The sequence below is a fragment of the Saccoglossus kowalevskii genome, chromosome 1 (genome assembly GCF_978046115.1).
Source record: "Saccoglossus kowalevskii chromosome 1, keSacKowa6.1, whole genome shotgun sequence".
Taxonomy (NCBI): Eukaryota; Metazoa; Hemichordata; class Enteropneusta; family Harrimaniidae; genus Saccoglossus; species Saccoglossus kowalevskii.
The window spans coordinates 41,149,079-41,293,257 of NC_140641.1; the positions used below are offsets into that span (position 1 = coordinate 41,149,079).

At 35.8% G+C, this 144,179-nt stretch overlaps 3 protein-coding genes across 4 annotated transcripts; 2 read left to right on the plus strand and 1 right to left on the minus strand.

Moving 5' to 3' along the window:
- The first annotated feature begins 1,827 nt into the window (after positions 1 to 1,827).
- LOC102808273 (sulfotransferase 6B1-like) lies at positions 1,828 to 35,069 on the plus strand. The gene is made up of 7 exons (XM_085502065.1): positions 1,828 to 2,074; positions 2,334 to 2,465; positions 28,618 to 28,730; positions 29,340 to 29,466; positions 33,390 to 33,484; positions 34,351 to 34,519; positions 34,840 to 35,069. Exons 1-7 carry the CDS (start codon positions 1,906 to 1,908, stop codon positions 34,947 to 34,949), a joined length of 915 nt encoding a protein of 304 aa, XP_085358191.1. The 5' UTR covers positions 1,828 to 1,905; the 3' UTR covers positions 34,950 to 35,069.
- Positions 35,070 to 38,416: 3,347 nt separating this feature from the next.
- LOC100368200 (sulfotransferase 1E1-like) lies at positions 38,417 to 44,968 on the plus strand. 2 transcript variants are annotated; one of them, XM_006822010.3, is made up of 7 exons: positions 38,417 to 38,666; positions 39,181 to 39,312; positions 39,616 to 39,734; positions 40,541 to 40,667; positions 40,928 to 41,025; positions 41,810 to 41,972; positions 43,685 to 44,968. In XM_006822010.3, the coding sequence occupies exons 1-7, from the start codon at positions 38,504 to 38,506 to the stop codon at positions 43,795 to 43,797; spliced, it is 915 nt and encodes a 304-aa protein (XP_006822073.2). In that variant the 5' UTR covers positions 38,417 to 38,503; the 3' UTR covers positions 43,798 to 44,968. The 2 variants fall into 2 exon arrangements, with proteins under 2 accessions (XP_006822073.2, XP_085358205.1); XM_085502079.1 differs by having other exon boundaries at positions 40,541 to 40,664.
- Positions 44,969 to 56,206: 11,238 nt separating this feature from the next.
- LOC100367894 (neuronal acetylcholine receptor subunit alpha-9-like) lies at positions 56,207 to 87,847 on the minus strand. The gene is made up of 7 exons (XM_078013022.2): positions 87,811 to 87,847; positions 87,560 to 87,705; positions 72,822 to 72,866; positions 62,982 to 63,091; positions 62,211 to 62,467; positions 59,879 to 60,163; positions 56,207 to 59,292 (listed from the first exon to the last, which is right to left on the minus strand). The coding sequence occupies exons 1-7, from the start codon at positions 87,845 to 87,847 to the stop codon at positions 58,793 to 58,795; spliced, it is 1,380 nt and encodes a 459-aa protein (XP_077869148.1). The 3' UTR covers positions 56,207 to 58,792.
- Positions 87,848 to 144,179: the final 56,332 nt, after the last annotated feature.

The following is a 144,179-nucleotide window of genomic DNA, read 5'->3' on the forward strand; positions in this document are numbered from 1 at the left end:
ACATGTCTATTCTCTTGCTTGAGTGTGAAAGTACATGGTTTAGTGACTATCTCTTATATTTTTAAATTTTAGAATTTTTTTTTTATTTGGGAAGGTTCTTCTATAAAAATAGAACAGATATACATATATATATATATATATTAGGCTAGTCTGAGTCTCAAGTTAGAAGTTATAGCGTTGTGTGCAAATATCGTTAGATTCGTGGAAAAACTAATATATTTTCCAATTCTGAGGAATGTGTAGTTGTTTTCATTCAAATGCTATGGTTAGAATGGTTGTAGATTATACAGGCACAAATGTAGTGCAACATGTCAAATGGATTGTAACAAAAATATATTGCAAAACAGTGGTTCCAAGAGAACGCCCCTAGTATGTGAACGGTTTTCCTTTCTGTTTGTATGTATTGAGGTACAGGCGCTTCGCGGTAAAAAAAAAAAAAAAAACAGGTACGTTAGAATTAAAAGCAGGAAAAAATAACAAGCTACTTATCGTAATTTATTATGTGAACAATTCTGAGAAACTAATCTGTGAGTAAAAAGCATGGGTGTCTTGCATATGAAAAGTATGCGGTGAATATGTGAATTAATCAACGATGTAGTGTCATAAATCAGTTCGATATACTGAAACCAAACGCCCTTTACTTTGGCAATAACCTTTTCTTGTTATGATTTGTATATGTATTCACGTCTCGAACGAGGTTAATACTTCTCACTTCCGGTCTGCTTAGACTTAAAATATACTACGAATATTTACTTTTGAGATATAATTTTTGGTATGTGTTGATTCTTGGATATTTCAGCTCTGACATCTTGTACTTCGTTTAGTAATTTGGACTTCCTATATTGCGTAAAATATACCAGTAGTTTCGCGATTTTGACACAGAAATTGTCTGGGATAAAAATGTTAAACAAAATGAATTGTTATACAAAAATTGCAATAACCATATCAGGGATGTTATTCATGAGATTAATAACAAGTGGAATAAGCTAATAAGTATCCGATGTTTCCTTTACAGCTAGATTTCTGTCTCATTTCTAGCATCTCTAGCTACAATAGCGGCATTCACGTTACAGATCTCAGCACATGCCGAGAATCGAGACCGAGTCGGCGTGTGCCGAAAAAAGTCGATCTCGGTCCCAACAGAGAGTCGGGTCGAAATTACACGAACAATATTGTATTGTTGTATGTTGTATTTTTAAATTCAATTTTCCTGAAAAATAAAAAATTGAGCTAATAGTCCGCAATATAAAAAAACACACATGTGCATTGGTTTTTGATGACGCAGTACACACGTAAATGTTTGGGAAGTGCGCATGCTCTGGTCTATGCTTCATAATATCCGCGTAGATAATTTTGTCTTTTTGCTCTGGTGTTTTGATTTTCACGGGATTTAACCCGTTTTAGTTCGAATAAAGGTAATATAAGTCGATCGATAGTTTCTACCGATATCATGCTTGAGTTGTGTGAAGCGGATCGAAATATAATTTCGAAAATCTTGTTATTTTCGGGAAATTTCGATGTCATGGTGTCGACGCTTTCTTACTTTGTGTTATTATATGAGTGGTAGGCGAATGCACCGGCGACTGACTAACTATGCCGATCCTACTTTAGGTCATTTTTATTATCCGAGAAACGTTCCGAGCGCCTGTGGCAAATTCCTCAGGTGCTCGGGCAAATACCCAAAATAACACCCGGCTTTCGCCATTTATACAGTCACGTAATGTTTCATCGAACAAACACACAAACAATCAAGCAAGAGACTGTTTGCAAGTTTAAATAGTTACATATACTGTTTCGCAATGCAACTAAGTCTTCTAATAGAGTGCCCCAAAGGTCATAGTTCATTGTTCGGTATATATAACTAAACATCATACATGTATATACGTGTTGTGTACAGTCAAGATCATGGCAGTGCCGAATATACCCACCACTGGTCCCATTATATTGCACGATACTGAACCTGAAATCGACGGGATACTGTATCCGAAATTTATGCAAGAGAAGGTACTGAGACGAATTAAAGACATTGAAGTCCGTGAAGATGATGTATGGTTACTATCTTACCCTAAAACAGGTAATGTTAAGGTCACCGTAACCATGCTCAATGTCAACTCAATGTGATATCTATAACGCTAAACCAATAATATCATACGACGTTTAAAATGTAATTATAGGTTGTTTGATCTATCAACTGTGACTGTGAAATGTACCAGTGCAAATCGGTTATCCACCCGTACCCGTGAGGGGTGTGCAACATTCACACTATGTAAATACGTGTCATGGTGGCTATTCATCATAGTGAATAGTGTTGTCGACTATTGATTTTAATGTAGGAACCCACTGGATGAAAGGAGTATTGTATCAGATATTCAACCACGACACACCAGAAGGCAGTGGGGACAAAGAGGCAATGTCGCCAGATGATTTTGTGCCATTCCTTGAATTCCCCGATTTTAAGAAACCGGGTGAGTACAGTGATTATTGACGACCTGTGAAGTCGGTAACTGGACACACCATCCCGGTTAAAACACCTCATTGCATATGCAAATAGAAACGTTCGGGTCAGACTGATGGCAAAATATCTGTATAATTATAGAATAGAATAGAATAGCATATTTTATTTGACACAAAATGAAATATATGTCATATAACATCTAAGGTCATCCTATAAAAAAGAACAATGTACAATAAATAAACAGACAGACAGATTGTTGGGATCATCAGTGTCATACATTCTGCCTCAGACTAGTAATACATTAATATTACTAGTCTGAGATTCTGCTGAGTCACTGAATGATTGTTGGGATCATCAGTGTCATACATTCTACCTCAGACTAGTAATACATTAATATTACTAGTTTGAGATTCTGCTGAGTCACTGAATGAGTGTTGGGATCATCAGTGTCATACATTCTACCTCAGACTAGTAATACATTAATATTACTAGTTTGAGATTCTGCTGCATCACTGAATGATTGTTGAGATCATCAGTGTCATACATTCTGCCTCAGACTAGTAATACATTAATATTACTAGTCTGAGATTCTGCTGCATCACTGAATGATTGTTGGGATCATCAGTGTCATACATTCTGCCTCAGACTAGTAATACATTAATATTACTAGTCTGAGATTCTGCTGCATCACTGAATGAGTGTTTGGGTCATCAGTGTCATACATTCTGCCTCAGACTAGTAATACATTAATATTACTAGTTTGAGATTCTGCTGAGTCACTGAATGAGTGTTGGGATCATCAGTGTCATACATTCTGCCTCAGACTAGTAATACATTAATATTACTAGTCTGAGATTCTGCTGAGTCACTGAATGATTGTTGGGATCATCAGTGTCATACATTCTACCTCAGACTAGTAATACATTAATATTACTAGTCTGAGATTCTGCTGCATCACTGAATGATTGTTGGGATCATCAGTGTCATACATTCTGCCTCAGACTAGTAATACATTAATATTACTAGTTTGAGGTTCTGCTGAGGTATGTACGACCTAGAAATAGTGCCGTATGCGAGTACCAAGTTGCGAGTCGCAAGTAGCAAAATATGCCATATGCTAGTGGTAAAAACGGCATATGCGAGTGGTAAAATGTATCGTTTGCTAGTAGCAAAAAAGCCCTATGCGAGGGGTAATATATCCCAGACCATTCGTCCCGGTGTTATCGCTATCGCCACACGAGACTCCAGCTTGTCTCCTATACAATTTTCCTTCCGCCCACTTAATTTTAATATTCATATGACCTTTGCACTGACATCGATAGCCAATCGCATTCGACCGCGGACGTCACTCTAAATAAACAACTGAATAAATTAATATACCATATTTGGAAGATAGCGGGTAAATTCAACGTTGTTGGTGTGTTCCTTCGGGTTCCGAAGTCGCACGAAACGAGTTCATGTTCCGTTATCTTTCGCAAGTAAAACAGGTCGATATGTATTAAACATGGCATTTGTTTTCTTGTTTTAACCCCCTTATTACGCAAGCTTCCGTCGAAGTGGTGTTTTTTTCGACGATTTGTGGCATGTTGCAAAACGAACGAAACATTGCGGCATTCTTAGCGGTGGATAAGGGATCGACTATGTCGTCACATTTATGTCTCGTTTGAAAGAGAATAAACAACCGCTCAGAAAAATATGTTGCTAATATTTAAGTGCGGTGCCTTGAAATCGCCTGCCCGACGTGCAAATTTCAAAAGGATGTTCGATTTGCAATGACGACCGTTCATATGTACTAGGCGACGTTACTAATTACTACTAGGGTCGGTGTTTGCATTAAGAATTATAGAACAAAAGATCAGCAAAGCGGTGCTTTTGTCGGCGATTTTGTCAAAGGGAATATTGATAAAATGTTGCAAAACAGAATCGCGAGTTGGGTGAAAAATTGCGCCGGCGGCATTCTCAGCGATGGCGACACCCGAGAAACACCGTGTCACGGTGCATTCGTGCATCAGTACACCGAAGAAATACATACATATTGTTGCGGACGACTATTGTAGACTGTGTTCGTGTAGTCTTCGAGTTTGTGGACAGTTAAAGTCGTGTGTGAATTTATTCAAGCCAGGAAAAGCAGGAGGGATAACTTATGGAAATCGTCTTTCCAATTTGATCCAGTGCGACGTTGTGAAAGGAGCGACTCTGTCGTCTCATCTATGTCTAGTTTGTAAGAGAAAGATTGATAGCGCAGAAAAATCCGCCAATAATGTAAAACAGTGGCGTGAAATTGTCAGTCATTCTAATATCTCCCAACCTGTGAACGAAAGGGTTAAGCGTGCTGCCTTGAAATCGCCTGCCCGACCACGTTCAAGTTCAAAACGACATTCCATAACTTTCTCACATTCAATTTGCAATGATGACCGCAGTTCAAATGTACTTAGCGACAATTTCCTTAGAAATCATTTTGATTTGATTTATGGATGGCGAGCACCGACACTCCGATCCGATGAACTAATCAAAACTAAAATGGCGCGTGTCACGTGACTTTGTTTACTAAAGATAGCGTGGGCGTTTGATTGACACTCAACTCATTAGTATTCCACCAATCACAGCTACATCTACTTTCTGGATGTGCGCAGTCAAATTGTATAGGAGACAAGCTGGAGTCTCGTGTGGCGATAGCGATAACACCGGGACGAATGGTCTGGGGTAGGGGTAATACAAAGGCTTGTAACGTTTGCTTAAAATATAACAACGTATGTTCAATTGTGTTTTATCACAGTAAAATCAAATATTTACCATGGTTATGAAATGATGTGTACATGGTTGGTTAAGATTGGCATGATGCTGTATCAAAAAGTTCGTTTAGTCGTTTGCATAGAATCGATGTTTGCTCTTCGCGAAATTGCACAGGAAACGTGAAAGCACAATAATTTAATAAACGGCCATGACCAGCCAGCACACTCCGCATAACATGTGAAAATTGTTTTTCTTTCGGTAAAATTAGTATGAACCCGTGGTCAGCGATTAAAGAATCATAGAATTATAATTGTAGTTAGTAAAAACGGGTGCATGTTCACCGAAGGGTCACAGAATTCTTGTGTCACGCGCCGCCGTTTAAATGAAGACAATGGCAGGTTTCAAAAGTAGTCACACCTCGGAGAGGTGTTAAATTTGCCACAACCCAAGTGTTAACGAGCACACAATTCCATAATACATATATGTCCAAGGTCCAAGTAGTCTGGTTAAAACGTGCGTTCCCATTGGTCGACAGAATCAACAGTTTATAGGAGGATTTAGCTGAGGGCCTGTACTTCATTACAAAGCTGTTGAAATACCACGAAATTAACATCACGTTATTCCTAATCAGCAAAAGGAATAAAGTGCATGTTGAGTGATAAGTCCGCATGTTTACGAGACGTCCCTCACACATGGTATGTATTTACACGCAACCCGGATCAAATTTGAAACATATTGAAACAAAGAAGTGTCTGCCGTTGCTTGGTCAGGATAGAGACAATTTTCATGGGTAAATGCTAGTAGAAGACTTAGCCTCAATGCCCCAAATACTTCGACCTAACCACTTTATTTGTACAAGTAGAAAAAGTGTTATGTTTCGTTAAAATAAGCATGGACATGTTAGCATTGAAATAATCATAGAAGTACAGTTATCATCAGTACAAGTAGACTCGCTGAACAGGAACTCACACGCGAACCAATGGCTGGTTTCAAAGCAATTTTGTCTCAGACAAGACATGGACAACAAACTCGCTGTTTTGTTGATTAGGAATAACGTGATGTTAATTTCGTGGTATTTCAACAGCTTTGTAATGAAGTACAGGCCCTCCGCTAAATCCTCCTATAAACTGTTGATTCTGTCGACCAATGGGAACGCACGTTTCAACCAGACTACTCGAACCTTGGACATTTGCGAGACGTAACAACAAAAAACGCAGCCAGTGATACATTTCGAAAATAAAAATACAAAATAAACTCAATCAGAGGCGCCGACCACGCGCGTTGGGAAATAAATAGAACGCGTTCAACTGCGTTGTGACACAGTATCACCAGCCTCTTTCACTCACGCAATATAATTATGCTATTTCCCACCGCACTTATATTTAATACATTGACGAAAAACACCACAAGAAAAATGTCAACTAATAATACGCAATTTTTCAGGCAGTACTAGAAATTATTGCTGATACTAATCATGTTTTGTATTGGAAAGTTGGATACTTGAACGTGAAGTCCCCGGGCATGTAGTAATAATAATAATAACTTTATTGCCTTCGTGTATTTTTTTTTTTACATAGGATAAGTACAGCAAAAAAATAATAACAAGATATATGTGAGAATTGTACAAAAACAATACAAAAGGACTTAACTAGTATTTAAATGTTAAATAAATCTTTGTGTTGTGTAAATATAATTGGCAAGTTCTATAATTATGCCAGGATCTTTGCTTGAGAGTATATATGTGAACTGTATATTTTTATTGTTATTATCTTTTCTAAGGTCTATGTTTCAACGAAACATAACACTTTTTCTACTTGTACAAATAAAGTGGTTAGGTCGAAGTATTTGGGGCATTGAGGCTAATTCTTCTACTAGCATTTACCCATGAAAATTGTCTCTCTATCCTGACCAAGCAACGGCAGACGCTTCTTTGTTTCAATGTTTCAATTCAAATTTGATCCGGGTTGCGTGTAAATACATTCCACATGTGAGGGACGTCTCGTAAACATGCGGACTTATCACTCAACATGCACTTTATTTCTTTATTATAAGTTGTGTTCACGTTACACGAAGTACGGGCTAAGATTTAAGCTGATTTAGGCTTATCTAGCATATTTGCATTTCGGCTAGACCCAATTGCGTCCACGCACAGGGAGGGCCAGTCGTTAGCACGGGCTAAGGGGTGCCATTAGTCGGTGACATTTGGTAAGCCGCTATTTACGAACGAAAAACGGATGACACGCGCGAGGTTCTATTTCTGCTGCTGGCATGTTTCGTTATAATTTTGAAGCGACGTGCACAGGAACGCGAGAGAAGACGGACCCAACTTATTTGGATGCACATAAACAGTATACAACGGTCGTAACAGAATACAGAGTTTTATTAATGCGTGTCGTAGACAGCGAACCAAATTTATTTTGTCTACGATTGGAGCTGCTGTACGCTCTACTACAGTGACCCGATTAGTGTGGAAGCGAGCGCGGAGTAATGACTGGTGGAATAGTGTCGTTATACGAACATGGGACAATTTTCACACCCAAAGGTCGCCGCAGAGAGCGCTTAGCCCTGAGCTAAGCGTTCGCGCATACTTCGTTAGCCCGTGCTAAGGTCTAGACCGCGTCTTAAATTCGGATCAGATTTAACCCGTACTTAGCTAAGCAAACGTGCGTGAACGCTTAGCACGGGCTAAGGAATTTGACCTCTTAGCCCGAGCTAAGGAGCTGTGCGTGAACGCAACTATTTACTATGTATTATGGAATTGTGTGCTAGTTAACACTTGGGTTGTGGCAAATTTAACACCTCTCTGAGGTGTGATTACTTTTGAAACCTGCCATTGTCTTCATTTAAACGGCGGCGCGTGACACAAGAATTCTGTGACCCTTCGGTCATGAAGTTAAAATATTTTAGCTCCATGCTTCGGTGAACATGCACCCGTTTTTACTAACTACAATTATAATTCTATGATTCTTTAATCGCTGACCGTGGGTTCATACTATAAATTTTACCGAAAGAAAAAACAATTTTCACACGTATGCGGAGTGTGCTGGCTGGTCATGGCCGTTTATTAAATTATTGTGCTTTCACGTTTCCTGTGCAATTTCGTGAAGAGCAAACATCGATTCTATGCAAACGACTGAACAAACTTTTTGATTTAAACACTTAAATGAATAATAAACAAAAAGCACTGGAAATAGTAGTTAAAGCTGCTTTTATTTGCGACCTTCGCAATGTAATCCGCGTACACTAGTCGACTGTAATGTTGAGTACAGGGGGGGGGGGGGTGCGCCGGTTGACACATAGGCTAGATCGCACGACACCTATTTTCTACCATTATTTTTATATATGAATCACCCCTATTAAAAGTAAAAACCTTAGCAGCATCTTGCCAATCTTAACCAACCATGTACACATCATTTCATAACCATGGTAAATATTTGATTTTACTGTGATAAAACACAATTGAACGTACGTTGTTATATTATAAGCAAACGCTACAAGCCTTTGTATTACCCCTCGCATAGGGCTTTTTTGCTACTAGCAAACGATATATTTTACCACTCGCATATGCCGTTTTTACCACTAGCATATGGCATATTTTGCTACTTGCGACTCGCAACTTGGTACTCGCATACGGCACTATTTCTAGGTCGTACATACCTGTTCTGCTGAGTCACTGAATGAGTGTTGGGGTCATCAGTGTCATACATTTTACCTCAGACTAGTAATACATTAATATTACTAGTCTGAGATTCTGCTGAGTCACTGAATGAGTGTTGGGGTCATCAGTGTCATGTATTCTGCCTCAGACTAGTAATACATTAATATTACTAGTTTGATATTCTGCTGAGTCACTGAATGAGTGTTGGGGTCATCAGTGTCATGTATTCTGTCTCAGACTAGTAATACATTAATATTACTAGTCTGAGATTCTGCTGCATCACTGAATGATTCTTGGGATCATCAGTCTCATACATTCTGCCTCAGACTAGTAATACATTAATATTACTAGTCTGAGATTCTGCTGAGTCACTGAATGAGTGTTGGGGTCATCAGTGTCATACATTCTACCTCAGACTAGTAATACATTAATATTACTAGTTTGAGATTCTGCTGAGTCACTGAATGAGTGTTTGGGTCATCAGTGTCATACATTCTGCCTCAGACTAGTAATACATTAATATTACAGACTAGTAATACATTAATATTACTAGTCTGAGATTCTGCTGCATCACTGAATGATTGTTGGGATCATCAGTGTCATACATTCTGCCTCAGACTAGTAATACATTAATATTACTAGTTTGAGATTCTGCTGAGTCACTGAATGAGTGTTGGGGTCATCAGTGTCATACATTCTGCCTCAGACTAGTAATACATTAATATTACTAGTTTGAGATTCTGCTGAGTCACTGAATGATTGTTGGGGTCATCTGAGTGTCATACATTCTGCCTCAGACTAGTAATACATTAATATTACTAGTCTGAGATTCTGCTGCATCACTGAATGATTGTTGGGGTCATCAGTGTCATACATTCTGCCTCAGACTAGTAATACATTAATATTACTAGTCTGAGATTCTGCTGCATCACTGAATGATTGTTGGGATCATCAGTGTCATACATTCTGCCTCAGACTAGTAATACATTAATATTACTAGTCTGAGATTCTGCTGAGTCACTGAATGAGTGTTGGGATCATCAGTGTCATACATTCTGCCTCAGACTAGTAATACATTAATATTACTAGTCTGAGATTCTGCTGAGTCACTGAATGAGTGTTGGGATCATCAGTGTCATACATTCTGCCTCAGACTAGTAATACATTAATATTACTAGTCTGAGATTCTGCTGAGTCACTGAATGAGTGTTGGGATCATCAGTGTCATACATTCTGCCTCAGACTAGTAATACATTAATATTACTAGTCTGAGATTCTGCTGAGTCACTGAATGAGTGTTGGGATCATCAGTGTCATACATTCTGCCTCAGACTAGTAATACATTAATATTACTAGTCTGAGATTCTGCTGAGTCACTGAATGAGTGTTGGGATCATCAGTGTCATACATTCTACCTCAGACTAGTAATACATTAATATTACTAGTCTGAGATTCTGCTGAGTCACTGAATGAGTGTTGGGGTCATCAGTGTCATGTATTCTGCCTCAGACTAGTAATACATTAATATTACTAGTCTGAGATTCTGCTGCATCACTGAATGATTGTTGGGGTCATCAGTGTCATACATTCTGCCTCAGACCAGTAATACATTAATATTACTAGTCTGAGATTCTGCTGAGTCACTGAATGAGTGTTGGGGTCGTCAGTGTCATACATTCTACCTCAGACTAGTAATACATTAATATTACTAGTTTGATATACTGCTGAGTCACTGAATGAGTGTTGGGGTCATCAGTGTCATGTATTCTGCCTCAGACTAGTAATACATTAATATTACTAGTCTGATATTCTGCTGCATCACTGAATGATTCTTGGGATCATCAGTCTCATACATTCTGCCTCAGACTAGTAATACATTAATATTACTAGTCTGAGATTCTGCTGAGTCACTGAATGAGTGTTGGGGTCATCAGTGTCATACATTCTACCTCAGACTAGTAATACATTAATATTACTAGTTTGATATTCTGCTGAGTCACTGAATGAGTGTTGGGGTCATCAGTGTCATGTATTATGCCTCAGACTAGTAATACATTAATATTACTAGTCTGAGATTCTGCTGCATCACTGAATGATTCTTGGGATCATCAGTCTCATACATTCTGCCTCAGACTAGTAATACATTAATATTACTAGTTTGAGATTCTGCTGCATCACTGAATGATTGTTGGGATCATCAGTGTCATACATTCTGCCTCAGACTAGTAATACATTAATATTACTAGTTTGAGATTCTGCTGAGTCACTGAATGAGTGTTTGGGTCATCAGTGTCATACATTCTGCCTCAGACTAGTAATACATTAATATTACTAGTTTGAGATTCTGCTGAGTCACTGAATGAGTGTTGGGGTCATCATTGTCATGTATTCTGCCTCAGACTAGTAATACATTAATATTACTAGTTTGAGGTTCTGCTGAGTCACTGAATGAGTGTTGGGGTCATCAGTGTCATACATTCTGCCTCAGACTAGTAATACATTAATATTACTAGTCTGAGATACTGCTGCATCACTGAATGATTGTTGGGATCATCAGTGTCATACATTCTGCCTCAGACTAGTAATACATTAATATTACTAGTTTGAGGTTCTGCTGAGTCACTGAATGATTGTTGGGGTCATCAGTGTCATGTATTCTGCCTCAGACTAGTAATACATTAATATTACTAGTCTGAGATTCTGCTGCATCACTGAATGATTGTTGGGATCATCAGTGTCATACATTCTGCCTAAGACTAGTAATACATTAATATTACTAGTTTGAGATTCTGCTGAGTCACTGAATGATTGTTGGGGTCATCAGTGTCATACATTCTACCTCAGACTAGTAATACATTAATATTACTAGTTTGAGATTCTGCTGAGTCACTGAATGAGTGTTGGGGTCATCAGTGTCATGTATTCTGCCTCAGACTAGTAATACATTAATATTACTAGTCTGAGATTCTGCTGCATCACTGAATGATTGTTGGGATCATCAGTGTCATACATTCTGCCTAAGACTAGTAATACATTAATATTACTAGTCTGAGATTCTGCTGCATCACTGAATGATTGTTGGGATCATCAGTGTCATACATTCTGCCTCAGACTAGTAATACATTAATATTACTAGTTTGAGGTTCTGCTGAGTCACTGAATGATTGTTGGGGTCATCAGTGTCATGTATTCTGCCTCAGACTAGTAATACATTAATATTACTAGTCTGAGATTCTGCTGCATCACTGAATGATTGTTGGGATCATCAGTGTCATACATTCTGCCTAAGACTAGTAATACATTAATATTACTAGTTTGAGATTCTGCTGAGTCACTGAATGATTGTTGGGGTCATCAGTGTCATACATTCTACCTCAGACTAGTATTACATTAATATTACTAGTTTGAGATTCTGCTGAGTCACTGAATGAGTGTTGGGGTCATCAGTGTCATGTATTCTGCCTCAGACTAGTAATACATTAATATTACTAGTCTGAGATTCTGCTGCATCACTGAATGATTGTTGGGATCATCAGTGTCATACATTCTGCCTAAGACTAGTAATACATTAATATTACTAGTCTGAGATTCTGCTGAGTCACTGAATGATTGTTGGGATCATCAGTGTCATACATTCTGCCTCAGACTAGTAATACATTAATATTACTAGTTTGAGATTCTGCTGAGTCACTGAATGATTGTTGGGATCATCAGTGTCATACATTCTATCTCAGACTAGTAATACATTAATATTACTAGTTTGAGTTTCTGCTGAGTCACTGAATGAGTGTTGGGGTCATCAGTGTCATGTATTCTGCCTCAGACTAGTAATACATTAATATTACTAGTCTGAGATTCTGCTGCATCACTGAATGATTGTTGGGATCATCAGTGTCATACATTCTGCCTAAGACTAGTAATACATTAATATTACTAGTCTGAGATTCTGCTGAGTCACTGAATGATTGTTGGGATCATCAGTGTCATACATTCTGCCTAAGACTAGTAATACATTAATATTACTAGTCTGAGATTCTGCTGAGTCACTGAATGATTGTTGGGATCACCAGTGTCATACATTCTGCCTCAGACTAGTAATACATTAATATTACTAGTCTGAGATTCTGCTGCATCACTGAATGAGTGTTTGGGTCATCAGTGTCATACATTCTGCCTCAGACTAGTAATACAATAATATTACTAGTCTGAGATTCTGCTGAGTCACTGAATGAGTGTTGGGGTCATCAGTGTCATGTATTCTGCCTCAGACTAGTAATACATTAATATTACTAGTCTGAGATTCTGCTGCATCACTGAATGATTGTTGGGGTCATCAGTGTCATACATTCTGCCTCAGACTAGTAATACATTAATATTACAGACTAGTAATACATTAATATTACTAGTCTGAGATTCTGCTGCATCACTGAATGATTGTTGGGATCATCAGTGTCATACATTCTGCCTCAGACTAGTAATACATTAATATTACTAGTTTGAGATTCTGCTGAGTCACTGAATGAGTGTTGGGGTCATCATTGTCATGTATTCTGCCTCAGACTAGTAATACATTAATATTACTAGTTTGAGGTTCTGCTGAGTCACTGAATGAGTGTTGGGGTCATCAGTGTCATACATTCTGCCTCAGACTAGTAATACATTAATATTACTAGTCTGAGATACTGCTGCATCACTGAATGATTGTTGGGATCATCAGTGTCATACATTCTGCCTCAGACTAGTAATACATTAATATTACTAGTTTGAGGTTCTGCTGAGTCACTGAATGATTGTTGGGGTCATCAGTGTCATGTATTCTGCCTCAGACTAGTAATACATTAATATTACTAGTCTGAGATTCTGCTGCATCACTGAATGATTGTTGGGATCATCAGTGTCATACATTCTGCCTAAGACTAGTAATACATTAATATTACTAGTTTGAGATTCTGCTGAGTCACTGAATGATTGTTGGGGTCATCAGTGTCATACATTCTACCTCAGACTAGTAATACATTAATATTACTAGTTTGAGATTCTGCTGAGTCACTGAATGAGTGTTGGGGTCATCAGTGTCATGTATTCTGCCTCAGACTAGTAATACATTAATATTACTAGTCTGAGATTCTGCTGCATCACTGAATGATTGTTGGGATCATCAGTGTCATACATTCTGCCTAAGACTAGTAATACATTAATATTACTAGTCTGAGATTCTGCTGCATCACTGAATGATTGTTGGGATCATCAGTGTCATACATTCTGCCTCAGACTAGTAATACATTAATATTACTAGTTTGAGGTTCTGCTGAGTCACTGAATGATTGTTGGGGTCATCAGTGTCATGTATTCTGCCTCAGACTAGTAATACATTAATATTACTAGTCTGAGATTCTGCTGCATCACTGAATGATTGTTGGGATCATCAGTGTCATACATTCTGCCTAAGACTAGTAATACATTAATATTACTAGTTTGAGATTCTGCTGAGTCACTGAATGATTGTTGGGGTCATCAGTGTCATACATTCTACCTCAGACTAGTATTACATTAATATTACTAGTTTGAGATTCTGCTGAGTCACTGAATGAGTGTTGGGTCATCAGTGTCATGTATTCTGCCTCAGACTAGTAATACATTAATATTACTAGTCTGAGATTCTGCTGCATCACTGAATGATTGTTGGGATCATCAGTGTCATACATTCTGCCTAAGACTAGTAATACATTAATATTACTAGTCTGAGATTCTGCTGAGTCACTGAATGATTGTTGGGATCATCAGTGTCATACATTCTGCCTCAGACTAGTAATACATTAATATTACTAGTTTGAGATTCTGCTGAGTCACTGAATGATTGTTGGGATCATCAGTGTCATACATTCTATCTCAGACTAGTAATACATTAATATTACTAGTTTGAGTTTCTGCTGAGTCACTGAATGAGTGTTTGTGTCATCAGTGTCATACATTCTGCCTCAGACTAGTAATACATTAATATTACTAGTCTGAGATTCTGCTGCATCACTGAATGAGTGTTGGGGTCATCAGTGTCATACATTCTGCCTCAGACTAGTAATACATTAATATTACTAGTCTGAGATTCTGCTGAGTCACTGAATGATTGTTGGGGTCATCAGTGTCATACATTCTGCCTCAGACTAGTAATACATTAATATTACTAGTCTGAGATTCTGCTGCATCACTGAATGAGTGTTGGGGTCATCAGTGTCATACATTCTGCCTCAGACTAGTAATACATTAATATTACTAGTCTGAGATTCTGCTGAGTCACTGAATGATTGTTGGGGTCATCAGTGTCATACATTCTGCCTCAGACTAGTAATACATTAATATTACTAGTCTGAGATTCTGCTGCATCACTGAATGATTGTTGGGATCATCAGTGTCATACATTCTGCCTCAGACTAGTAATACATTAATATTACTAGTTTGAGATTCTGCTGAGTCACTGAATGATTGTTGGGGTCATCAGTTTCATACATTCTGCCTCAGACTAGTAATACATTAATATTACTAATCTGAGATTCTGCTGAGTCACTGAATGATTGTTGGGATCATCAGTGTCATACATTCTGCCTCAGACTAGTAATACATTAATATTACTAGTCTGAGATTCTGCTGCATCACTGAATGATTGTTGGGATCATCAGTGTCATACATTTTGCCTATGACTAGTAATACATTAATATTACAAGTCTGAGATTCTGCTGCATCACCGAATGATTGTTGGGATCATCAGTGTCATACATTCTGCCTCAGACTAGTAATACATTAATATTACTAGTCTGAGATTCTGCTGCATCACTGAATGATTGTTGGGATCATCAGTGTCATACATTTTGCCTAAGACTAGTAATACATTAATATTACAAGTCTGAGATTCTGCTGCATCACCGAATGATTGTTGGGATCATCAGTGTCATACATTCTGCCTCAGACTAGTAATACATTAATATTACTAGTCTGAGATTCTGCTGAGTCACTGAATGAGTGTTGGGATCATCAGTGTCATACATTCTGCCTCAGACTAGTAATACATTAATATTACTAGTCTGAGATTCTGCTGAGTCACTGAATGAGTGTTGGGATCATCAGTGTCATACATTCTGCCTCAGACTAGTAATACATTAATATTACTAGTCTGAGATTCTGCTGAGTCACTGAATGAGTGTTGGGATCATCAGTGTCATACATTCTGCCTCAGACTAGTAATACATTAATATTACTAGTCTGAGATTCTGCTGAGTCACTGAATGAGTGTTGGGATCATCAGTGTCATACATTCTGCCTCAGACTAGTAATACATTAATATTACTAGTCTGAGATTCTGCTGAGTCACTGAATGAGTGTTGGGATCATCAGTGTCATACATTCTACCTCAGACTAGTAATACATTAATATTACTAGTATGAGATTCTGCTGAGTCACTGAATGAGTGTTGGGGTCATCAGTGTCATGTATTCTGCCTCAGACTAGTAATACATTAATATTACTAGTCTGAGATTCTGCTGCATCACTGAATGATTGTTGGGGTCATCAGTGTCATACATTCTGCCTCAGACCAGTAATACATTAATATTACTAGTCTGAGATTCTGCTGAGTCACTGAATGAGTGTTGGGGTCGTCAGTGTCATACATTCTACCTCAGACTAGTAATACATTAATATTACTAGTTTGATATACTGCTGAGTCACTGAATGAGTGTTGGGGTCATCAGTGTCATGTATTCTGCCTCAGACTAGTAATACATTAATATTACTAGTCTGATATTCTGCTGCATCACTGAATGATTCTTGGGATCATCAGTCTCATACATTCTGCCTCAGACTAGTAATACATTAATATTACTAGTCTGAGATTCTGCTGAGTCACTGAATGAGTGTTGGGGTCATCAGTGTCATACATTCTACCTCAGACTAGTAATACATTAATATTACTAGTTTGATATTCTGCTGAGTCACTGAATGAGTGTTGGGGTCATCAGTGTCATGTATTATGCCTCAGACTAGTAATACATTAATATTACTAGTCTGAGATTCTGCTGCATCACTGAATGATTCTTGGGATCATCAGTCTCATACATTCTGCCTCAGACTAGTAATACATTAATATTACTAGTTTGAGATTCTGCTGCATCACTGAATGATTGTTGGGATCATCAGTGTCATACATTCTGCCTCAGACTAGTAATACATTAATATTACTAGTTTGAGATTCTGCTGAGTCACTGAATGAGTGTTTGGGTCATCAGTGTCATACATTCTGCCTCAGACTAGTAATACATTAATATTACTAGTTTGAGATTCTGCTGAGTCACTGAATGAGTGTTGGGGTCATCATTGTCATGTATTCTGCCTCAGACTAGTAATACATTAATATTACTAGTTTGAGGTTCTGCTGAGTCACTGAATGAGTGTTGGGGTCATCAGTGTCATACATTCTGCCTCAGACTAGTAATACATTAATATTACTAGTCTGAGATACTGCTGCATCACTGAATGATTGTTGGGATCATCAGTGTCATACATTCTGCCTCAGACTAGTAATACATTAATATTACTAGTTTGAGGTTCTGCTGAGTCACTGAATGATTGTTGGGGTCATCAGTGTCATGTATTCTGCCTCAGACTAGTAATACATTAATATTACTAGTCTGAGATTCTGCTGCATCACTGAATGATTGTTGGGATCATCAGTGTCATACATTCTGCCTAAGACTAGTAATACATTAATATTACTAGTTTGAGATTCTGCTGAGTCACTGAATGATTGTTGGGGTCATCAGTGTCATACATTCTACCTCAGACTAGTAATACATTAATATTACTAGTTTGAGATTCTGCTGAGTCACTGAATGAGTGTTGGGGTCATCAGTGTCATGTATTCTGCCTCAGACTAGTAATACATTAATATTACTAGTCTGAGATTCTGCTGCATCACTGAATGATTGTTGGGATCATCAGTGTCATACATTCTGCCTAAGACTAGTAATACATTAATATTACTAGTCTGAGATTCTGCTGAGTCACTGAATGATTGTTGGGATCATCAGTGTCATACATTCTGCCTCAGACTAGTAATACATTAATATTACTAGTTTGAGATTCTGCTGAGTCACTGAATGAGTGTTGGGGTCATCAGTGTCATACATTCTGCCTCAGACTAGTAATACATTAATATTACTAGTCTGAGATTCTGCTGAGTCACTGAATGATTGTTGGGATCATCAGTGTCATACATTCTGCCTAAGACTAGTAATACATTAATATTACTAGTCTGAGATTCTGCTGAGTCACTGAATGATTGTTGGGATCATCAGTGTCATACATTCTGCCTAAGACTAGTAATACATTAATATTACTAGTCTGAGATTCTGCTGAGTCACTGAATGATTGTTGGGATCACCAGTGTCATACATTCTGCCTCAGACTAGTAATACATTAATATTACTAGTTTGAGTTTCTGCTGAGTCACTGAATGAGTGTTGGGGTCATCAGTGTCATGTATTCTGCCTCAGACTAGTAATACATTAATATTACTAGTCTGAGATTCTGCTGCATCACTGAATGATTGTTGGGATCATCAGTGTCATACATTCTGCCTAAGACTAGTAATACATTAATATTACTAGTCTGAGATTCTGCTGAGTCACTGAATGATTGTTGGGATCATCAGTGTCATACATTCTGCCTAAGACTAGTAATACATTAATATTACTAGTCTGAGATTCTGCTGAGTCACTGAATGATTGTTGGGATCATCAGTGTCATACATTCTGCCTAAGACTAGTAATACATTAATATTACTAGTCTGAGATTCTGCTGAGTCACTGAATGATTGTTGGGATCACCAGTGTCATACATTCTGCCTCAGACTAGTAATACATTAATATTACTAGTCTGAGATTCTGCTGCATCACTGAATGAGTGTTTGGGTCATCAGTGTCATACATTCTGCCTCAGACTAGTAATACATTAATATTACTAGTTTGAGATTCTGCTGAGTCACTGAATGAGTGTTTGGGTCATCAGTCTCATACATTCTGCCTCAGACTAGTAATACATTAATATTACTAGTTTGAGATTCTGCTGCATCACTGAATGATTGTTGGGATCATCAGTGTCATACATTCTGCCTCAGACTAGTAATACATTAATATTACTAGTTTGAGATTCTGCTGAGTCACTGAATGAGTGTTTGGGTCATCAGTGTCATACATTCTGCCTCAGACTAGTAATACATTAATATTACTAGTTTGAGATTCTGCTGAGTCACTGAATGAGTGTTGGGGTCATCATTGTCATGTATTCTGCCTCAGACTAGTAATACATTAATATTACTAGTTTGAGGTTCTGCTGAGTCACTGAATGAGTGTTGGGGTCATCAGTGTCATACATTCTGTCTCAGACTAGTAATACATTAATATTACTAGTCTGAGATACTGCTGCATCACTGAATGATTGTTGGGATCATCAGTGTCATACATTCTGCCTCAGACTAGTAATACATTAATATTACTAGCTTGAGGTTCTGCTGAGTCACTGAATGATTGTTGGGGTCATCAGTGTCATGTATTCTGCCTCAGACTAGTAATACATTAATATTACTAGTCTGAGATTCTGCTGCATCACTGAATGATTGTTGGGATCATCAGTGTCATACATTCTGCCTAAGACTAGTAATACATTAATATTACTAGTTTGAGATTCTGCTGAGTCACTGAATGATTGTTGGGGTCATCAGTGTCATACATTCTACCTCAGACTAGTAATACATTAATATTACTAGTTTGAGATTCTGCTGAGTCACTGAATGAGTGTTGGGGTCATCAGTGTCATGTATTCTGCCTCAGACTAGTAATACATTAATATTACTAGTCTGAGATTCTGCTGCATCACTGAATGATTGTTGGGATCATCAGTGTCATACATTCTGCCTAAGACTAGTAATACATTAATATTACTAGTCTGAGATTCTGCTGAGTCACTGAATGATTGTTGGGATCATCAGTGTCATACATTCTGCCTCAGACTAGTAATACATTAATATTACTAGTTTGAGATTCTGCTGAGTCACTGAATGAGTGTTGGGGTCATCAGTGTCATACATTCTGCCTCAGACTAGTAATACATTAATATTACTAGTCTGAGATTCTGCTGAGTCACTGAATGATTGTTGGGATCATCAGTGTCATACATTCTGCCTAAGACTAGTAATACATTAATATTACTAGTCTGAGATTCTGCTGAGTCACTGAATGATTGTTGGGATCATCAGTGTCATACATTCTGCCTAAGACTAGTAATACATTAATATTACTAGTCTGAGATTCTGCTGAGTCACTGAATGATTGTTGGGATCACCAGTGTCATACATTCTGCCTCAGACTAGTAATACATTAATATTACTAGTTTGAGTTTCTGCTGAGTCACTGAATGAGTGTTGGGGTCATCAGTGTCATGTATTCTGCCTCAGACTAGTAATACATTAATATTACTAGTCTGAGATTCTGCTGCATCACTGAATGATTGTTGGGATCATCAGTGTCATACATTCTGCCTAAGACTAGTAATACATTAATATTACTAGTCTGAGATTCTGCTGAGTCACTGAATGATTGTTGGGATCACCAGTGTCATACATTCTGCCTAAGACTAGTAATACATTAATATTACTAGTCTGAGATTCTGCTGAGTCACTGAATGATTGTTGGGATCATCAGTGTCATACATTCTGCCTAAGACTAGTAATACATTAATATTACTAGTCTGAGATTCTGCTGAGTCACTGAATGATTGTTGGGATCACCAGTGTCATACATTCTGCCTCAGACTAGTAATACATTAATATTACTAGTCTGAGATTCTGCTGCATCACTGAATGAGTGTTTGGGTCATCAGTGTCATACATTCTGCCTCAGACTAGTAATACATTAATATTACTAGTTTGAGATTCTGCTGAGTCACTGAATGAGTGTTTGGGTCATCAGTGTCATACATTCTGCCTCAGACTAGTAATACATTAATATTACTAGTCTGAGATTCTGCTGAGTCACTGAATGAGTGTTGGGGTCATCAGTGTCATGTATTCTGCCTCAGACTAGTAATACATTAATATTACTAGTCTGAGATTCTGCTGCATCACTGAATGATTGTTGGGGTCATCAGTGTCATACATTCTGCCTCAGACCAGTAATACATTAATATTACTAGTCTGAGATTCTGCTGAGTCACTGAATGAGTGTTGGGGTCGTCAGTGTCATACATTCTACCTCAGACTAGTAATACATTAATATTACTAGTTTGATATACTGCTGAGTCACTGAATGAGTGTTGGGGTCATCAGTGTCATGTATTCTGCCTCAGACTAGTAATACATTAATATTACTAGTCTGAGATTCTGCTGCATCACTGAATGATTCTTGGGATCATCAGTCTCATACATTCTGCCTCAGACTAGTAATACATTAATATTACTAGTCTGAGATTCTGCTGAATCACTGAATGAGTGTTGGGGTCATCAGTGTCATACATTCTACCTCAGACTAGTAATACATTAATATTACTAGTTTGATATTCTGCTGAGTCACTGAATGAGTGTTGGGGTCATCAGTGTCATGTATTCTGCCTCAGACTAGTAATACATTAATATTACTAGTCTGAGATTCTGCTGAGTCACTGAATGATTGTTGGGATCACCAGTGTCATACATTCTGCCTAAGACTAGTAATACATTAATATTACTAGTCTGAGATTCTGCTGAGTCACTGAATGATTGTTGGGATCATCAGTGTCATACATTCTGCCTAAGACTAGTAATACATTAATATTACTAGTCTGAGATTCTGCTGAGTCACTGAATGATTGTTGGGATCACCAGTGTCATACATTCTGCCTCAGACTAGTAATACATTAATATTACTAGTCTGAGATTCTGCTGCATCACTGAATGATTCTTGGGATCATCAGTCTCATACATTCTGCCTCAGACTAGTAATACATTAATATTACTAGTCTGAGATTCTGCTGAATCACTGAATGAGTGTTGGGGTCATCAGTGTCATACATTCTACCTCAGACTAGTAATACATTAATATTACTAGTTTGATATTCTGCTGAGTCACTGAATGAGTGTTGGGGTCATCAGTGTCATGTATTCTGCCTCAGACTAGTAATACATTAATATTACTAGTCTGAGATTCTGCTGCATCACTGAATGATTCTTGGGATCATCAGTCTCATACATTCTGCCTCAGACTAGTAATACATTAATATTACTAGTTTGAGATTCTGCTGCATCACTGAATGATTGTTGGGATCATCAGTGTCATACATTCTGCCTCAGACTAGTAATACATTAATATTACTAGTTTGAGATTCTGCTGAGTCACTGAATGAGTGTTTGGGTCATCAGTGTCATACATTCTGCCTCAGACTAGTAATACATTAATATTACTAGTTTGAGATTCTGCTGAGTCACTGAATGAGTGTTGGGGTCATCAGTGTCATGTATTCTGCCTCAGACTAGTAATACATTAATATTACTAGTTTGAGGTTCTGCTGAGTCACTGAATGAGTGTTGGGGTCATCAGTGTCATACATTCTGCCTCAGACTAGTAATACATTAATATTACTAGTCTGAGATTCTGCTGCATCACTGAATGATTGTTGGGATCACCAGTGTCATACATTCTGCCTCAGACTAGTAATACATTAATATTACTAGTTTGAGGTTCTGCTGAGTCACTGAATGATTGTTGGGATCATCAGTGTCATACATTCTGCCTCAGACTAGTAATACATTAATATTACTAGTCTGAGATTCTGCTGCATCACTGAATGATTGTTGGGATCATCAGTGTCATACATTCTGCCTCAGACTAGTAATACATTAATATTACTAGTTTGAGATTCTGCTGAGTCACTGAATGAGTGTTGGGGTCATCAGTGTCATGTATTCTGCCTCAGACTAGTAATACATTAATATTACTAGTCTGAGATTCTGCTGCATCACTGAATGATTGTTGGGATCATCAGTGTCATACATTCTGCCTAAGACTAGTAATACATTAATATTACTAGTTTGAGATTCTGCTGAGTCACTGAATGATTGTTGGGGTCATCAGTGTCATACATTCTACCTCAGACTAGTAATACATTAATATTATTAGTTTGAGATTCTGCTGAGTCACTGAATGAGTGTTGGGGTCATCAGTGTCATGTATTCTGCCTCAGACTAGTAATACATTAATATTACTAGTCTGAGATTCTGCTGCATCACTGAATGATTGTTGGGATCATCAGTGTCATACATTCTGCCTAAGACTAGTAATACATTAATATTACTAGTCTGAGATTCTGCTGAGTCACTGAATGATTGTTGGGATCATCAGTGTCATACATTCTGCCTCAGACTAGTAATACATTAATATTACTAGTTTGAGATTCTGCTGAGTCAATGAATGATTGTTGGGATCATCAGTGTCATACATTCTATCTCAGACTAGTAATACATTAATATTACTAGTTTGAGTTTCTGCTGAGTCACTGAATGAGTGTTGGGGTCATCAGTGTCATGTATTCTGCCTCAGACTAGTAATACATTAATATTACTAGTCTGAGATTCTGCTGCATCACTGAATGATTGTTGGGATCATCAGTGTCATACATTCTGCCTAAGACTAGTAATACATTAATATTACTAGTCTGAGATTCTGCTGAGTCACTGAATGATTGTTGGGATCATCAGTGTCATACATTCTGCCTAAGACTAGTAATACATTAATATTACTAGTCTGAGATTCTGCTGAGTCACTGAATGATTGTTGGGATCATCAGTGTCATACATTCTGCCTAAGACTAGTAATACATTAATATTACTAGTCTGAGATTCTGCTGAGTCACTGAATGATTGTTGGGATCACCAGTGTCATACATTCTGCCTCAGACTAGTAATACATTAATATTACTAGTCTGAGATTCTGCTGCATCACTGAATGAGTGTTTGGGTCATCAGTGTCATACATTCTGCCTCAGACTAGTAATACATTAATATTACTAGTTTGAGATTCTGCTGAGTCACTGAATGAGTGTTTGGGTCATCAGTGTCATACATTCTGCCTCAGACTAGTAATACATTAATATTACTAGTCTGAGATTCTGCTGCATCACTGAATGAGTGTTGGGGTTCTCGATTGTTTGAAACCATTGGCTCTTGTTGTTTTTATTAACAATGTTGGCATCTTTCAATAATGTATTTGACGAATTACTGAATCTATGATGATGTTCTCACTTTCACTCGACGGTCAACAGGCCCGTAGCCAGCACTTTTGAATAGGGGGTTCGAAAACAACAATAAATGATATATTTGATGTGAAACGTGTGAATTTTATAATATTCAAAAAGTGTGTTTGAGCTCTGTTACATACATTTTTATATTCTCGGTTTTTAAATTCAATTGGTTTACTTTGTGTTACGTTGGTAAGTTATTCCACATAACATTTTTGAACTATTTTACCATTTTAGAGAAGGGGTCCTAGGCCATTCCCCACCCACAGACAAACACACCCACACCCTTGATCCATTACGGCAAAATATAGTACACAAAAAAGACAAGACTGTACGTATCTTAGCATTATTGTCCAAGCATTTTAAGGTAGAATGCTATTCACGAGCTGTTTCGCTCTTCACAGATGTTAGCGCACATAAAAGTGACACAATTTCATGTCGAAATCTGTCTACAATTATTCATTTTAGTATTAGTCAATTATGTAATTCTATTTCTGTACAGGGCCTCACCACATCGTACAAAATGTAATGGTTAGAAAAGTGCATATCACGTTTTAAAAACAATACAACATCCATGTAAACATGTGGTACTAAGTTAAGCTGGATTCATATTTATCTCGTCGCTTGAAAACTTTTAAAACATACAGAGCTAGTTGATATATGATGTGGCAGTTTGTGTAGCGACGAAGTAAGCCCAGACTGTCAGTATTTGCATAATTGCATAGGGTTATTGACAAAAGATCAGCCCTTAGATCATTATAAAATGGACATATAAAAACAAAGTGAATTTCAATTGTCTACCATGCTAAATTCAAACGTATCACTGCAAAAACTAAACATTTATTGATCTAACTGTATTTTTGTGTGTCTACCTAATTCAACATTATGTTTATGGCAAAAACAACGAAAACTCGTCGGTATAAATTTTAGTCTATAATTGCTTGCCAATAAATCTCCCAGGTTATAATACTACATTGATTTTTTCGAAAGTATACAGCCTGGATGATTGTGAAATTGAGGCATGCCATTTTTGCTGACAACAATTTTTTTTATTTTTTGAGTAAATATCCCTAAGAAGTTTGCAGTATATGCAACTTGTTTTTCAAACAAGGCAATGCCGAAACCATATTTGAACGGAAGATTTTTATGTGGGTTTCCCAAGTAAGTCTGCCGGTTTTGTCTAATCGTTTAAGCATGATATAACATGTTTTGGGGTTCCAGCTATTTATTATTTAATTTTAACCAATATAAGATACAACGCTTGAAATAACCACATCATAATGGCAGCCTTCCACATTCGTCCCACATCGCTACATTGTTTGTACAACTATTAATGCTAAGTAGATATCTGCAAAATGTTATCTGTACCCTCTCGATTTCCGAATTTTGGTACCCCCATATCGCTAACATAAGAAATAGCTGGCACAATGATTGCATCAAACAAATTAAATGCACTAACCAATGGCATACTACCAAGTTTCTTGCAGTACGTAAATTTGTTGGTTTACTGTAAATCTGTAAAGGGCGGTAAAATAATATGCATACAGTAGTAGTTTAGCAGCGGTCTCAATAAACTTCAATGACTACATCTCCTTTTTATGAACCCACTAAAAATATAGAAAATTTTCTAAGACATCAAAAAAAAAACACGTGTAAAAAATATGTTTGAAAAATATGATTTATCGCATAGTTTCAGTGCTGAAGCAACACTGTGGGATAATTTTTTGGCTGCAAGCAACTCTTCAACCTATACAACTCGTGATGATAAATCTTCGTCATTTTTTTAATGATATGTTTAACCCATAGCTGTACACTATTGTCCAATAACACAGGTTACACGTACTAATACAATAAGTTGACTACATTTGGCTGATACATTTAGAACAAAACAGTATATATGCCATCATTAACTTGAAGAATACAAAACTAATGAACAATTATGAAAGTACAGAGTCGTGTTGTCGTGCCAATCCCGTTCGAACCCCACACTTTACTAACTGAGCGAACACTAGCACAAGACAAACGGACCTAATCAGGACCACCACATCTTTCAGAGAGTGACTACTATTACAATATTGTTTCAATGTTGCTTTAATATTTAACATCAGCTGCTTGAACGCGATCTTCATTACACCATCGCGGAATCACCGAATAAAAGCTTGCCCATTTATAACAACCAGTTTTGATTGGCAGCTGTTGAACTGAGACGGCGTAACTTCACGATTGACATTTAAAGATCGTTGTCACCTAAATGCTCATTACTATGCAATTTCGACCGAGTCTGATAGTTACCTCACTGAGTCAAGTGGTTTAAACGATGATAATTATTTTAATTAATACTGTTTGTTTTATTATGTTCTAATCTACGATCATAAATCTATTCACTTCCAAAATTTAGGGGGTTCGACCGAACCCCCCCCCCCCCCCCCCAAACTACGGGCCTGGTCAAGATAATATAACAACATCAATTTGAAGATAATATAACCGTGACGACATCAACTTGAAGGTAATATAACGTCATCAAGACAATAACAAATACATTTTACTGGTCTTTCTGCTGGTTCGTGTGTCATGAATTTGTTTTTGCGTATCTGTTGACCGACTTAATTAGCTGATTATTAGCGAATTGCTGTGTTATGTCTGTCATCGTTCAGGCCTATTTGAAGTTTTGGACGGAACTTGGCTCAGTGATTTGGAACTAATTACCAGATAACCGTCGCGATTCTGACAGTTGGTATCCATAGTTATTAATGTAGTGAACGATTAATCAAAAGATATGACGTATTCAGTACTTAGTGTGGTTGGCTTTATGATTGGAGGTTACGCCCTAGAGTCTTTTTACTGCTTTGTAATTGGTTAGAGTTGTGAAAATGAATAAAGAGAGTTTGAGTTGGTCTTGGGGAGCACAGCACGATAGACGCAGTAGAGAGAGAGAGTGCAGTCCTGGGCAGTCGAGAGTCCAGTCCAGGGGCGAGCCTTGAGGCAGTCCAGTCTTGGGCTAGTCTTGGGTCAGCTTTGCGAGAGTCTTGGAGACTTTTCCCCAGGGCGCTGTGTCTTATAGAGTGCTCCAAAAGATCGACTAAGACGAGAGTTGAAACGTATTTCGTTGTGTGTGCCTTATTTGACTGTAAAGTTAAAGTGACTTTCCCGATCCCGTACCTCAAGGGGACGAGATAGAGAGACGAGACGAGTTTCCCCCCTGACACGTGTGGAGAACCCCGTGGAGAAGATTTACCCCGTGATACGTGTTTGCGACTTGACCTCTACCTTGTCAATTCTGGTTATTAGTAGACTGTACACGCTTTCTACCATACTAAACTCAGGCGTGCCAGCCCCGCCCCCTCGTAGCTCGCAAAAAAAAAAAAATTGACAAACCACGTCGATAGAAGCCCTCCCTCACCGAATTTCTGGATCCGCCAGTGGTATGAAAGTGTAGTCGCGTAACACAATTTGTAATCAAGTGCTTAAACACATTAGTTGACACCGTGACGTAGTTGCGTTACAAATCGGTATAGCTGGGAAGTTGACATTGTAGTGAAGAGACTCCATGGCCCATAATACATTGCGGTAAATGGCGACCAGTTAGTAAAAGTTGACAGTTCTCTCACATTTGTGGTCTTATCGTTGACATAGCTCACGGAACTATATGGGGTAAAATCGCTAATAATAATAATAATGATGACTAGCAATAAAAAGTATACTTCAAAAACTAGACTAAATTACATTACAAAATAACATTTAAAAAATGAACTGACAGGTACGTAGTAAAATGTAAATAAAGTAATCACGGATTACGCTCTTTAATAACTATGATAACTTAGCTATATTTTTACTATTATCTGTCTGCATCATGTAAACGACAATTTTAAGGCTGTTTAATATTTGATCTGGGAATTTAATGTGTGCAAATAGATCTTGACGCAGAGAGTGGTATTTAGGATAAGCCATCAAGAAATGGATTTCATCCTCAATGGCATTCATATTGCAATGGCTACACATTCTCTCTGTGACTGGTGTTTTAGGACGAGTATTTCTACCTGTTTCGATACAAGAAGGTCGTGATTACTCGTCCTGAATTTTGCGTAATTTATTCTGTTTGAAATATTTGTTATTGCCAAATATGGCTCATAACTGTACTTCATTTTAAATTTAGCAAAAGTTCTTAGTTTGCTATCATTTTTGTAATCTGTGTTCCCCAAACACTATTGTATTTTTGTTGAAAACTGACTAGCACGTGTCGAAAACCTCATCTATAAATGATTAGCACCGCCGATTAACATAAAAGTTAATGCAACATGTGCACGATTGCCGTGCAATGAATTAACGACGTCGTCCTTTACATGTCAGTGATATATTACAGCTTAGATTACTATAGAGTCTGAGATCGCTGTTGGTATAATCTTGACTGTATCGCCATCAAAAGTCATTTCTGAACCCAGCTATTATTATCTACCTATAGGTAACATGTCCATAGACAACATCATCGCCATACCACCGAGTCAGAAGCGATTCATCGCTACACACTTACAACCGGGACCATTGCCAACTCAGTATTTTGAAAAGAAACCAAAGGTATTACACAACGAATAATTATCACGAAGGTTGTTACATACAAGTATATTTATTGACACAACACATTTTGGAAAGTGCAGCAGTACGGTTACTAAAAACTACAATAACTCGAGTAATGTTGTTATGGAGTATACTTCATTGTATGGGGTCATCAGCTCTTCCGCAGACAACTTGAATCAGTCTGGATTCATGTTGATTACAATTTCATGAGGCCGTCGTAACATGAACATTTATCTGCGATACATACATTCTCCAAAAGTTACTAAGCATTCTACTATATGAACAACCTATTTGAAAGCTAAGATATGAGGCAATGTGCTAGTGCATATGCGTATTCATGTTTTCTTAGGGATTACCTGGTGACCAATTTCACTATTAGTGTTTGGACTATTCACTATAAGTGAGTGTATAAATGGCGAAAGCCAAGTTACCGAGAAATCTAAGCATAGTACAAACAAAAACATTCAGAGAATGACTGAATCACAGATCAATTTTTACATCGTTTCTTCTGTTCGTATCTTAATTGTAGACATTTTCCAAGATATTTGCATATCACGGTCCAAGTTATACTGTTGTCAACAAATATAAATATTATCTATCGTTTTACAGACAATACACATTGTGCGGAATCCGAAGGACACAGCCGTGTCTTACTTCCACTTCGCTCAGAAGAACCCTTGCCATACAAAGCCAAATGATTGGGAATCGTACTTAGATGATTATATAACAGGGTCACGTATGTTTTTGACTCCCATGTGCGAAGCACATAATGGGAGTCTTTGCAGTTAGTGTGTCTGTGTGTGTGTGTATGTGTGTATGTGTGTGTGGGTGTGTGTGTGTATGTGTGTATGTGTGTCCGACTGTTCCACTGCTATCTCAAGAACCATACATCGGTTTTTGATGAAACTTGGTGCATAGATGCTCTGGGCCAATGCGCAGATTTGATTAGGTTTTGGTAAAAATCCATGCTCGTTAATTACCTAATTTGCATGATAATTAGCTAATTTTTAGCTGTTCTATGACTGTTCCACTGATATCTAAAGAACCACTCATTGGATTTTGATGAAACTTGGTACATAGATGCTCTGAACATATGCGCAGATTTGATTAGTTTTTGGTAAAAATCCGTGCATATTAATTATCTAATTTGCATGTTAATTAGCTGATTTTTAGCTGTTCCATGATTGTTCCACTGATATCTAAACAACCACTCATTGGATTTTGATGAAACTTGGTACATAGATGCTCTGAACATATGCGCAGATTTGATTAGTTTTTGGTAAAAATCCGTGCATATTAATTCCCTAATTTGCATGATAATTAGCTGATTTTTAGCTGTTCCATGATTGTTCCACTGATATCTAAACAACCACTCATTGGATTTTGATGAAACTTTGTACATACATGCTCTGAACTAATGCTAGGTTTTGATTAGTTTTTGGTAAAAATCCGTGCATATTAATTCCCTAATTTGCATGATAATTAGCTGATTTTTAGCTGTTCCATGATTGTTCCACTGATATCTAAACAACCACTCATTGGATTTTGATGAAACTTTGTACATACATGCTCTGAACTAATGCTAGGTTTTGATTAGTTTTTGGTAATAATCCGTGGATACTAATTACCTAATTTGCATAATGATTAGTCAATTTTCGTTTTTTCCACTGATATCTCAAGTACTAATTATCACATTTCAATGAAACTTGGTACATAGATGTCATATGACACTGCACAGACCTGATAGTTGTTATGGTAATATCAGTTCATATTAATTACCAAATTTGCATAATTAATTAATTTTCAGCATTTGATATAAGTACTAATCATCACATTTCAATGAAACTTGGTACATAGATGTCATATGACACTGCACAGACCTGATAGTTTTTATGGTAATATCAGTACATATTAATTACCTAATTTGCATAATTAATTAATTTTCAACATTTGATATAAGTACTGATCATGACATTTCAATGAAACTTGGTACATAGATGTCATATGACACTGCATAGACCTGATAGTTTTTATGGTAATATCAGTACATATTAATTACCTAATTTGCATAATTAATTAATTTTCAGCATTTTATATAAGTAGTTAGCATTACATTTCAATGAAACTTGGTACTTACATACTCAAGGACTATGCAGAGATTGATTGTTTTCGATAAATATTTGTGCATATTAATCACCTAATTTGCATAATTAGTTAATTTTCAGCTTTTCCACGGGTATCTCAAGTACTAATCATCGCATTTCAATGAAACTTGGTACATAGATCCTTTAGGACTATGCAGAGACCTGATTAGTTTTAGGGTAAATAATTGTGCATATTAATTACCTAATTTGCATAATTAATTTTCAGCTTTTCTACTGATATCTAAAGTACTAATCATCACATTTCAATGAATCTAGAATTATGCAGACCCAATTAGTTTCCGGTAAATATTTGTGCATATTAATCACCTAATTTGCATAATTAACCAACTTTCACACTGATATCTCAGGTACTATACATCACATATCAATGAATGTACATGGATGCTGTAGGACAATAGACAGACCTGAATAATTGTGGGTTAAAATCTGTACATATTATTTACCTAATTTGCATAATTAACCAATTTTAGGCTTTCACACTGATATCTAAAGTACCGTAAAAACTCCAAAATTTTGACCGGTTTTAAATAATTCGTGTTAGAAATGTGACTTGTTTTTAGAGTCAAAATTAAGGTGCATTTTCGGACGGTCGAATTTTTCAGAATATAAATCAGCAAATGAAAAAATGGGGATGATAGACAGTGTGCTTCATTAGTTTTTAAAAAATGCAATGTCCGTCAATTGACGTAAATTTCCCCATGTTTCACGGTAAAAGCAAAGGTCGTGGCCGAGTTGTAACTCAAAATCTAAACAAAGTCATCAATCAGTGAGTAGTATGACAATCAAAACAAAACATCAAGACGCGGAGAAGGGGTCAGCACAAAACTAATAGGTCAAAAGACAAAGCTGTCTCGCACTACCTAGGAAAACTTGCGAATGTTCGAAGTACAGGTACCCATTGGACAAAAGATACATGGAAGTTTAGCAAACTATCTCCCCGACCCAGTGCAATATATCCGGTTAGAATCAAAGCTCACGTGCCCCTTATTTGAGGGACCAGATTCTGCCGTAAATTCGCCCTTGGATTAAAAAATAAAATGGGATTTAAGAAAATAAAATGGGACTTTTAAGGTGTATTTTGGCGTCATTTTTCGGACTTTTCAATCAATCCTGCCGGTTAAAATAGAGTCTAAGTTTTATCGTAGTCATTGACGTCTGTCTATTCAAGAGTACATGTGTATGATTTTTATCGTGACTAGCGTGAGCGGGTAAGCTTCCTTTCGAGAATGAGCTGTTATCACTGTGAACAATGTTAAATTATTCTTCAGATGACCAGTTTATTTTTTAAAAACAACTAATTTTTTTATTTAAAAAAAATCATGCCGTTTTCGCATCAAAATCCAAGCCAAAATATCGTACTACAACATCAATCTCTTCCTCATTGCGTTCAATAACATTAACATATTTAAATAAGCTATGGTAATTTGAACACGTTGGCATCATCCAGCTTTTTGATTGGTTAATTAGCGATTGGACCTATTTGACCTAAGAGAACATGGCAGATATCCTACAGCATCAAACGTATAAACGTATAAACGAGACCGGAATCATTCGCTTACGATGAAACTAAGTTGACTTTTATTTGTATTTCATAACCATCCAACAAATTTATTTTGTGTACATTATTATAATCACTACTGAGTACGGTAATAATCAACAATTCAGAAACGCAGCATGCCGAGATTTTTGTGTTCGTTTTTATTTGAAACTTCGTTTATTTAGAATATATTTTCGTTACCAATAAAATAAAAATCCCTCAGTCAATCAGAAACCCGGATTCATGCTTTCGAGGAAGGTCACGTTTGAACGCTCACATCGGTTTTTTTTTTTCGTTTGGGGGAAAACTAAAACTGGTCGCAATTTTCGAATAAGAATGAGTCGGCAATTTTTAGTGGAGTCGAACATTTGGAGGTAAATAAAACACCGAAACCCGGCAAATAAATAGGAGATCGAATTTTTAGAGGGGTCGAAATTTTGGAGTTTTTGCGGTGCTAATTATTCCATTTCAATGAAACTTAGTACAAAGATGCTCTAGGACAATGTACAAACCTAATTAGTTTGGGGTAAAAATCTGTTCATATTAATTCCCTAATAAGCATAATAATTCATAATTTTTTGGTTCTAATCACATTTCAATTAAACTTGGAGACATAGATTTTCTGTTACATTGCGCAGACCTCATTAGTTTTACACTCAAATCTGGTCATATTAATTTTTTGATTTGCATAATTAGTTTTCAGCTAAGTAATTTCGAATTATATTTAATGTGTCTCCAATACTCTCAGCACATGGGAGTTCTTTCTAAGCTTTCTTTGATTTGTTATTGCGATTTTGGGTGTCATATGCTTTTAACGTACGTACATGCTTACATCACATCACCATAACCGAACTTCATTTACGGTTCATATCTAGATTAATTGCAACCGCTAACCGAGTGTCAGTTAACGATGTATATATGTAAAAATAAACATTAGTTATTCTATATCCAACACAGTTCCATATGGCAGCCAGGCAGACTACGTCACATTGTGGTGGAATAAAAGAAACGAGAGCAATCAGTTATTTGTAACATTTGAAGAAATGAAAAAGGTAGACTGAATATAACCATTGAGATTTCAGTGCCATGATATAACCAGCGGCATCGTTGTAATATAGGGCCTCAAGAAGTATGGTCTCCAAGCTGATGATTATAATGCAACATATTAACAATAATACGTATTTCAAATGTTTAGAGCTTCGCCTAACACATAATAAATAATACAAAAGTTACAATTATATGTATCATCGCCGATTCATAGTGATTAAAAAGGAGAAAACGTATATTGACAAATTGTTGGGTAGATTCTGAACCGTCATAGAATCCCCTCGATTCTACATTGTTCATAAATTGGACACAATAGGAAATGATTTTCATTCTCCATGACATGTTATCCCTTTCTTTGATGTAAATACACCACAAATCATCATCATCATAATCCGACTATTTCAAAAGTACATATAAAACACATATGACATGCTTCAGGATGGCGTAGCCTATCCATTCAATCATTTTGGACAAGTTCGCAACACTGGCAACTTCGTCCTTGGCATCATTACCATTCATTCATGCATGTATATTTCAGTTTCCTTGTCACCCATGTACAAAGCACATGGACTCAATACACACCCTTGCCTCGTTCCAATTTTGCTGTCACAAAAATTGATCAGGCCCGCCCGGTACACAAAATACAGGACTGAATTTGATTGTATATTTAGCGCAACATACTTAATTTATGATCGAATATTTATGACTCCATTTATTTGATTGTGTAATGCTACTTGAGAAACAAGAAACGTTGACGAGAATGCCCAGAATATGGTTCGGGGCGTCATGTACATTGAAGCGTTTAATATTCAGTATTTATACCACATAATTGTTATATGTTGATAATCAGTGTACATGTTTTAAATGACAGGATTTGTCAGCTGGTGTCAAGAAAATAGCCCATTTCCTTGGTAAAGATGTAACTGATGAGGTAGCTGAGACTATAGCAGACCGTTGTTCATTTAGCAGTATGAAAGTAAAAGCTGTGGCGGCACCAAAAAAAGAGAGCGGAGCTTCTGGTCCCATAATGTACAGGAAAGGTGAGCACATTCGGTTAAACAATTTATCACGGGTCGGTCTCTATATCCAAGAATACTTCGTGTTCTTTAATACTTGAAACATGGACGTACGTCCATGCTTTAAATATACCAGTTATGTTACGAATGTATGGTTCAAATGTAATGTTAGGATTAGTCCAAGTTTTAGCCAACCTTGTCATTGGACGACATTTTCAAATTTAAAATTTTGAACCCGGGAATAAGCGCCCATTTAGTCACTCACTCACTCACTCACTCATTGACTCACTCACTCACTCACTCGTTGTCTGACAAATGTTTGTTCTTGTACTTACATCTGATAGGAATTGCTGGTGGCTGGAAGAAGACATTCACCGTAGCACAAAGTGAAAGATTCGACTCATTTTTCAACGAAAAATTTGCAAATATTGATATTAACATTGAATACGAATAATCACGGCAATTTCGCCCACAGGGCCGCCCGCGTATACATGCATACGTGTGTCAACATTACGTATCTACGTTGCATTGGTTTGTCATTGAAATAAACATATTGCACCATTCCCTATTGAAATTCAAGTGTGTCATTATGTAATATATTCACAAATATTAAATACAATTTTAGTTATTATATCGTCCAACTGGATACTTTTTCTTCAATGGATGTGGTGGCATACAATGTTATGTATGCTCGAGCCGAAAATATGTAAAAATAACAGATTTAATTGGTGTTTAAGGGACCAATTTACTTTAAATAATAGTATATATTCAAATGAACTAAATACATTGTACTCAACTTTACGCAAATCATCATTTGACTTTTAAATAATTTGTTTCATTCATACTTTTTACGCTACTGTATATGTATGCTGCTTTGTTCGGAACTGTTAAACACTCAAAACATTTCTAGAACAATCTTTATAAATGCGCAAATGTAAATTAAATTAAGCACATTGGAGACAACATTTGTTATTTGACCGGTCAGTCGGGCACGTGACATACGTGTCACTGTGTTGTATTGCAGTTACGTTATACAAATAATCATCTCACTCAAATAAATCATGTGTAAAATTCTTTGGTTGTTGGTCTGTATTCAGAAATTTATTGAGGGCATATTTCCGTGTGTGAACACTATCTAACGTGTTGGATCTGACACTAAGCCCATATAGTTTCTGCAATAGGCGAGTTTTCCTTTTTGCCGTTCAAGGTTGAAACTCTATTTGTCCAAGGCATTTATGGGAGGATCGACATTCGTTACTTAGTGTGAAACATATATGCATTATTTTATAGCAAGTTCCTCGTGAAATGAAATATTGACTGAATAGCGCCTTTAACGTCATGAATATATTTTGCAAATTGCGACAAATATTATTAATTAAGACAACAACCTCAACTTGTGGATAGATATAAAAAAGTAAAAGTTTTAGTTTTGCAATTTGGGCATTTGACTGTCCGATAAATAGAAGCAATGATATACCTAGCAAATCAAATGCGATTAACGTTGCTGGTGTAGATATGGGGAAATATTAATTTATATTCAAATGTTAATTACGACCTTTTATATAACTATACGTATTTTCGGATAGGATGGTGCATTTTGAGTTATCGCTTACTTAATATATGGAAAATTATATGAACAACATAAAATAGTTGAGGGTGCCCTTCAAATGTACACCGATAAAGTATCCTCGGGGGCGGACATCCGGGCATTTTCTACCGCCTGGCAACCCTCGCGGTGAAAACAAAGACCAAAAACTCACAGACAACGGTACTTTGCGATGGTTGTTGAGAGTCCCCTGAACAGTGTAATAAGATTATCCATACGTGTGTAACATATATGAATTTGGTTGTTCAGGATTACTTCCAAGTTGAGTTTGTGTTATTTTCTCGAGTTTTCACCGGCTCCACCGGCGTTCCACAGCAGAGCGCACAAAGCCCATAGAAATACGTGGTACAGTGGTGCGCGTCTTAGCAACATAGAACGTCCGTGACGTAGCTCCGCCCCCCGTGGATACAGTAGATGCAGGTTCGCGGGAAATTCGTGATAGTGAATTTGTTTGGTCTTTTATTATCCAAACAGTCTTGGCTAGATAACTCTGTCAATGGTGGAACATACTCAAAACGCGGTTTTAAAATATAGAGAGCCGAGGCACGCTTTTTTCGCGCAAAACAGCTTAGTGTTACCATAGCGACATCATGTACGCACATTTGCATAGATATGGTAGACATTATAATCATTTATTGCATGACTTTTATAAATATATTGTTTACTACGATTTAATAGTGGCGAATTTGCTGGTAATCACGTGATTGTGTCAACGAATGCATTGTCACCATGGTGAGTGTATTTGCATTATGTAGTCGATTGATGAATTACTGAAACTATGCTTTATTTTATGCTTTACTAACGTTTATATTGTGATGCAGCGTCGAAAAATATTGAAATACTTGTTTATAAATAATTTTAACATTGCCATGTTACTTGTACAGAATAACTTGATAAACTACCCTACTCCGGTGGCTCAAATTGAATATATACTTGTATATTATACCTCATTGATACAATTTTGTAAGATTACCAATCATAAAAGACCAACAATGCGAATGACCGGTGTTCGTAGCGATGCCAACTACATAAATAATACATAATATACATGTATATAGCAACATTCGTGAGATAAATAATATTCCTGCATCAACAATTTCCATCATCTATTTACGCTGACCACTCACTCACGATTTAAAAACAAAAAAACTTCCTAACAACAATAATCGTATTCACTTGGTGTATATAGGTAGAAAAGCTGCCACAACAGTGATATAAATACTATATAGAATTCGGTGCCAGAACTAAACACATCTTGTTTGAGAGCTACTGACTTTGATATATAGATTTCAACGCCTCCATGATTTACCCGTGTTTTTAGGTTACAAAATCACCGGGATAGTTATCATCGCTTTTGAGAGCAGAAACCGACAAATATTGGGAATGAATAGGGTGAACAAGTTATAAATTGATCCGTGATTCAGTAATTCTTTAAAAGTTACTAAACATTCTACTAAATCATCTGGAACCTTAGATAAATGCGAATATGGTGGTGCATATGCCGTATACCAATGTTTATCCAATTTTACAATAATTATTGTACTTTTTTTGACTATTTCGACGAACAAAATTAACTACAGACTCGCTGCCGATAATCCACTGGCATGTCAAGAGTACAACATGCCTGTTCGATATTAATTATCTTTCAGAGATGAATTTCGTCACAGGGTGAGCGTAATATTAAAGAGGGTCGGCAAGGGGTATTTTTGTAAGCTGTAATCAATTGTTTTTGTTTTCGTAATAATGTAATTTAAATAAATAAAAAAACTCCGTAATTTGTACAAAGATATTATTCTTTATAAGCGTATACAACATTTTCTAAACTAAATGCCGCAATTCGTACGTAACTTCCAATTTGATTCATGAACACAAATTATCACTGGCAAAAATATTATAAAAATGTAACCAGAAATTTTCTTTATCTGTAAAGTGTAAAAATCTATTTTTTTTACTGTAAATGGAACTTTCATTTTATTTTCTGTAAAAACGTAATCGATCACCACGCTCAGTATACTCAGGCTGTACCCACGAGATACATATACTGCCCTCTCAGGCGAATACAATCAAGAAGAAATGTTCTCATCTACCAATATTTAGCTTACTCCTCACCGCTCAAATTCATGTACGTTTTAAATACTTTATAACATGATATACATGACCATCGTGACTTATTTCATGTAAAACAGTGTGACGAGGCTCAGCAAAACGGTTGACGCCACAACAAGATCGTTGGTCTGTAGACTGTGATAGCATACAGGTTTCAGAACATCACGCGAGATTTCGAGCCAAACAATGACGTCATACTAGGAAGTAAAAAGCATGTATCGTGACCTCTAATTACAGAGGTTTATCTGCAATATCACACATTTTCAATTTTTAGCGTTTTTTTGTAACACGTAACTATGGACCTGCGCACGTATCTACTTCGTCGAGGATATTGGGTTGATGGAAATGGATGTCTATTTCCGCCACTTGTCAGCCGCGATAACATTAATTCTCTTCCCAATTTTGACGTCATGGGTGACAGAGCCGACACTATTTTTCTCGTTGCATACCCCAAATCAGGTAAGAATCAGCATCGTCAGCCGTGTACAGGTCTGAATCTCATTTCACTGACATTGAATATTGGCCGTCACGTTGACATTTAGGTTAGCTTCATTCATGTACATGTACTATATATATATATATATATATCGACACGTGACCGTGAATAACGACACAGTGTATTGTAAACAATGTTTAATTGTTAACAGTGCATGTGATCTTGATACAACGTTATACATGGTCCCGGGATACTTAAGTTTATTATAATCTTGTTATAAATGTTGACACATCTTGAATTGTCACCTGAATGGCGTTTATTATTAAGTATATAACGGTATTTACTGTGCACGTATTTCCGAACTGTGTTTTATCTGTACCGTGTACTTTGTTTGCCCATTCCAATGTCTGGCTGTAGATATAATGATGGCACCCGCCATAGCTATATATATACTGGCCTCTATGTGATCTTACAATGGTGTCAATGGTGTCAAGGTATTCCATTTTCATGCAACGTTATATGTTGTTATTTTTACAGGTTCTTGTTGGGTGAAATATATTATGTCAAGTATTCTTCTATATGACTATCCGGACATTATGCATGAAATTGACAAACATCTACGAAATAGAAGCATTCTCACATGTTTGGAATATAGTTCACCGGAAACAGGTTAGTTCAGAAAGGGCCAAGACTGTTTCGGGGATAACATTGTCATCAAAATATTGTGTTGTTTATATCTCTGTACGTTCGTATTGGTTTTAAATAGGGTCACGACATAATGTTTGTTGTCATATTATGATAGATAAATATATATAATAACACAAACGAGATTATTATCTTTTATTTTATTTTATTTTTATATGTTAGAGTTATCGCTGTCACGTTACTCGCAAAGTGTAACCACGAACTTCGTCGAGTTTGATATACACTTGTTGGAATGGATTTTTGTTATCTTGCCCAATATTTTTTCAGGTGAACCGAATCATCAAGAATTACATACAATCATGGCTCGGTGCACACAACCTGTCATAATATCTACAAATGTTAATTGTTCGAATGCACCACAGAAACTGGCAAAGTCTCGAAATAAGGTGTGTCTAGGTATAGTATACAACCACGAAAATTAATTGTGTCTATGGTGAGTTTAACTGTACTATCACCAGTCTGAGATACACCTAACAGTTTATGAAAGTATTCCCTTTGGCTATATGAGCAATCACAGTAGGTGTATCTCAGACTGGTGACCGACCGAGAATGAAATCACTCCCGCCTTTTTATAGGGAGAGGGACATGGGTCACGTGGTATTTGTAATGTACTTATATAGGCCAAGCAGACCAATCAATATGTAAATATAACTGCAATGGGCGTACTGTGGGTATAGTAGTTGTATTGAGCGTCCATTAATGGAGAGCTCAAAATCAATACCAAAGTAATAAAACATCAAGACAATTGAATGTTAGGTAACGCTTGGTAACAATTTCAAAATAAACGAGAAATAACTGGACAATGGTGGCGTTCTGATATATAGTTTGGGATCAATTGAGTGTATTCAAGGTTGGTAATATGCTAATTTTCCCAATATGGAGTGACCTAATTCATAAAAAGCGTCCTCGCTCGGGAGTATCCAGGGCTGGTAACAGTACTGTGGAGCCTGTGCATTGTAAGACTCATTCCTTAGTAGTAATTGTAGTATAACATTTTACATTATCGTTTATAAGTAGTTTAATTCTAGTATAAGACTTGTACATTGCCTACCATTGGGAGTTTAATCGTATGATACTTGTGAGTGAAGCGTGTTTATGTATTATTATTAATTGTCTTGAACACACAACTGCGGGTGCATATTCCACGTTTCAAACAAATCATGTAGTTCATCATGGCTATTTCCATCAACAGCTCGTTTTCTTAGTGAGGAACCCGAAGGACGTATGCGTAGCACAGCTGAAAATGCTACTCACGGAAAAGGATCTTCAAACCAGAAGAGATTTTGAAAAATACGCTAACGAGTTTTTCGAAGGACGTGGTAAATCGTATATGTTGTTTATTACATATTCAATAGAGGTTTACTTCTCAAATAGTCATGTATTTTATTGATCAATGTCGAACAAACACAAATTACACACAATAAACAGAGCTAACTCAATAATTTGATTCGAACAAAAGGAGGTGTAGCCGTTGAACAAATAACTACCTGACAAAAATCTACAATCTGTAATCGAAAATATTTTAAAATTTACAGTTATATGTTTATTCTATATATTATGTTTTATATATTATCTACAGTACCCTTTGGTAGCTGGGTGGAGCACACACTGTCGTGGTGGGATAAGATTCAGAATAGAAAAAACTGTCTCTTCCTATCTTATGAAGAAGTCCGAACGGTAAAACTCCTAATTTTATCTTATTTATTAAGTATTTGTATCGTATCGCATAACTGCGGTACTGTGAATAACATATTGATATTTCAAAAATCGTCAACACTCACATATACCCCTTTACCGCTGTCGATATTCAAACATTCGGTCTGAAATAACTACTTTTGTAATGTAACAACTTATTGTTCGAATAGTAAATCATATACTGAGCAAACATTCAGTTGACTCTGGTTTTTTGAAATAGCTCAGTCAAAACTACGTACAAGTGAGCATTGTTTTAAAAGCACAAATGTTACTGCCATTTTAGCTTTCTTGAAATTGTAGGGAAGCATATGCTATAGAGGCTGGTTACAATAACTGCAATATATACGTACTCTCAAAGTATGTATTTATAATACACGTTTGTTGTGTGCAATATTATTTATATTAATAATTTAATAATGGATTTAACCAACCCGCACAATAAATATATATTTCAAATTTATTAAGAGAGCTGGTAATTACAGAAGTGGGACTGAGTCATTATTGACCAACCTATCAATTATCATTGGATTTGTCTTCTAGTAGTTGTGATATATTTTCACCGAGACACACGAGATGCCATCTGGTCTGAATACCCATATTTACAACCTTTAAAAATTGTTAATGATTGTTTTGTCGTCTTTACTATATATTAGTAATTATTTCCAAATTTGCCTCAGCAGACCATATAGCGTCATTAAATGCTATTAACTCAAGATTCACCCGAGCGAATCAACTTAATATTATAATTTCTCTATATTTTTTGTAGGATCTCCGAGCTACGATACATAAGTTAACCAAATTTCTATCACGATCATTATCTGCTGAAGATATATCAAGAGTCTGTCAGAAATGCTGCCTAACCAAATTACCGTGGAATGGAGACGGTGGTAACAACAAAAAGGATGAGTTTTTAGACAGTATAAATGACGGTGAGTTACTATAGTAATCGACAATGAGCACTAAGCCTGTTTACCATATTGTCTTGTGACCCATTGTTTATGTCACGCACTTCCTCCCGCCATTCGATAGTTTGTAGACACACAGACTACCATATTGTGAACGGCCCGGGGCGTACTTCACATTTACCACAATCCCTCTATAGAGGGACAATGTGCACGTACATTGTACATTGTAAATGCACACTCTTTTGTTTATTGTAAACTAGCCACACCACACAATAGCCAAATGTCTGGTTTTCGTAATTGGGGAGAAGGAAGAGTTATTTTTCAATTATTGAAAAAGGTTGTGAGTGCAAAACCAAACCTATAGAAGTGGGTAACACTGGGTAAAACCACTATTCTGCTGTCGATACGAATGACACCCATTTAAGAATGAATTAAATATCACGTGTTGTATATTGAATAATTATTGAGCAATTAAAGATACGTTTAATACTATAAAATTACTATAGTTCTGTGATCAGCAACAATAGCACGGGAGTTTGTATTTGATCATGTAGTTGTATAGAGACAATAGTTGATGTCGGCTGTTGCTGTAATTACCTTGTCTTCATCATCATCATTGAAGAATGTCTGTCCTCGATATTGTTGTTGTTGCTGTTATTGTTGTTGATATGTTGACTCCGTCGTGAAACTTTTTTTCAAATTTCTTTCAAACTTGAATATCATAGTACATGTTCTATGTATATTTTGCAAGACTATTACTAAATTTCACCTAGTACTTATTGTGGTTACAATCAAATTTGAGAATCTCACCAATCCAAATTTAATTTTGGTGTAACTGGCAATTGCAGTGTTTAAGATATAGGATACAATTTGACTGAAATAAAATATTTGCATAATATTTGTACACCTTTTATAATGAGAAGCAGATATGTCAATTAGATAAGTGTAGTAAACAGATGTTGTTATGAGTATAAATAAAAAAATTACAATTGCATTGTTTCCCACTTTTTTTAAAAACTAGTATTTTATTGCTAGTATTTTATTTATTGTTATATGTTATTTGAACACTTTGTTCAAATCATGCGATATTATTGTATAAGGTACATTTAGAGTAATACAGTACATGTAGTATTAAGTGAGGAACACATTGGTTAGTATTTTTCTTGTCAAATTTTGCGTAAATATGTTGCTGTATTATTATTTCTAATTTTTTTTATAAAATTACAGAATTATTATTATATTAAGAGGAACATTGAGATTAATGCAGTTCAGATAGTATTATTTAAGTAATATAAATATATTATTGCATTGTTTAATCATACTCACTTTTGGCTTGGAAAGATAAGATGTTGCTAATGCGTTTGTTAAACATTCATACATTTGTTATTTAATCTAGGTTCCCAAAGGACAATGTTGTAATAGTCATGCTATGTTATAATTCAAGCTATTTAAATACAACCTTCAATAGTGTATACAACATATAAAATCATATAAGAATATTGATAGTATGCTATGGTTAGATATAACGAACCCACAGTACGCCACACCATACCACGTCGTGGTATTTACAAAGCGTGACACACAACGTGGTCTGCTACACCTTAGTTATATAGATGTTTACAATAGAGATTCGACGAACAAACTACTATGACATAACGGCACGTCATAGCTGATTGCATGTTGTTAACCACCTGTCTTTGTATGTACATATACAAATATTCATATTTATATTACAGGTGAGATGAATGAATGGAAGGAATACTTCACAGTTTCACAGAGTGAACAGTTCGATGAATTACTGAAGCCAAAATTGACTGAATCCGGAATTTGCAGTAAATTTAGTTTCTAGACAAATTGTAGTTATATAGATACTGTTATTTGATTAGTTTAGTTTAATGTTCACAGTAGGAACTGCAAACTATTGTACTAAGCTCGCAGTTGAGTGGCGTAGAGCTTTCCTCAGTATTATGTGAACCAATCACCTGTATAATGGATTTATGCTGCAATCCAGTATCACTCAACCATCTGGCATGGTATATATAACCAGGTATTTTTTTATTGTATGTTCATGTAATTATTAGCAGTATATCTATGCACACATTTTTCATATTAGATATATCGAGCGGCGATCTAAAAAGCCGTAGTCGTTTTTATCAACCTATTCAGTTTGATATGCGTTTTTCAGAAAAGTGACCATGCCTGTATTTTACTTACACATTGTGCTCATAATGCTTTCAATTCTTGTTCGTTTGATTTACTTTAACACTAATTTAACTGGTAACAACTCTTTCTCGTTCATTAAAAAATTAGTATTGCTATTTCTTGGAATCAATAACCTATATCAGCCTTGTTATATCTTATTCTAACACATGTGACACGTCTAAAATGTGTATGTTGGTCAATAAGAACATGTTTGTATTTTAACTGTGGAACAAAATGCTAATATCGATTTCCTTCTTATTGCGAATTCAAAAATATAAGTAATGCTATCGAAATCACCGGATGCACATGAACCGCGTTCAGTATTTTTGCTGACTCAGCTACGATGACTACAGTGAACTCACTCGCCAACAAGTTAACCCTTCTACATTTTTGAGGAATACAGCTACGCAACTGCGTCTACTTCCTGAATAGTTTTGATTGAAATTTAATGTATTAGAGAGACGAGAACGAGAATTTGTTTCAGGACATTTTGTTATGGCGAAACATTTTAGAAGATATTTTACAGTAATGTTACTGAGTTACTGAATAATAGCGTTGACACTAAATAAGATCACAAATTATCTTGTATCTATACTCTTGTCGAGACTTTAGATAATATAAATAAGACACAGTTCCTGGCACAAATTCTCTGGGCCGTTAACCAGAGATGGTCAATTGGTCTACAATGCGCACAAACGAAAGTATTGTGCAGTTAATTGTAAAATATGTATCCCGGATTTCGCAATTTGTTGTGTTATAAAAAGCTAACGTGTTAACTTGGTGGTTGAATTAAAGCCATTTCATTTTTTTTATTGTTATTATTGACCACTCATAGTCACGTACTAGTAATATCATGATTATTCAGAGTCAACGCGATCCTGTCGTTCTGAGAGAGTTAATTTTTAATGAGCTTCTTGAGCCACTCCTCTAGGAATATACCAATCAAGCTTGTCACCCTCCATTTTTACTGAACAGGAAGTAGGAACCTACTAACAGGTGTTTCATATTGGGTAAATTTCGGTTAAGCGCCACCTTTTTGCCAAAAATTGCCATTAGTAGTTTTCCGCTACGGACAGCTTGTGACGCGTGCGATGCGTCAAACTCGGGAAAGTTGTCACGAGAAACTGTTAATGGCGAGAACTATAAAACATTAATTTAAACCTTTGACACTTTTCAAAACATTGGATTCGATGCTAATATCCACGTGAATAAACAGTGTTAAACAAACATTAAATGTTTTCGAAATTGCCGTTTTATTAGAAAATGCTGGTGGGAGTTTTGTTTTTATTCTTTAAATATTTCGTCTGTACACCGACCCAGCAAAAATCCAAGTATTGGCATTAGGGTAGTTTTTATGATTTCCAAGCAATATTTCGGCTCAAAATGGATGACTAAGCTTAAGCAATTATTTAATTTGTTCTTCTATATCTTACCAGCCATACTTAAATCGTCAGGGCCCTGTGGTCATTGGTTGCTACACCGAGTTGTTGATTTGCTGCGCTTAGGTGTTACCGACAGTAATGCAATATAAAGGACCACTTTGCTGCAGTTTAAATTTCACCCAAACCAAATTTGTTTTATTACAAAACAATAGACTAACGCAATTTATATATTCTGTTTGCGACATGCTTGTATATAGTCTCCAAAAAATATCTTACAAAAGTATTACGAACTCCAAGATGTTGTAAATTATATTCAACATCAGTTATCATAGTGTGAATGAAAGAAAAGCATGTTTTTCATATTTCTGATATGCATATCTGCAACTCACCCACATCATGAAATCACAGAGAGCTCAGTGCTGAACTGTAATTCATTACGGTCAACCACTGGTAGTTAACAGTAATTGGCGGGCAGAAACTGAGACATTTGCTGTAGGCATCAATCAGACAAACTATAACAGATTACTCGAGTATAAAAAATAGTGTATTTTACATAGCTTTGCTGACTTCAGTGTAAAAAGTCTGTTGATGTATTTTATATACACGTACAATCGAATAATGTCATTTGTTGATAATGTTTGCCATGATATTACAAGTGACATTTGTAATCAGATGACAAATATCAAATCAAATATCGTATAAAAAAAAAAAAAAACTTTTAAATTTGTTTCAGTTTTTGACAAAAGTTTTTGAAAATCACAATTCAACCATAATATATACACGGGCCGGTTGACAAACGACTGTGACAGTAGCGTATGCGCAACATGATTATTGAAATAAAACTTACCTTGTCAATAGTATACTCCTTTCCTCTAGGTGCAAAAATGACTGGATACAACGCCCTCATGATTAAATAGATTAATGCATGCGTTTTTTCACACACCATTTAATAAAAATACACATAACAAGTTTAAATGCACACAGCACTTGAAAATAATATACAAGTCACATTTAAACAATCACGCTCTTTAAAAAAAACATCGTTTCAAAATATCAAGGACACATTTAAAACACACTAAATATAATACATCGGAATACTCAAGTACAATACCTCCAATTTTATGTTGATACAAAAGTAAATGAAATCAATATAATTGGACTGGATAACTGATGTTTTACTCATTAATTACTTGTTGAATCCTGCTATCTGTCGGCACTCTTTTCCAAATCTCTATGTATCAATATAGTGAAGATGACCAAGATCGACCCCATTTTGCTAATTGAGACTCGACATTACTATTGGTCAGTGACCATGATTGATCGTATGTTGTTAACATAGCAACATTCCTAATCTTACCTCGGGAAAAAATTACTATTTCAGTCTTATTTGAATTAACTGTCAGGTGCCAATAATCGTACACTGTGTTTATAACGGATTGCTATCCGATTGGTGCCATGACAACAATGTCATCAGCATATTTAAGAAAACAACATTTTAATGAACGTTTCTACATCATCATCACTTTATGCTGCATTAATATCAGTAGATATCACATATGGTCCTATGCGTAATCAGTTTAGCCCGAACAGAGAGCCGGTCAATAAGGTCAAATGCCTTTTTATAATCGATGAAGGCGCTGTAAAATTGCTTACGGTGAGATTGGTACAATTCTATTAAAGGACGTAGTACAGAAGCTTGATCAAGCGTGGAATAACCTTTTCTAAAACCCGCCTTATCGTCACCCAACATGCCAATACCTTCAATATAATTAAACAGCCTATTATTAGTTGTAGCTGTGAATAATTTACTAAGACAGCTCAGAAGAGAGATTTCTCTATAGTTGTTAGAATCATCGGGTGAACCTAACCTTATTATAGACTGTTTGTGGATTTTTATATCAGCGTTGTCAATATTTAACATTTCCAAGGAATTGAGGGCGCTTGTGTAACTGTGCTAGTTATGACCCATCTTTGCCAGTCAAGGACCAATTATTCGGCCGAAGCATCAACATTAACCCTTAGCAGATTTCACCGCGATTTACTATATGTCGCCGCTCTCAAACGATTATAAGATTTACTTTGGCTCATTTGCATCACCCAGTCAGAACTAACGAAAGAAACTACACATTACTTGGTAAAATTAAAATGGCGGAGTCAAATAAAAGTGTTTTTTTTTTCTATGAACGAGCTTACTTATCATCCAAACGAAAGCACTTAGTGCTGTATCTGATGAAAATGACGTGTTTGTTGCAAACACAAACACGAAGACCGAATCGGGAAAGTCGATATGTTATCAGTTTCAACAGTTTTGCCAGTTTACTAAAACGCAGTTTGCACAAATATTTAGACATTCCATCGTCTTCATTCACTTTTCCACAAATAATTTTCAACGTCGGAATAAGAAATATTGGAAACGTGTTAACGTATATAGACCTGCTGTTCTTGATTCCGGTTGAATCCGCGCAAAGCTAACACGGCGCCATCGTTTTTAATCTGTGATGAGCTCCCCTATCTTTACATTTATGGTACAGTAACTCTGAATGACCGACTTTGTGCGATTCGGACGATGGTTATTGACCGTAATGCAAACAACACAGTGTCGGCCCGACAAACATTTATCCATAATATCTATGCTAAATTGAGTGATTTTCAGCATTATACACAGGGACATGGCGTAATAACGTAATCAACAACGCTATTGCCAGACACATTACAACACGTGAAATTACCGACAAAACAGTCGTTACCAAAGCGCCCGTTCATGATTTTCATGTCGAGTTCTTCACATAATTCAATCAAGCTTTGACCCCTATTATTAGTGCGAGAATCGTTGAATCGTTTTGATGGGATGCCAAGTAATTCGAAATTATTTTTTAATCAAATAATTTGCATATTTTTTTTTAAATTAAAAGTACAATCAAAATACTATGAATTGGCGTTACAAATTGTATATAGCTCAGCAGAAGATTTGTCGACAATATCTGTTTTAGTTTCACCAAGTCAAAATTGTGGCCATATTTGTCAAAATACCACACTGCATTATATATAATACACAGACCACAGGCATTCGAAGCATAGCAGTGATCTAACTTAGGTATCTGACTATATCTATCACATAGAAAGGAGCATACAGATATGGTTACGTGAGTTTTGCCTCCGTCTGACTATCCAATCATAAGCAGGTCATCAAGTTAGTCAATTGTCAATAGTTACATAAAATGTTGTGAGTTTCGATTGACCATACCTTCTTTATACTTGGATCTTATCTCATTTCGCCATCACTTTTGATTCCAGAGTTGTTACGTCTTCATTAATATACACAGCATTCCAGTTCGGCTTATTGTTTTATTTATGTTTATTTTTCTCAATGATTTTCTTTAATTATCTACAAACAAACTTCACAATAAGCGGGTTGGTCCCACGCCTTTCGGCAGTCTGTGACTCGCACTGATATCTTTGTTTTCAATTTCCACTATGTACGCATCAATCATTAGTCTTCTCCCTGTGTTCCAGCAATTCCATATACACGAACAATATCTCTCTTACCGCATTGCTCTAGTTTATCACAATCAAAATTACTTACGTTATGTCTTCTTGGATTCAGTAACACATCTAACTTTACGAGTTTGTTGGTTGATGCAGTTACAACATTGCAATACGCATTGGTTGTATAACAATCACGATCTGTAATACGATTTCTCTAATTACACCAGTATCAACTTTACCACTAGTCCAAACCAGTTCTTTTAGGGAAGGTTACCTACTCAATTGAAGTTTACCGTCATCTATTGCATAGACAACGGTATCGGAAACAGTTTTGTTCACATATTCTTGTATATCGACCCCTCCACGCTGATCCATTTCACAGGTGATTGAGTTATGTAACGTATAGTCAAGTAATGTGTTGGAAATAAGGTCAAACAAAGGACGATTATGTAAAATGGCAGATACTGTAATCGCGTAACAACTTGGTCAGGCAATAGGTGACTGGTTCAATGAGACCTACTATCTCTTCTGCGGTTGAATATCCCCAAATCACAAGAACAGTGAACACTCCATAGTTGAATATCCCCAAATCATATGAACAGTGATCACTCCATAGTTAAATATCCCCAAATCACATGAACAGGGATCACTCCACAGTTGAATATCCCCAAATCACATGAACAGTGAACACTCCATAGTTGAATATCCCCAAATCACATCAACAGTGAACACTCCATAGTTGAAGATCGCCAAATCACAAGAACAGTGATCACTCCATAGTTGAATCTCCCCCAAATCACATGAACAGTGAGCACTCCATAGTTGAATATCCCCAAATCACATGAACAGTGAACACTCCATAGTTGAATATCCCCAAATCACATGAACAGTGAACACTCCATAGTTGAATATCCCTAAATCACATCAACAGTGATCACTCCATAGTTGAATATCCCCAAATCACATGAACAGTGAACACGCCATAGTTGAATATCCCCAAATCACATGAACCGTGAACACTCCATAGTTGAATATCCCCAAATCACATCAACAGTGATCACTCCATAGTTGAATATCCCCAAATCACATGAACAGTGATCACTCCATAGTTGAATATCCCCAAATCACATGAACAGTGAACACTCCATAGTTGAATATCCCCAAATCACATGAACAGTGAACACTCCATAGTTGAATATCCCCAAATCACATCAACAGTGATCACTCCATAGTTGAATATCCCCAAATCACATGAACAGTGATCACTCCATAGTTGAATATCCCCAAATCACATGAACAGTGAACACTCCATAGTTGAATATCCCCAAATCACATCAACAGTGATCACTCCATAGTTGAATATCCCCAAATCACATGAACAGTGAACACTCCATAGTTGAATATCCCCAAATCACATGAACAGTGAACACTCCATAGTTTAATATCCCCAAATCACATGAACAGTGAACACTCCATAGTTGAATATCCCCAAATCACATGAACAGTGAACATTCCATAGTTGAATATCCCCAAATCACATGAACAGTGATCACTCCATAGTTGAATATCCCCAAATCACATGAACAGTGAACACACCATAGTTGAATATCCCCAAATCACATGAACAGTGAACACTCCATACTTGAATATCCCCAAATCACATGAACAGTGAACACTCCATAGTTGAATATCCTCAAATCACATGAACAGTGATCACTCCATAGTTGAATATCCCCAAATCACATGAACAGTGAACATTCCATAGTTGAATATCCCCAAATCACATGAACAGTGATCACTCAATAGTTGAATATCCCCAATTCACATGAACAGTGAACACACCATAGTTGAATATCCCCAAATCACATGAACAGTGAACACTCCATAGTTGAATATCCCCAAATCACATGAACAGTGAACACTCCATAGTTGAATATCCCCAAATCACATGAACAGTGATCACTCCATAGTTGAATATCCCCAAATCACATGAACAGTGATCACTCCATAGTTGAATATCCTCAAATCACATGAACAGTGATCACTCCATAGTTGAATATCCCCAAATCACATGAACAGTGATCACTCCATAGTTGAATATCCCCAAATCACATGAACCGTGAACACTCCATAGTTGAATATCCCCAAATCACATGAACAGTGAACACTCCATAATTGAATATCCTCAAATCACATGAACAGTGAACACTCCATAGTTGAATATCCCCAAATCACATGAACAGTGAACACTCCATAGTTGAATATCCCCAAATCACATGAACCGTGAACACTCCATAGTTTAATATCCCCAAATCACATGAACAGTGAACACTCCATAGTTGAATATCCCCAAATCACATGAACAGTGATCACTCAATAGTTGAATATCTCCAAATCACATGAACAGTGAACACTCCATAGTTGAATATCCCCAAATCACATGAACAGTGAACACTCCATAATTGAATCTTTCTATATCACTGCTAACCCAGCAATGAATTTTCCCGTGCCATGTGACCATATATCACTGACACGATTGGATCTCCCCTTGTCATGGCAACAAAATATCACAATGTGGTTGTATCCCGGGTTGTATATCTCTGTATCAACGCAACCAGCGATAATTCATGTGGCATCATAACAACATATCACCGAGACCAATGGTCACACCGTGGTATAAATCTTCATGTCACATGACCAGCCATCACCCCATAGTTGAATCTCACCAGTGATCATCCCGTGTTCCAATCTCTATATGTCAATATACACACAGTGAACACTCAATGGTTAAAACTGACTTTCTACGTGTCACGTGATTTAACCTTTCTATGTTTCATGGCTCGTGACTACGTGTCATGTGACCAATAATTCTGAGGTTGAATTTCTCAGTGTCAACATGATCAGTGTTCACTTCTTGGATGAATCTTCTATGTCACATGACCAGCAATCAATCCGTGATTAAATCTTTCCATGTAGGAAACACCAGCGACCACTCAATAGAGAATCTCTGTGTGTCACTGCGGCTGCCTAGCGAACACTGCATGGTTACAACTCTGCCATGTGATCAATGTCACATAATCAGCGATTCAAATGTTAAATCTCGTCACAGTTTCACCCTGACCAGTGATCACTCCTTGGTTGAATATTTCCATGTCACCGCTGCAAGCGATCATTCCGTTGTTGGTTCCCTGAGTGTCAATCAGTCAATCAATCAGTCGTTGAATCTATTGATGACACGTGACTAGCGATTGCTATCACGTGACCAATTACTCTGCAATGATGTAAAACACCAAATTTTGGTTTTACCATGCCAACATGTTCTGTAAGACATCCAATTTGTTTGCGTTTTACCATAACACATTAAGCAATAAGATTAAGTAATTGCTAAAAGTACCTAGAATACAGAACAGTTTTTGGAGATAGACCATCTTACTATAATTGCATAAATTAAACTACAAGAGAGTTATAAGTGCATGAGTATTAGAATACAATTGTGACCACCATAAACATGACGTCATTGAAATTAAACTGTCTTCAAAGTATTATGACGCGTTAATGTGACATGTTCCGGATTGTGTTTGTGATTTATTACAGCGGCGAAAGTTTAAATTAATAACTCACTGCCTTTCTCGAATACAAGGCGAACAAGTTGCGTAAAATGAGTGGACGGGTACAGTTAAAAAGTTCACTCAAGTTTAGGGAATGGGGATCTCTAACACAAAGATATTTTCGGAATATAAGTATTTGAAAGCGGGACAGATTGGACAGAATCGATATTCGTCTTCTATGACTCTGTTGATACGAAAATCACATTTTCTCTCTTATCTGTGCGTAAGTACACGTAAACTGGACAGTGCAACCCTATAAGCTGTATTACCGACGCAGTGCGGGTAACTTTTAGAATTTAGGGTTGTTTTGAATATTTTATTTGGATAAGCTGAAAGTCAATACCCCTACATAGGTCATTTCTAGTTAAACATAGAAATAAAGACATTTTCTAAGCAGGCATTTGAGCTACACAAACCTCATCAAAGCCTTGTAAAATAGAATACATATAATATACATATCATTTTTGTTACGCTTCGCAAAAATTCAGAAATCAGAATTAATTTACAGGATGCGCATCCAATATTTAACAATAGCATAGTGTATAGAGCAGTGTCTAGTGTGTATTTTCTCAGCTCTCCTAAAACTACCGGGTTATATAAATTATATAGAAGCTTCAGTAAAAGTACACCTTCAACATCTTTAGCATTATTAAAACCCGATATTTGTGTCCCATACAAGATAATGTGCACTATTTTGTCTTTGAAAATTACTTAAGCGACTTATTATAGACATTTGGCTGAAAGTCATTAAAAAGCAAAAATAAAGAGAAGATAAACGTTGTAAATAATTGACCGAGTTTAACTTTACAAAACTGTGATGGTTTACACGATCGAAAGTTTTTTTTCAAAAATCAACAAATAAACATTCAAGTATTGATAATTAATAAGTTGTCAATACCCGAGTAATTTTCAAAAACAACCTGATTGTTCATTGACGATAGGCGAATTAATAATGACCTAGTCAAATATAGTGAAATGCTATAATGATCTAAACGCTTTGCCAATACCGGCAAGTAAAGATATTACTGCAAGCAAGAACAATCTTTCAATTGCGGTAAGCCTTCAGTTTGAGAGTTTGAAAACGTCGAGTTGAGCTACAGTTGTGATATTTCGGTTTAACTTTCTCACATGTTTGTTGCCGGTATCGCCTCATAGTGCATGTGGAAACCATTTGAATTTAAAACCGAGTGCCCTCTGCAAGTGACACTTTGTTCTACTATTCAAATTGACATCGCATAATATGGTTAAGTGCTCTTAGTGACCATAAAGCACATACAGGCGTGATTTGTTCTTTCAAGTAATCTCTGTGTCGCGTGAACAACAATCACTTCGTGATTGAATCACTACGTGTTACGTTACAATTATAGCGATCACTCCATGGTTGAATCTCTCAGCGCAACCACCAGCGATCACTCCATGGTTGAATCTCTCTGTGCAACCACCAGCGATCACTCCATGGTTGAATCTCTCAGTGCAACCACCATCGATCACTCCATGATTGAATCTCTCTGTGCAACCACCAGCGATCACTCCATGATTGAATCTCTCTGTGCAACCACCAGCGATCACTCCATGATTGAATCTCTCTGTGCAACCACCAGCGATCACTCCATGGTTGAATCTCTCTGTGCAACCACCAGCGAGCACTCCATGGTTGATTCTCTCTGTGCAACCACCAGTGATCACTCCATGGTTGCATCTCTCTGTGAAACCACCAGCGATCACTCCACGGTTGAATCTCTGTGTGCAACCACCAGCGATCACTTCATGGTTGAATCTCGCTGTGCCACCACCAGCGATCACTCCATGGTTGAATCTCTCTGTGCAACCACCAGCGATCACTTCATGGTTGAATCTCTCTGTGCCACCACCATCGATCACTCCATGGTTGAATCTTTCTGTGCCACCACCAGCGATCACTCCATGGTTGAATCTCTCTGTGCCACCACCAGCGATCACTTCATGGTTGAATCTCTCTGTGCAACCACCATCGATCACTTCAAGGTTGAATCTCTCTGTGCCACCACCAGCGATCACTCCATGGTTAAATCTCTCTGTGCAACCACCAGCGATCACTCCATGGTTGAATCTCTCTGTGCCACCACCAGCGATAACTCCATGGTTGAATTTCCCAGTGCCACCACCAGCGATCACTCCATGGTTGAATATCTCTGTGCAACCACCAGCGATCACTCCATGGTTGAATCTCTCTGTGCAACCACCAGCGATCACTCCATGGTTGAATCTCTCTGTGCCACCACCAGCGATCACTCCATGGTTGAATTTGCCAGTGCCACCACCAGCGATCACCCCATGGTTGAACCTCTCTGTGCAACCACCAGCGATCACTCCATGGTTGAATCTCTCTGTGCAACCACCAGCGATCACTCCATGGTTGAATCTCTCTGTGTTACCACCAGCGATCACTCCATGGTTGAATCTCTCTGTGCAACCCCCGGCGATCACTCCATGGTTGAATCTCTCTGTGCAACTACCAGCAAACACTCCATGGTTGAATCTCTCTGTGTCACCACCAGCGATCACTCCATGGTTGAATCTCTCTGTGTCACCACCAGCGATCACTCCATGGTTGAATCTCTCTGTGTCACCACCAGCGATCATTCCATGGTTGAATCTCTCTGCGTCACCACCAGCGATCACTCCATGGTTGAATCTCTCTGTGCAACTACCAGCGATCACTCCATGGTTGAATCTCTCTGTGTCACCACCACCAGTGACTACTCCATGGTTTAATCTCTCTGGGCTACCACCGCCAGCCACTACCCGATGGTTGAATATCATTGTGCCACCACCACTAGCGACTATTCCATGCTTGAATCTTTCCATGCAACCACCAGCGATTACTCCATTGTTGAATATTTCTGTGCCACCACCGCCAGCCACTACTCCATGGTTGAATCTCTCTGTACCACAGCCAGCGATCACTCCATGGTTGAATCTCTCCATGTCACATGAACAGTGCTTTGAATATGTCTGTACATAACTCTGATTATCACATGCCAAGTGATAAATCCGTGTCACCAGCTTTCACTCTATGCTTGAATGTCTACATGTGACTGCTACCCCAGCAATCACTCGGTGGGTGAATCATCCTATGCCACCACCATGTTACATTCCCGCTCATGTTACATGACTAGAAATCAGTTTCATATTTGAATCTTTCCACTTCACAAGACTGGTGATTGCTACGTGGCTATAGCATGAGCTGTGATCGCTTCATGCATGAATTTCTGCATGCCACATGACAAATGATCACTCCGTGGTTGAATAATTACATGTAACTGCGACCAGTGATCACTTCGTGGTTGACCGGTGGTCACTCGGTTGGTAAATATTTCCATCAGTGATTACTTCTTCGCTTAATCTCTTTGCGTCATTAAACATAAACTGTTTGGAAGGTGATGTGAAAAGTTCCGGATTATGTATGTGGCTTATATATAATCCAAAGTTGAAAGAGTCCTATTACACTTGATTTATATATTATTTTGATGTTACATCACTGCTATCAGTATGTAGAATTATATGAATGTCAATACATATTGAAACGTCGACACGCTCATTGTTGTAATCACTTTAATAAGTTTGTGTTGCTTAACTACAGAGTGTAACAAATAACAGTGTGTGTTATAAATACCAATACAATACAATACATGGGAATATCTAAATAAACTATGTGCAAACACCTCCAAAAATGTAAAGAAAACAAAGCACAGGATTGGACTAGATAACTAACGTACTGTAATACTCATTTATTATTGTTGAATCCTGCTATCTGTCAGCGATTTATTCCAAATCTCTATATATCAATATATATCTTAATACAAAACAGAAACCTGGTGTCTGCATTTGTCCAGCTTGAAATCAAAATGTGGAACTTCAAATTCAAAACATATGACATATAAATTGTGTAATACAAGCACCAGAAATATAAAATAAAATTTAAATAATCTATAGAAATGTAATAGTTCGTTGCTACAGTCAGCCATAAATGCCTAAATTATATCATTTGCTGATATGGAATAAAAAATAAACTTATCTAACACCATGAAGCATATTTAATACTTAAATTGTAACTTCCCATTCATGCTAAATTTAAATAAATCTATACATTATCTAATTTATTATTGTCTTTTCTGAGGTGGTAAGTCTTCTGAGAATTCGCACGCGTCTAAGTTGAGTCGTGTATGAAATTACTGTATAACGCCCTCACAAGTCTGTTACGCGTAACACCTCAAAGTGGAAAACAATTTATAATGAAATTTGGCGCTCTCTACAAGTAAAATACTACGTTTCTATTCAAAATTCACGCGCTCTATAGATAAACCGGCCACAGTGTTCTAAATAATTATAAAGCCAGGCATTGGTTTACTTCCTACGATTTTATAAAACATGTTAGTGGATCAACCAAGATAGCAAAATAGTCAAACTGATTTAACGTAGCATTTCATTAGTCGTCCTGGGCTATCTTATAGCCACTTATATTTGTAATGGTAAAGGTAAATACCAGGTTCATTCCTATCGTTTGCAAATGACTACTCTGCAGGTGTAGTCATTTCTATAGTATAGGAAATAAAATTATATGAAACGACTTAACATGACATTCGCAAATTAGAGAATTTGTGGTTTTCAATAATGACGGCTACGGCTATATAGAAATTCAGGCATATTCTTAAATCAGCGAGTTAATGACAGTGATATACAAAACACCAACATTGAATTCAACGCAGTCGTGTGACGTTATAGCAGTTATCAGTTGTTTCCACATATGTACACCGTATGCCACACAACTCATGGTCAGTTGTTTCCACACAGATATGTGTACACAGTTTGCCACACAAATCACGATAAGTTGATTCCACACATATATATGTTAAAACACATTGTGCCACACAAATCACGGTAAGTTGTTTCAACACAGATATGTGTACACAAAACTAAAGGTAAGTTGTTTCCACATAGATATGTGTACACGGTGTATCACACAACTCATGGTCAGTTGTTTTTACACAGATACGTGTACACAAAATCACGGTAAGTTGTTTCTACACAGATATGTGTACACACAACTCACGGTAAGTTGTTTCCACGCAGATATGTGTACACACAACTCACGGCAAGTTGTTTCCACACAGTTACGCGTACACAATGTGCCACATAAATAACGGTAATTTCTTTTCACACATACTAGTATATGTGAAAACACAGTGTATCACACAACTCATGGTCAGTTGTTTCTATGCAGTGTGTCACGCATAATATGTGTACATGATATGTGCCACACAACTGACCTTCAGTCGTTTGAAGACAGATTTGTGTTCAATTGCATTAGGAGTCGCGAAAAACGTACACGTACAATTTCTCCGTTGTTAATGGAAAGGGAGCAGTTCTGATGTGTAACGCAATGACACAGAGTACAATTACTCCGTGCTTTGTGTAAGTGTTTTGAAATTTGACTCAATAAACGTATCGTCAAAATACAGAGGGATATTACTTATACGGTTTGCGGTGGATCATGAGTGCGCGCTATCCATTAAATCATATCTTGTGCACATGAATTCTTTTAACCTTCAAATAATACTGTGCTCATTTATCGCCCAATTGATCTACTGTCCGTCAAACTGACAGCTGCGATGCGCCACATTAGTTCAGCTGTGGGCGCGTTCAAGTCTATACTCGAGATTAATCGACTTTTTCGATTCAAAGTTGTGCCTCACATCAAGAGACAAAAACTGAAATGACATATAATCCTGTTGCCAATGACAACTACACAGAGTAAGCCGACGTTGATTTGATTTGCAAGACATAAAACGAAATGGCATATTATAAAAGGTAGACAGCATATTAACTGCCGTAATTTAAATTTTTGTAGAAAGTCTGGAAATATCAAAATTGGGTTTCATCATTTTTGATAATTGTAATGTACTGCGCTAACACTTTATTAAACTATAAGATTTGTCATTTCTTATATTCATTTCAAGGTATAAACATATCGTAGTAACACAAGCTAATGCAAATCACATCGTCATGTTAAAAGAAATTATGACCAAAAACCTCTCCTCCAACTTATTCCATCTTCTATCCGCTTATCCCTCTACAAGTGAAATAATGTTTCATTATTTTTAACGAAATTCCAGTTTGACAGTTATTAAATGTGCTCCATGGCTTGTACAGCAATAATGACGTTTATCAATACAGCGGACAACACGTAAATAATAAAAAATAACCGATCAGTAATCTTGGCAACCATGTGCCATTCAATGATCACCTTCGTATGTTTGTCCTTTCCTTCGTGTCTCATTGAAATCGTCTTGACATATTTTAATATATCTAGCAATACCTTATCCTTAAAAGTCATGTTCTTTTTAGAGTGATCGTTTGTGTTCTTTTTCCTGTCAGGGCTAGCTTTTATTATTTTTACTTCCTCTTCTTTAACGCTGCCAGAATTGGAGATGACACAATTACGACAATCGTCCTTGTTGGCAATAAAACTCGGCAACTGAACCAGTAGTAGGCGAGCCAATACTTTGAAGTAAATAAATCGAACCCATCGTGGGAGTTGATTGTGACGGTGGTGGAGATTTAGAACAACAACTGTCATTGTCGTCGACGCTGCTACCAATACAATAGTAAATATATAATATCGACCTACAAATAATAAAAATATATACATATTCAACTGCCAAACACAATTACTCGTTGATCCAGGTAAACAGTAGGGCCAGTTTTTATTTGCCGATATTGCTTATTAACAAAGGATTTCTTGTTGAAGCGCACTTGATTAAATGAAATACCAATACAGCAAATTGCCGAGCCTCTAATACCTAGGCAATTTAATTGACAAAATGCTTGGCTGATTGCATATCAGACTGATTCAGCTGATTTGACAGCTATTGCATCTCAGCCAATATGAGTAAATCAACCGCCTGATTGAAATTTTTCTAACTCAAATTAGTCTGTGCTTAAACTTCGATAATAGTCACATTTGACGGATCAATGATTCTGAAATTCGGAACGGAAATACCACGAAATAAACAAATTGTGAAATATGAGATTAAATATATCAATTTATTTGGAGTTGTATAATGCATGGCGTATCCATGATGAGAAAGCATCCAATGAAAGTACATTACCTGTAGATGTCCACTTCTACATTTGTAATTGGTTCTAGTAAGTCCCAAACCAGCAAACTCTTCCCTCGTCCGTTGAGTTTTAATACTAATAAACTACTCACCTATTAATGGAATCGTGTCGGAGGTCGCCGGCATGGTTTCGGCAACAACAAGCAAGAAGACGGTAAGAGAGAGTAACACTGTGATACCAAGTGAGACCTTTTCTCCGGATTCACACGGAAGAATGAACCCGAGCATAGACATACCAGATATAAGAAAACAGGGGACTATCAAATTGAAAACGTAAAATAACGGCTTTCGGCGAATGGTGATGGTGAACGTTACATCCGGGTATTCTCGACCCGGACAACATGAATAGATGCCCGGATTACGAATGACTGTTATTCCTAGAAACAAGAAAATATTAGAGTGAATCGTCTTGGTGCGTACACTATACATCCTTCTTGTGATACTAACCATGTCTTCTGTGCACAATGACCTGGGATATATAAAAGACAAAACAATACACAAAACAAGCAATAAACAAAAAAATAAAACAATAACAACTGAAATATGAATCAATGAGACAATAAATGGGCAGAAATAAATTGATTTGATAATCCCCTCTTTTCTAATATCCAGTACATCTGTGCTTGACCTCATGTTTCTATGTGAACCTGCGGAGAGACAAATTAATACCCAAGATGGTTGCAAAGATAGTGTAACGGAGAGAATGCGTTAAATAAAATCACACACACAGCAGGTTATGCACAATGCACAAAACATATACGAGCATCAGAGATAAGTGTGAATTGCATTAACTGAGATTATCTAATTATTAGATTTAACACATAACACAGAAGGAAAGTTGATTATACGATATATTCAAAGGCACACATAAGCATTTGTGAGATCAATCTCCACTGACGCACATCCTCAAATAAAGCGTATACTACCGTTCTAAATATAACAGTACAGTAAATACGCTGGATTGCGCATTAGAGAGAATCACGAGTGCTAATGTAGTTTGACTAATAACATGACATATTAGTTCTTCTTCAACTAACTGGATATACACGTCTTATTCGAGAGTATAAATTTAAAATTACAAAGAACGTACATGGTTAAATATTACACCTATTTTGTCTTCACGTTTAACGTTATTTCATGAAACATCTGCGGGCAGCGGAGCACGTAATCTGCACACGTGCAGTACCTACTAACATGCCCCAGTGTTGTACATATGTTCACCGCTCTAAACAGCTTCAATGAGATCGAAAGCCGATCGCCCGGAAGAAAAAAGCAATGATACGAGACTAATGGATTTTTTTCATGTCCGTCGAGAGACATAGCAGACAGTTTCGTTGCGTAAACATGACGTATGTGAAAGGCCACTGATTGTATGAATTTATTAGTTTGACTTACATTTGGTCTTGTAAAATTTGCTATAAAATGAAGAACGAAAGCTTTCTAACTGAATCATGAAGAGAACCTACAAACTCGACATAAATTGAGTTACCCCTTACGTAATCTTTCGAATTCAATGAATATACCACAATTACACACACTTGAATATTGTTTTACATGTAGCACACTGCCCTTCTAATTCAGTATTGAATACATTGTCGTCTTTGTAGAACCCACAGAAAGCTGATACCACAGAGTACCAATTCAGCTACACTTTCATCGTTAAATATTGATCTTAGACATGATCTATAAATTTCTTAGCAAATAAATGTCAATGCCAATATTTACGCAGATTTGATTCATTATATTAGTACTACGTGCAATTTTGTCGTTGCATAGCAGGGATAAATTGGGTACTTTATACTCTGATCCTTTATTACATCGTGAACGATTTGTGACGGATGTTTTTATTATTACAACTGTAATGGATCACTATTAACTGACGTTAAAGTACGGAGTTGATTGATAAAATGATTTTAGTTGATCTACATTTATGTGACATGCATCTACCATTTATCTTACAATACCGTCCCATATTACATAACTACATGCATAGACATTGAATGATTTCTTGAGAGCAAGGTGTGTACACACTACTGTTCATTTCATGCAATGTACATAGCACTTGACTCGATTCATGCATCGCCTGCGACATCTCTTGGGATATGCCATGTGTGCATATATAACATAATTATAATAAATTATTTCGCACTTCAAGACAAATTCACCATTATACTTTCAGGTTTATGTTCACAATGTGGCATATTCACTAAAAACAGATATAAAATTGTGACCTAACACAATGTTTTTTGTGATGCTAAGCACTAACACGCACTTCGTTTCGTTTAGTAAATATCCAGCTGCAACGATAATACCGAATTTTTAAATATTTGATAGTTAATATGGAACATATTTAATATTTGGTTATTCATGTTTTTGAGATATACTGTGTTAGTTTGAAAACGATTTATCATCTATACTACTTACCAACAGTGTCCCACTCTCCATTATGTACATAATTACTAGCATCTGCCGGTCCTCTAGTATAATCGATGAAACTGGCATCATACTGCCACGAACCGAACTTCATTTCACACTTCTGCGTATCAAATGGGAAATAAAAGATATTCACAGGGCAAAAAGTCTTCAGAATAACCAAGGCACTCCAATCAACGCTTCCTTCTGAATCAATTATCATAGTAGTCTTTACGTCCAACATAAAATTCTCATTGTCCTGTTTAGCCCTGCGTGGGATAAACAAAATATGTTAATGGCATTTTAACACACACAATAGCAATACATAACCATTGGTGATTTACAGCATGCTTAAAGAGAAGTTCGATTTGTAAATTGAACAATATCACGTTTACTGGGGTGATCCTTGCTATAAATATGCTTCTTGTTTTGTGATATGATGAAACACGTTCATATTGATATATTTGATCAATTTGATCAATTTAATCCGTAAGCTGCCAAGGCTACCATTACACACTTTTCAAGTGTTGTGTTCTATGGCACAGCAGCGGATTTTTACACCACAATGACTACCATAAAACATGAAATAAAATTACGGTACGTTTTAACATGAGCTCAGAATGACCAAAATTATCTATTATCCTTTACATTTTAATTGAAATATATAACTTACATTTAGATAGTTAACAGTTAAATTATTAAATACATCTTAACGAAAACACATGGAATATTATTTCATTACAAATGCATAGGTCAGAGGTTATCGGGGTACAAATTGCTTACGTATTATAGAGCACAGTATCAGGCAACCACACCATTGATGATGGCACTCTTAACTTGTCAAGATTATTATATTTACTAGCGTTCCACATTAGATAATCGTCATGCCATCTCTGTGTCACAAAAAGGTAAACAGTATTAGTGATATTATATATAAACACTATACAGTATATAATTTATTATATTGAGTTTCGTCGGATACTATAACTAATTGTCTTATGGAAGCAACTGTTAACGCATTAAGCATAAAACGTAAGAACATCTAGATATTCTGTCAGTTATCTGGCAATCACACGTAAACACAACATACATTTGATCTGATGTATAATAATAGTTATTTCACGTTGATTATTTTCAATACAACAATAGATTAACTACTATTTACATGGAATGTGCAAGGTCTGAATTTTGCGATTATTATTTATGTATGGGTATAGTTATTGTATACAATTACAATTGTAAATCCACGAAAACCCGTACAGTTAACACCGACTTATACCACAGAAAATACAATAAAAATGACGATTATAAAATCAACATTACTTATTTTCGAAAACTAATTTGCATATGAATCTTTAATTATAACATCTGTGATTAATTTATACTATGTGTGATTGGTTGGCGTCTTATATAGTTCACTTAATGCATAGCGCCTATTGGCTAAACCATTGACTTTCCAAGTGCTGCTAAGATGCGTGTACATCTCGGTTCTGTCTGTCTGCAAACATGAGTGAGATAGTAATCATATTAAGTAAATTGTACATGTGTTGAGAACCCTTCCAATCACTGGGAATGTTTTTGTGTCATTAATTATTTTTTACAAACGTTTATGTATTCCAATTATTATTTTGTTCAGGTTATTACAGCGACTATTCTGCATGGGTCTGGAGAACAACCGATACGGGAGCAGTACTGGCAATGAATCTATGCAAATACGACATAGAAGAGAATGACCCCCACAGAAAGCAGTGCAAATACCAAAGTCGGTAAATTAATAAAAACTGGTAAACCGATATCCACATGAATTACAATTTGAACTCAAATTAATGTCATATATTAAATTAATGCAAATATGACCATTCTTTGTAATTTAATTGAGTTTCTAAATTGTAATTGTGCATAATAAAACAAATGCGAATACCACAAAACAATGTGTTGCATATAATTATGTTCATCTATATTTGTATGCAAATTAGTAAACCTCCGTGGTTACGTTTATATCAAATAAGTAAACCTTACAGTTTTATTTAAATGTTTATTAAGTCTATATTCAAACCGTTAAGGTTTACTAATTTAAATATTAATGTAACCATAAATGTTCGCAAATTTGCGTGCGAACAATAGGCGTGACAGTAATAAATAAACGCTTAGAACTATGGTGCACCTGACCATGAGTGATATACGTGAAAACCGGTGTCTTGATAAAAATGCAGTTTACTGATTATGATGTATAAAATTGCAAGCAGTGAGGTTTTTGTTTTATATATAAAATATTGTTTTGTCTTTAGTTTAGAAAATTATATATTTTTAGATGTTGTGTTTTGTCCGAAGGCGCTACAGTTCATTTACAATGCAGATATATCATAAAAAAATTGAATCAGATGTAGTTCATTTTCAGCCTGTATAGGTGATATAATCATATTAATAGCCGGAGATATCAATGACATAACAGCTTCTGATTCAGGATGATACTCTATATGGTGCAATGCTATTTTGACATACCTCGCCAATCTAGAAACTTTGAAAGCAAAAACTTTAGTATCTCATCTCTAAGCACTTATACATATTATATGGGACGAAGAACCCGGAGAATTTTCCTATGTTGCAAATAATGGCTTTATACTCTTACAAACCATTGAATTATATGATTGTGTTACGTCATTTGAAATACCGACCAGGGTAGAATCAGAACACTTGCCACCCAAACATAGCTTTCAATTACTGCCTGAACACAATTTAAATACTACCCGGACTCGGACTAAACGTACATATCCGAAAAACAAATAACACATTGCCATTACACGCATTTATGCAAACACGTATCTAGGAAAGGGCGGGAACTTTATTGTCTCTTTTTACATTTGAAAACGCGTTTGATTTGATGAATAGAGAATTCTATTTCTATTGTTATTGCCGGATAATTGTACACCGTGTTACAAGGATATCTCTTCACCTGAGTGTGTGATTTGAACAAGAACAAGAACATTTTTAGCGCTATACTATTATCTTTTATATAAATGAGCTAGGGATACGTTGAAAATTATTAATTAAAAATAATACACCGACCCCCAAATGACATGATAGAAGTATTTTCCTTATTGTACGCTGACGACATAATTTATAGGACTGAAACGAGCTATAAGCGTAATAGTTTTTAGATTTTACAGAAACGTGGGTTATGAAACTAAATATGAATAGTGATTTACAGTAACGGGGGCTACATGTTATATGAAATACTCATTCAAATACAGTGAGCATATTTGAGTGTCTGTCATACACGTACTCATTTACTATCACCACAAGTATTTTGACCACACAGAAAGAAACTAAATCATTTGAGGACGAAGATCCTGGACTACGGAGATCAAATGTACTTTATGTAAATATGGGTTTGGCTACGTTTGGTTTAATCAGGAGGCTTTTAATGCATTCATTTTCCGAACGTGTAAACATTATAGGTAGGGGCGCCATGCATATAAAACTAGAGAACCATGGCTTTTATGATATCTGATTCAAAATACATCCCACCATATTACATTAGGGTTTTTCAATCCTATCGTAATTTAACACAATTTTGCTTGAAAGCAAAATTTTTATTACGCGATGAAACCAAGCACGATTAACAATGGTTTCTGTAAATGCATATCTGGCTGGAAAAGTATTGTTAGTAGATTATGATTATTCAAATGATTTTCAATATTTTTAGCTTTATATCCTAATATCTTGTGCAAAGCCACCATACTCTAACATAATTGCGTGAGACTGCTGAACTAGTAAAGTAATATAACACTCTATACATTAGAATTAATTATGGTCGAGACTATCCAACCCACAGCATTAGTTGAGTAACACTATCCAATAATGTGTTAATACCTTATGTATATCTGTATCTGTACAGTATAGAATCACAACTAAATGAACGCTATTCAGGTCGATAGTGATCTATTGCGTTAATAAATGAATTATTTGTCACTCAAATATCACTGACAACGATAGACATATCTTACATCTTCCAGCACGTAAAGTCGAAAATGACTGGTCTTTGTTGCAGCGGTATAAAATACATATTTGTCAGACGTAATATATCGTTGCCAAGGTAGATGTATTTATGAAAATATTGATTGTGTATATAAAGCGGAATATACGAACATTTTATATTATATGACAACTGCTTTGTCATTTTTTGTGTTATTCATTGCACACCGACGCCTGCATATTAAAATCGACCACAACTTCTACATACAGCACAATTTACACAAATTAATTCAACATTGACGTTTATATTCTATTGTTCTAATAAATGTTGAATGTTTTAATTTTGCGTTGCACAATTGCTATTCACATTATGTTTGTTCATGTACCTTGACCGAAATCATTTACTGTCTGTAAACTGTACATGACCGTTCAAGGAACACCGTGTGAAGGAACAGATATATATCCACCTCAGCCTCCAGGGGAGGTTACACCAATACGTGAGTGGTTTCGCCCTACGGAGTCAGGTTTTTAACGTTTTTAGTTGAATTCTGTATTGTACTTTTTGGTAACTGGTTATGTTGTTTTGTTTATTTTTTGTAAAGTTTGGTAAAGGTTTTTGTTTATAACAGGAGTCTAGACAATACACAATGCATAGCTTACGCCGTGATTAAAATTGCTATTTAAAAGGGATGTTAAATGATCTATGACTATCCTTCGTTGTCTAATTGGTATAATTGTTTTATTACTACCAATTAATATAGCAAGTCACGGTATGCCGTAACGTCCCGACCAAGTCTCGTAAAGTGCAGGACTGGTACGGTACGGTCCTACATCCACGTTTGAAGACTTATAATATAATGTGAGGTATCTTATTATCACTATTCCTTCTTTTCAAATGACACAGTAACTCAGTCTAATGACACTGCTCGAATGAGTGTCAATCATACTTTATGAGCAGTTTTAGGATTACGAGATTGCAAAATATTATACCTTTAACATGCCAACATTTTAACTACAACTCATATTTACACTTCGGCAAATAATACGTTCATAATTGATAACAATGAACCAAAAATGGTAAACTTCAATTGTTTAATGGAAAAATATGACAACAATACGTTATTTTTTCAATTGTGTGGGAAATCCTAAAGTTGAAGAAATCTATATTCTATTGCCTGCTAGTGAATTTAAGAAATGCTAATAAAAAGCACATTGCGAATGCCAATGTAATGAAAACATTCCATTACATTACTACGAGTTTAAGTTACTATCTAGGAATGGCAGTTATTTTCAATAACACCATGTCATGCACCCCGTTAAGCATTAATTTCAACACATATTATGCGTACATAGTGCAAGTAGAAAATACCTATTTAATAAAATATGGATACATACACCGATTACAGAATACTGATGGCGATCACGTAATTGATTATGCACAACTGGTCTTTCACTGGGTAAAAACTGTTGTATTTTTCTCCAACAATGTCAATTGTATTGAACTTAATTACAAGTGACGGGGTGTTCGTAACCGGATCTTGTATAGAGTAAAAGCTACAGTTGTTTTAGTAATAACTCTGTCAGCGTGCTTATTTGTGCTTTTAGTCAGCTATGTCAGTGAGAGAAAATAGTATAAGATGATGAACCAAAATCAGACAACTATACAGTTAAGCACGTATCACATCTCATTGCATGGCTCCAGTCTGTTAATGCCCCATAGCTCAACATTATTATTGTTGAAGTATTTATTTTTGCTAGTGATCTCAGTCATGATATTTTAAGCATGTGTTTCTCGTCATATGTAGATATCCATTTGCAGGATTCATGATTCTCAGCTCCATTTGATTGAATTAACATATTGTGTAATGTGTATACAATTTTAGATAATTGTAGACATAGCATGCCATAATCGATAATCTAGTACCGGGCACATCCGCCAACGTTTAAAAAGGTCGATGTGAGCAATACTGTGTGAATGAGCACTATTCTTCTAATTTATTGCTATCTATAAGGTCAAGCATTAGGACACGTGGGTGTTATTTCCTGTGCATTGTGCACTATGAGGTGTATATTATAATGTTTACTCAGATACAAATAATCAATATTCAAGTTTTTTGTCATAGATACGGTTGAGAGTAATGTTGAACTTGAAGGCAGACTTCCTTTCACACGGGTTTCAGAATGGTTTAATTGAGACAAGGAATTTAATGATACCATGATTGATTTGTATTCCCTTATCAAGAGACATAAAAGACACAACAACCGTTCTCTATCAAGTATATTGTACAGATTCCCAATAAACGCCATGTTAAGTGTTTTAAGCGATAGTGTAAAGACGTAATTATGACAAACTTCGCATTTATACAAATTAAGTACATGAAAATATTTGCATTTTCCATATAATTGTTACTAAACGCATTGTTTATAAGATAAACATCTCAAAACAAGTATTGTTTGAATATGTGTACATGTAGCAATTGTAATAGCATGCGGAAAATGTTACAATAACGTTAATAAATTTGCAATCAAGTTATATGCATAATTAAAACGAAATACTTTGATTTTCATTATTATGAACATAACATAACATATTGTTGTACTTAATTGTTCAAACAATATTGCAATAATGATGTTTTCATTCAACAGCAGTTAATACATCATAGCTAGTGCATAAACACAACCAGGGATGTTTTACAGAGGTCAGGGCAGTTCTGTACGCTCAACATGACGTCATACTGATTGATTACATTTAGCATAGTAAACGGGTCACTATAGTTTGCAGGTTATCCGCCAAAGTAATTCCGGTAATTCTTCACATTAATTTTTAATTGCGCTTTACGACGGGATGCAGTGATATTTGACGTAATTGTATATTTTTTGATTAGATGCATTGCGGTGCTAAATGATTACACTATATCATGATTGGTCGCACGAATACTAATTGATAATATATACAACAATTAAACGTAAATTATTGTCAAAGTATTTGTTATTTTAAGCATGTATTTGTCGTCGCCATAACAGATTAGGTCACGTCACATCACATCGTGAGTATTTGTACACTTATGTCAGTATATTTCGTATCCAGTGTTTCACACGTATCAATATTCTAGGGGACAGTACTTTTGCACGGTTGATTCTCAGCTCTATTTGGATGCTTTTTAACAACAATGTTGTAAAATATATGTACGATTTTAGACAGCAATAGCTGAAAAGGCAACTCTTTTTTTAGTTCTGCGCATGCGTAATTGTGCGCACCGTTGAGCTGTTCGCATAGACACGTTCGGTGTCGTTGGCACTAAATTTGGATTGTTAGTTTAATTATTGTCCATCTAATTAGAAATTGCCAATATAAATGGCAATTGTGTATTCACCCAGCACCGTGGGTAATTATCGTCCAGTGTTGTTGGGCTTCTCTTAAGTTTAAAATAAAAAAGGATATGTTATCATCGTTTATTTTAGGCATTATAAACAATGATAATTACGAAGAAAAATCTAGATTGAAATTTGAATAATTTTAGTGACAGCAAAGTTGACCTTCAGCGTAAGTTTTACTGTCTAGTGCTACAACGTATTTGACACTATAGATACATTGCCCGTGTATTTATGAATACGACAATGTACGGTTCCCCTTGTTTCAGTGCCCGAAGGTAAGGAAATCACGAAGAAACTATGAAATCCTCATAGAAGCTAATCTACGAGCATTTGAGAAGATTACCAAAATGCTCATTATATAGAGCAGTTTAGTGTTTAAATACGAATGAATTGTGAACTAATATCACTTTTTACAGGATGAAAAAGTATGAACCATGTCCTAGCAAATTCTGTACCGCAACGTACATTAATTAGTAAATATATAAGTATATTTATGGTAGTACCACTCGGTTTATTTCTTCTAGCGTTGCAACAACTTCATTTACATCTCAATGCATTTACTTGGTAGTATATTATCTCCAGAAAGAACGTTTATATACAAATCATAATCGTGATTCATTTGCATAATATACACGTGGGGAGAATTGCGATTGTTGATTGGGTTAGCACAATAATTCAAATCGTCCATGTAATTCATGTATATGGGGATATCATAATATGACGTTTGTGCGGCCTTTTGTTCTGGTGATTAGCTGAATATTTTTGCTAGTGCATCACACGAAAACTTTGTTGTACTCTCTGGAATGCACTATAAATTGTTATGTTAACATTAAAAATGTGACGACTTTCTTTGCCAATATTGAATATTGTCTACCGGGCGTACCTTGATTGAACGGGAATAATACAACAGAACACATGGCGGCAATTCCACATTACATTCGTAACTATAATAGATAACTTTACTTGGACATATATATCTATCCAACTATCATCAACAACAACAACATAAGTATCAGCCGATAGCGTTGAACAGTAATTTCGTAATGTATCATTACTGTAACAGAGATAGAAGGCAATCCTAAAGCTTAGATTGGTTGCTCTTTAGACGCAGATGCCTGTGATTTGTTAACATACACTGACGACATATCATCACATGTGGCCAAAATTTGTTGACGCCACCATACTTTCAAATCTAACACCGCGTGTTTGGTGGTCTAGACAGTATGCAATCCAATTTCTACCGCTGAGTGAACAGTCGGGTATGGCTTCGTCATACTGCGCGGCAAACGAACATTGAACATTACTCAGCTCACTCAGTTGAGACTGTTTTTTACCGAATTATGTTTACACTTTTCAGCTGCATCACAGCGAGGCACCACTGCGTTATTAATGACGTGTTCAAATAAACAAGAAAACAAGTGTAATGCACTGATAAAAATGACATTCCCAGACAATTTTAATTAAATTATGATGAATATTAATCAATTAAACAAGCCCAGTAGCAAACACTTTCACTCGAATATTTTGGGTTGAATATGCGATGTTAATTAAATTAGGCATATTATGTTTCCACTGAGTAATGCGCTAAGGGAAACAATAAGGTGTAGTATTTGTTCATTTTCAATTGAATATAGACTAACATTTTTTTCTTCATGCCACTTAATCAAATCTGGTCTAATTAAAATATCAGTAAAACGCACGCAATGTTGCGCAGAATTATACTCATAACACGTAAAGTTAAAACATTGATTCATCATTTTATAGCCAATTGGTACAACATATCCATCACCAATAGACGGGTTTTTGGGGTTTCCTAATTACTTAGCGACCATGCTCACGAAGGGGAACGTATCGACGTAGATTCACTTCCGGTCAGCAGAAACGCGCAATATTAGACAGATGTTTGGAGCATGTTAATTCAAATATTGTAACCATCCTTATTACCTTTAAAAACAGGAAACGTGTTTAACTATTCATGCACACACAGTGAATTGTGTAATGTTGGTATCCGTTTCACCAATTGTTACAGTACCTATATATATTTAGTTGGTATTAATTGGTACCACGTCTCTATTACATATACATCACTAATTGGTACATCAGATATATCGTCAATTGGTACGATTTCTATCTTATATACAACCCAAGATATCAAATTTATTGAATGAAGTTATTGCCATTGTGGTAGAGGAAATTACGATACGAGTTTGAAAAATCAGATATCGTGGGATACGAACGTTGATATTATATTTATCACATGTAAATAGAAAGTAACATCAATTCGTTATTTGTGCGTGCGTGTTCATACCTTATTGGTGCATCCGATCTCATTTGCATACCGGGACGCCGTTATTTGAACACAGTTTTACAGACAGTTATCGCATGCGATTACAAAAATAATTCAATTATGAAGTCGTCAATATATTTCTGTTTATAGCAAGGCATTGGTAACCTTTTACTCAATGTTGCAAACAGTTGGAGCAACGAATCCCATGCGTTGCCAAGATGGGGTTGGGAGAATTAGAAATGACGATGTCCACTAATTCAACACTAAAGCGCAAAACATCTTTGACGGGGCAATCACATGGCTTCATAACATGGTTTTGTATGATACATGTGATAAACTTATATATCACCAATTAACTAAATACATATATCACTATTATTATCACACAACCATAGCCATTCGGTACAACATGTCTACAACCAATTGGTACAACTTCTAAAATACAATATTCCGTAAGGAATAACCCCATAATGTAGCTGTCAAATTCCATGTTATGTTTTGACACCATTGCGAAACTACGACTTTTGTTTGTCCTGTTTTTACTGTCGAATTCACGCATAACGCAGGATCTAGCAGTGGACACGATCTGTCTTTTCAACATATATATAATCAATAAGTCTATATGTCTCTAATTTATATGACATATTTATCGCTAACAATAACGGTCCAAAGTGGCAACTAGCTTTCCTATGGTATGTTAATAGTTATTTACAATCCAATGTTTAGTTGTGTAATACAAAAATAGTACGGCGCTAATCTTCATTATTTGTACAGCATCGACAATTCATACCCCAATCTATACTACATGAAAGAAATACATGTACACATAATATCATGATAGTCAAAACGAAACATACTTTCCGCCGTAAAGACATATGTGGTGGCTTTGTGATATCGGTATGTTGTTATCGTTCATTAAAAATTATTGATATCATGCTGACTGTGTATAAAACATATTCAAACAAAATTAGTTGAAAATAACGTACCTGTGTGACCCACGTTGTTGTTGTCAGTATTTGAAATTTTTCATCCTGAAAGATATATATATAAATTTAGTTATCTTCTGGAGGTTGATACTTTAATTATTATTTCTTCGTATCTTGAAATTTTGCGCGGTGATTAAAGATAAAAAGGTCATTTGCTTTAGTGAGTTTTCAGTGTGAAAATAGTTTTCTATTATTAACAATGAGAAGCCCCCAAAACATTGTACATAATTATGCTCAGTACAATGCTCAGTAGTGTAAACTTTGAATAGGGCTCCAAATACCGTAGTACAGGTATCAAGTGTAAGTACATACACCTAACGTATTAGATAAGCTAACTGAGTATGTTCGATCATTGAACTCCGACATTATTTGTAATCATGGTACACTGCAACATATACGTGCGTAAAGGTCTTCGGAATATATGACTATTCAATTCCTAGCTAAGTATCTACTCAGTGGCGGATCCAGCAAAATGTATTCGGGGGGGGGGGGTTCCAAGCTTTGGTTAAGATATACGGAGCGTAAGTCGCAGAGAAGCTATGCGTAATCCAGGTCATATGAATCGTCATGCGTTGGGGGTGGGGGGTAGGGGGCATGACCCCTGGCGCCCCCTCTGGATCCGCCACTGTATCTGCTAAAGTGCCCAGACTTTAAGAGTTTAAGTGAAAATAGAAATACATAAATACAGTTCATTTGACGTCTGATCCAACTCGCCCACATTCAATATTTAAAGTCGAGAAAAATACATGTGTTGGTTACTAGATGTTAATACTATGCAGTGCAAATTGAAGTCAAATTGAAGCTCTTTGTTGCTACATATTGAAGAGATGCTGCATATTGTTATGCAAATGCACCTTCTACGGATACTCAGACACACTCTACGGTGTCACAATATTCACTGTACACTTTCAAACAAATACACTTTCAGAGCCTCTGAAGAGAGACATCGAATTAATGAAAGTATGCACATTACCTAAAGAGATACATTCAATAATGCCAATTTGTGTTCAGTTTTAACACTTTTAGAAACATCATAACGTCATGGCTCGGTGAATAGCTCAGACAACAATTTGATTTGAATCATGTTCCTAGTATGGTTCTTTGCTAATCATTAGCACAATTATCCGTACTGTTAATTAACAAACACTTTGCGTTTCTCTGTCATGGATTACTCACAATGGAGCTTTCCCAATCACATGCTTCATTTATCTCCGCTAGGAGCCTGTGGTAGTTTTCTTAATTGACCATGTTTATATAAAATCAGATACAGTGCTCAACAATCGCTTTGTTCTTTGATTTAACAGTTTTCAGAACATACACGGGAAATACATTTTCGTAATTCAATCGATGTTCGAGATCAAATCCAAAACCTCCATGAAAAGTATGCTCAAACTAAATACATGTATTGGAAGATCACGTTGGACAGAACTCGGGTATTTACTAGAGACGAATTAATCATGAAGAACGAGATCAGCCAAAGATCCTCAAAATACATATTATATGTTGATTAAAAATACGGATGCAATTTGCGAATGAATTGCTCTCCCACTGAGATGTGTCATATTTTGATGTTTGTTACTTAATTGTAACCGCCGTAGAATTATTATTATTATCTACCCAGACTGTATACCATGTTTGTACAGTCACATATCGATTTCTTTTTCATCAATTACTTTTGAAGCCGACTGCCGAGGATATAACGAACATGGTTCATCTCTAATGACATTGCGGGTCTGGTTTCATCATTATTCTACTCATTATGTTCAACTCATGCGCATCACATTTATTTCCAATTTCAACGACTTATTAAGATTTCAACACACATTAATTCTTCTTTCTTGATTTTAATCTCATTATGTTATGTTTTAGAAATTAGAATTCATAGGTGAGAAAGTGATAATAGCAGTCTTGATATTTGTGCAAAAACTATATTTAGAAAAAAACAAAAAAAACAGTTGTCCTCAATATCCAAGTTTTACTTATATTTATTAACAGCCAGAAGTACGGATGCATTGTGACCTAAGTTAATAGTTTGTTTATCACCTACGTACAAATAATTAAAGTCGATGCTACATGACAGAGAAAATGCAAGTAATATTCGTTTAATGTATGTCTTGAACAGTATACACATACGTGCTTTCATGATTTGCTTACATTCGCATCACCAAGAAAATTTCGTCGATTCAGCACAGGAAGGGCTCACTTGGATCATCACTCATCTCATCAAATCTGATTTCTTTATAAGCTATCTCACATATTTGTTTTGTGCTTAAAGATGAAATAACTTTAATTTTCTGTTAACAACTGGTGCAGGTTATTTTTCAACAAAACAATATACACTACGTCATGACAGAGTTTAAAGTCGTAATAAATGCATACGAATACATACACAGTTATCCGTCTTATAGCTTATTTATATAGTTTATGATAACTACTATACATGGTATAAATACTAAAGTAACTATGAAATACGATCTATGGGAATAGGTGATTAGACATTCCTTAAACTAAGTCATCTTCCTAAATTCTACTTCCACTTGAGTATTCAATTACGTTTTATTGAGGAAAACGTGAGTGCACTTAAGTTTCGTTAATGTATTTGATAACATGCCTTGCATTCACCGATCAGATTAGAAGTCACGTGAACGTTGACGAACAAACACGAAGAATGTATACGGTCGTGACACCCCCAGAACTTTGTAAGATGTTTAATAGATGTCATAAAACAATTCATACTGTCACGCATTATAAACTGTTTGAAAAACACATTTGCTTAGTTGACAGGCTTATTAAAAATTCAAACACGTGATTTGTTGCATAAATAATACACACATTCAAACGTTATAGCAAATTTTAATCCGTAATCATAGACGGTAAGATAAATTACAAGTCCAATAATATAAACAAACAAACATGTGGCAAACCGCAAAGAGTACTGATGAAAAGTGAGTTTTGATATATAATATAATATAATATAATATAATAAGTACAATTGATGTTTGTTGAGCAACTCGTGCCATGGTATTAAAAGGAAACCATTTGAAAAACTGATGCAAGTCAACGAAACAAAAAAACTCATATTAACAATTTGTTGGAATGAAGTAATATGATGAAGTGTAGCATATTGTTGTGGAGTGTCACTTATATAACGACTGTCCACGTCAAGTGGATGTCGTCTTACTTGTTAAGCTAATTATTTCCTCAAACACCTGTGCAATCATAAACGCCAGATGTGTCATCAGGTCAAAATCCCGGATAATAGGGCTACATTTAGTTCGAAGTACAATTGTAAATACGTGTCATAAAGGTCATCGCGTGCTAGTGTATTCGTACATTTCCTTGGCTATCAGTACGAAATAGTGTTTAAGCATCAGACAGGCTCCCATTTCCAATCGAAGCGTTTCTCCTTAATGAAAGTCAAATTGTCTGAACTTGTCGGGGTCTTTTCAAAGCAAATAATAATTTCTGCGACAGTTTGATATTCTCATGAAACTGAACTGACAAGCAGAAATAGTTTTCATAACGCAATGTACGTTTCACACGTCATTTGCGTCGAATACTATAGCTAACATCAAGCATATATACTATAATATGTGCGATCCAATTCGATGTAAGGATTCATAATATCTGATGACGTACACTTGATTGCAATTCTAAATACATGTGAAGTTTCATCATATTAGTGTGATTGACTTAGCCACCCATGCGCCAATGTATTTATGACATGGTTACTAATTACAGTACTGTTGTTATCGGAGCATGATTTGTTCAAATAAATGTTTATACAGTTTAACAGGCCAGAGCGATTTACTATCTCAGTTGGTATAAATTGCTTGAGAGCAGTACAGAGGCGACCCACTGTGATATATCAACCAACTAATTCACATCATTTCCTGCCTATTGTGTGCGATGGAAATTTGAAAGATGACAGTATTTCCTTGCTCACTGTCACTCAATACACGTACTTCGTTAACTACCTTTCAGTGAGGTATGTATGTCATGACAATTTCCTGTCTATATTGCTTCTAAAAGTAGGTTCATTAGTCTGAGATACTGTTCCATGTCAGATCATCATCTATAATACAGTTTTAAGTTCTGGTTAGTTTAACTATATTTCAATTATTTTATTCACGGATCAATATTAACTGATAATCGTAATCTAATGTGCATAGACCAGTGATGAGTTGGATTTATAGTCAATTTTATAACCTAAAACCTCGCTATATATGTCCGCAAAATATCAACTGCAATGGGCTGTTGTAAACAATTACCAATATAAGTAATGCAATTATATGTACTAGCCTCGCGACAAAAATAGTTTTACACGAATTAAACCTACTGTGTACTATTGTTGCTATGTCGCAACAACAGAACTGGCAAATCACAAATCAAACATGTGTGTTAACATTTATATATGGTTAGTCTTACATCACACTTTCCTGCTATTCCGAGAATAAAATGAATTATCATATCATTGGCCGTTGTCGCAAATCAAGTCATGTACATATATACTACACCTTATGTTTATGTTACTTATATTAAATACTCAATTTATAAAAAACACGTATCATCATTGCATATATATATTAGTAAAGAGAAATACAACTGGGGCGTTAGAATAAATAACTCATTGCAATATTTCGAAATGAATCATGGTTCGTTATTTTTTGTTTCTCTCGAATAAAAATGATTTAAAAAATGGGTGGATGTAATGCTACTGTAGCCGTATAGTATTTTTGTGGGTGAATATATTAATTCACATCTATACCTAATTGTCTCATCATAACTGTCCGTCGCTAAGGGAGTACGCAAATATGTTATTACAATCACATCGCATGATGTCGGTATATCACGCACTCATCATTGTTTATGCACACAACAGTATATGAATCTGTATTTCTACTTGTATTAATCATATATCCAGGTTAAAATTGGATTCTATGAAATCAGTTTCTGATATTTTATAAACAAAATATAGCTTAATTCCCAAGTTATCCTAAACATAGAAATAAAATAATTCCACATGATTCGTGGATTTAACGAAATGATTTAAATTTAAAGGGCTATTGCAAGTTATCCAATACTGTTTCACATTCGATTGTTTAATTTCATATGTGAATCAACCATCTCCAAATATTAGCGTATTACATTAGCCATGCGCAATGTGTACTACACTGTACTCTTCATAACCTGTTCCCGTCTTCTAATTGTCTTGTTATAATTGTTCACTTTTTTGTGGACAGTTTCACGTTTTACTGTGGCGACACAGTAGCATTAGCGAATCACGGACAATGAAAATTGAAATAAACTCACTTGTTCCTTGATAATCGTCTTTGTATGTTTTCAATTAGAAACTACAGAGGAGTATTTGATACATCGAGTCGTCCTGGAAGCGTTTTGGCAATGTGTATATAAATAATTGAGCTAATCAACAACATGGAGTATATAATATGTCTCATCAACACATTTCTCAGCAGTGAATACCAAAATATTGATACAAATGTCGCACGAAAAAATTCAATTCAGTTCAAAGGAAAAATTAATTAAATTATGAAATTACAATTCTTCTCACTCGGTCACTCTTTTTATAATTCAAAAGAGGAACATATTAAAAGGTATATATATACGGTAACGATAGCTTTAAGCTTAATGGAATAAGCTGTTACGTAACTCCGAACTATTTAGTAGTACTCAGGTGTGTGTTTAGATATATAATTAACATCACTAGCACGATTATTTGAGTTTGAAATAAGTTGGTGGAGGTGGGACACCATATCACACTATCATTGTATTTAAGCCACCACATGTTCAGTCATCATTAAAGATATTGAACGAGTTCTGGTACCATGGTAACATCAAGTATGGTAGATATAAAAGAAAATACATGATATGCAATTACATGTGCATGAAAAATAAGGCAATCAAAGACATCACCCTAAGTGGTGAATTGCTCTCTCAATTCATATTAACAGAAATAGATTTCGACTATATAAACATCACTTATATGTTTGAATAATAAAATTAAAACAATGTCGTACAATCGTTAATGTTACTCAACTCTAATTATTTATGAATTCTAATTATTAAATTAATTGATTACCAAAAGTGGTCGGGTTCATCTAAATTGGATCACTGTATCTGTAACACAGGCAGCTGAAAAACTATTTATTACAACGTCACTATTTTAAAATTAAATGAATTTTTTATTGTAATAATATCTTTTATTTTATTAATTGTTTTATTTTTTAATTACATTAATCTTCTAGGTTGATGAAATATCAGACAGACATATGTCTAAATATTTTAAAATTAAGGCTAATTCAAAAGTGTTATTTGTAGTATTAGCACAATATTTGAGAACTTGAAGCAGATAAATTATTGTTGAGATATTAGTGATGCAAGATTGGATAATTTAATAACAAAGATGACAAATAACGCAGTAAGGAACATATTCACACATACATCACCGTTTAGTGTTCAGTTAGAGATGGCATTCCAATCCCACTGCGTCATTGTGGATAACTTACTAACAAAGATGACAAATAACGTAGTAAGGAACATATACACACAGACATCACCGTTTAGTGTTCAGTTAGAGATGACATTCCAATCCCACTGCGTCATTGTGGATAACTTACTAACAAAGATGACAAATAACGTAGTAAGGAACATATACACACAGACATCACCGTTTAGTGTTCAGTTAGAGATGGCATTCCAATCCCACTGCGTCATTGTGGATAACTTACTAACAAAGATGACAAATAACGCAGTAAGGAACATATTCACACATACATCACCGTTTAGTGTTCAGTTAGAGATGGCATTCCAATCCCACTGCGTCATTGTGGATAACTTACTAACAAAGATGACAAATAACGTAGTAAGGAACATATACACACAGACATCACCGTTTAGTGTTCAGTTAGAGATGACATTCCAATCCCACTGCGTCATTGTGGATAATTTACTAACAAAGATGACAAATAACGTAGTAAGGAACATATACACACAGACATCACCGTTTAGTGTTCAGTTAGAGATGACATTCCAATCCCACTGCGTCATTGTGGATAATTTACTAACAAAGATGACAAATAACGCAGTAAGGAACATATTCACACATACATCACCGTTTAGTGTTCAGTTAGAGATGACATTCCAATCCCACTGCATCATTGTGGATAATTTACTAACAAAGATGACAAATAACGTAGTAAGGAACATATACACACAGACATCACCGTTTAGTGTTCAGTTAAAGATGACATACCAATCCCACTGCGTCATTGTGAATAATTTACTAACAAAGATGACAAATAACGCAGTAAGGAACATATTCACACAGACATCACCGTTTAGTGTTCAGTTAGAGATGGCATTCCAATCCCACTGCGTCATTGTGGATAATTTACTAACAAAGATGACAAATAACGTAGTAAGGAACATATACACACAGACATCACCGTTTAGTGTTCAGTTAGAGATGACATTCCAATCCCACTGCGTCATTGTGGATAATTTACTAACAAAGATGACAAATAACGCAGTAAGGAACATATTCACACATACATCACCGTTTAGTGTTCAGTTAGAGATGACATTCCAATCCCACTGCATCATTGTGGATAATTTACTAACAAAGATGACAAATAACGTAGTAAGGAACATATACACACAGACATCACCGTTTAGTGTTCAGTTAAAGATGACATACCAATCCCACTGCGTCATTGTGAATAATTTACTAACAAAGATGACAAATAACGCAGTAAGGAACATATTGACACAGACATCACCGTTTAGTGTTCAGTTAGAGATGGCATTCCAATCCCACTGCGTCATTGTGGATAATTTACTAACAAAGATGACAAATAACGTAGTAAGGAACATATACACACAGATATCACCGTTTAGTGTTCAGTTAGAGATGACATTCCAATCCCACTGCGTCATTGTGAATAATTTACTAACAAAGATGACAAATAACGCAGTAAGGAACATATTCACACAGACATCACCGTTTAGTGTTCAGTTAGAGATGGCATTCCAATCCCACTGCGTCATTGTGGATAACTTACTAACAAAGATGACAAATAACGTAGTAAGGAACATATACACACAGATATCACCGTTTAGTGTTCAGTTAGAGATGGCATTCTAATCCCACTGCGTCATTGTCATTTATTTATTACAGTGAAATTTGGCTTCGATTCATCAGGCGATGGTGGCTGGCTTAGACAGAATTTATTGAGTTGATAAAAAAAAACCTTCACGTACAGAGTTCTAATTCAATTTATCTCGACCGCCAAACCTAACAGACATGCTTCTGTTTCACAATAGCAGGACATATTTGCTTAGCAAATCTAGACTTTAACGAGTTGAAAGGTGTTTTTTGTCAGTGACAGTGTATACTGCTTTACGTGGCGACTGGATCTATAGTTGGCCAGTATGCGGCTATGAACAGTTAAAATATAATCTACCTTCACGACACTATTTAAATATGTTGAAATATAAGATATAATATATCATGATATCATACAGTCGAGTCAGTTATGATCAGTTCCTGAAATGAATATTACTAAATACCAAGTAATTGCGGTACATACACGCCTACTGCCGTTAATGTCAATCAGCCTTTAGTGTCGTGTATTCAAACTAACGCTCCTTGATTGCAAAACCATATAAGTCAACTACAAATAGATGCCAAGTCTGTTTGTCGTGATCGAAAATTCGACAACGCACTGAAATTAACTTAATTACAGTTCTATTTAGTCAGTGAAATTTCAAGGTTTACACCTGTCAATCAGTTTGACCGAGTCACAGTAGCAGTAGAAATTACCCCTTCTCACAACATTCAAGTAAAGCCAACAGTAATATTCGACGACAGGCACCATTCACGTTCAGCCTGAGGTGAAATGGTTCATTCATTCTCCATTAATCTCGATCTTCGTAAACAAGGTATGCGTTATACACTGCAGAGAACTACATCTAGGCTTTTTTTTAAATATAGAAACATGAAGCCATCATCCTCAGGAAAAACTCTTTGTTGGCTATCATCTATTACAAATGTTGCTACTGTTTTCAAGCGTAATCAAAACACCACGGTCTCCATTCCTATCACCCGTAGCGAGGCCCGTGAAGGAAAACTTTCAAGAGGTAGCCGACATCGACACACTCGCATAAACTACATGGAAACACTACAATAACGCGTGATATAATATAAAGGAGTGGATAAAAACATTTGCATGTATGATAAACGAATATATTGAAGTATTCAGTAACTTATATGTTTGATATTAACAAGTACACTTCTAATTGGTGATATATTCATGTTTCGCATAACTGTCTATACAATTATAATACTGTAATTAAACGTATGCATGTATTCTCTATTGTGAAAATAATTTATAAGTCAGTGTAATAATGTAACTGTAATTTACTTAAATATATCATATCAGATACACGTTTCCATATTTATATTAACTGACAAGGATCTACTTTGTATAACTGACACTATTACTCAAGTAGTATCTAACCTTTTTTGTTGCGCGTTGATAATCTGCATATGCAATGCACTTCAATTCGAGTTGATGTAATTGGGACTTGAATAAATATTATGCAAGTTAAATATTATTGGTTGTAGTTCAGCACCTCTTTAAATATAGTGATTTCTACCTCTATATGCGTTTGAACATGAACGTTTCAATGAATAAATTGTTATCAAAACAGATCTGACACATTTTTATACACGCAAATGGTTAAATTAAATCTAAGCACTAATTAAACATTTTACAATTACATCCGGTTGCGGAGTTTTTGTACTCGGGAGAATGAGGTTACCCTTTGCCGCAACTACCTCCAGGTCACCCTTGGGCAAGGTGTAGCACCTGTGAGCCTTGGGTGCCAACTTCCCACATAACAAGTTCGGTTGACGTCAGTAAGGGCATACGGTCGTAAAACTCCTGCACAAATAGATCCGCACAGGTGGACAATTTTTCATGTAAATATGTAGATATTAGTTTCAGTTGTACTTAGCATTTGGCAGGGGGAATCGTAACCTCTTGTAGTGAGAACCAGTGTGACTGGCCTGCCAACGGGGTGCTAAGGATTTCATTGGAAAAGTTATCAGTTACATCCGTTAATGTAATTTCGTTTTACATACCCGTAAATCAAAAATCACAATTACAGTAATGGGTATTTTAAAATCAATTGAAGTGTCTAGAATACAACGTAGTGCATAGCATTTGTTGTAGAACAAAAGCGTGAAGCAGAATCCAACATGCATAGTGTTGTAAATTTCAAAGATGAAATGAAAGTGTCGCCATTCATGTCGGTTATCTTTCTTTTACTGAGACATTTTTTTTTCTTATAATTTGTATTTACTATTGAGCATTTATATCATCAACATACTGACTGTAAACCGTTATTTCAGTTGATCTTGTTTGAGTATTGCAAACATCATCGAATTACAGCAATACAAATTATATCAGCATATCGGCATTTCAAAGTAATTATCAGATTGTGACAAGATATTCAATCCCATAGTGGCTTTTAGAGAAATTGCATTGTCTAGCATTCTAACTTTCATTAGTATGTCAATATTTTTGAAAATCGATAGAGTACAGAGATAAAAGCTGTTGATTTTAATGAATTACGGTACATCAGACTGCAATTTATTCAAGTGTCGCTCAGAATGCAATGTTTATCTACTCAAAAGATCCCGACGGGCACTAGGTGAATGCAATCAACATACACTGACATACATATTCATACCGAATAGAAGTTACCATATATAGAGCGTACTGAGTCATTGACCAAGTACGTATTAACAAAACATTCTCTGTCAATAAAAATCAGTTTATCTTCCTAAGTACAAAATGATTACTAGTATATTGTTAGTAAAAAAACATCAAAGTCACTATCTAACAGCAGCACTGTAATTCATTACCTGCTTATTTGCATACAGGAGTACCCCCGGTGACACCGCCAGCAGACGTTCAGCTCAGCGTAGAAACTGAGACAGAGTTTTGGAGATTGATTTTGTTTCAAGTTACGCGTCGATTAACTTCTAAAATTAGATTTTACTCAATTCTCTGAACAAGATTTGTCGAAAAATATTACACGGCACGTATTACTAGTACGATAAAATCACCAATTTATGCAGTTGTCATTCTATTAAGCGACAGAAGACTTAAACTCAGTGCAACAATCATTATGGTCAGAGAAAAATCAAAATAAATTTAGTAGCAAAACTGAATGTTGGAGCCATATTGTATGATGTTGTCTCACTTCAATCACTCTCTGACAGTTTTAGAGAGATCCGGCATGCACGGATTTCATGTAAAAACACATGCTTGAGCTCAACTCTATCATTCAATGACATCATACGTTAGATTCTGTAATGGCCACTGACTTGAATCAGCGAAACATTTGGTGCGTAAGAAGACCAGTTCGATTGAAATCGTAATTTGCGTAACATTATATTTTTGATTAGATCTAAAGAAATTGTATAATAATCTTTTGGGGAAATCAAGACTACTCGTTTTAAGAATGTCAGTTTGCTCGTAAACTAGATTGACGTGATGTCAGTGAATTATGACGGTGCTACACCAAATATACGACAATCGTTTTTAACCGGATAAACAATTGATTCACAATTTAATTGTCGTTTCACCTCTTATTCTGATGTGGTGGCGCAGTTTTATTTCGGTAAAAATTGGAAACCGGAAAATGTCGAATGTGCCGGGACGAATGGGCTTATCTACAAATAGAACATCTTTTCATTATTAATGGAATAAGATTTATTATCTATTCTTTTAGTTATACAAATATTCATATCAGGGCAATAGTAACCGACAATCTTGCTAGTTAGTTGATGTTTTACTGTACACGAGTTACACGGCGGATAGTGAATGTGCCGGCAGGATGCAAACTTCCGATTTTACAGTATGACTTCGGCTCTGACGATGGTGTTACTATTTTATAGTGGTTTTCCCATAACTTCCCATATTACATGCCAAACATTTTAGATGATATGACGCATGTTGTGTAGTATTGATGTTACGATAATACGATAATATGTTTAAGGGAGACTTCTTCAATAAAAAAATGTTTACAATGTAAAAATGTGATTGTAATGACACAGTTTATATTTGAAGAAAGATCAAAGTTGTATCTTTCATTCCACATGCAGAATATGTACTATTATTATCACAATTAATGAACATGTTCACTATATAATATGAATATATACTATTTTATTTACGTAGGATAAGAAGGGGACGGGAATAATGCATTGCACCAGCTGTGTCAATTTCATAGAAATGTCGCTGATAACAAAGGTACTCATAATTTAATTATACCTGCATATTATTTTATGATTCAAATATTTTTATTATAATATACAATTGACAATAAAACTGTCATGAACATCCTTTTCCACAATTCACAGCGCATAGATATTTCAAAATTGAAGATTCATTCCAACTGACCGATATTGCGCATTCTAGAGGCCACAGTTCTACTCTATCATATGCAAATTAGCTATGTGCTAATACAATTCTAAAGTACATCTGCTAGAAATCAATTGCATTTAGCATCTAATTCAATTAGTCGGCACACTTGATATTACTTGGTAGAAGATAATACAAATACTAAAATAGTATTAGAGCTAAAGGAAAATTGGAATTGACACACAAAGTTGGCCTCTTTTTTTTCAAACACTTCTCAAGACTATTTCAGTTTCAGACTCACATTTGTTTTAGTGTACTTATTTACTTTATATTATATAATCTAATATTAGCGTATTCAAATATACTGTTATTTTAAAAGTAATAAATAACATTATCAATAAATTAATGAAACCATACGTGATCTATAATTGCATTCCTATTAAAAAGAACTACATACTGACCATATGCTAACATCAACAATTTTATCAGCTGCTATGGATTCGCTGGGGAATAGCTTAAATATACATGAAATAGAACTATGTGTAGTATTTGGGTCACGCGGTCAGGGCATGTCACAAGAAAATAGGGTTTTTAAAATTTCATGCGCAGGTAATCGAGAATCAATCTGTTTGGGAAAGGGCCGTTAAGTAGCACCTAATCAATTAAAATAAATACTAACTTTAAGCTTACTCTTGGGATTAGAGTTGAAAGAGAAAGCTTTTTATTTCTTATAGTTTGGTCTATTGTATTTCACAGCTAAAATAAACGTGGAGGTACGAGGTATACATTAAAGAACATTATTTCAGACCACGGTCATGATTTGTCATGCGGCTAACTTGAATATTGTGATTACATTCAGCGTTCATCATACTCTCATAAAAAACACTTCTATTTAGCTGTTATTTAAAAGTCTGTACTTGCAATATTATTCTGTTTTACATAACAACATTTCTTTCAAACTCTATAGTGTAAATTCGCTCAACGATGTTAACTCTATAGTGTAAATTCGCTCAACGATGTTAACTCTATAGTGTAAATTCGCTCAACGATGTTAACTCTATAGTGTAAATTCGCTCAACGATGTTAACTCCATAGTGTAAATTCGCTCAACGATGTTAACTCTATAATGTAAATTCGCTCAACGATGTTAACTCCATAGTGTAAATTCTCTCATCGATGTTAACTGTATAGTGTAAATTCGCACAACGATGTTAACTGTATAGTGTAAATTCGCTCAACGATGTTAACTCTATAGTGTAAATTGGCTCAACGATGTTAACTCTATAGTGTAAATTCGCTCAACGATGTTAACTCTATAGTGTAAATTCGCTCAACGATGTTAACTCTATAGTGTAAATTCGCACAACGATGTTAACTCTATAGTGTAAATTCGCTCAACGATGTTAACTCTATAGTGTAAATTCGCTCAACGATGTTAACTCTATAGTGTAAATTCGCTAAACGATGATAACTCCATAGTGTAAATTCGCTCAACGATGTTAACTCTATAGTGTAAATTCGCTCAACGATGTTAACTCTATAGTGTAAATTCGCACAACGATGTTAACTCTATAGTGTAAATTCGCACAACGATGTTAACTCTATAGTGTAAATTCGCACAACGATGTTAACTTTATAGTGTAAATTCGCTCAACGATGTTAACTCTATAGTGTAAATTCGCTCAACGATGTTAACTGTATAGTGTAAATTCGCTCAACGATGTTAACTGTATAGTGTAAATTCGCTCAACGATGTTAACTCCATAACTCAATCTGAAATCATTTTAAATGTTAAGTATTTGTCATCATTATCATTGATTATAATAACGTACACCGCTCGTTGTTGAAACGCTGCATTCTAATTGGTCGATCGGTACCACGTGCAGCCAATAACAGGGCGGTGTTAAAGGTCAGGTGTCAGGTATGTGTCAATTTTTTTGAAATAAAATTGCGCAATTAAAATTTAAATAGAATTGATGGACACTATGACACAACCCTATGACAGTGACTGATAATAATTCATAAATATATGCAGTTAGAAAAAACAGCATAATTTGTCGTGTGTCTCTCGCTATTGAGTGTAAGAAATACGATACAAATTGGGTGACTGGCCATCAATCAATACCCGAATAATTTATTATGCACATATAATAATAATCTATAGACTTTACACTATGCAATTGTTTTATACTGATTCTTAGTATTACGTAATGAATCAATAAATGGTATCGGTATAATTGTTACTGGGAGAAAACGAAACAAAAAACTTGCATGTAAACTTACCATATCATTAATCTGACTCAGGTAAAGTTCAAACGATATTGTTATATTCGACGATTCTTCAAGGACTGGACGTACAAGTTTATTATAACTGCTGTTAGAAAATACATCGTCTACGAGTCTTAAATGTTCCGGTGATGCCCGTACATCTGTGAAAAAAGCGACAAACAAAACAAATTAGAAACCACCATAAGTAGTTACTGAGCACAACTCTCATCTATATATATATATATATATGAAATACGACGAATTACCATTCGCCTTAAGCAGGTACTGAGTAGAGGTCGCCATGAGAGAAACACGGCACAGTTATTTAAGTTTTAAGGAGTGCGGGGAAATGCAATTCCGATAGGCTAATTTCCTGTACGCTTTGCGAGTAGATTTGTACTTTTCATGACATTATGGTTGAGTGCGTCAATGCGCAACTTACAACTTACAATACAATCGTCTCAACATGGCGCGAACAAGAAATTATACATATAACACTACACAAAAGATGATATTTGTTCAAAACGTGCTAAAATAAAATATATTTTCGTGTCAATAAAAAAATGAATGTCTACTGGTATACGCCGTTGCATTGGTCTTAATCTTGTGACCCTGTGATAACACAATCGATAGTGCCACGCATTAATGGTAAATGTTGTCTTGGAAACGAAATGGGTGGCTGACGACTTGGTTGTGTATTACAAACGCGTTAGATTAAGCCGAAGGTCATGAATTAATTATGATGCACATTACAAATTGGTTGGCAACCACATGAGTCATATTATATATTTCAAGGTACATATATACCTTTGAGATATCGGTATGGCATGGTTTTTATATATGGAACACCGATGATGCCTTATATTGCTGTATATTATTCGCGTACATCGTTATATGCTTGTATAACATATACTAACGTGATTATATGATAGTCTGTTCTCATTATTTTATACACGAATATCGTTATATTGTTGTTATATGTCAACATCAGTATATGTTGGCATATCGTTAAGTGGTATAATGTCAATAAATATCATACGCTAACACCATTATATGATTTGTAACATTATTCTATAACATTCTAACATGATGATGATGATGTTGTATTCATATTACATTATATAGTAAAATCGTTATATGGTTGTGTAACATATTTATCTTATATGTCAACATCAGTATATGTTTGCGTAACTAGGGGGATTCACCGTCAGTTGACAAGCACCTATGCGGCCCCAATTTGAGTGGAGATATTATTTGTGAACATAGAACACTCTTTACACTATCCCGATTGAATTCTGGGAGAGGCACGAGGCGTAAGATGAAAGGTGGTATACTTGGTACTACCGTACATGGACTGCATGCTAGTTTGTTTAGAAATTTTGTTTGGCGGATATAAAATATTGTAGTGATGGGTTCTCATTGGCGCTAAAAGAACTTCTGTCTCAACCAGAACAGTTTAAAAAAACAACGATTGAAAAGGTGTCTATCACGACACGGACATGACATTAATGTTCGTGAACTGAGTTCTCATCTGTTCATAACATTTAAAGCGCATGCATGCACAAGCGCTTCGCAGTCGACTTTACATAATAAATAACTTATAATAGTATTATATAAGATTGAATGAGCCCGCCACCCGATTATGACGTTAACATATAATTATTTATATATCCATATAGAAACATATAGACACGTTGGCATATAATATAACTATTAGCATATCATATGATGACCTCACACAATCATACAATGGTGTTAGCATATAATAAAGTTACATAACTATATAATGCCGTATGCATATAATATAATGCGGTTCTATCACTATGTAATGATGCTAATATATAATATAATGCGGTTTCATCACTATATAATGGTGTTAGCATATAATAAAAAAGGAGTTACACTTCTATATAATGCCGTATGCATATAATATAATGCAGTTTCATCACTGTATATTGGTGTTAGGATGCACTATAATGACGTTACATCATTATATAATGGCGTATGCACATAGTATAATGTCGTTATGTCAATATATAATGCCGTAAGAATATAATATAATGACATTACATCAATATATGAACAAGTAGTGATTTGAATGGCTAATAAAGCCTTTAAGGGACAGCAAATATATTGCCAGAGTCAGATGTATATTATTATTTGGAAGCATTGCGTTTTTTGGAGCACGGTCTGAAATTTGTGTTCGTGATATTTGTCTTGTTTTCTCATAATATATTTTCATTGAGACACAGCATTAGTGAACATATCACATTGATACATGCCACTATTGAATATAACACATTGAATTACCTATCATTGTTATACATGCACATTGAGACACAACATTAGTGTACATGTCACATTGTTATACATGACACATTGAAACACAACATTAGTGTACATGTCATATTGATACACGCCATTCCTGAATATGGCACATTGAGGTACCTATCATTGTTATACATGACACATTGAGACACACCATTAGTGAACATGCCACATTAAACAAGCCATTCTTGAATATGACACATTGAGATACATCTCATCGTTATACATGACACATTGAGACAAAGCATTAGTGTACATGTCACATTGATACGCGCCATTCCTGAATATAACACATTGAGATACCTTTCCTTGTTATACATAACACATTGAGACACAACATTAGTGTACATATCACATTGAGATATGACATTTTTGAATATAACACACTGAGTTACATAAAAGTAAGTGTTTTATGTTATTTACGTTTTATTACCAAATATCCTTGAGAAAGATATCATGCAGTAAAGCCTGCAGCCGCTCTACATTGTACAATATCGCCAAGAAAACCATCAAATCACGTGACAATAATTAGTCAATTACATTACAAGTCAATTACCATCAAAGAGGGTTCAGTCATATAATACCGTTGGGATGAGACATGTTTGTCTCAATTATACGTTGTCATTATTAGTGTTTGTTATATAATGATAGATCGCTCAGCATATTCCATCCACACAAAAATTGCTTATGAGAACATAACCATGTTTGTATTAGAAGAATTGTGTGACCCCGTTTTATAAAAGATCAATATGTGGGAATAAAACTGAATAAACACAATAAAGAATGATGTATGCAATGTTGACAATGTACAAACAATAACATGACAGTATTTATTATTTCATTTATTATTACTGAGTGCTTCATTCGCAATAAAACAGATATATTATGACCTCTAAAAACGTTCAATAACGGGGATGTAAAATATACCGTTAACTTATATATATATATATATATCATAATCACTGTGCCATTCAGTAATTCATGAACTATTCTATTTCACATTAACATTGTCTGTCGGACAACTCGTATACACATTGTTTGGTAGATGACTCATATACACATTGTTTGGTAGATGACTCATATACACATTGTTTGGTAGATGACTCATATACACATTGTTTGGTAGATGACTCATATACACATTGTTTGGTAGATGACTCATATACACATTGTTTGGTAGATGACTCATATACACATTGTTTGGTAGATGACTAATAAACACATAGTTTGGTAGATGACTCATATACACATTGTTTGGTAGATGACTCACATACACATTGTTTGGTAGATGACTCACATACACATTGTTTGGTAGATGACTCATATACACATTGTTTGGTAGATGACTAATATACACATTGTTTGGTAGATGACTCATATACACATTGTTTGGTAGATGACTCATATACACATTGTTTGTTAGATGACTCATATACACATTGTTTGTTAGATGACTCATATACACATTGTTTGGTAGATGACTCATATACACATTGTTTGTTAGATGACTCATATACACATTGTTTGTTAGATGACTCATATACACATTGTTTGTTAGATGACTCATATACACATTGTTTGGTAGATGACTCATATACACATTGTTTGTTAGATGACTCATATACACATTGTTTGTTAGATGACTCACATACACATTGTTTGTTAGATGACTCATATACACATTGTTTGTTAGATGACTCATATACACATTGTTTGGTAGATGACTCATATACACATTGTTTGGTAGATGACTCATATACACATTGTTTGGTAGATGACTCACATACATATTGTTTGTTAGATGACTCATAAACACATTGTTTGTTAGATGACTCATATACACATTGTTTGGTAGATGACTCATATACACATTGTTTGGTAGATGACTCATATACACAATGTTTGTTAGATGACTCACATACACATTGTTTGTTAGATGACTCATATACACATTGTTTGGTAGATGACTCATATACACATTGTTTGGTAGATGACTCATATACACATTGTTTGGTAGATGACTAATATACACATTGTTTGGTAGATGACTCATATACACATTGTTTGGTAGATGACTCACATACACATTGTTTGGTAGATGACTCACATACACATTGTTTGGTAGATGACTCATATACACATTGTTTGTTAGATGACTCATATACACATTGTTTGGTAGATGACTCATATACACATTGTTTGGTAGATGACTCATATACACATTGTTTGGTAGATGACTCATATACACATTGTTTGGTAGATGACTCATATACACATTGTTTGGTAGATGACTCATATACACATTGTTTGGTAGAGGACTCATATACACATTGTTTGGTAGATGACTCATATACACATTGTTTGGTAGATGACTCATATACACATTGTTTGGTAGATGACTCATATACACATTGTTTGTTAGATGACTCATATACACATTGTTTGGTAGATGACTCATATACACATTGTTTGTTAGATGACTCATATACACATTGTTTGGTAGATGACTCATATACACATTGTTTGGTAGATGACTCATATACACATTGTTTGGTAGATGACTCATATACACATTGTTTGGTAGATGACTCATATACACATTGTTTGTTAGATGACTCATATACACATTGTTTGGTAGATGACTCATATACACATTGTTTGTTAGATGACTCATATACACATTGTTTGGTAGATGACTCATATACACATTGTTTGGTAGATGACTCATATACACATTGTTTGGTAGATGACTAATACACACATAGTTTGGTAGATGACTCATATACACATTGTTTGGTAGATGACTCACATACACATTGTTTGGTAGATGACTCACATACACATTGTTTGGTAGATGACTCATATACACATTGTTTGGTAGATGACTCATATACACATTGTTTGGTAGATGACTCATATACACATTGTTTGGTAGATGACTCATATACACATTGTTTGGTAGATGACTCATATACACATTGTTTGGTAGATGACTAATAAACACATTGTTTGGTAGATGACTCATATACACATTGTTTGGTAGATGACTCACATACACATTGTTTGGTAGATGACTCACATACACATTGTTTGGTAGATGACTCATATACACATTGTTTGGTAGATGACTAATACACACATTGTTTGGTAGATGACTCATATACACATTGTTTGGTAGATGACTCACATACACATTGTTTGGTAGATGACTCACATACACATTGTTTGGTAGATGACTCATATACACATTGTTTGGTAGATGACTCATATACACATTGTTTGTTAGATGACTCATATACACATTGTTTGGTAGATGACTCATATACACATTGTTTGGTAGATGACTCATATACACATTGTTTGTTAGATGACTCATATACACATTGTTTGGTAGATGACTCATATACACATTGTTTGTTAGATGACTCATATACACATTGTTTGTTAGATGACTCACATACACATTGTTTGTTAGATGACTCATATACACATTGTTTGGTAGATGACTCATATACACATTGTTTGGTAGATGACTCATATACACATTGTTTGGTAGATGACTCATATACACATTGTTTGGTAGATGACTAATAAACACATTGTTTGGTAGATGACTCATATACACATTGTTTGGTAGATGACTCACATACACATTGTTTGGTAGATGACTCACATACACATTGTTTGGTAGATGACTCATATACACATTGTTTGGTAGATGACTAATAAACACATTGTTTGGTAGATGACTCATATACACATTGTTTGGTAGATGACTCACATACACATTGTTTGGTAGATGACTCACATACACATTGTTTGGTAGATGACTCATATACACATTGTTTGGTAGATGACTCATATACACATTGTTTGTTAGATGACTCATATACACATTGTTTGGTAGATGACTCATATACACATTGTTTGGTAGATGACTCATATACACATTGTTTGGTAGATGACTCATATACACATTGTTTGGTAGATGACTCATATACACATTGTTTGTTAGATGACTCATATACACATTGTTTGTTAGATGACTCACATACACATTGTTTGTTAGATGACTCATATACACATTGTTTGGTAGATGACTCATATACACATATATAATAAATAAATAAATAAATAAATAAATAAATAAATAAATAAATAAATAAATAAATAAATAAATAAATAAATAAATAAATAAATAAATAAATAAATAAATAAATAAATAAATAAATAAATAAATAAATAATGTGACATCCGTTTTTTTTCAAAATATTTTATAAATTGAAATTGAATAAATGAAGGCACATGTTCACCGGTCAGAAATCGACATCAGGTTAATCGTGTAGATGCTATTTTTGATTTTACGATTATATCAATGCGTGTTATAGGCGCATGAGATATAGACATATGTTTCTTGTTTATGCCTGTATTTCCAGCGAGTCAGCCACTTAACATCAATACTAATCTGATTCGGTAACGTGTACATTACTGATCAAACGTTTCACAAAGCAATATTATTTTACATATGGCTGTTGTTTGTATATGTTTGTGTGTGAGAGGTGAGAGTAATATATCCTCGCGGTAAAAGAATATATAAATATAACGTAAATGTTCAATTAACGTTTAGACTTTACGTGGCGTTTGACAGCATTTTACTATTTAAATCTAGAACACTATGATTATCATAGCAATTCACACAAGACATTTTGTGACAGAATGAATGTTCGTTGCAAAATAATTTCTAATCTAGTAAACATATGTAAGTGTTGTTAAAAATGCCATTTTGAATAATAATGACTTTGAAATGCACAAACGGAAACAAAGCTACTGTTCAAGAATCACGATCAAAGTCAAGAGGTGATATCGTGATTGATCAAAGCGGATCTATCATGTTTTCATTAAAATAAAATAAAAGACCTACGCTGTGGCACAATGCCCTAACCACATACGTGTCGAGTTGCAATCCATCAGAATCTGCCCCATTTTACTCTACTGGTCTTATTATTGCTAGCATTTTAGCTGCTGTTACACATCCAGCAAAATGCAGAAGGACGTTGTGCTCCATAAAGCCTTCGTGAAGAGTATGTGATGTAATAGAATGCCCAGATGCTTTACATACAAGGGCGAATGTGTGATAAAGGCATTGAATTATCTCCTGAAGTAGATAACTAATTGTGATGAGAATCAATAGCAGTGCTCGTACTGCATCACTGAACAAATTTATACTATTCCTTTCTTCTCAAACATATAAAGCAGAAAATACTAGTCATTAAACATAAGCGGATTGCCTTGTACAAAATACGAAATAGATGGCCTGATGTTATTTTTTTAATGATAATTATTGTCATTATTGTGACATGAATTTACATCTTATTATTTAGTGTAAGGCAGAAATACGGAAATTGTCCAAGCACTGTGGGGATCGCTATTTGAAACAAAAAAAGTTGACTTCGTTCAATAAACTACTTGCCGAGGCTTGAAAAATGTCGAAAATGTGACAAAATCACCGATTTTACAAAGGGTTGCTATTTAGAAATCAAAACGAAATTTTAGTTAGTTTGTTTTGACATGACAAAATGCATTTTCAGTTTATTCTCCGATCACATCTAGAGCACACATCTATCGTGAAATATTTGTAAACAATACATGGCAATATTAACGTTACTTGCCGAAGAATAATACAAGTCCTCTATTCAGGATGTGACGTCATTGACAATAATACATGTGTATGTTCACGTTTCATTCTAGTTCTCTATTCAGGGTGTGACGTCATTGACAATAATACATGTGTATGTCCAAGTTTTATTCAAGTCCTTTATTCAGGATGTGACGTCATTGACAATAATACATGTATATGTCCACATTTTATTCAAGTACTCTATTCAGTATGTGACGTCATTGACAATAATACATGGGTATGTCCAAGTTTTATTCAGGATGTGACGTCATTGAAAATAAGACATGTGTATGTCCACATTTAATTCAAGTCCTCTATTCAGGATGTGACGTCATTGACAATAATACATGTGTATGTCCACGTTTTATTCAAGTCCTCTATTCAGTATGTGACGTCATTGACAATAATACATGTGTAAGTCCAATTTTTTTTCAAGTCCTCTATTCAGGGTGTGGCGTCATTGACAATAGTACATGTGCATGTCAAAGCTCCATTTCAGTCCTCTGTTCAGGATGTGACGTCATTGACAATAATACATGTGTATGTCCACGTTTTATTCAAGTCCTCTATTCAGTATGTGACGTAATTGACAATAATACATGTGTATCTCCAATTTTTATTCAAGTCCTCTATTCAGGGTGTGGCGTCATTGACAATAATACATGTGTATGTCCACGTTTCATTCGAGTCCTCTATTCAGGATGTGACGTCATTGACAATAATACATGTGTATGTCCAAGTTTTATTCAAGTCCTCTATTCAGTATGTGACGTCATTGACAATAATAGATGAGTATGCCCAAGTTTTATTCAAGTCCTCTATTCAGTATGTGGCGTCGTTGACAAAAATACATGTGTATGTCCACGTTTCATTCGAGTCATCTATTCAGGGTGTGACGTCAGTGACAATATTACATGTGTATTTCCAAGTTGTATTCAAGTCCACTATTCAGGATGTGACGTCATTGACAATAATACATGTGTATGTCCACGTTTTATTCAAGTCCTCTATTCAGTATGTGGCGTCATTGACAATAATACAAGTGTATATCCACGTTCCATTCGAGTCATCTATTCAGGGTGTGACGTCATTGACAATATTACATGTGTATGTCCAAGTTTTATTCAAGTACTCTATTCAGTATGTGACGTCATTGACAATAATACATGGGTATGTCCAAGTTTTATTCAAGTCCTCCATTCAGGATGTGACGTCATTGACAATAATACATGTGTATGTCCACGTTTTATTCAAGTCCTCTATTCAGTATGTGACGTCATTGACAATAATACATGTGTATGTCCAATTTTTATTCAAGTCCTCTATTCAGGGTGTGGCGTCATTGACAATAGTACATGTGTATGTCAAAGCTCCATTTCAGTCCTCTGTTCAGGATGTGACGTCATTGACAATAATACATGTGTATGTCCACGTTTTATTCAAGTCCTCTATTCAGTATGTGACGTAATTGACAATAATACATGTGTATGTCCAAGTTTTATTCAATTCCTCTATTCAGTATGTGACGTCATTGACAATAATAGATGAGTATGCCCAAGTTTTATTCAAGTCCTCTATTCAGTATGTGGCGTCATTGACAAAAATACATGTGTATGTCCACGTTTCATTCGAGTCATCTATTCAGGGTGTGACGTCAGTGACAATATTACATGTGTATTTCCAAGTTGTATTCAAGTCCACTATTCAGGATGTGACGTCATTGACAATAATACATGTGTATGTCCACGTTTTATTCAAGTCCTCTATTCAGTATGTGGCGTCATTGACAATAATACAAGTGTATATCCAAACCACGTTTCATTCGAGTCATCTATTCAGGGAGTGACGTCATTGACAATATTACATGTGTATGTCCAAGTTTTATTCAAGTCCTCTATTCAGTATGTGACGTCATTGACAATAATACATGTATATGTCCACATTTTATTCAAGTACTCTATTCAGGATGTGACGTAATTGACAATAATACATGTGTATGTCCAAGTTTTATTCAGGATGTGACGTCATTGAAAATAAGACATGTGTATGTCCACATTTAATTCAAGTCCTCTATTCAGGATGTGACGTCTTTGACAATAATACATGTGTATTTCCAAGTTGTATTCCAGTTTTCTATTCAGGGTGTGACGTCATTGACAATAATACATGTGTATGTCCAAGTTTTATTCAAGTCCTCTATTCAGGGTGTGACGTCATTGACAATAATACATGTGTATGTCCACGTTTCATTCGAGTCATCTATTCAGGGTGTGACGTCACTGACAATATTACATGTGTATTTCCAAGTTGTATTCAAGTCCACTATTCAGGATGTGACGTCATTGACAATAATACATGTGCATGTCCACGTTTCATTCCAGTCCTCTATTCAGGGTGTGACGTCATTGACAATAATACATGTGTATGTCCAAGTTTTATTCAAGTCCTCTATTCAGTATGTGACGTCATTGTCAATAATACATGGGTATGTCCAATTTTTATTCAAGTCCTCTATTCAGGGTGTGGCGTCATTGACAATAATACATGTGTATGTCCAAGTTTTATTAAAGTCCTCTATTCAGGATGTGACGTCATTGACAATAGTACATGTGTAAGTCAAAGCTCCATTCCAGTCCTCTGTTCAGGATGTGACGTCATTGACAATAATACATGAGTATGTCCAAGTTTTATTCAAGTCCTCTATTCAGTATGTGGCGTCATTGACAATAATACAAGTGTATGTCCACGAATCATTCGAGTCATCTATTCAGGGTGTGACGTCAGTGACAATATTACATGTGTATTTCCAAGTTGTATTCAAGTCCTCTATTCAGTATGTGACGTAATTGACAATAATACATGTGTATCTCCAATTTTTATTCAAGTCCTCTATTTAGGGTGTGGCGTCATTGACAATAATACATGTGTATGTCCACGTTTCATTCGAGTCCTCTATTCAGGATGTGACGTCATTGACAATAATACATGTGTATGTCCAAGTTTTATTCAAGTCCTCTATTCAGTATGTGGCGTCATTGACAATAATACAAGTGTATATCCACGTTTCATTCGAGTCATCTATTCAGGGTGTGACGTCATTGACAATATTACATGTGTATTTCCAAGTTGTATTCCAGTTCTCTATTCAGGGTGTGACGTCATTGACAATAATACATGTGTATGTCCAAGTTTTATTCAAGTCCTATATTCAGGATGTGACGTCATTGACAATAATACATGTGTATGTCCACGTTTCATTCCAGTCCTCTATTCAGGGTGTGACGTCATTGACAATAATACATGTGTATGTCCAAGTTTTATTCAAGTCTTCTATTCAGTATGTGACGTCATTGACAATAATACATGGGTATGTCCAATTTTTATTCAAGTCATCTATTCAGGATGTGGCGTCATTGACAATATTACATGTGTATTTCCAAGTTGTATTCAAGTCCACTATTCAGGATGTGACGTCATTGACAATAATACATGTGTATGTCCGCGTTTTATTCAAGTCCTCTATTCAGTATGTGGCGTCATTGACAATAATACAAGTGGATATCCACGATTCATTCGAGTCATCTATTCAGGGTGTGACGTCATTGACAATATTACATGTGTATTTATAAGTTGTATTCCAGTTCTCTATTCAGGGTGTGACGTCACTGACAATAATACATGTGTATGTCCAAGTTTTATTCAAGTCCTCTATTCAGGATGTGACATCATTGACAATAATACATGTGTATGTCCACGTTTCATTCAAGTCCTCTATTCAGGGTGTGACGTCATTGACAATAATGCATGTGTATGTCCAAGTTTTATTCAAGTCCTCTATTCAGCATGTGGCGTCATTGACAATAATACAAGTGTATGTCCACATTTCATTCGAGTCATCTATTCAGGGTGTGACGTCATTGACAATATTACATGTGTATTTCCAAGTTGTATTCAAGTCCTCTATTCAGGGTGTGGCGTCATTGACAATAATACATGTGTATGTCCAAGTTTTATTAAAGTCTTCTATTCAGGATGTGACGTCATTGACAATAGTACATGTGTATTTCCAAGTTGTATTCAAGTCCTCTATTCAGGATGTGACGTCATTGACAATAATACATGTGTATGTCCACGTTTTATTCAAGTCCTCTATTCAGTATGTGGTGTCATTGACAATAATACAAGTGTATATCCACGTTTCATTCGAGTCATCTATTCAGGGTGTGACGTCATTGACAATAATACATGTGTATGTTCAAGTTTTATTAAAGTCCTCTATTCAGGATGTGACGTCATTGACAATAGTACATGTGTAAGTCAAAGCTCCATTTCAGTCCTCTATTCAGGGTGTGGCGTCATTGACAATATTACATGTGTATTTCCAAGTTGTATTCAAGTCCACTATTCAGGATGTGACGTCATTGACAATAATACATGTGTATGTCCAAGTTTTATTCAAGTCCTCTATTCAGGATGTGACATCATTGACAATAATACATGTGTATGTCCACGTTTCATTCCAGTCCTCTATTCAGGGTGTGACGTCATTGACAATAATGCATGTGTATGTCCAAGTTTTATTCAAGTCCTCTATTCAGTATGTGGCGTCATTGACAATAATACAAGCGTATATCCACGTTTCATTCGAGTCATCTATTCAGAGTGTGGCGTCATTGACAATATTACATGTGTATTTATAAGTTGTATTCCAGTTCTCTATTCAGGGTGTGACGTCATTGACAATAATACATGTGTATCTCCATTTTTATTCAAGTCCTCTATTAAGGGTGTGGCGTCATTGACAATAATACATGTGTATGTCCACGTTTCTTTCGAGTCCTCTATTCAGTATGTGACGTAATTGACAATAATACATGTGTATCTCCAATTTTTATTCAAGTCCTCTATTCAGGGTGTGGCGTCGTTGACAATAATACATGTGTATGTCCACGTTTCATTCGAGTCCTCTATTCAGGATGTGACGTCATTGACAATAATACATGTGTATCTCCAATTTTTATTCAAGTCCTCTATTCAGGGTGTGGCGTCGTTGACAATAATACATGTGTATGTCCACGTTTCATTCGAGTCCTCTATTCAGGATGTGACGTCATTGACAATAATACATGTGTATGTCCACGTTTTATTCAAGTCCTCTATTCAGTATGTGGCGTCATTGACAATAATACAAGTGTATATCCACGTTTCATTCGAGTCATCTATTCAGGGTGTGACGTCATTGACAATATTACATATGTATTTATAAGTTGTATTCCAGTTCTCTATTCAGGGTGTGACGTCATTGACAATAATACCTGTGTATGTCCAAGTTTTATTCAAGTCCTCTATACAGGATGTGACATCATTGACAATAATACATGTGTATGTCCACGTTTCATTCCAGTCCTCTATTCAGGGTGTGACGTCATTGACAATAATGCATGTGTATGTCCAAGTTTTATTCAAGTCCTCTATTCAGTATGTGACGTCATTGACAATAATACATGGGTATGTCCAATTTTTATTCAAGTCCTCTATTCAGGGTGTGTCGTCATTGACAATAATACATGTGTATGTCCACGTTTCATTCCAGTTCTCTATTCAGGGTGTGACGTCATTGACAATAAATAATACATGTGTATGTCCAAGTTTTATTAAAGTCCTCTATTCAGGATGTAACGTCATTGACAATAGTACATGTTTAAGTCAAAGCTCCATTTCAGTCCTCTATTCAGTATGTGACGTCATTGACAATAATACATTTGTATGTCCAAGTTTTATTCAAGTCCTCTATTCCGTATGTGGCGTCATTGACAATAATACGAGTATTTATCCACGTTTTATTCGAGTCATCTATTCAGGGTGTGACGTCATTGACAATATTACATGTGTATTTCCAAGTTGCATTCCAGTTCTCTATTCAGGGTGTGACGTCATTGACAATAATACATGTGTATGTCCAAGTTTTATTCAAGTCCTCTATTCAGGATGTGACGTCATTGACAATAGTACATGTGTATGTCCAATTTTTATTCAAGTCCTCTATTCAGTATGTGACGTCATTGAAAATAATACATGTGTATGTCCAAGTTTTATTCAAGTCCTCTATTCAGTATGTGGCGTCATTGACAATAATACAAGTGTATATCGACGTTTCATTCGAGTCATCTATTCAGGGTGTGACGTCAGTGACAATATTACATGTGTATTTCCAAGTTGTATTCAAGTCCACTATTCAGGATGTGACGTCATAATACAAGTGTATATCCAAGTTTTATTCAAGTCCTCTATTCAGGATGTGACGTCATTGACAATAGTACATGTGTATGTCAAAGCTCCATTTCAGTCCTCTGTTCAGGATGTGACGTCATTGACAATAATACATGAGTATGTCCACGTTTTATTCAAGTCCTCTATTCAGTATGTGACGTCATTGACAATAATACATGTGTATCTCCATTTTTTATTCAAGTCCTCTATTAAGGGTGTGGCGTCATTGACAATAATACATGTGTATGTCCACGTTTCATTCGAGTCCTCTATTCAGTATGTGACGTAATTGACAATAATACATGTGTATCTCCAATTTTTATTCACGTCCTCTATTCAGGGTGTGGCGTCATTGACAATAATACATGTGTATGTCCAAGTTTTATTCAAGTCCTCTATTCAGGATGTGACGTCATTGACAATAATACATGTGTATGTCCACGTTTTATTCAAGTCCTCTATTCAGTATGTGGCGTCATTGACAATAATACAAGTGTATATCCACGTTTCATTCGAGTCATCTATTCAGGGTGTGACGTCATTGACAATATTACATGTGTATTTGTAAGTTGTATTCCAGTTCTCTATTCAGGGTGTGACGTCATTGACAATAATACATGTGTATGTCCAAGTTTTATTCAAGTCCTCTATTCAGGATGTGACATCATTGACAATAATACATGTGTATGTCCACGTTTCATTCCAGTCCTCTATTCAGGGTGTGACGTCATTGACAATAATACATGTGTATGTCCAAGTTTTATTAAAGTCCTCTATTCAGGATGTGACGTCATTGACAATAGTACATGTGTAAGTCAAAGCTCCATTTCAGTCCTCAATTCAGTATGTGACGTCATTGACAATAATACATTTGTATGTCCAAGTTTTATTCAAGTCCTCTATTCAGTATGTGGCGTCATTGACAATAATACAAGTGTATATCCAAGTTTTATTCAAGTCCTCTAATCAGGATGTGACGTCATTGACAATAGTACATGTGTATGTCAAAGCTCCATTTCAGTCCTCTGTTCAGGATGTGACGTCATTGACAATAATACATGTGTATGTCCACGTTTTATTCAAGTCCTCTATCCAGTATGTGACGTCATTGACAATAATACAAGTGTATCTCCATTTTGTATTCAAGTCCTCTATTAAGGGTGTGGCGTCATTGACAATAATACATGTGTATGTCCACGTTTCATTCGAGTCCTCTATTCAGTATGTGACGTAATTGACAATAATACATGTGTATCTCCAATTTTTATTCAAGTCCTCTATTCAGGGTGTGGCGTCATTGAAAATAATACATGTGTATGTCCACGTTTTATTCAAGTCCTCTATTCAGTATGTGGCGTCATTGACAAAAATACAAGTGTATACCCTCGTTTCATTCGAGTCGTCTATTCAGGGTGTGACGTCATTGACAATATTACATGTGTATTTCCAAGTTGTATTCCAGTTCTCTATTCAGGGTGTGACGTCATTGACAATAATACATGTGTATGTCCAAGTTTTATTCAAGTCCTCTATTCAGTATGTGGCGTCATTGACAAAAATACAAGTGTATACCCTCGTTTCATTCGAGTCGTCTATTCAGGGTGTGACGTCATTGACAATATTACATGTGTATTTCCAAGTTGTATTCCAGTTCTCTATTCAGGGTGTGACGTCATTGACAATAATACATGTGTATGTCCAAGTTTTATTCAAGTCCTCTATTCAGGATGTGACGTCATTGACAATAATACATGTGTATGTCCAAGTTTTATTCAAGTCCTCTATTCAGTATGTGACGTCATTGACAAAAATACAAGTGTATACCCTCGTTTCATTCGAGTCGTCTATTCAGGGTGTGACGTCATTGACAATATTACATGTGTATGTCCACGTTTTATTCAAGTCCTCTATTCAGTATGTGGCGTCATTGACAAAAATACAAGTGTATACCCTCGTTTCATTCGAGTCGTCTATTCAGGGTGTGACGTCATTGACAATATTACATGTGTATTTCCAAGTTGTATTCCAGTTCTCTATTCAGGGTGTGACGTCATTGACAATAATACATGTGTATGTCCAAGTTTTATTCAAGTCCTCTATTCAGGATGTGACGTCATTGACAATAATACATGTGTATGTCCAAGTTTTATTCAAGTCCTCTATTCAGTATGTGACGTCATTGACAATAATACATGCGTATGTCCAAGTTTTATTCAAGTCCTCTATTCAGGATGTGACGTCATTGACAATAGTACATGTGTATGTCCACGTCTTATTCAAGTCCTCTATTCAGTATGTGACGTCATTGGAAATAATACATGTGTATGTCCAAGTTTTATTCAAGTCCTCTATTCAGTATGTGACGTCTTTGACAATAATACATGTGTATGTCCAAGTTTTATTAAAGTCCTCTATTCAGGGTGTGGCGTCATTGACAATAATACATGTGTATGTCCACGTTTCATTCCAGTTCTCTATTCAGGGTGTGACGTCATTGACAATAATACATGTGTATGTCCAAGTTTTATTAAAGTCCTCTATTCAGGATGTGACGTCATTGACAATAGTACATGTGTAAGTCGAAGCTCCATTTCAGTCCTCTGTTCAGGATGTGACGTCATTGACAATAATACATGAGTATGTCCAAGTTTTATTCAAGTCCTCTATTCAGTATGTGGCGTCATTGACAATAATACAAGTGTATGTCCACGTTACATTCGAGTCATCTATTCAGGGTGTGACGTCAGTGACAATATTACATGTGTATTTCCAAGTTGTATTCAAGTCCACTATTCAGGATGTGACGTCATTGACAATAATACATGTGTATGTACACGTTTTATTCAAGTCCTCTATTCAGTATGTGGCGTCATTGACAATAATACAAGTGTATATCCACGTTTCATTCGAGTCATCTATTCAGGGTGTGACGTCATTGACAATATTACATGTGTATTTCCAAGTTGTATTCCAGTTCTCTATTCAGGGTGTGACGTCATTGACAATAATACCTGTGTATGTCCAAGTTTTATTCAAGTCCTCTATTCAGGATGTGACGTCATTGACAATAGTACATGTGTATGTCCACGTTTTATTCAAGTCCTCTATTCAGTATGTGACGTCATTGACAATAATACATGTGTATGTCCAAGTTTTATTCAAGTCCTCTATTCAAGATGTGACATCATTGACAATAATACATGTGTATGTCCACGTTTCATTCCAGTCCTCTATTCAGGGTGTGACGTCATTGACAATAATACATGTGTATGTCCAAGTTTTATTCAAGTCCTCTATTCAGTATGTGACGTCATTGAGAATAATACATGGGTATGTCCAATTTTTATTCAAGTCCTCTATTCAGGATGTGACGTCATTGACAATAATACATGTGTATGTCCACGTTTTATTCAAGTCCTCTATTCAGTATGTGGTGTCATTGACAATAATACAAGTGTATATCCACGTTTCATTCGAGTCATCTATTCAGGGTGTGACGTCATTGACAATAATACATGTGTATGTTCAAGTTTTATTAAAGTCCTCTATTCAGGATGTGACGTCATTGACAATAGTACATGTGTAAGTCAAAGCTCCATTTCAGTCCTCTATTCAGGGTGTGGCGTCATTGACAATATTACATGTGTATGTCCAAGTTTTATTCAAGTTCTCTATTCAGGATGTGACATCATTGACAATAATACATGTGTATGTCCACGTTTCATTCCAGTCCTCTATTCAGGGTGTGACGTCATTGACAATAATGCATGTGTATGTCCAAGTTTTATTCAAGTCCTCTATTCAGTATGTGGCGTCATTGACAATAATACAAGCGTATATCCACGTTTCATTCGAGTCATCTATTCAGAGTGTGGCGTCATTGACAATATTACATGTGTATTTATAAGTTGTATTCCAGTTCTCTATTCAGGGTGTGACGTCATTGACAATAATACATGTGTATCTCCATTTTTATTCAAGTCCTCTATTAAGGGTGTGGCGTCATTGACAATAATACATGTGTATGTCCACGTTTCATTCGAGTCCTCTATTCAGTATGTGACGTAATTGACAATAATACATGTGTATCTCCAATTTTTATTCAAGTCCTCTATTCAGGGTGTGGCGTCGTTGACAATAATACATGTGTATGTCCACGTTTCATTCGAGTCCTCTATTCAGGATGTGACGTCATTGACAATAATACATGTGTATGTCCACGTTTTATTCAAGTCCTCTATTCAGTATGTGGCGTCATTGACAATAATACAAGTGTATATCCACGTTTCATTCGAGTCATCTATTCAGGGTGTGACGTCATTGACAATATTACATATGTATTTATAAGTTGTATTCCAGTTCTCTATTCAGGGTGTGACGTCATTGACAATAATACCTGTGTATGTCCAAGTTTTATTCAAGTCCTCTATACAGGATGTGACATCATTGACAATAATACATGTGTATGTCCACGTTTCATTCCAGTCCTCTATTCAGGGTGTGACGTCATTGACAATAATGCATGTGTATGTCCAAGTTTTATTCAAGTCCTCTATTCAGTATGTGACGTCATTGACAATAATACATGGGTATGTCCAATTTTTATTCAAGTCCTCTATTCAGGGTGTGTCGTCATTGACAATAATACATGTGTATGTCCACGTTTCATTCCAGTTCTCTATTCAGGGTGTGACGTCATTGACAATAAATAATACATGTGTATGTCCAAGTTTTATTAAAGTCCTCTATTCAGGATGTAACGTCATTGACAATAGTACATGTTTAAGTCAAAGCTCCATTTCAGTCCTCTATTCAGTATGTGACGTCATTGACAATAATACATTTGTATGTCCAAGTTTTATTCAAGTCCTCTATTCCGTATGTGGCGTCATTGACAATAATACGAGTATTTATCCACGTTTTATTCGAGTCATCTATTCAGGGTGTGACGTCATTGACAATATTACATGTGTATTTCCAAGTTGTATTCCAGTTCTCTATTCAGGGTGTGACGTCATTGACAATAATACATGTGTATGTCCAAGTTTTATTCAAGTCCTCTATTCAGGATGTGACGTCATTGACAATAGTACATGTGTATGTCCAATTTTTATTCAAGTCCTCTATTCAGTATGTGACGTCATTGAAAATAATACATGTGTATGTCCAAGTTTTATTCAAGTCCTCTATTCAGTATGTGGCGTCATTGACAATAATACAAGTGTATATCCACGTTTCATTCGAGTCATCTATTCAGGGTGTGACGTCAGTGACAATATTACATGTGTATTTCCAAGTTGTATTCAAGTCCACTATTCAGGATGTGACGTCATAATACAAGTGTATATCCAAGTTTTATTCAAGTCCTCTATTCAGGATGTGACGTCATTGACAATAGTACATGTGTATGTCAAAGCTCCATTTCAGTCCTCTGTTCAGGATGTGACGTCATTGACAATAATACATGAGTATGTCCACGTTTTATTCAAGTCCTCTATTCAGTATGTGACGTCATTGACAATAATACATGTGTATCTCCATTTTTTATTCAAGTCCTCTATTAAGGGTGTGGCGTCATTGACAATAATACATGTGTATGTCCACGTTTCATTCGAGTCCTCTATTCAGTATGTGACGTAATTGACAATAATACATGTGTATCTCCAATTTTTATTCACGTCCTCTATTCAGGGTGTGGCGTCATTGACAATAATACATGTGTATGTCCACGTTCCATTTGAGTCCTCTATTCAGTATGTGGCGTCATTGACAAAAATACATGTGTATGTCCACGTTTCATTCGAGTCATCTATTCAGGGTGTGACGTCAGTGACAATATTACATGTGTATTTATAAGTTGTATTCCATTTCTCTATTCAGGGTGTGACGTCATTGACAATAATACATGTGTATGTCCAAGTTTTATTCAAGTCCTCTATTCAGGATGTGACGTCATTGACAATAATACATGTGTATGTCCACGTTTTATTCAAGTCCTCTATTCAGTATGTGGCGTCATTGACAATAATACAAGTGTATATCCACGTTTCATTCGAGTCATCTATTCAGGGTGTGACGTCATTGACAATATTACATGTCTATTTGTAAGTTGTATTCCAGTTCTCTATTCAGGGTGTGACGTCATTGACAATAATACATGTGTATGTCCAAGTTTTATTCAAGTCCTCTATTCAGGATGTGACATCATTGACAATAATACATGTGTATGTCCACGTTTCATTCCAGTCCTCTATTCAGGGTGTGACGTCATTGACAATAATACATGTGTATGTCCAAGTTTTATTAAAGTCCTCTATTCAGGATGTGACGTCATTGACAATAGTACATGTGTAAGTCAAAGCTCCATTTCAGTCCTCAATTCAGTATGTGACGTCATTGACAATAATACATTTGTATGTCCAAGTTTTATTCAAGTCCTCTATTCAGTATGTGGCGTCATTGACAATAATACAAGTGTATATCCAAGTTTTATTCAAGTCCTCTAATCAGGATGTGACGTCATTGACAATAGTACATGTGTATGTCAAAGCTCCATTTCAGTCCTCTGTTCAGGATGTGACGTCATTGACAATAATACATGTGTATGTCCACGTTTTATTCAAGTCCTCTATCCAGTATGTGACGTCATTGACAATAATACATGTGTATCTCCATTTTGTATTCAAGTCCTCTATTAAGGGTGTGGCGTCATTGACAATAATACATGTGTATGTCCACGTTTCATTCGAGTCCTCTATTCAGTATGTGACGTAATTGACAATAATACATGTGTATCTCCAATTTTTATTCAAGTCCTCTATTCAGGGTGTGGCGTCATTGACAATAATACATGTGTATGTCCACGTTTTATTCAAGTCCTCTATTCAGTATGTGGCGTCATTGACAAAAATACAAGTGTATACCCTCGTTTCATTCGAGTCGTCTATTCAGGGTGTGACGTCATTGACAATATTACATGTGTATGTCCACGTTTTATTCAAGTCCTCTATTCAGTATGTGGCGTCATTGACAAAAATACAAGTGTATACCCTCGTTTCATTCGAGTCGTCTATTCAGGGTGTGACGTCATTGACAATATTACATGTGTATTTCCAAGTTGTATTCCAGTTCTCTATTCAGGGTGTGACGTCATTGACAATAATACATGTGTATGTCCAAGTTTTATTCAAGTCCTCTATTCAGGATGTGACGTCATTGACAATAGTACATGTGTAAGTCAAAGCTCCATTTCAGTCCTCAATTCAGTATGTGACGTCATTGACAATAATACATTTGTATGTCCAAGTTTTATTCAAGTCCTCTATTCAGTATGTGGCGTCATTGACAATAATACAAGTGTATATCCAAGTTTTATTCAAGTCCTCTAATCAGGATGTGACGTCATTGACAATAGTACATGTGTATGTCAAAGCTCCATTTCAGTCCTCTGTTCAGGATGTGACGTCATTGACAATAATACATGTGTATGTCCACGTTTTATTCAAGTCCTCTATCCAGTATGTGACGTCATTGACAATAATACATGTGTATCTCCATTTTGTATTCAAGTCCTCTATTAAGGGTGTGGCGTCATTGACAATAATACATGTGTATGTCCACGTTTCATTCGAGTCCTCTATTCAGTATGTGACGTAATTGACAATAATACATGTGTATCTCCAATTTTTATTCAAGTCCTCTATTCAGGGTGTGGCGTCATTGACAATAATACATGTGTATGTCCACGTTTTATTCAAGTCCTCTATTCAGTATGTGGCGTCATTGACAAAAATACAAGTGTATACCCTCGTTTCATTCGAGTCGTCTATTCAGGGTGTGACGTCATTGACAATATTACATGTATATGTCCACGTTTTATTCAAGTCCTCTATTCAGTATGTGGCGTCATTGACAAAAATACAAGTGTATACCCTCGTTTCATTCGAGTCGTCTATTCAGGGTGTGACGTCATTGACAATATTACATGTGTATGTCCACGTTTTATTCAAGTCCTCTATTCAGTATGTGGCGTCATTGACAAAAATACAAGTGTATACCCTCGTTTCATTCGAGTCGTCTATTCAGGGTGTGACGTCATTGACAATATTACATGTGTATTTCCAAGTTGTATTCCAGTTCTCTATTCAGGGTGTGACGTCATTGACAATAATACATGTGTATGTCCAAGTTTTATTCAAGTCCTCTATTCAGGATGTGACGTCATTGACAATAGTACATGTGTAAGTCAAAGCTCCATTTCAGTCCTCAATTCAGTATGTGACGTCATTGACAATAATACATTTGTATGTCCAAGTTTTATTCAAGTCCTCTATTCAGTATGTGGCGTCATTGACAATAATACAAGTGTATATCCAAGTTTTATTCAAGTCCTCTAATCAGGATGTGACGTCATTGACAATAGTACATGTGTATGTCAAAGCTCCATTTCAGTCCTCTGTTCAGGATGTGACGTCATTGACAATAATACATGTGTATGTCCACGTTTTATTCAAGTCCTCTATCCAGTATGTGACGTCATTGACAATAATACATGTGTATCTCCATTTTGTATTCAAGTCCTCTATTAAGGGTGTGGCGTCATTGACAATAATACATGTGTATGTCCACGTTTCATTCGAGTCCTCTATTCAGTATGTGACGTAATTGACAATAATACATGTGTATCTCCAATTTTTATTCAAGTCCTCTATTCAGGGTGTGGCGTCATTGACAATAATACATGTGTATGTCCACGTTTTATTCAAGTCCTCTATTCAGTATGTGGCGTCATTGACAAAAATACAAGTGTATACCCTCGTTTCATTCGAGTCGTCTATTCAGGGTGTGACGTCATTGACAATATTACATGTGTATGTCCACGTTTTATTCAAGTCCTCTATTCAGTATGTGGCGTCATTGACAAAAATACAAGTGTATACCCTCGTTTCATTCGAGTCGTCTATTCAGGGTGTGACGTCATTGACAATATTACATGTGTATTTCCAAGTTGTATTCCAGTTCTCTATTCAGGGTGTGACGTCATTGACAATAATACATGTGTATGTCCAAGTTTTATTCAAGTCCTCTATTCAGGATGTGACGTCATTGACAATAATACATGTGTATGTCCAAGTTTTATTCAAGTCATCTATTCAGTATGTGACGTCATTGACAAAAATACAAGTGTATACCCTCGTTTCATTCGAGTCGTCTATTCAGGGTGTGACGTCATTGACAATATTACATGTGTATGTCGACGTTTTATTCAAGTCCTCTATTCAGTATGTGGCGTCATTGACAAAAATACAAGTGTATACCCTCGTTTCATTCGAGTCGTCTATTCAGGGTGTGACGTCATTGACAATATTACATGTGTATTTCCAAGTTGTATTCCAGTTCTCTATTCAGGGTGTGACGTCATTGACAATAATACATGTGTATGTCCAAGTTTTATTCAAGTCCTCTATTCAGGATGTGACGTCATTGACAATAATACATGTGTATGTCCAAGTTTTATTCAAGTCCTCTATTCAGTATGTGACGTCATTGACAATAATACATGGGTATGTCCAAGTTTTATTCAAGTCCTCTATTCAGGATGTGACGTCATTGACAATAGTACATGTGTATGTCCACGTCTTATTCAAGTCCTCTATTCAGTATGTGACGTCATTGGAAATAATACATGTGTATGTCCAAGTTTTATTCAAGTCCTCTATTCAGTATGTGACGTCTTTGACAATAATACATGTGTATGTCCAAGTTTTATTAAAGTCCTCTATTCAGGGTGTGGCGTCATTGACAATAATACATGTGTATGTCCACGTTTCATTCCAGTTCTCTATTCAGGGTGTGACGTCATTGACAATAATACATGTGTATGTCCAAGTTTTATTAAAGTCCTCTATTCAGGATGTGACGTCATTGACAATAGTACATGTGTAAGTCGAAGCTCCATTTCAGTCCTCTGTTCAGGATGTGACGTCATTGACAATAATACATGAGTATGTCCAAGTTTTATTCAAGTCCTCTATTCAGTATGTGGCGTCATTGACAATAATACAAGTGTATGTCCACGTTACATTCGAGTCATCTATTCAGGGTGTGACGTCAGTGACAATATTACATGTGTATTTCCAAGTTGTATTCAAGTCCACTATTCAGGATGTGACGTCATTGACAATAATACATGTGTATGTACACGTTTTATTCAAGTCCTCTATTCAGTATGTGGCGTCATTGACAATAATACAAGTGTATATCCACGTTTCATTCGAGTCATCTATTCAGGGTGTGACGTCATTGACAATATTACATGTGTATTTCCAAGTTGTATTCCAGTTCTCTATTCAGGGTGTGACGTCATTGACAATAATACCTGTGTATGTCCAAGTTTTATTCAAGTCCTCTATTCAGGATGTGACGTCATTGACAATAGTACATGTGTATGTCCACGTTATATTCAAGTCCTCTATTCAGTATGTGACGTCATTGACAATAATACATGTGTATGTCCAAGTTTTATTCAAGTCCTCTATTCAAGATGTGACATCATTGACAATAATACATGTGTATGTCCACGTTTCATTCCAGTCCTCTATTCAGGGTGTGACGTCATTGACAATAATACATGTGTATGTCCAAGTTTTATTCAAGTCCTCTATTCAGTATGTGACGTCATTGAGAATAATACATGGGTATGTCCAATTTTTATTCAAGTCCTCTATTCAGGGTGTGGCGTCATTGACAATAATACATGTGTATGTCCACGTTTCATTCCAGTTCTCTATTCAGGGTGTGACGTCATTGACAATAATACATGTGTATGTCCAAGTTTTATTAAAGTCCTCTATTCAGGATGTGACGTCATTGACAATAGTACATGTGTAAGTCGAAGCTCCATTTCAGTCCTCTGTTCAGGATGTGACGTCATTGACAATAATACATGAGTATGTCCAAGTTTTATTCAAGTCCTCTATTCAGTATGTGGCGTCATTGACAATAATACAAGTGTATGTCCACGTTACATTCGAGTCATCTATTCAGGGTGTGACGTCAGTGACAATATTACATGTGTATTTCCAAGTTGTATTCAAGTCCACTATTCAGGATGTGACGTCATTGACAATAATACATGTGTATGTCCACGTTTTATTCAAGTCCTCTATTCAGTATGTGGCGTCATTGACAATAATACAAGTGTATATCCACGTTTCATTCGAGTCATCTATTCAGGGTGTGACGTCATTGACAATATTACATGTGTATTTCCAAGTTGTATTCCAGTTCTCTATTCAGGGTGTGACGTCATTGACAATAATACATGTGTATGTCCATGTTTTATTAAAGTCCTCTATTCAGGATGTGACGTGATTGACAATAGTACATGTGTAAGTCGATGCTCCATTTCAGTCCTCTGTTCAGGATGTGACGTCATTGACAATAATACATGAGTATGTCCAAGTTTTATTCAAGTCCTCTATTCAGTATGTGGCGTCATTGACAATAATACAAGTGTATGTCCACGTTACATTCGAGTCATCTATTCAGGGTGTGACGTCAGTGACAATATTACATGTGTATTTCCAAGTTGTATTCAAGTCCACTATTCAGGATGTGACGTCATTGACAATAATACATGTGTATGTCCACGTTTTATTCAAGTCCTCTTTTCAGTATGTGGCGTCATTGACAATAATACAAGTGTATATCCACGTTTCATTCGAGTCATCTATTCAGGGTGTGACGTCATTGACAATATTACATGTGTATTTCCAAGTTGTATTCCAGTTCTCTATTCAGGGTGTGACGTCATTGACAATAATACCTGTGTATGTCCAAGTTTTATTCAAGTCCTCTATTCAAGATGTGACATCATTGACAATAATACATGTGTATGTCCACGTTTCATTCCAGTCCTCTATTCAGGGTGTGACGTCATTGACAATAATACATGTGTATGTCCTAGTTTTATTAAAGTCCTCTATTCAGGATGTGACGTCATTGACAATAGTACATGTGTAAGTCGAAGCTCCATTTCAGTCCTCTGTTCAGGATGTGACGTCATTGACAATAATACATGAGTATGTCCAAGTTTTATTCAAGTCCTCTATTCAGTATGTGGCGTCATTGACAATAATACAAGTGTATATCCACGTTACATTCGAGTCATCTATTCAGGGTGTGACGTCAGTGACAATATTACATGTGTATTTCCAAGTTGTATTCAAGTCCACTATTCAGGATGTGACGTCATTGACAATAATACATGTGTATGTCCACGTTTTATTCAAGTCCTCTATTCAGTATGTGGCGTCATTGACAATAATACAAGTGTATATCCACGTTACATTCGAGTCATCTATTCAGGGTGTGACGTCATTGACAATATTACATGTGTATTTCCAAGTTGTATTCCAGTTCTCTATTCAGGGTGTGAAGTCATTGACAATAATACATGTGTATGTCCAAGTTTTATTCAAGTCCTCTATTCAGGATGTGACGTCATTGACAATAATACATGTGTATGTCCACGTTTCATTCCAGTCCTCTATTCAGGGTGTGACGTCATTGACAATAATACATGTGTATGTCCAAGTTTTATTCAAGTCATCTATTCAGGGTGTGGCGTCATTGACAATATTACATGAGTATTTCCAAGTTGTATTCAAGTCCACTATTCAGGATGTGACTTCTTCGACAATAATACATGTGTATGTCCAAGTTTTATTAAAGTCCTCTATTCAGGATGTGACGTCATTGACAATAGTACATGTGTAATTCGAAGCTCCATTTCAGTCCTCTGTTCAGGATGTGACGTCATTGACAATAATACATGAGTATGTCCAAGTTTTATTCAAGTCCTCTATTCAGTATTTGGCGTCATTGACAATAATACAAGTGTATATCCACGTTTCATTCGAGTCATCTATTCAGGGTGTGACGTCATTGACAATATTACATGTGTATTTATAAGTTGTATTCCAGTTCTCTATTCAGGGTGTGACGTCATTGACAATAATACATGTGTATGTCCAACTTTTATTCAAGTCCTCTATTCAGGATGTGACATCATTGACAATAATACATGTGTATGTCCACGTTTCATTCCAGTCCTCTATTCAGGGTGTGACGTCATTGACAATAATGCATGTGTATGTCCAAGTTTTATTCAAGTCCTCTATTCAGTATGTGACGTCATTGACAATAATACATGGGTATGTCCAATTTTTATTCAAGTCCTCTATTCAGGGTGTGTCGTCATTGACAATAATACATGTGTATGTCCACGTTTCATTCCAGTCCTCTATTCAGGATGTGACGTCATTGACAATAGTACATGTGTAAGTCAAAGCTCCATTTCAGTCCTCTGTTCAGGATGTGACGTCATTGACAACAATACATGTGTATGTCCAAGTTTTATTCAAGTCCTCAATTCAGTATGTGACGTCATTGACAATAATACATTTGTTTGTCCAAGTTTTATTCAAGTCCACTATTCAGTATGTGGCGTCATTGACAATAATACAAGTGTATGTCCACGTTTCATTCGAGTCATCTATTCAGGGTGTGACGTCAGTGACTATATTACATGTGTATTTCCTAGTTGTATTCAAGTCCACTATTCAGGATGTGACGTCATTGACAATAATACATGTGTATGTCCACGTTTTATTCAAGTCCTCTATTCAGTATGTGGCGTCATTGACAATAATACAAGTATATATCCACGTTTTGTTCGAGTCATCTATTCAGTATGTGACGTCATTGAAAATAATACATGTGTATGTCCAAGTTTTATTCAAGTCCTCTATTCAGTATGTGACGTCATTGAAATAATGCATGTGTATGTCCAAGTTTTATTCAAGTCCTCTATTCAGGATGTGACGTCATTGACAATAATACATGTGTATGTCCACGTTTTATTCAAGTCCTCTTTTCAGTATGTGGCGTCGTTGACAATAATACAAGTGTATATCCACGTTTCATTCGAGTCATCTATTCAGGGTGTGACGTCATTGACAATATTACATGTGTATTTCCAAGTTGTATTCCAGTTCTCTATTCAGGGTGTGACGTCATTGACAATAATACCTGTGTATGTCCAAGTTTTATTCAAGTCCTCTATTCAGGATGTGACGTCATTGACAATAGTACATGTGTATGTCCACGTTTTATTCAAGTCCTCTATTCAGTATGTGACGTCATTGACAATAATACATGTGTATGTCCAAGTTTTATTCAAGTCCTCTATTCAAGATGTGACATCATTGACAATAATACATGTGTATGTCCACGTTTCATTCCAGTCCTCTATTCAGGGTGTGACGTCATTGACAATAATACATGTGTATGTCCAAGTTTTATTAAAGTCCTCTATTCAGGATGTGACGTCATTGACAATAGTACATGTGTAAGTCGAAGCTCCATTTCAGTCCTCTGTTCAGGATGTGACGTCATTGACAATAATACATGAGTATGTCCAAGTTTTATTCAAGTCCTCTATTCAGTATGTGGCGTCATTGACAATAATACAAGTGTATATCCACGTTACATTCGAGTCATCTATTCAGGGTGTGACGTCAGTGACAATATTACATGTGTATTTCCAAGTTGTATTCAAGTCCACTATTCAGGATGTGACGTCATTGACAATAATACATGTGTATGTCCACGTTTTATTCAAGTCCTCTATTCAGTATGTGGCGTCATTGACAATAATACAAGTGTATATCCACGTTACATTCGAGTCATCTATTCAGGGTGTGACGTCATTGACAATAATACATGTGTATGTCCAAGTTTTATTCAAGTCCTCTATTCAGTATGTGACGTCATTGACAATAATACATGGGTATGTCCAATTTTTATTCAAGTCATCTATTCAGGGTGTGGCGTCATTGACAATATTACATGAGTATTTCCAAGTTGTATTCAAGTCCACTATTCAGGATGTGACTTCTTCGACAATAATACATGTGTATGTCCAAGTTTTATTAAAGTCCTCTATTCAGGATGTGACGTCATTGACAATAGTACATGTGTAAGTCGAAGCTCCATTTCAGTCCTCTGTTCAGGATGTGACGTCATTGACAATAATACATGAGTATGTCCAAGTTTTATTCAAGTCCTCTATTCAGTATTTGGCGTCATTGACAATAATACAAGTGTATATCCACGTTTCATTCGAGTCATCTATTCAGGGTGTGACGTCATTGACAATATTACATGTGTATTTATAAGTTGTATTCCAGTTCTCTATTCAGGGTGTGACGTCATTGACAATAATACATGTGTATGTCCAACTTTTATTCAAGTCCTCTATTCAGGATGTGACATCATTGACAATAATACATGTGTATGTCCACGTTTCATTCCAGTCCTCTATTCAGGGTGTGACGTCATTGACAATAATGCATGTGTATGTCCAAGTTTTATTCAAGTCCTCTATTCAGTATGTGACGTCATTGACAATAATACATGGGTATGTCCAATTTTTATTCAAGTCCTCTATTCAGGGTGTGTCGTCATTGACAATAATACATGTGTATGTCCACGTTTCATTCCAGTCCTCTATTCAGGATGTGACGTCATTGACAATAGTACATGTGTAAGTCAAAGCTCCATTTCAGTCCTCTGTTCAGGATGTGACGTCATTGACAACAATACATGTGTATGTCCAAGTTTTATTCAAGTCCTCAATTCAGTATGCGACGTCATTGACAATAATACATTTGTTTGTCCAAGTTTTATTCAAGTCCACTATTCAGTATGTGGCGTCATTGACAATAATACAAGTGTATGTCCACGTTTCATTCGAGTCATCTATTCAGGGTGTGACGTCGGTGACAATATTACATGTGTATTTCCTAGTTGTATTCAAGTCCACTATTCAGGATGTGACGTCATTGACAATAATACATGTGTATGTCCACGTTTTATTCAAGTCCTCTATTTAGTATGTGGCGTCATTGACAATAATACAAGTATATATCCACGTTTTGTTCGAGTCATCTATTCAGTATGTGACGTCATTGAAAATAATACATGTGTATGTCCAAGTTTTATTCAAGTCCTCTATTCAGTATGTGACGTCATTGACAATAATGCATGTGTATGTCCAAGTTTTATTCAAGTCCTCTATTCAGGATGTGACGTCATTGACAATAATACATGTATATTTCCACGTTTCATTCCAGTTCTCTATTCAGGGTGTGACGTCATTGACAATAATACATGTGTATGTCCAAGTTTTATTCAAGTACTCTATTCAGGATGTGACGTCATTGACAATAGTACATGTGTATGTCAAAGCTCCATTTCAGTCCTCTGTTCAGGATGTGACGTCATTGACAAAAATACATGTGTATGTCCACGTTTTATTCAAGTCCTCTATTCAGTATGTGACGTCATTGACAATAATACATGTGTATCTCCATTTTTTATTCAAGTCCTCTATTAAGGGTGTGACGTCATTGACAATAATACATGTGTATGTCCACGTTTCATTCGAGTCCTCTATTCAGGATGTGACGTCATTGCAAATAATACATGTGTATGTCCAAGTTTTATTCAAGTCCTCTATTCAGTATGTGACGTCATTGACAATAATACATGTGTATGTCCAAGTTTTATTCAAGTCCTCTATTCAGTATGTGGCGTTATTGACAAAAATACATGTGTATGTCCATGTTTCATTCGAGTCATCTATTCAGGGTGTGACGTCATAGAAAATATTACATGTGTATGTCCAAGTTGTATTCAAGTCCTCTATTCAGTATGTGACGTCATTGACAATAATACATGTGTATGTCCAAGTTTAATTCAAGTCCTCTATTCAATATGTGGCGTTATTGACAAAAATACATGTGTATGTCCATGTTTCATTCGAGTCATCTATTCAGGGTGTGACGTCATAGAAAATATTACATGTGTATGTCCAAGTTGTATTCAAGTCGTCTATTCAGTATGTGACGTCATTGACAATAATACATGGGTATTTCCAATTTTTATTCAAGTCCTCTATTCAGGGTGTGGTGTCATTGACAAAAATACATGTGTATGTGTACGTTTCATTCGAGTCATCTATTCAGGGTGTGACGTCATTGACAATAATACATGTGTATTTCAAAGCTCCATGTCAGTCCTCTGTTCAGGATGTGACGTCATTGAAAATAATACATGTGTATGTCCAAGTTTTATTCAAGTCCTCCATTCAGGATGTCACGTCATTAACAATAATAGATGTGTATGTCCAAGTTTTATTCAAGTCCTCTATTCAGTATGTGACGTCATTGACAATAATACATGTGTATGTCCAAGTTTTATTCAAGTCCTCTATTCAGGATGTCACGTCATTGACAATAATACATGTGTATTTCCAAGTTTAATTCCAGTCCTCTATTCAGGATGTGACGTCATTGACAATAATACATGTGTATGTCCAAGTTTTATTCAAGTCCTCTATTCAGTATGTGACGTCATTGACAATAATACTTGGGTATGTCCAATTTTTATTCAAGTCCTCTATTCAGGATGTGGCGTCATTGACAAGAATACATGTGTATGTCAACGTTTCATTCCAGTTCTCTATTCAGGGTGTGACGTCATTGACAATAATACATGGGTATGTCCAATTTTTATTCAAGTCCTCTATTCAGGGTGTGGCGTCATTGACAATAATACATGTGTATGTCCACGTTTCGTTCCAGTTCTCTATTCAGGGTGTGACGTCATTGACAATAATACATGTGTATATCCAAGTTTTATTAAAGTCCTCTATTCAGGATGTGACGTCATTGACAATAGTACATGAGTATGTCAAAGCTCCATTTCAGTCTTCTGTTCAGGATGTGACGTCATTGACAATAATACATGTGTATGTCCAAGTTTTATTCAAGTCCTCTATTCAGTATGTGACGTCATTGACAATAATACATGTGTATGTTCAAGTTTTATTCAAGTCCTCTAATCAGCATGTGGCGTCATTGACAATAATACAAGTGTATGTCCACATTTCATTCGAGTCATCTATTCAGGGTGTGACGTCATTGACAATATTACATGTGTATTTCCAAGTTGTATTCAAGTCCTCTATTCAGGGTGTGGCGTCATTGACAATAATATATGTGTATGTCCACGTTTCATTCCAGTTCTCTATTCAGGGTGTGACGTCATTGACAATAGTACATGGGTATGTCAAAGCTCCATTTCAGTCTTCTGTTCGGGATGTGACGTCATTGACAATAATACATGTGTATGTCCAAGTTTTATTCAAGTCCTCTATTTAGTATGTGACGTCATTGACAATAATACATGTGTATGTCCAAGTGTTATTCAAGTCCTCTAATCAGTATGTGGCGTCATTGACAATAATACAAGTGTATGTCCACATTTCATTCGAGTCATCTATTCAGGGTGTGACGTCATTGACAATATTACATGTGTATTTCCAAGTTGTATTCAAGTCCTCTATTCAGTATGTGACGTCATTGACAATAATACATGTGTATGTCCAAGTTTTATTCAAGTCCTCTATTCAAGATGTGACATCATTGACAATAATACATGTGTATGTCCACGTTTCATTCCAGTCCTCTATTCAGGGTGTGACGTCATTGACAATAATACATGTGTATGTCCAAGTTTTATTCAAGTCCTCTATTCAGTATGTGACGTCATTGAGAATAATACATGGGTATGTCCAATTTTTATTCAAGTCCTCTATTCAGGGTGTGGCGTCATTGACAATAATACATGTGTATGTCCACGTTTCATTCCAGTTCTCTATTCAGGGTGTGACGTCATTGACAATAATACATGTGTATGTCCAAGTTTTATTAAAGTCCTCTATTCAGGATGTGACGTCATTGACAATAGTACATGTGTAAGTCGAAGCTCCATTTCAGTCCTCTGTTCAGGATGTGACGTCATTGACAATAATACATGAGTATGTCCAAGTTTTATTCAAGTCCTCTATTCAGTATGTGGCGTCATTGACAATAATACAAGTGTATGTCCACGTTACATTCGAGTCATCTATTCAGGGTGTGACGTCAGTGACAATATTACATGTGTATTTCCAAGTTGTATTCAAGTCCACTATTCAGGATGTGACGTCATTGACAATAATACATGTGTATGTCCACGTTTTATTCAAGTCCTCTATTCAGTATGTGGCGTCATTGACAATAATACAAGTGTATATCCACGTTTCATTCGAGTCATCTATTCAGGGTGTGACGTCAGTGACAATATTACATGTGTATTTCCAAGTTGTATTCAAGTCCACTATTCAGGATGTGACGTCATTGACAATAATACATGTGTATGTCCATGTTTTATTAAAGTCCTCTATTCAGGATGTGACGTGATTGACAATAGTACATGTGTAAGTCGATGCTCCATTTCAGTCCTCTGTTCAGGATGTGACGTCATTGACAATAATACATGAGTATGTCCAAGTTTTATTCAAGTCCTCTATTCAGTATGTGGCGTCATTGACAATAATACAAGTGTATGTCCACGTTACATTCGAGTCATCTATTCAGGGTGTGACGTCAGTGACAATATTACATGTGTATTTCCAAGTTGTATTCAAGTCCACTATTCAGGATGTGACGTCATTGACAATAATACATGTGTATGTCCACGTTTTATTCAAGTCCTCTTTTCAGTATGTGGCGTCATTGACAATAATACAAGTGTATATCCACGTTTCATTCGAGTCATCTATTCAGGGTGTGACGTCATTGACAATATTACATGTGTATTTCCAAGTTGTATTCCAGTTCTCTATTCAGGGTGTGACGTCATTGACAATAATACCTGTGTATGTCCAAGTTTTATTCAAGTCCTCTATTCAAGATGTGACATCATTGACAATAATACATGTGTATGTCCACGTTTCATTCCAGTCCTCTATTCAGGGTGTGACGTCATTGACAATAATACATGTGTATGTCCAAGTTTATTAAAGTCCTCTATTCAGGATGTGACGTCATTGACAATAGTACATGTGTAAGTCGAAGCTCCATTTCAGTCCTCTGTTCAGGATGTGACGTCATTGACAATAATACATGAGTATGTCCAAGTTTTATTCAAGTCCTCTATTCAGTATGTGGCGTCATTGACAATAATACAAGTGTATATCCACGTTACATTCGAGTCATCTATTCAGGGTGTGACGTCAGTGACAATATTACATGTGTATTTCCAAGTTGTATTCAAGTCCACTATTCAGGATGTGACGTCATTGACAATAATACATGTGTATGTCCACGTTTTATTCAAGTCCTCTATTCAGTATGTGGCGTCATTGACAATAATACAAGTGTATATCCACGTTACATTCGAGTCATCTATTCAGGGTGTGACGTCATTGACAATATTACATGTGTATTTCCAAGTTGTATTCCAGTTCTCTATTCAGGGTGTGAAGTCATTGACAATAATACATGTGTATGTCCAAGTTTTATTCAAGTCCTCTATTCAGGATGTGACGTCATTGACAATAATACATGTGTATGTCCACGTTTCATTCCAGTCCTCTATTCAGGGTGTGACGTCATTGACAATAATACATGTGTATGTCCAAGTTTTATTCAAGTCCTCTATTCAGTATGTGACGTCATTGACAATAATACATGGGTATGTCCAATTTTTATTCAAGTCATCTATTCAGGGTGTGGCGTCATTGACAATATTACATGAGTATTTCCAAGTTGTATTCAAGTCCACTATTCAGGATGTGACTTCTTCGACAATAATACATGTGTATGTCCAAGTTTTATTAAAGTCCTCTATTCAGGATGTGACGTCATTGACAATAGTACATGTGTAATTCGAAGCTCCATTTCAGTCCTCTGTTCAGGATGTGACGTCATTGACAATAATACATGAGTATGTCCAAGTTTTATTCAAGTCCTCTATTCAGTATTTGGCGTCATTGACAATAATACAAGTGTATATCCACGTTTCATTCGAGTCATCTATTCAGGGTGTGACGTCATTGACAATATTACATGTGTATTTATAAGTTGTATTCCAGTTCTTTATTCAGGGTGTGACGTCATTGACAATAATACATGTGTATGTCCAACTTTTATTCAAGTCCTCTATTCAGGATGTGACATCATTGACAATAATACATGTGTATGTCCACGTTTCATTCCAGTCCTCTATTCAGGGTGTGACGTCATTGACAATAATGCATGTGTATGTCCAAGTTTTATTCAAGTCCTCTATTCAGTATGTGACGTCATTGACAATAATACATGGGTATGTCCAATTTTTATTCAAGTCCTCTATTCAGGGTGTGTCGTCATTGACAATAATACATGTGTATGTCCACGTTTCATTCCAGTCCTCTATTCAGGATGTGACGTCATTGACAATAGTACATGTGTAAGTCAAAGCTCCATTTCAGTCCTCTGTTCAGGATGTGACGTCATTGACAACAATACATGTGTATGTCCAAGTTTTATTCAAGTCCTCAATTCAGTATGTGACGTCATTGACAATAATACATTTGTTTGTCCAAGTTTTATTCAAGTCCACTATTCAGTATGTGGCGTCATTGACAATAATACAAGTGTATGTCCACGTTTCATTCGAGTCATCTATTCAGGGTGTGACGTCAGTGACAATATTACATGTGTATTTCCTAGTTGTATTCAAGTCCACTATTCAGGATGTGACGTCATTGACAATAATACATGTGTATGTCCACGTTTTATTCAAGTCCTCTATTCAGTATGTGGCGTCATTGACAATAATACAAGTATATATCCACGTTTTGTTCGAGTCATCTATTCAGTATGTGACGTCATTGAAAATAATACATGTGTATGTCTAAGTTTTATTCAAGTCCTCTATTCAGTATGTGACGTCATTGAAATAATGCATGTGTATGTCCAAGTTTTATTCAAGTCCTCTATTCAGGATGTGACGTCATTGACAATAATACATGTGTATGTCCACGTTTTATTCAAGTCCTCTTTTCAGTATGTGGCGTCATTGACAATAATACAAGTGTATATCCACGTTTCATTCGAGTCATCTATTCAGGGTGTGACGTCATTGACAATATTACATGTGTATTTCCAAGTTGTATTCCAGTTCTCTATTCAGGGTGTGACGTCATTGACAATAATACCTGTGTATGTCCAAGTTTTATTCAAGTCCTCTATTCAGGATGTGACGTCATTGACAATAGTACATGTGTATGTCCACGTTTTATTCAAGTCCTCTATTCAGTATGTGACGTCATTGACAATAATACATGTGTATGTCCAAGTTTTATTCAAGTCCTCTATTCAAGATGTGACATCATTGACAATAATACATGTGTATGTCCACGTTTCATTCCAGTCCTCTATTCAGGGTGTGACGTCATTGACAATAATACATGTGTATGTCCAAGTTTTATTAAAGTCCTCTATTCAGGATGTGACGTCATTGACAATAGTACATGTGTAAGTCGAAGCTCCATTTCAGTCCTCTGTTCAGGATGTGACGTCATTGACAATAATACATGAGTATGTCCAAGTTTTATTCAAGTCCTCTATTCAGTATGTGGCGTCATTGACAATAATACAAGTGTATATCCACGTTACATTCGAGTCATCTATTCAGGGTGTGACGTCAGTGACAATATTACATGTGTATTTCCAAGTTGTATTCAAGTCCACTATTCAGGATGTGACGTCATTGACAATAATACATGTGTATGTCCACGTTTTATTCAAGTCCTCTATTCAGTATGTGGCGTCATTGACAATAATACAAGTGTATATCCACGTTACATTCGAGTCATCTATTCAGGGTGTGACGTCATTGACAATATTACATGTGTATTTCCAAGTTGTATTCCAGTTCTCTATTCAGGGTGTGAAGTCAGTGACAATAATACATGTGTATGTCCAAGTTTTATTCAAGTCCTCTATACAGGATGTGACGTCATTGACAATAATACATGTGTATGTCCACGTTTCATTCCAGTCCTCTATTCAGGGTGTGACGTCATTGACAATAATACATGTGTATGTCCAAGTTTTATTCAAGTCCTCTATTCAGTATGTGACGTCATTGACAATAATACATGGGTATGTCCAATTTTTATTCAAGTCATCTATTCAGGGTGTGGCGTCATTGACAATATTACATGAGTATTTCCAAGTTGTATTCAAGTCCACTATTCAGGATGTGACTTCTTCGACAATAATACATGTGTATGTCCAAGTTTTATTAAAGTCCTCTATTCAGGATGTGACGTCATTGACAATAGTACATGTGTAAGTCGAAGCTCCATTTCAGTCCTCTGTTCAGGATGTGACGTCATTGACAATAATACATGAGTATGTCCAAGTTTTATTCAAGTCCTCTATTCAGTATTTGGCGTCATTGACAATAATACAAGTGTATATCCACGTTTCATTCGAGTCATCTATTCAGGGTGTGACGTCATTGACAATATTACATGTGTATTTATAAGTTGTATTCCAGTTCTCTATTCAGGGTGTGACGTCATTGACAATAATACATGTGTATGTCCAACTTTTATTCAAGTCCTCTATTCAGGATGTGACATCATTGACAATAATACATGTGTATGTCCACGTTTCATTCCAGTCCTCTATTCAGGGTGTGACGTCATTGACAATAATGCATGTGTATGTCCAAGTTTTATTCAAGTCCTCTATTCAGTATGTGACGTCATTGACAATAATACATGGGTATGTCCAATTTTTATTCAAGTCCTCTATTCAGGGTGTGTCGTCATTGACAATAATACATGTGTATGTCCACGTTTCATTCCAGTCCTCTATTCAGGATGTGACGTCATTGACAATAGTACATGTGTAAGTCAAAGCTCCATTTCAGTCCTCTGTTCAGGATGTGACGTCATTGACAACAATACATGTGTATGTCCAAGTTTTATTCAAGTCCTCAATTCAGTATGTGACGTCATTGACAATAATACATTTGTTTGTCCAAGTTTTATTCAAGTCCACTATTCAGTATGTGGCGTCATTGACAATAATACAAGTGTATGTCCACGTTTCATTCGAGTCATCTATTCAGGGTGTGACGTCAGTGACAATATTACATGTGTATTTCCTAGTTGTATTCAAGTCCACTATTCAGGATGTGACGTCATTGACAATAATACATGTGTATGTCCACGTTTTATTCAAGTCCTCTATTTAGTATGTGGCGTCATTGACAATAATACAAGTATATATCCACGTTTTGTTCGAGTCATCTATTCAGTATGTGACGTCATTGAAAATAATACATGTGTATGTCCAAGTTTTATTCAAGTCCTCTATTCAGTATGTGACGTCATTGACAATAATGCATGTGTATGTCCAAGTTTTATTCAAGTCCTCTATTCAGGATGTGACGTCATTGACAATAATACATGTATATTTCCACGTTTCATTCCAGTTCTCTATTCAGGGTGTGACGTCATTGACAATAATACATGTGTATGTCCAAGTTTTATTCAAGTACTCTATTCAGGATGTGACGTCATTGACAATAGTACATGTGTATGTCAAAGCTCCATTTCAGTCCTCTGTTCAGGATGTGACGTCATTGACAAAAATACATGTGTATGTCCACGTTTTATTCAAGTCCTCTATTCAGTATGTGACGTCATTGACAATAATACATGTGTATCTCCATTTTTTATTCAAGTCCTCTATTAAGGGTGTGACGTCATTGACAATAATACATGTGTATGTCCACGTTTCATTCGAGTCCTCTATTCAGGATGTGACGTCATTGCAAATAATACATGTGTATGTCCAAGTTTTATTCAAGTCCTCTATTCAGTATGTGACGTCATTGACAATAATACATGTGTATGTCCAAGTTTTATTCAAGTCCTCTATTCAGTATGTGGCGTTATTGACAAAAATACATGTGTATGTCCATGTTTCATTCGAGTCATCTATTCAGGGTGTGACGTCATAGAAAATATTACATGTGTATGTCCAAGTTGTATTCAAGTCCTCTATTCAGTATGTGACGTCATTGACAATAATACATGTGTATGTCCAAGTTTAATTCAAGTCCTCTATTCAATATGTGGCGTTATTGACAAAAATACATGTGTATGTCCATGTTTCATTCGAGTCATCTATTCAGGGTGTGACGTCATAGAAAATATTACATGTGTATGTCCAAGTTGTATTCAAGTCGTCTATTCAGTATGTGACGTCATTGACAATAATACATGGGTATTTCCAATTTTTATTCAAGTCCTCTATTCAGGGTGTGGTGTCATTGACAAAAATACATGTGTATGTGTACGTTTCATTCGAGTCATCTATTCAGGGTGTGACGTCATTGACAATAATACATGTGTATTTCAAAGCTCCATTTCAGTCCTCTGTTCAGGATGTGACGTCATTGAAAATAATACATGTGTATGTCCAAGTTTTATTCAAGTCCTCCATTCAGGATGTCACGTCATTAACAATAATAGATGTGTATGTCCAAGTTTTATTCAAGTCCTCTATTCAGTATGTGACGTCATTGACAATAATACATGTGTATGTCCAAGTTTTATTCAAGTCCTCTATTCAGGATGTCACGTCATTGACAATAATACATGTGTATTTCCAAGTTTAATTCCAGTCCTCTATTCAGGATGTGACGTCATTGACAATAATACATGTGTATGTCCAAGTTTTATTCAAGTCCTCTATTCAGTATGTGACGTCATTGACAATAATACTTGGGTATGTCCAATTTTTATTCAAGTCCTCTATTCAGGATGTGGCGTCATTGACAAGAATACATGTGTATGTCAACGTTTCATTCCAGTTCTCTATTCAGGGTGTGACGTCATTGACAATAATACATGGGTATGTCCAATTTTTATTCAAGTCCTCTATTCAGGGTGTGGCGTCATTGACAATAATACATGTGTATGTCCACGTTTCGTTCCAGTTCTCTATTCAGGGTGTGACGTCATTGACAATAATACATGTGTATATCCAAGTTTTATTAAAGTCCTCTATTCAGGATGTGACGTCATTGACAATAGTACATGAGTATGTCAAAGCTCCATTTCAGTCTTCTGTTCAGGATGTGACGTCATTGACAATAATACATGTGTATGTCCAAGTTTTATTCAAGTCCTCTATTCAGTATGTGACGTCATTGACAATAATACATGTGTATGTTCAAGTTTTATTCAAGTCCTCTAATCAGCATGTGGCGTCATTGACAATAATACAAGTGTATGTCCACATTTCATTCGAGTCATCTATTCAGGGTGTGACGTCATTGACAATATTACATGTGTATTTCCAAGTTGTATTCAAGTCCTCTATTCAGGGTGTGGCGTCATTGACAATAATATATGTGTATGTCCACGTTTCATTCCAGTTCTCTATTCAGGGTGTGACGTCATTGACAATAGTACATGGGTATGTCAAAGCTCCATTTCAGTCTTCTGTTCGGGATGTGACGTCATTGACAATAATACATGTGTATGTCCAAGTTTTATTCAAGTCCTCTATTTAGTATGTGACGTCATTGACAATAATACATGTGTATGTCCAAGTGTTATTCAAGTCCTCTAATCAGTATGTGGCGTCATTGACAATAATACAAGTGTATGTCCACATTTCATTCGAGTCATCTATTCAGGGTGTGACGTCATTGACAATATTACATGTGTATTTCCAAGTTGTATTCAAGTCCTCTATTCAGTATGTGACGTCATTGACAATAATACATGTGTATGTCCAAGTTTTATTCAAGTCCTCTATTCAAGATGTGACATCATTGACAATAATACATGTGTATGTCCACGTTTCATTCCAGTCCTCTATTCAGGGTGTGACGTCATTGACAATAATACATGTGTATGTCCAAGTTTTATTCAAGTCCTCTATTCAGTATGTGACGTCATTGAGAATAATACATGGGTATGTCCAATTTTTATTCAAGTCCTCTATTCAGGGTGTGGCGTCATTGACAATAATACATGTGTATGTCCACGTTTCATTCCAGTTCTCTATTCAGGGTGTGAAGTCAGTGACAATAATACATGTGTATGTCCAAGTTTTATTCAAGTCCTCTATACAGGATGTGACGTCATTGACAATAATACATGTGTATGTCCACGTTTCATTCCAGTCCTCTATTCAGGGTGTGACGTCATTGACAATAATACATGTGTATGTCCAAGTTTTATTCAAGTCCTCTATTCAGTATGTGACGTCATTGACAATAATACATGGGTATGTCCAATTTTTATTCAAGTCATCTATTCAGGGTGTGGCGTCATTGACAATATTACATGAGTATTTCCAAGTTGTATTCAAGTCCACTATTCAGGATGTGACTTCTTCGACAATAATACATGTGTATGTCCAAGTTTTATTAAAGTCCTCTATTCAGGATGTGACGTCATTGACAATAGTACATGTGTAAGTCGAAGCTCCATTTCAGTCCTCTGTTCAGGATGTGACGTCATTGACAATAATACATGAGTATGTCCAAGTTTTATTCAAGTCCTCTATTCAGTATTTGGCGTCATTGACAATAATACAAGTGTATATCCACGTTTCATTCGAGTCATCTATTCAGGGTGTGACGTCATTGACAATATTACATGTGTATTTATAAGTTGTATTCCAGTTCTCTATTCAGGGTGTGACGTCATTGACAATAATACATGTGTATGTCCAACTTTTATTCAAGTCCTCTATTCAGGATGTGACATCATTGACAATAATACATGTGTATGTCCACGTTTCATTCCAGTCCTCTATTCAGGGTGTGACGTCATTGACAATAATGCATGTGTATGTCCAAGTTTTATTCAAGTCCTCTATTCAGTATGTGACGTCATTGACAATAATACATGGGTATGTCCAATTTTTATTCAAGTCCTCTATTCAGGGTGTGTCGTCATTGACAATAATACATGTGTATGTCCACGTTTCATTCCAGTCCTCTATTCAGGATGTGACGTCATTGACAATAGTACATGTGTAAGTCAAAGCTCCATTTCAGTCCTCTGTTCAGGATGTGACGTCATTGACAACAATACATGTGTATGTCCAAGTTTTATTCAAGTCCTCAATTCAGTATGTGACGTCATTGACAATAATACATTTGTTTGTCCAAGTTTTATTCAAGTCCACTATTCAGTATGTGGCGTCATTGACAATAATACAAGTGTATGTCCACGTTTCATTCGAGTCATCTATTCAGGGTGTGACGTCAGTGACAATATTACATGTGTATTTCCTAGTTGTATTCAAGTCCACTATTCAGGATGTGACGTCATTGACAATAATACATGTGTATGTCCACGTTTTATTCAAGTCCTCTATTTAGTATGTGGCGTCATTGACAATAATACAAGTATATATCCACGTTTTGTTCGAGTCATCTATTCAGTATGTGACGTCATTGAAAATAATACATGTGTATGTCCAAGTTTTATTCAAGTCCTCTATTCAGTATGTGACGTCATTGACAATAATGCATGTGTATGTCCAAGTTTTATTCAAGTCCTCTATTCAGGATGTGACGTCATTGACAATAATACATGTATATTTCCACGTTTCATTCCAGTTCTCTATTCAGGGTGTGACGTCATTGACAATAATACATGTGTATGTCCAAGTTTTATTCAAGTACTCTATTCAGGATGTGACGTCATTGACAATAGTACATGTGTATGTCAAAGCTCCATTTCAGTCCTCTGTTCAGGATGTGACGTCATTGACAAAAATACATGTGTATGTCCACGTTTTATTCAAGTCCTCTATTCAGTATGTGACGTCATTGACAATAATACATGTGTATCTCCATTTTTTATTCAAGTCCTCTATTAAGGGTGTGACGTCATTGACAATAATACATGTGTATGTCCACGTTTCATTCGAGTCCTCTATTCAGGATGTGACGTCATTGCAAATAATACATGTGTATGTCCAAGTTTTATTCAAGTCCTCTATTCAGTATGTGACGTCATTGACAATAATACATGTGTATGTCCAAGTTTTATTCAAGTCCTCTATTCAGTATGTGGCGTTATTGACAAAAATACATGTGTATGTCCATGTTTCATTCGAGTCATCTATTCAGGGTGTGACGTCATAGAAAATATTACATGTGTATGTCCAAGTTGTATTCAAGTCCTCTATTCAGTATGTGACGTCATTGACAATAATACATGTGTATGTCCAAGTTTAATTCAAGTCCTCTATTCAATATGTGGCGTTATTGACAAAAATACATGTGTATGTCCATGTTTCATTCGAGTCATCTATTCAGGGTGTGACGTCATAGAAAATATTACATGTGTATGTCCAAGTTGTATTCAAGTCGTCTATTCAGTATGTGACGTCATTGACAATAATACATGGGTATTTCCAATTTTTATTCAAGTCCTCTATTCAGGGTGTGGTGTCATTGACAAAAATACATGTGTATGTGTACGTTTCATTCGAGTCATCTATTCAGGGTGTGACGTCATTGACAATAATACATGTGTATTTCAAAGCTCCATTTCAGTCCTCTGTTCAGGATGTGACGTCATTGAAAATAATACATGTGTATGTCCAAGTTTTATTCAAGTCCTCCATTCAGGATGTCACGTCATTAACAATAATAGATGTGTATGTCCAAGTTTTATTCAAGTCCTCTATTCAGTATGTGACGTCATTGACAATAATACATGTGTATGTCCAAGTTTTATTCAAGTCCTCTATTCAGGATGTCACGTCATTGACAATAATACATGTGTATTTCCAAGTTTAATTCCAGTCCTCTATTCAGGATGTGACGTCATTGACAATAATACATGTGTATGTCCAAGTTTTATTCAAGTCCTCTATTCAGTATGTGACGTCATTGACAATAATACTTGGGTATGTCCAATTTTTATTCAAGTCCTCTATTCAGGATGTGGCGTCATTGACAAGAATACATGTGTATGTCAACGTTTCATTCCAGTTCTCTATTCAGGGTGTGACGTCATTGACAATAATACATGGGTATGTCCAATTTTTATTCAAGTCCTCTATTCAGGGTGTGGCGTCATTGACAATAATACATGTGTATGTCCACGTTTCGTTCCAGTTCTCTATTCAGGGTGTGACGTCATTGACAATAATACATGTGTATATCCAAGTTTTATTAAAGTCCTCTATTCAGGATGTGACGTCATTGACAATAGTACATGAGTATGTCAAAGCTCCATTTCAGTCTTCTGTTCAGGATGTGACGTCATTGACAATAATACATGTGTATGTCCAAGTTTTATTCAAGTCCTCTATTCAGTATGTGACGTCATTGACAATAATACATGTGTATGTTCAAGTTTTATTCAAGTCCTCTAATCAGCATGTGGCGTCATTGACAATAATACAAGTGTATGTCCACATTTCATTCGAGTCATCTATTCAGGGTGTGACGTCATTGACAATATTACATGTGTATTTCCAAGTTGTATTCAAGTCCTCTATTCAGGGTGTGGCGTCATTGACAATAATATATGTGTATGTCCACGTTTCATTCCAGTTCTCTATTCAGGGTGTGACGTCATTGACAATAGTACATGGGTATGTCAAAGCTCCATTTCAGTCTTCTGTTCGGGATGTGACGTCATTGACAATAATACATGTGTATGTCCAAGTTTTATTCAAGTCCTCTATTTAGTATGTGACGTCATTGACAATAATACATGTGTATGTCCAAGTGTTATTCAAGTCCTCTAATCAGTATGTGGCGTCATTGACAATAATACAAGTGTATGTCCACATTTCATTCGAGTCATCTATTCAGGGTGTGACGTCATTGACAATATTACATGTGTATTTCCAAGTTGTATTCAAGTCATCTATTCAGGGTGTGACGTCATTGACAATATTACATGTATATTTCCAAGTTGTATTCAAGTTCTGTATTCAGGGTGTGACGTCATTGACAATAATACATGTGTATGTCCAAGTTTTATTCAAGTCCTCTATTCAGGATGTGACATCATTGACAATAATACATGTGTATGTCCACGTTTCATTCCAGTCCTATATTCAGGGTGTGACGTCATTGACAATAATGCATGTGTATGTCCAATTTTTATTCAAGTCCTCTATTCAGGGTGTGTCGTCATTGACAATAATACATGTGTATATCCTCGCTTCATTCCAGTTCTCTCTTCAGGGTGTGACGTCATTGACAATAATACATGTGTATGTCCAAGTTTTATTAAAGTCCTCTATTCAGGATGTGACGTCATTGACAATAGTACATGTGTAAGTCAAAGCTCCATTTCAGTCCTCTGTTCTGGATGTGACGTCATTGACAACAATACATGTGTATGTCAAGTTTTATTCAAGTCCTCTATTCAGTATGTGACGTCATTGACAATAATACATTTGTATGTCCAAGTTTTATTCAAGTCCTCTATTCAGTATGTGGCGTCATAGACAATAATACAAGTGTATGTCCACGTTTCATTCGAGTCATCCATTCAGGGTGTGACGTCAGTGACAATATTACATGTGCATTTGCTAGTTGTATTCAAGTCCACTATTCAGGATGTGACGTCATTGACAATAATACATGTGTATGTCCACGTTTTATTCAAGTCCTCTATTCAGTATGTGGCGTCAATGACAATAATACAAGTGTATATCCACGTTTTATTCGAGTAATCTATTCAGGGTGTGACGTCATTGACAATATTACATGTGTATTTTCAAGTTGTATTCCAGTTCTCTATTCAGGGTGTGACGTCATTGACAATAATACATGTGTATGTCCAAGTTTTATTCAAGTCCTCCATTCAGGATGTCACGTCATTAACAATAATAGATGTGTATGTCCAAGTTTTATTCAAGTCCTCTATTCAGTATGTGACGTCATTGACAATAATACATGTGTATGTCCAAGTTTTATTCAAGTCCTCTATTCAGGATGTCACGTCATTGACAATAATACATGTGTATTTCCAAGTTTAATTCCAGTCCTCTATTCAGGATGTGACGTCATTGACAATAATACATGTGTATGTCCAAGTTTTATTCAAGTCCTCTATTCAGTATGTGACGTCATTGACAATAATACTTGGGTATGTCCAATTTTTATTCAAGTCCTCTATTCAGGATGTGGCGTCATTGACAAGAATACATGTGTATGTCAACGTTTCATTCCAGTTCTCTATTCAGGGTGTGACGTCATTGACAATAATACATGGGTATGTCCAATTTTTATTCAAGTCCTCTATTCAGGGTGTGGCGTCATTGACAATAATACATGTGTATGTCCACGTTACGTTCCAGTTCTCTATTCAGGGTGTGACGTCATTGACAATAATACATGTGTATATCCAAGTTTTATTAAAGTCCTCTATTCAGGATGTGACGTCATTGACAATAGTACATGAGTATGTCAAAGCTCCATTTCAGTCTTCTGTTCAGGATGTGACGTCATTGACAATAATACATGTGTATGTCCAAGTTTTATTCAAGTCCTCTATTCAGTATGTGACGTCATTGACAATAATACATGTGTATGTTCAAGTTTTATTCAAGTCCTCTAATCAGCATGTGGCGTCATTGACAATAATACAAGTGTATGTCCACATTTCATTCGAGTCATCTATTCAGGGTGTGACGTCATTGACAATATTACATGTGTATTTCCAAGTTGTATTCAAGTCCTCTATTCAGGGTGTGGCGTCATTGACAATAATATATGTGTATGTCCACGTTTCATTCCAGTTCTCTATTCAGGGTGTGACGTCATTGACAATAGTACATGGGTATGTCAAAGCTCAATTTCAGTCTTCTGTTCGGGATGTGACGTCATTGACAATAATACAAGTGTATGTCCACATTTCATTCGAGTCATCTATTCAGGGTGTGACGTCATTGACAATATTACATGTGTATTTCCAAGTTGTATTCAAGTCATCTATTCAGGGTGTGACGTCATTGACAATATTACATGTATATTTCCAAGTTGTATTCAAGTTCTGTATTCAGGGTGTGACGTCATTGACAATAATACATGTGTATGTCCAAGTTTTATTCAAGTCCTCTATTCAGGATGTGACATCATTGACAATAATACATGTGTATGTCCACGTTTCATTCCAGTCCTATATTCAGGGTGTGACGTCATTGACAATAATGCATGTGTATGTCCAATTTTTATTCAAGTCCTCTATTCAGGGTGTGTCGTCATTGACAATAATACATGTGTATATCCTCGCTTCATTCCAGTTCTCTCTTCAGGGTGTGACGTCATTGACAATAATACATGTGTATGTCCAAGTTTTATTAAAGTCCTCTATTCAGGATGTGACGTCATTGACAATAGTACATGTGTAAGTCAAAGCTCCATTTCAGTCCTCTGTTCTGGATGTGACGTCATTGACAACAATACATGTGTATGTCAAGTTTTATTCAAGTCCTCTATTCAGTATGTGACGTCATTGACAATAATACATTTGTATGTCCAAGTTTTATTCAAGTCCTCTATTCAGTATGTGGCGTCATAGACAATAATACAAGTGTATGTCCACGTTTCATTCGAGTCATCCATTCAGGGTGTGACGTCAGTGACAATATTACATGTGTATTTGCTAGTTGTATTCAAGTCCACTATTCAGGATGTGACGTCATTGACAATAATACATGTGTATGTCCACGTTTTATTCAAGTCCTCTATTCAGTATGTGGCGTCAATGACAATAATACAAGTGTATATCCACGTTTTATTCGAGTAATCTATTCAGGGTGTGACGTCATTGACAATATTACATGTGTATTTTCAAGTTGTATTCCAGTTCTCTATTCAGGGTGTGACGTCATTGACAATAATACATGTGTATGTCCAAGTTTTATTCAAGTCCTCTATTCAGGATGTGACATCATTGACAATAGTACATGTGTATGTCCACGTTTTATTCAAGTCCTCTATTCAGTATGTGACGTCATTGAAAATAATACATGTGTATGTCCAAGTTTTATTCAAGTCCTCTATTCAGTATGTGACGTCATTGACATAATGCATGTGTATGTCCAAGTTTTATTCAAGTCCTCTAATCAGGATGTGACGTCATTGACAATAATACATGTATATTTCCACGTTTCATTCCAGTTCTCTATTCAGGGTGTGACGTCATTGACAATAATACATGTGTATGTCCAAGTTTTATTCAAGTCCTCTATTCAGTATGTGACGTCATTGACAATAATACATGGGTATGTCCAATTTTTATTCAAGTCCTCTATTCAGGATGTGGCGTCATTGACAATAATACATGTGTATGTCCACGTTTCGTTCCAGTTCTCTATTCAGGGTGTGACGTCATTGACAATAATACATGTGTATGTCCAAGTTTTATTAAAGTCCTCTATTCAGGATGTGACGTCATTGACAATAGTACATGAGTATGTCAAAGCTCCATTTCAGTCTTCTGTTCAGGATGTGACGTCATTGACAATAATACATGTGTATGTTCAAGTTTTATTCAAGTCCTCTAATCAGCATGTGGCGTCATTGACAATAATACAAGTGTATGTCCACATTTCATTCGAGTCATCTATTCAGGGTGTGACGTCATTGACAATATTACATGTGTATTTCCAAGTTGTATTCAAGTCCTCTAATCAGGGTGTGGCGTCATTCACAATAATATATGTGTATGTCCACGTTTCATTCAAGTTCTCTATTCAGAGTGTGACGTCATTGACAATAGTACATGGGTATGTCAAAGCTCCATTTCAGACTTCTGTTCGGGATGTGACGTCATTGACAATAATACATGTGTATGTCCAAGTTTTATTTAAGTCCTCTATTTAGTATGTGACGTCATTGACAATAATACATGTGTATGTTCAAGTTTTATTCAAGTCCTCTATTCAGTATGTGACGTCATTGACATAATGCATGTGTATGTCCAAGTTTTATTCAAGTCTTCTAATCAGGATGTGACGTCATTGACAATAATACATGTATATTTCCACGTTTCATTCCAGTTCTCTATTCAGGGTGTGACGTCATTGACAATAATACATGTGTATGTCCAAGTTTTATTCAAGTCCTCTATTCAGTATGTGACGTCATTGACAATAATACATTTGTATGTCCAGGTTTTATTCAAGTCCTCTATTCAGTATGTGGCGTCATTGACAATAAAACAAGTGTATGTCCACGTTACATTCGAGTCATCTATTCAGGGTGTGACGTCAGTGACAATATTACATGTGTATTTCCTAGTTGTATTCAAGTCCACTATTCAGGATGTGACGTCATTGACAATAATACATGTGTATGTCCACGTTTTATTCAAGTCCTCTATTCAGTATGTGGCGTCAATGACAATAATACAAGTGTATATCCACGTTTTATTCGAGTAATCTATTCAGGGTGTGACGTCATTGACAATATTACATGTGTATTTTCAAGTTGTATTCCAGTTCTCTATTCAGGGTGTGACGTCATTGACAATAATACATGTGTATGTCCAAGTTTTATTCAAGTCCTCTATTCAGGATGTGACCTCATTGACAATAATACATGTGTATATCCACGTTTTATTCAAGTCCTCTATTCAGTATGTGACGTCATTGAAAATAATACATGTGTATGTCCAAGTTTTATTCAAGTCCTCTATTCAGTATGTGACGTCATTGACATAATGCATGTGTATGTCCAAGTTTTATTCAAGTCCTCTAATCAGGATGTGACGTCATTGACAATAATACATGTATATTTCCACGTTTCATTCCAGTTCTCTATTCAGGGTGTGACGTCGTTGACAATAATACATGTGTATGTCCAAGTTTTATTCAAGTCCTCTATTCAGTATGTGACGTCATTGACAATAATACGTGTGTATGTTCAAGTTTTATTCAAGTCCTCTAATCAGCATGTGGCGTCATTGACAATAATACAAGTGTATGTCCACATTTCATTCGAGTCATCTATTCAGGGTGTGACGTCATTGACAATATTACATGTGTATTTCCAAGTTGTATTCAAGTCCTCTATTCAGGGTGTGGCGTCATTGACAATAATACATGTGTATGTCCAAGTTTTATTCAAGTCCTCTATTTAGTATGTGACGTCATTGACAATAATACATGTGTATGTCCAAGTTTTATTCAAGTCCTCTAATCAGTATGTGGCGTCATTGACAATAATACAAGTGAATGTCCACATTTCATTCGAGTCATCTATTCAGGGTGTGACGTCATTGACAATATTACATGTGTATTTCCAAGTTGTATTCAAGTCTTCTATTCAGGGTGTGACGTCATTGACAATATTACATGTATATTTCCAAGTTGTATTCAAGTTCTGTATTCAGGGTGTGACGTCATTGACAATAATACATGTGTATGCCCAAGTTTTATTCAAGTCCTCTATTCAGGATGTGACATCATTGACAATAATACAAGTGTATGTCCACATTTCATTCGAGTCATCTATTCAGGGTGTGACGTCATTGACAATATTACATGTGTATTTCCAAGTTGTATTCAAGTCCTCTATTCAGGGTGTGGCGTCATTGACAATAAGATATGTGTATGTCCTCGTTTCATTCCAGTTCTCTATTCAGGGTGTGACGTCATTGACAAAAATACATGTGTATGTCCAAGTTTTCTTAAAGTCACTCTATTCAGGATGTGACGTCATTGACAATAGTACATGGGTATGTTAAAACTCCATTTCAGTCTTCTGTTCGGGATGTGACGTCATTGACAATAATACATGTGTATGTCCAAGTTTTATTCAAGTCCTCTATTTAGTATGTGACGTCATTGACAATAATACATGTGTATGTCCAAGTTTTATTCAAGTCCTCTAATCAGTATGTGGCGTCATTGACAATAATACAAGTGAATGTCCACATTTCATTCGAGTCATCTATTCAGGGTGTGACGTCATTGACAATATTACATGTGTATTTCCAAGTTGTATTCAAGTCTTCTATTCAGGGTGTGACGTCATTGACAATATTACATGTATATTTCCAAGTTGTATTCAAGTTCTGTATTCAGGGTGTGACGTCATTGACAATAATACATGTGTATGTCCAAGTTTTATTCAAGTCCTCTATTCAGGATGTGACATCATTGACAATAATACATGTGTATGTCCACGTTTCATTCCAGTTCTCTATTCAGGGTGTGACGTCATTGACAATAATACATGGGTATGTCCAATTATTCAAGTCCTCTATTCAGGTTCAAGTCCTCTATTCAGGGTGTGTCGTCATTGACAATAATACATGTGTATGTCCACGTTTCATTCCAGTTCTCTATTCAGGGTGTGACGTCATTGACAATAATACATGTGTATGTCCAAGTTTTATTCAAGTCCTCTATTCAGTATGTGACGTCATTGACAATAATACATTTGTATGTCCAAGTTTTATTCAAGTCCTCTATTCAGTATGTGGCGTCATTGACAATAATACAAGTGTATGTCCACGTTACATTCGAGTCATCTATTCAGGGTGTGACGTCAGTGACAATATTACATGTGTATTTCCTAGTTGTATTCAAGTCCACTATTCAGGATGTGACGTCATTGACAATAATACATGTGTATGTCCACGTTTTATTCAAGTCCTCTATTCAGTATGTGGCGTCAATGACAATAATACAAGTGTATATCCACGTTTTATTCGAGTAATCTATTCAGGGTGTGACGTCATTGACAATATTACATGTGTATTTTCAAGTTGTATTCCAGTTCTCTATTCAGGGTGTGACGTCATTGACAATAATACATGTGTATGTCCAAGTTTTATTCAAGTCCTCTATTCAGAATGTGACCCCATTGACAATAATACATGTGTATATCCACGTTTTATTCAAGTCCTCTATTCAGTATGTGACGTCATTGAAAATAATACATGTGTATGTCCAAGTTTTATTCAAGTCCTCTATTCAGTATGTGACGTCATTGACATAATGCATGTGTATGTCCAAGTTTTATTCAAGTCCTCTAATCAGGATGTGACGTCATTGACAATAATACATGTATATTTCCACGTTTCATTCCAGTTCTCTATTCAGGGTGTGACGTCGTTGACAATAATACATGTGTATGTCCAAGTTTTATTCAAGTCCTCTATTCAGTATGTGACGTCATTGACAATAATACATGTGTATGTTCAAGTTTTATTCAAGTCCTCTAATCAGCATGTGGCGTCATTGACAATAATACAAGTGAATGTCCACATTTCATTCGAGTCATCTATTCAGGGTGTGACGTCATTGACAATATTACATGTGTATTTCCAAGTTGTATTCAAGTCTTCTATTCAGGGTGTGACGTCATTGACAATATTACATGTATATTTCCAAGTTGTATTCAAGTTCTGTATTCAGGGTGTGACGTCATTGACAATAATACATGTGTATGCCCAAGTTTTATTCAAGTCCTCTATTCAGGATGTGACATCATTGACAATAATACAAGTGTATGTCCACATTTCATTCGAGTCATCTATTCAGGGTGTGACGTCATTGACAATATTACATTTGTATGTCCAAGTTTTATTCAAGTCCTCTATTCAGTATGTGGCGTCATTGACAATAATACAAGTGTATGTCCACGTTACATTCGAGTCATCTATTCAGGGTGTGACGTCAGTGACAATATTACATGTGTATTTCCTAGTTGTATTCAAGTCCACTATTCAGGATGTGACGTCATTGACAATAATACATGTGTATGTCCACGTTTTATTCAAGTCCTCTATTCAGTATGTGGCGTCAATGACAATAATACAAGTGTATGTCCACATTTCATTCGAGTCATCTATTCAGGGTGTGACGTCATTGACAATATTACATGTGTATTTCCAAGTTGTATTCAAGTCCTCTAATCAGGGTGTGGCGTCATTCACAATAATATATGTGTATGTCCACGTTTCATTCAAGTTCTCTATTCAGAGTGTGACGTCATTGACAATAGTACATGGGTATGTCAAAGCTCCATTTCAGACTTCTGTTCGGGATGTGACGTCATTGACAATAATACATGTGTATGTCCAAGTTTTATTTAAGTCCTCTATTTAGTATGTGACGTCATTGACAATAATACATGTGTATGTTCAAGTTTTATTCAAGTCCTCTATTCAGTATGTGACGTCATTGAAAATAATACATGTGTATGTCCAAGTTTTATTCAAGTCCTCTATTCAGTATGTGACGTCATTGACATAATGCATGTGTATGTCCAAGTTTTATTCAAGTCCTCTAATCAGGATGTGACGTCATTGACAATAATACATGTATATTTCCACGTTTCATTCCAGTTCTCTATTCAGGGTGTGACGTCGTTGACAATAATACATGTGTATGTCCAAGTTTTATTCAAGTCCTCTATTCAGTATGTGACGTCATTGACAATAATACATGTGTATGTTCAAGTTTTATTCAAGTCCTCTAATCAGCATGTGGCGTCATTGACAATAATACAAGTGAATGTCCACATTTCATTCGAGTCATCTATTCAGGGTGTGACGTCATTGACAATATTACATGTGTATTTCCAAGTTGTATTCAAGTCTTCTATTCAGGGTGTGACGTCATTGACAATATTACATGTGTATTTCCAAGTTGTATTCAAGTCTTCTATTCAGGGTGTGACGTCATTGACAATATTACATGTGTATTTTCAAGTTGTATTCCAGTTCTCTATTCAGGGTGTGACGTCATTGACAATAATACATGTGTATGTCCAAGTTTTATTCAAGTCCTCTATTCAGGATGTGACCCCATTGACAATAATACATGTGTATATCCACGTTTTATTCAAGTCCTCTATTCAGTATGTGACGTCATTGAAAATAATACATGTGTATGTCCAAGTTTTATTCAAGTCCTCTATTCAGTATGTGACGTCATTGACATAATGCATGTGTATGTCCAAGTTTTATTCAAGTCCTCTAATCAGGATGTGACGTCATTGACAATAATACATGTATATTTCCACGTTTCATTCCAGTTCTCTATTCAGGGTGTGACGTCGTTGACAATAATACATGTGTATGTCCAAGTTTTATTCAAGTCCTCTATTCAGTATGTGACGTCATTGACAATAATACATGTGTATGTTCAAGTTTTATTCAAGTCCTCTAATCAGCATGTGGCGTCATTGACAATAATACAAGTGTATGTCCACATTTCATTCAATTCATCTATTCAGGGTGTGACGTCATTGACAATATTACATGTGTATTTCCAAGTTGTATTCAAGTCCTCTATTCAGGGTGTGGCGTCATTGACAATAATACATGTGTATGTCCAAGTTTTATTCAAGTCCTCTATTTAGTATGTGACGTCATTGACAATAATACATGTGTATGTCCAAGTTTTATTCAAGTCCTCTAATCAGTATGTGGCGTCATTGACAATAATACAAGTGAATGTCCACATTTCATTCGAGTCATCTATTCAGGGTGTGACGTCATTGACAATATTACATGTGTATTTCCAAGTTGTATTCAAGTCTTCTATTCAGGGTGTGACGTCATTGACAATATTACAAGTATATTTCCAAGTTGTATTCAAGTTCTGTATTCAGGGTGTGACGTCATTGACAATAATACATGTGTATGCCCAAGTTTTATTCAAGTCCTCTATTCAGGATGTGACATCATTGACAATAATACAAGTGTATGTCCACATTTCATTCGAGTCATCTATTCAGGGTGTGACGTCATTGACAATATTACATGTGTATTTCCAAGTTGTATTCAAGTCCTCTATTCAGGGTGTGGCGTCATTGACAATAAGATATGTGTATGTCCTCGTTTCATTCCAGTTCTCTATTCAGGGTGTGACGTCATTGACAAAAATACATGTGTATGTCCAAGTTTTCTTAAAGTCACTCTATTCAGGATGTGACGTCATTGACAATAGTACATGGGTATGTTAAAACTCCATTTCAGTCTTCTGTTCGGGATGTGACGTCATTGACAATAATACATGTGTATGTCCAAGTTTTATTCAAGTCCTCTATTTAGTATGTGACGTCATTGACAATAATACATGTGTATGTCCAAGTTTTATTCAAGTCCTCTAATCAGTATGTGGCGTCATTGACAATAATACAAGTGAATGTCCACATTTCATTCGAGTCATCTATTCAGGGTGTGACGTCATTGACAATATTACATGTGTATTTCCAAGTTGTATTCAAGTCTTCTATTCAGGGTGTGACGTCATTGACAATATTACATGTATATTTCCAAGTTGTATTCAAGTTCTGTATTCAGGGTGTGACGTCATTGACAATAATACATGTGTATGTCCAAGTTTTATTCAAGTCCTCTATTCAGGATGTGACATCATTGACAATAATACATGTGTATGTCCACGTTTCATTCCAGTTCTCTATTCAGGTTGTGACGTCATTGACAATAATACATGGGTATGTCCAATTATTCAAGTCCTCTATTCAGGTTCAAGTCCTCTATTCAGGGTGTGTCGTCATTGACAATAATACATGTGTATGTCCACGTTTCATTCCAGTTCTCTATTCAGGGTGTGACGTCATTGACAATAATACATGTGTATGTCCAAGTTTTATTAAAATCCTCTATTCAGTATGTGGCGTCATTGACAATAATACAAGTGTATGTCCACGTTTCATTCGAGTCATCTATTCAGGGTGTGACGTCAGTGACAATATTACATGTGTATTTCCTAGTTGTATTCAAGTCGACTATTCAGCATGTGACGTCATTGACAATACATGTGTATGTCCACGTTTTATTCAAGTCCTCTATTCAGTATGTGGCGTCAATGACACTAATACAAGTGTATATCCACGTTTTATTCGAGTAATCTATTCAGGGTGTGACGTCATTGACAATATTACATGTGTATTTTCAAGTTGTATTCCAGTTCTCTATTCAGGGTGTGACGTCATTGACGATAATACATGTGTATGTCCAAGTTTTATTCAAGTCCTCTATTCAGGATGTGACGTCATTGACAATAGTACATGTGTATGTCCACGTTTTATTCAAGTCCTCTATTCAGTATGTGACGTCATTGACAATAATGCATGTGTATGTCCAAGTTTTATTCAAGTCCTCTATTCAGGATGTGACGTCCTTGCCAATAATACATGTGTATGTCCAAGTTTTCTTCAAGTCCTCTATTCAGCATGTGACGTCATTGACAATAATACATGTGTATGTCCAAGTTTTATTCAAGTCCTCTATTCAGTATGTGGCGTTATTGACAAAAATACATGTGTATGTCCATGTTTCATTCGAGTCATCTATTCAGGGTGTGACGTCATAGACAATATTACATGTGTATGTCCAAGTTGTAT

Excerpts from the sequence above, each read along its gene's own strand:
- LOC102808273 (XM_085502065.1), top strand. The coding sequence starts at position 1,906 with ATGGCAGTGCCGAATATACCCACCACTGGTCCCATTATATTGCACGAT. Across the intron at positions 2,075-2,333 it reads ACTATCTTACCCTAAAACAG|GAACCCACTGGATGAAAGGA; the intron begins GTAATGTTAAGG and ends ATTTTAATGTAG. Across the intron at positions 29,467-33,389 it reads TGATTATATAACAGGGTCAC|TTCCATATGGCAGCCAGGCA; the intron begins GTATGTTTTTGA and ends TATCCAACACAG.
- LOC100368200 (XM_006822010.3), top strand. The coding sequence starts at position 38,504 with ATGGACCTGCGCACGTATCTACTTCGTCGAGGATATTGGGTTGATGGA. Across the intron at positions 41,026-41,809 it reads CTTATGAAGAAGTCCGAACG|GATCTCCGAGCTACGATACA; the intron begins GTAAAACTCCTA and ends TATTTTTTGTAG. Across the intron at positions 41,973-43,684 it reads TTTAGACAGTATAAATGACG|GTGAGATGAATGAATGGAAG; the intron begins GTGAGTTACTAT and ends TTTATATTACAG.
- LOC100367894 (XM_078013022.2), bottom strand. The coding sequence starts at position 87,847 with ATGGCGACCTCTACTCAGTACCTGCTTAAGGCGAATG. Across the intron at positions 87,706-87,810 it reads GTACCTGCTTAAGGCGAATG|ATGTACGGGCATCACCGGAA; the intron begins GTAATTCGTCGT and ends CTTTTTTCACAG. Across the intron at positions 60,164-62,210 it reads TGGAGAGTGGGACACTGTTG|GAATAACAGTCATTCGTAAT; the intron begins GTAAGTAGTATA and ends TCTTGTTTCTAG.